Here is a 123,405-nt window from a genome sequence, read left to right as displayed (position 1 = left end):
TGCTGCTACTCTTGTTACCAATTTCATTCTTAATCATTTAAGTTTAATGTCATAGAATTAATCTTTAGGTTGAAAGGGGCAATTATGCATTGGATGCCTCCAATTCCTCTATAGTAAAGATTTTAAGTCAACATGTATCTCATGACCAAAAACTTACATTGATGATGAGGAAACTTATTATCTATTCAGGCAATGTACTTCATCTCTAAACAGTTCTATCAGATAGTTCTTTCTTACATTCATTTAAAATTTATTTGCCTATAGTATGTATCTATTGGTCCTTGTTCCAAACCTTGGGATAGTATGTAGAGTAACTCTAGTCCCTCCTCCATATGACAGCCTTTTATATATTTCCAGACAGCTCTTCTGTTCTTGACTTTTTTTTTCTTGCTTCAAAATAATCCCTTGAGAGGCATGATCTATATTCCTCTTAAAGTATGGTACCCATAACTACACAATGTTCCTAGTTACGTCTTACCAGCACTGTTGGGATATTCCCTCTCTTATAATTAATATACTAAAAGCCCATTTTTTAGCAGTCACATGTCATTGTTGAATTGATATTTAACTGTCAGCTAAAAATCTTATACATCTATGCGATTTTGTCTTATTTCTCCGTTTTTATGCTCAGGGTGTTTTAGGCCTGTTGTCCCTCTTAAATAATTTTTCTAAGTTCATCCCTAGTTCCAGTCATTAAATATAGTTTTGATTCCTAAAATGGAATCTCCCAGCTTGTCACCCACAAATTTGACAAAGTTACCTTTGTAATTTCATCCAAATTACTAATTAAAATGTTGAATGGTGCTGGGCCAAGGACAAAGTCTGTAAAGAGCTACAGGCTTCCTCCTTCAACTTGACAAAGCTCAGTTAATCATCACTATTTCGGTACATTTGTTTACCTAGTCAGTAATGAATACTTGAAATACTTCAAGTATTTACATATTATTTATCATAAAATTGAATTACTTTTGAATTGAGAGTACTTGAATGTGTTTACGTATTTATCATAAATTGAATATGATTGAAATACTTTTAATGTATTTACATATTATTTATCATAAAAGAATATGGAATCCTCAAGTTTGATCAAAATGATCTCTATTTCCAGGTCAGTTTTTAAAGCACTGTCTTGTTTTTTCATCTAAAGTGTGTGCTTAAGTGTAAGCACACTTTTTTGTGTGTGAGTACATTAAAATGTTAAAAGGGATATGTCTCCTGTCCTTAACATAGAAACAGTCTGGTATTGCTCAGGCTCTGCTTATGAAATCTAGGTGCAAGATACTGTACCCACCAAAATCTCATGATTTAAGGATACCAACTGTGTAAAGAATCCCCAAATTCAACATCTGAAGAAAAAAACTAAGAAAATTGTAGACTAAATGGAAGAAAACTGTAAAATAAGTGTAAAAATACCGTTAGAGAGATTTGAGTGAGTATATCTTTAAAACTAGATATTACTGTAAAGTAGAAACAACTATAGATCTAGAAAATTTTAAAGCATTGTTGGTGTTCAGGGCAGGCCACCCCAACATGTGCCACTCTGCTGTGCTGGTTATTTCAAGGTGAAAACAGTCAAGGCTCAGAAGACAAAGGAAGAACCTGTGACCTTCCCCCAAACTGCCTAAAAGAATTTAGGAAGGAACTATCGCCATAGATAGTTCCAGGAAGGAACTATCGCCATAGATAACTGTAGTGTAATATGATCTAGGTACGGTAGACGGGGAGGAACCTAGCAAGGCCCATTTGCTCAAAGTTCTCTCTCAGGTCTCCTTGTCTTTGCAAGGTGTGGCAAACATTTGTTTACCAAGTATTAACTCTTCATCTTCCTGTAAATTGCCTTCTCCCGCTTTGAAGTTTCAGACCTCTATCTCCTTAGTTCAGAAAGACATATATACTTCATTTTGCCCGACTGTCTTTGGAATTCTTCATGCTTATGTGAATTCCCCATGCACAGTGTCAACGAGACTCTCTGGAATACAAGAATTTAGTTAGGAAAGCTTTATTGCTCATAGAGTTTGCAAACCGGGGAGACATGCGTGGCCTTCAGCAGTAAACCAAAGTATGCTCCAGGAGAACAAAGGAAGAGGGCTGTCTTTTAAAAAACTGTTCCTGCCCAGGTTGCCCCTCAGGTCTGCTTATACAAATGAGGGATGCAAGCCTGCTTAGTGATGATTGGTTGGCACAGGTCACAGTTTTATTGGTTAGGTCCAGGTGGCTGTTGAGGGCTTTTGTAAAATCAGGAACTTTGGCAGAGTCAAAGCTTAAGAATGCATTCTGTGGTTTTTCTGAGAACAGGGTATGTGACTGCATCCCAGTCCCATCGTGGCCACTTGACTCCATTTTGTTTGTAGGTCCTGGTCAGCCACACACAGTCCATCTGGTTCTCAGGGATCTTTTTTATTTCATTTTTTCTACAGCACGTGTTAAACTTTGATTTTCTCCTGTTACCTGCCTTATGTCATTTTAATTATTTGACCAGCCACAAGAACCAGAAGGGGAAAAGGGGGGCAATTCTCCCCTCCCCCACACTATGGTCCTCAAAATAATAGCCCAGAAACTATTCATTCTTGAGAACTGTCCCACTTCTCATTCAACTACTGGGAGTTTGCTGAAGTAGATAACCTGTCCAAAGCTCCAACTTCCATAATCTTTGACTGATTCCTTTTTGAGGATATTTTGAGACCCTGAGCAAACAGGAAAGCTACCAACAAAAGAGCTGCAAGTACTTTTCGTTTCCAGTTGGAGGTCTCTTCCCCTCACTAAGGTCGTACAGTGCTGCACTCACCTTCCTCCTGCCCCCTTTGCCTTTGTTTCTGACACACTCTCCAAGTAGTTTTCAACACTCAGTGAAGAATGTTGAAAAAAAAGGACGTGCTCACCAAGACTCTGGGCTGGCAGGATGGCCACCACCTCTGCCCCTTAGCAGAATGGTACAAAGTGTAAAGCAGCAAGAAAAATAAAAGATTAAAAAATTAACTGTCTCTAGTTTTTTGAGCATAGCCTTGTCACAAGCAAATGAGAGAGATTTCACCCAGGCCTCCCACGAAGGTTAAAAGGACTCAAAATTCTAAATTTCTTTTACTCCCAGAAGTGAGTTAATAGTTTTAGAATTTTAGGCTCATTGTGGGCAAGGGAGGAAGCTGGAAACTAGGACTAGGAGCCTGGCCCATTTATCTGTTAAGTACCATAGGCACAGAGCCTGGGGCCCATGAAAATGTTTTAAGTTTAATTTCTTTTAAAATTAGAAGGAATAAAATGAATGTAACAACAACAAATACAGCTAGGCTTATAGCAGTCTTTATAAGAATGCAGTTGTAAGGTATAATTGTTTATATTTTTTATGGAGGAAGGAGTCCACGAAAGTCCTGATGCAGCCCTGATGAGAAGCAGCTTCCCTGATGCTCTGAGAGTGGACGGTGGGTTGGGAGGTCTTCTTGGGGTGCAAAGACTGGACCCAAGCAAGCACAGCACTCAGAAGGGCTAGGATGGGGGTGGAGGCAGAAGGAGTGGACAGCAGGAGGTTGCACTGGTCCACTGCAGGCAGGACCAGTACCCAACAGCACCTGCACGTAGTGGAAAGAGCAACGGGAGTGACTGCACCGCAGGTTGAAGGTGTGGTCGTTGGAGCATGTGAGTTATCCACATTCCACCTGCCAGGCTGGATACAACCCTCAGGACCCTGAAGAAAGTGCGAGATTCAGACTTCTCACCAACCCTCTTAGATGAGACCTGAGCCAGTTTAATTAACTTAGAAACATAAATATATGTATCTTGTTCCTGAGTGTTATAGGCAAAATCACTCCTGATACATAGGCTTATTGGAGAACAACCTTTTTGAAAAACGTGATTTTCATCTTTTATGTCAGTAAGAGACAGTTTCGGAAGTAAATCAAATTCCTGGGGAAGAAACAGCATCTATTACAAGTTCTTCTCAGTCTTTGACAGCATAGTCCCGGGAAGTGGTTTTCTCTTTAACGGTATTGTATTTAGAGGAAAAAAAGCAGTTTTGTAATTCTAAACCTGCAGGAAATGCAGACTTCAGAGGCTTCTGGTTTTAGGCTGATAGGATTCAGGACTCGCTGCTCCGAAATATAACATCTTGGCATATTGAATATCTTAAGCTGAAGGAGTTTGAGAAAGCAGCAGAAGCAGGAAGGTCAGTCGGACCTCCCCGCTGCCTCGCCCTTCTTCCCTGAAACAGGGTCATGAAAACTCCCACAAGAAAGGTGCCCTCCCTGTACCAGGAGGAAGGAAGATGTTCTTCTCACCAGAGACCAGGAATTTGGGGCCAAGAAATCTATATAAACAGACTTTACTAAACTAACCCTTATCTTCCTAGTTACTAATTCACCCCTTACTCCCCCTAGACCAAAACTTTCTGTCTTGTTGATTCTTCACAAATTTATTATTTTCTTGTCTAAAAGGTATAAAAGCTCCCTGTTCTGGTCACTTCTTCAGGTCTTCATTCTCTTGTGAAGGCTCCCTGCACATGTAAAAATTCAGTAATACTTGTGTGCTTTTCTTCTGTTCATCTGTCTTTGTCAGTTTAATGTTCAGACCCAGCCAGGGACCCTAAGAAGGTTGAGGAAAACTTTTTCCTCCCCTGTAAGGCATTGTTTGTGAAGTTCAATGACATTATCCAGTTACTTTTTTTGGTCAATTAATGGCTATCTGAAATACTATATTTTGTAAGCGTTGATCACCATAAAACTTTTACTTCCCTTTTTCTCCATTGGAGGTCATATTATCATTCTTGCCACAGTCATTGTGTAAAGAAAATTATACTGAATTAAGTGAAGAAACCCAACTGTCTAACATATCCCTATGAAAAAGACAAATATGGAGAATGTCAGATATATCTATACTAGTTTATTTACTAAATACACTAGTTTATTTACTAGTAAATATACTCTTTAAAGAGAGCCATTTTAGAAGGCTTATTTTGTCACTAATTCAAAAACAACTTTTGCTAATGGGTTGTTTTTGTTTGTTATTTTAATGATTGTCAAATGAAATCAAGGAGCTAGACCTGCACAAGTGTTTCCTGTCAAAGAATGCAAAAAGAAAAGAAAATTGATCGAAAATTGCCCTGAAGGTATTGTGTGACCACTAAAGACAGGTAGAACTTTTAAAAAATCAGTTAACTAGATATTTGATTTACCAATAGTGACATTATTATATTAAATACTTAACAACAAAATTTTTATTTAAACTTGAAGTATATTTACTAGTGATGTTGGGGAAATATAATTAAAAACAAAATCTTTTCCCAATCCAGAAATTCTCTCCACAAAGATAGTAGAGAAAGAAAACAGTGTAGTTATTGAATAAGCCTTAAACTGTTACCGAACCAAAAGTAGGTTTGCCTCCTGGCGGGTTACAATAAGACTCTCAACCAGAAGTAGTTGTCACACAAAGTAGAACTTATTTGCAGCAAATAGGAGACCATGTGGCATCATTTCCAAAGTCATTTCCAAAGTCGTGGTTGTCCCCAAACATGGGAAAGCAGGGCCCTTTTATTTCGGATGGGGAATGAATATTCAAAAGGGAGAAGTGGGTATTCGCTTGTGCAGGCTAAGTTGGAAAACGTGCTTCCACAGACACTGCAGGTTATGGTTTTAGGGCCTAAGCTCCTCCTGGGGAGATCTTAGCATTAAAAATGAGGCAAAGGTCATAGGCCTTGCTCTTGTGCTGAGGCTTGGTCTGGCTCAGGGTGGTTGGTGATTGCATCTCTTAAACAGTTAAATGCTTCTGAACTGTTGTTCCTTGAGTTCCTCGGGGCAATTAGTTGGTGACAAAACTACAATGTGATATGCATCACAGGCAAATCGCTAACAGATTGCAGGATAGAAGTAAATGTCACTCTTTTATATAGCCAAGCAGATGCAACCAATTCCCTACATGTTCTCAGGATAAACAATAACTAGTCCTCAGGTAGGAGGACTTGCAAGCACTGTTGGTCATACATATTTCATCCTAGATTCACATCGTAAGTGGAGTGACCATCTGTGTTAGCTGATTGTCTTTATCCAAAGGACAAATAAACTTTTCATATCTTTATGACACAAGGTAGTTTTGAAACTTGGAGCTAGGTGCCCCCGCCCCCACCCCGGGCCCAAGTTAGGCTCCTACCCTCCGGTAGAAATCAGGACATGGGGTGCTATCTTCCTTGATGACTGCATTTCAAAGAAATGGCTCCCAGGTCTTAAGAAAGACATCTCTGTGTTATAAAATTGACCAAGACCTGTCTAGTCTCCAAAAGGATTTATGTACATTCCAAAGACATGAGGCAGTGCTTACAATTAAGTTTTCTAAAGGAAGTGTTCTGAGTAAAAAAAGTAGGGGAAGAAAATGTCTTCAACAGGGAGAAGTAACCCTCTTATTTTTAATTTGTATTTGTCGTTACACTGATTATACAAAATTAGGCTTTTTTGAAAGCCTGGAAACTGGGCTAGTTGTTTCACGTTGTGCACATAACTTTTTCTTCATATAATATCATTTTGAGGAGGACCCTATCCTCAAGGAAATTACTTTTTCATGACTAAGTAAAACAATGATCCATACACAAAAAAATAAGATAATTACAAATTATAGAAAGAGCTAAAAATTAAATGAAGACGGTGTTGTGAGAGAGAATGTGTGTGAGGTGGAAAGAATTAATTTGCTTTGGGGGTTACGAAACACCTCTCTTACCAAGTGACACTTAACAATGTGATATTATGGAGGAGAATGAGCCATCCATGCTGAGGGGTGGGGGAAGAACTTTCCAGGCAAGAAGAGCTGGGGGCAATATGGCTGGAAGGCAATGAGGAGGATGGTGTGAGATGGTCGGAGAGATAAATACAGTCCAGAACCTAAAGTGCATTTAGCAGTTTAATCTTATTCTAAACATGATGGAAAAGAGCTGAAAAGTTTTAAGGAGAAATTTATGCCCACTGATGGCTCTGTGAAGAATGGATGTGGGGGAGGGGAGAGGCAAGACTAAGACTCCACTTAGAACACCTGGACTAGAGTGGAGCAGTTTAGACAGAGAGAGGATCTGTCTGCATTAATATGCATTTTAGAGTTAGAACCAATACAATTTGGTAATAGATTAGATATGAGGGAAGGCAAGAATTAAGGATAACTTCTAGGTTTTGGACCTGAGTAATTTAGTGGGTAGGAAAGAGAGTAGGAAGAAGTTTTGTTTTGATTTGGTTTGGTTTTGGTTAATGTTTGTTTTGGGGGAGTGGAAAAAAGAGATCTGTTTTGGATGTAACAAATTGAGAAGACTTCTAGACATCCAGTTGGAGGTATCACGTAGGCAGTTGTCTGGAGATCATGAAAGGACACCACACCAGAGATTTAAACGTGTGAGTCATTAGCCGAGAGATGATTTTTTAAACTGGAATTGGTTAATAATAATATAGTAGCTAACATTTTTTGAATGCTTACTCTGTACAAGACTTACCTTGTCAAGTGTTTTTGCAAATATCATTAATTCTGAAAACACTGTTATTTGTCCCTACCATATAATGAGGCAACTGAGCTTAGGAGAGGTGACTGAGGTGTGATTTTCCCTAGGTCACCCAGCTGGTAATTTGCAGAGTCTAGGAAGAACTCTGCTGAGTCCAACAGCAATGCCTTAACCGCCCTGACCTCTTTAATCAGCTTTTGAACCCTTTCTATTGCTCAATAGATTCTTCCTCTTTCATTTGCCAAATCCCTGATGACACATTTGAACAGCTGCTATAATGAAACCCAACATTGTATTCTTTTACTCTAAAAGAAATGTCATCCCAACCCAAAGGGGGAAAACCAGGCTATGAGCAAGGCTCACAGATAAATCAGTCATGGATGGTATTAGAGTTAATCCATCTTTATTAGGCCCCTTGTGTAGAAGTTTCTGTGTTGGGTCTATGTAGCCTAGAAAGACTTATGATGTGGACCTGTATTCTCAAGTTGCCTAAATTCTTGTTGTAGAAGAAAATAAATACATACATGACAGTTAAAAATGATAGACAGATGTAGATATATATGCCAAAGAGTGGCAGAGAGAAATCATTGATTTATTAAACAAAAGTTACTGAAATCCTCTGTGTGCCAGGCACTGTTGAGGGACTTGGTATATAGTATGTCAGTGATGGTGCTCAGGGCAAGCTGCCCCAGGAAGCACCACTCTGGTATGCAGATTATTTCGAGTTAAAGACAATAAAGACTCAGAGAGCTCAAGAAAAATATTTGAGTTTCCCCTCCCAAACTGCCTAAAAAATTTAAAACCAAAAAATCTGTTTTAAGAAGGGGTTATTATCATGACTGCTATAAAAGATAATTTAGGATAGAGGTTACAATAGAAAAGGCACCAACAAGCCCATCTTATCGGGAGTTCTGTCTCTCTGGCCATATTCTTTGGATGGCCCTGCGAGGAGTTGTCAGACAATCATTTACAAGAGAAGTCTCCATTTGTAAAGGTATCTCCCTCTCTGTATTAGAAAAAGGGGGGGTGAGCTCATTTCTAGTAACTTATCAATGTGGAAGGTGAGGCCTTGGGCTGCATAATAACATTACTCTTGTTTACTGTGCTTTAGTGGTAATCTCCTGTAACTGACTCCCCCCACCCCCAAAATCCTCCTTTGTCATTGGCTGAAAATGATATTTAAGACAAAAATTTCTGCTATTGTGTTGAAAAACGCAGTGTCCCTACTTTCTCCCATGTATACATGTTATTAAACTTGATATTATTTTCTCCTGCTAACCTGTCTTGTTGATTATTTGGCCAGCCAGAAGAACCTTAAGAGAAAGGGCAGAGGGAGATTCTCCCTCTTCCCCCGACATCAGGAAACAAGACAGACACATGCACACGTCTCTTTAGTCTTTTTAATCTCTGACAGCCCACTCACCCCTCCTAGGTCTTTTACATGCAGATCACACAGCTGTGTGATCTCAATTTCAGAGTGGTATTCACAGGCAAAGAGCCTGGCTGGCAAAATACAGTCAGAAACTAGGGCCAAGATTTTGTCTTCTAAAACCAAAATTATTTTTGCACTATTCTTCAGCTTTTGACTGGTATGCTCTTTTTTATTATTATTGCTCCATGAAATATGTCGAACAGTGGCATTAAAAAAAGATATGTTGAAGCCTAACTCCTGGAACCTGTGAATGTGACCTTATTTGGAAAAAAAAGATCCTTGCAGATGTCATTAAGTTAAGGAAGTCGAAATGAGGTCAGCCTGGATTAACTGGGTGGGGCCTAAATCCAATGACAACTGTCCTTATAAGAGACAGAAGAGGAGAAGACACAGACGGAAGAGGAGAAGTTCCATGTGAAGACAGAAGCAGAAATTGGAGTGATACAGCCATAAGCCAAGGAATACCAGGAGCCACCAGAAACTGGGAGAGGCAAAGAAGGATCCTCCTCTACAGCCTTCAGAGGGACCGTGGCCCTGTGGACTTGTGGCCTCCAGAATAGAGAATAAATTTCTGTTCTCTTCCTAAACCACCAAGTTTATGGTAATTTGTTAATGGCAGCCCCAGGACACTAATACATTCCATTTTTAAAAATAGACTTTATTTTTTAGAACAGTTTATGATTTCTAGAAAAATTAAGAAGCTAGTACATAGAATTCCCATATACTCTGTACTCAGTTTTCCCTATTATTAGAATTTTACATTAGTATGGTACATTTGCTACAATTAAATGAACCAATATTGATACGTTACTATTAACTAAAGTCCGTAGTTGATTCAGATTCCCCTAGTTTTTGCCTAACATCCCTGTTCTAATCCAAGATCTCATCCAGAATACCACACTACACTTAGTCCTATCTCCTTAGGCTTTTGCATGCTTTTTGGTCCAGCAATTCAACACCCAAGAATTTACTGTAAGGTAGTAATCATAGTTCTGTGTAAAAATTGAGCCACAATGATGTTTACTGAGGCATTGCTTAAAAATTATTGAAGAGCCAAAGACCTTTTGCTTATGTGGGTTATATCTATCCGTATTTGCCATAGTAGAAAGTAAAACTGAGAAGGGGCCAGCCCAGTGGCGCAAGCGGTTAAGCGCGCACGCTCTGCTTCGGCGGCCCGGGGTTCACAGGCCCAGATCCCGGGCGCTCACCAACACACCGCTTGTTAAGCCATGCTGTGGTGGCGTCCCATATAAAGTGGAGGAAGATGGGCATGGATGTTAGCTCAGGGCCAATCTTTCTCAAGAAAAAGGGGAGGATTGGCATCAGATGTTAGCTCAGGGCTAGTCCTGCTCACAAAAAAAAAAAAAAAATGTTAAATATTTATTAATTCATTAAAAAAAATAATATGCCCATTACATGTTACTACATCTTTATGAAAAATAACTATATTTTCCAAAATGACAAAAAAAAATTGGTGAGAAGAATGGCATTGTTTTACATTTTTGCAAATGTTTAAATGTTGAAATAAGATAAATAGAAGAAAGCTGGGTTCTCATATATGTATTCAATCCATTACAAAACACATGTCTGTAGCCTCTGGAAAACTCCACTGTTCACCTGTGAGAGAATGAGAGGGAGAAAGGCAACAACATCTTAGAATTATTATGAAAATAGGTTCGACTTCATGGACCCCCTGAAAGGGTCACAGGGAGTCTTAGGGTCATACTTTGAGAAATTCTGGCTTAAAACAACAAAAAGTTTGAAACAACATAAAAATATCAAATAATAAAGAATATCATTAAATATTCATGCTCAATCTATGGTATTATGAGATCTTCCACACTATTATACTAGAACCTACAGAATTCTTGTTAACTGAATTGAAACCTTTTTTTTGTCCTCTTACTCTCTTGTTATGCTAGCAGAGGTACTCCTGTCACCGACCAGAAGTATCCCTGTCACGGATTAGTGCCCCAAGAAACTCAAGGGTGGGTTTGGAAGCATTTATCTGTTTTTCCAAGTTGTTTTTTTATGTTAAGGAGACACAACCAGCAGCCACCCTGAAGCTAACCAAGCCTCCCTACAAGAGCTATGCCCAGGACCTTGCCTTATTTTAAAGATTTTATTTATTCAGTTTTTTCCCCCCAAAGCCCCAGTAGATAGTTGTATGTCATAGGTTCACATCCTTCTAGTTGCTGTACGTGGGACTCGGCCTCGCGTTGGACGGAGAAGTGGTGCCTCGGGGCGCTCCCGGGATCCGAACCCCGGCCGCCAGCATCAGAGCGCGCGCACTTAACCGCTAAGCCACGGAGCCGGCCCGGACCTTGCCTTATTTTAATAGACGATCTCTTCAGGAGAAGATTAAGCCTCATTACCGTAATCTTCAGTGTATGCAGAAGCATGTTTTCCAACTGAGCCTGCACAAGGAATACCCACCTCTCCCTTTTGAATATTCGTTCCCCAACTGAAATACATTCCTTCTTCCCTTTGTTCAAGGACACCATGACCTTGGAAATGATTCCTCATGGCCTCCTATTTGTTGCAAATACACTTTACTTTATGACACAACTTCCACTGGTGTAGAGTCTTGTTTAACTCACCAGGAGGCAAGCCCACTTGGTTCCGTATCACCCCTCCTTCTTCTAAGAATAATCCTTTGTTTCTGCGTTTTCCCTCCAGCTTGGTGAGTGTTTTTTCCCTTTCACTTCATCCAACACTCCCCTCTGCAGGGTCCTTCCGGTAACACTTAACCCTGCTCAAGACTTTCTCATATTAAAAAAAAAAGTTTCACCTCTTTCCATCTACCTCTCTCTTTCTCCTTCCTCTTTTTATTACAGCCATATTTCCTTTTTTTTTCTTCCCTTCTTTCTAAAGTAATAAGGTAAAAATAAAAAATCACAATTATATGCAATATACAAAGTGAAAGTACTACATGATCCCTAAACTCCACTAAAATAATCACAACTCACAGTCTGGTGTTAGGTTTCCACATTTTGTTTTTCCATAAACTAATTGCACATACTGTTCTAGAACTTGCTTCTTAAACATTTATATGTTAGTACATTTAAATTTCCATCGTTATTTTTTTATTTATTTTTTTATTTTTTTAAGATTTTATTTATTCATTTTTTCCCCCCAAAGCCCCAGTAGATAGTTGTATGTCGTAGGTTCACATCCTTCTAGTTGCTGTACGTGGGACTCGGCCCCGGGTTGGACGGAGAAGTGGTGCCTTGGGGCATGCCCGGGATCCGAACCCGGGCCGCCAGCATCAGAGCGCGCGCACCTAACCGCTAAGCCACGGAGCCGGCCCTCCATCGTTATTTTAAACCACTATATATTCCATAGTATAGCTGTACCAATATTTATCCTATTTCCTATTGAACATTTTGATTTTTCCAGCTTTCTGCTATTAGAAACCATGTGAAATGGTACATATACTTTTGCACACTTTTTAAGTATTATGGCACATGTCTAGAAATTGAACTACTTGGATCAAAGAGTACAAACATTTTAAGTGTTAGTGAATAATGGCAAAGTCCCTCCTAAGAGTTTGTACCTATTGACACTCCCACCAATAGCTTAACTTAATTATGGCCGGACATCTTGAAGCAGCTGTCTATAGCAATTCTCACTCTTGCACCTCTCTGGTTACTCTCTAGTCCCTCCTCAGCCCGTTTAATCTGGCTTCTGTCTGAACCACTCTCTTGACATTTGCTCTTGCCAAAAATGACTAAATCTAGGGGAAGTTTTCCTTCTATTTGATGTGGCTGACCACTCTCTCACTTTTTCTCCTTTTCCGATGGTTCTCTTCCCTTTTGTGACACCACACATCCTTATTTTTTTCTCCTATGTTTGCTCCTTTCTTGGTCAAGCATCTTACACCAGGTTCAGTCTGGGTCTTCTTATCTTCTTATTCTATACCCTTTCTCTGATCTACCTCATTCTCCTCTATGGTCTTAATTGACATGTAGACATCAATGACTCCCAAAGTCAGCCCTCTCTCCTGAACTCCAGATTGACTTCATACTAAACCTACCCACTTGAATGTTCCACAGGAAACTCCATGTTCCAAACTGAATGGGAGGAAGACTATCCTCTACTCACTCTGGGTCTTTTCTGGCTGGGCTACGAGTTAAATTGACATGAGACCAAATAGCAGGAGAAAATCAAACAAAGCTTTATAACACGTATACATGGGAGAGACCAGTGAAACTGAGTTTCTTGACCAATGGCAGAGGTTTTCACCTTAAATAGTATATTCAGGTAGACAAAAGAGGATGTTGGGGGTAGGGAGATTCAGCTATGGGAGATTACCAGAAATCACAGTAAACAAGAGTAATGTTATTATGCAGATTTAAGTCCTTGCCTTCCACGCTGATAAGAGTTTCTAGAGGGGCCAGCCCCGTGGCTTAGCGGTTAAGTGCACATGCTTCGCTACTGGAAGCCCAAGTTCAGATCCCAGGCGCGCACCGACGCACCGCTTGTCTGGCCATGCTGAGGTGGCATCCCACGTACAGCAACTAGAAGGATGTGCAACTATGACATACAAGTATCTATTGGGGCTTTGGGGAGAAAAAGTGGGAAAAAAGGAGGAGGATTAGCAATAGATGTTAGCTCAGGGCCGGTCTTCCTCAGCAAAAAGAGGAGGATTGGCATGGATGTTAGCTCAGGGCTGATCTTCCTCACAAAAAAAAAAAAAAAGAGTTTCTAGAAATAAGGTCATCCCCCCTTCTTCCTGGTACAGAGAGGGAGATAACTTTACAAATGGAGATTTCCCTTATAAATGTAAATGTCTCTTACAAAGAATAACTTCTACTTTTACTTGGAATGGGCTTAGCAAGGACCCTCTCAGTCTATCCATACCCAGAGTTAAATTCTTTTAGGCAGTTAGTGGGGTGGGGTGGGGGGTGGGGTCAAAGTTTCTTTCAGAGAAAATAATCAAGGTAAACATATTTTAAGGTGGCCAATTCGGATCCCCCACAAAACTGACCTTTTCATTCCTCACTACAATGCTCACCCTAAACTTGCTTTCCTTCTTGTGTTTCACATGTCAGCAAATAATACCACCATCTATCCAGATAAGCTTGATGCTCTCTCCCTCACTTCCTCCTCCCTCTACTCTCCAACTTCCCATCATTCATTTCTAATTAATCACAAGTCCTGTCAATCCTATCTCCAAAGATATATTTTCAATCTGACAACTTTGTCTACCCTATCGTACTATCACACTTCAGATCAACACTGTCTCCTTACACATTTGCCTGATATTTAAAAAGTAAACCCAGACAAGTCACCCTCTGGCTTAAAACATTTTGAAACCGGCAAACAGTTAGCCATTGATGATTAAGTAGCTAGGAACTAAAGTTGTTTTTCCTTTTTGCAATTACTGGTTATAGCTTTTAGCTGTTCACCCGCCCATTGTTAACTGGGCTCTTTAGGCAATATGCTATCTGACTCCCACTAGGTTCCTATAGATGACATCTCCCTGGAGCCTGGGTCACCATGGTATGGGTGTTTGAGCTGTTTTTCAGGAATTAGGACTCCCTTGTCCACTTCAGGCCGGTTAAGACCACCAGCCTGTCAACTGGGCCTGTGCAGATGTCCAATAAACGACCTTTTGACAACAAGAGGCTAAAAACTGCATCCTGGGGTCATGCCAACGCGGCCACTTTGTGAGCATTCATCCTATGAAGAGGCATGAAGTCTGACTACACTTGCACACACCATTGATTACCTCATCTCTCCTCACCTCTAATCATCTATCTCCACATTTCAGACCACCTTACCCCTTACCCCATAAGTATCCCTGAGTCCCCATTATCAGGGAGGCAGATTTGAGACTTGTTCTCCTGTTTTCCTCACTTGGCTGCCTTATGATTAAACTCTCTCTCTGCTGCAATCTTGTCATCTCAGTGTTTGGCTTTCTGGGCAACAGGCAAAAACGAACCTGGGTGGGTAACAATTTCAGTGTCTTCTCATTATGCTTAGAAAAAATATCTACAAGGTCTGAGTCTGCTGATCTCTCTGATCTCATGTCACACCACACTTCTTGCTGGCTCCTCTGCAGTCACTGGCGTTCTTTCTCTTCCTTTCACGAATAGTATCTTCCTGGACAGGAATCTTCTCCTGGCATCTTCTCACTCTTCAAATCTCAGCTCAGATCTCATTTCCTCTGAAAGTTCTTCCCTGAGCACCATATCTAAAGTAGGGTCCCTGGTTATGCTTCCTGACACCATTCCATGTATTCTTTTTATACCATTTCTCAAATTGTTAAATTTATTGTCTATTTGTTTTATTCCCAGTAAAATCCATATGGGTCGGTGGAAACCATACTTATTTTAAGTACTTACTATAAGTACTTTTAGGGCCTAGCACTTCCTAGTAGTTTGAAAAAATATTTCTTGAATATTGAATGAATGAATGATTGCTCCTTTCCTCAGTACATTTTCCACACTGAACCAGAGTTATCTCTCTAGAGCACAAGCTGGGTCTGTCCCTCTCTCTTCTAAAATCCTCATGATTTTCCATTACCCTAGGACATAACCCTTCAAATTCCAGCTTCTGCTGGCCTTTCATTCTTCTCATCACCCCAAATTCTTTTTATTCAATCTGATATACCCATGCTATCAGCAGTCCCATAAACCCCAGCTATCCTCTAGGCCTCAGTTTTCTCTGTTTCCTTCTACTTTAGTAAGACCATTCTTCTCTTTCCCTTTACCAGCCAGTCTAGATTTTTCTGAAAGGTCTCACTTTTGACATTTACGACTGCACTCAGCCTTCCTTGACTCCTAGGTATGGGTCTCTTCCTGTGGGCTCCCCAAGCTGTCTTTACCCACTGCTAAATAGTAGCTGCCAAAGATTTCCAGATCCTAATCCATGGAACCTGTGAATATTACCTTATATAACAAAAGAGGCTTTGCAGATATGATTAAGTTAAGGATCTTGAGATGGGGAGATTATCCTGGATTTTTGGAGAAGGCCTTAAATGTAATCACAGTGTCGTTAGGGGGAGAGGGAAAAGAAAGAAAGCATGTGACCATGGAAGCAGGGAGAGATTTGGAGATGCTATGCTGCTAGCTTTAAAATGGAGGCAGGAGCCACCAGCCAAGGAATGCAAAGAATGCAGCTCTAGAAGCTGGAAAAAGCAAGGAAACAGATTTTCCCTTCAGAACATCCAGAAGGAACCAGTTCTGCCGATACCTTGACTTTAGCCTTGTGAAACTGATTTTGGACTTCTAGCCTCCAGAACTGGAAGAGAATAAATTTGCATTGTTATAGCAGCAAAAGGGAACTAATAAACCCACCCCTGTCACTGTTTTAGCTCCCTTTATTGCAATTGCCTGGCCCTTGGTCTGTATTCCCAACTAAACTGAAAACTCTTTGAGGACAAGCATTATGTCTTATTCACAATGACTTTTAATGAGCCTAGCAGAATGCCTGACACAAATGTGCTGAATTGGTATTTCTTGAATATTGTTAAATAATTATGGCATATGTTCATAATAGAATATTAGATATCATTAACATGAAACTATAGAAAAATATCTAATGTCATTACAAAATGAAAATGTATTTAGTGAAAATTGTGTTTCCTAAAAATATATATACTATGACTCAAAATTTATAAATTATGTATGTATTATGTATAGAATAGTCATAAAGATTAATAACAATGATGTCTAGGTGTTGGGATTATGATTATTTTATTTTAACCATCTAAACTATCTGTAATTAAATTTGTTTCTGCAATAAACAAATATTTATTTTGTAATAAAAAATATGATGCTTTAAGAAGAAAGATCTCTAATGATATTTAAGCTGACCATGAGTTAATAACACAGTATTGCTATTCAAAGGTAAAATCTTGCACAGGATATGAAATTAGGAGCATACTGTATGTTCAAACCCAAAATAGTATTACTCATTAGACAATAGTGCTAATTAAATGTCCATGTATTCAGGTATCAGGAAATCTTTTCTGGACAATATTACACATTCCTTAGTTCTGTAATCAAAAGAGATGACTACGCATTGCTATATAAGCACAGCATGGTGAAAATGTGCAGATGTTGGAAAATTCAGACCAAAATTACTATGCAGAAAAATCGAGCCAAATAAATACAAGATTTTGATGTGAAGTGGCATTGCTAGTATTATTTCTTAAGAGATATTGAGTGCCTGTTATTTATGACTAGGTCCTGTAGTTTCAGTGGTAATAAGTTAGAGGTGGCATCTCTGTCCTTAGAGAGCTTACATTACAGTGGGGCAAATAGACAATAAACAAAATAAATATATTAAATAATTACAGATTGTTATTAGAGCTTTGATGACCACAAATAAGGAATAATAGTGACTAACAGAGGGGACTTACACTAGAGTAATTAATAAAGAGCTGTCATTGAAATTGAATCCTAAATGAGAAGCAGGAACCAGCCTTCCTAGGATATGATCCTTTAGTCTGAGAGAACAAGAAATGCGAAATCTCTGAGATGGAAAAAGTGTAGCTTTTTCTGAGCAATGGAAAGGAGAGGGGCCGGCCCCGTGGCTTAGCGGTTAAGTGCGCACGCTCTGCTACTGGCGGCCTGGGTTGGGATCCCGGGCGCGCACCGACGCACCGCTTGTCAGGCCATGCTGAGGCCACGTCCCACATTCAGCAACTAGAAGGATGTGCAACTATGACATACAACTATATACTGGGGCCTTGGGGAGAAAAAGGGAAAAAAAAGGAGGAGGATTGACAATGGATGTTAGCTCAGGGCCGGTCTTCCTCAGCAAAAAGAGGAGGATTAGCATGGATGTTAGCTCAGGGCTGATCTTCCTCACAAAAAAAAAAAAAAAAAAAAGGAGAACAGTGCAACTAAACAGTAAACAGGATGGGTTAGGGAAGAGCAAGATCACACAAGGCTTTACAGGCCACAGGAAAGAGTGTGTGTGTATAATCCCAAGTGCAAAAAGAACATTATGGAGGGTTTTTAGAAGAGTAGTCATGTGATGATTTGAATTTTTTTAAATCATATAGGCTACCACATGCAAATATGGGTTTCAGGGACTCAAGAGTAAAGGCAGGAAGACCAGTTAAGAGGCAATTACAATACAACAGTCCTGGTGGGAGACTGTGTGACTTGGACAAGTGTCTTGGCAGTGGAGATGGAGAGAAGTGGCAAAGTCAAGATATATTTTGGAGAAAGAACAAGCAGACTTGCTTACATATTGGCTATGGAAATATGGGGATGGGGAGGAAAGAAGGGTCAAGATTTTTAGCTTTAAAATGTAGTTGAATAATATTATCACTTTCTGATATAGAAAAAACTGAGAACAACCAGGTTTGGGATGAAAAATACCAAGAGTTCAGTTTGGGGTGCTTTAAGTTAAGATTGCAATGAGAAATCTAAAATATCAAGCACTAGTCTGTGATCAGAAAACTATGAACTGGATAAATAAATGTGGGAGTCATCAATATATAGATAGTATATAGATATAACTTAAAATCATGAAAATTGATGAGATTATCAGGAACAAGAAAAGAGAAGACTGGATAAATAAAACTTGACTGAAATACTGTAAATAGATGGTAAGTATCCAAAGCATAATAAATGGAAGAACCTTAAAAATACTTGTTAGTAATGATTCTGGAACTATATCAAGAAATTTAAAAAGTAGAATAACGTTATTTCCAACATTACTCTTCATAAGAAAAAAAATCTATGTAAATAAGGAGGAGATATTCATTTCCAGTGAGAAAAAAAGAGACCAATTTTGAAAAGATCGATTTTTTTTTTCAGTTCTCTTTCAAATACTTTGCATGGTCATGGGTTATGAGCAATGAATGAACACACCCTTAAGGAGATAATTTAACAATTCTGCCAAAGGAAGATCAAGTAGACACAGTAGTTTCGTCATGGTGAAAAAGGATCAATGCCTATTATTTCTAACACTTTCAGATGAACTCTTTAAGAATTAGTATCTCTTTAGCAGCACTGAGAAAGAAATCTCTTCAACTGAAGTTATTTAAAGAGCTTCCCTCTTTTATCTTGTGCATATGTAACATAGTCATTAGGGAACAGAAGTAGTCCACTTCAGAGTAAAATGCCCTTGAGCAATAATAGCCATATTTAGCAGCCAGTAAAGGAGCTTGGCTTTTAGAAGTCAAAGCAGTAGGACTAAGACTGAGCTGAAGCTCCAGAAAGGAGACAAGGAAGTCAGTGCAGTCTGTCAGGTGAGGAAAGGAGATTTCGATTTCTAAGGAAATAATCTGGCAAGTGCTCTTCTCTACACTGGTAAGAGCCTTCCCTAACTAAAACAGTCCCATGGGGAAAAATCATATGTTCTTTCTTCCTTTCTTATTTCCTGTCCCAAACTGCAACCGCTCTCTCTCACCCCTTCTCCTAAGTATAAATGCAAGATTCCACATGCTCTGCTTTATTAAGACAATATGGAGCAGCAGGACACAATGCTCTGGGCTTTCCTACAACGTCATGGGCAGAACCTGTGTTTTTCTCAGGTCAAGCCTGAGAAGACAACTCCACTTCAGTTAATTGGAGAACTTTCCTACTGACACAAGACTGCTATCTGATTCTGCTAATGGCATTCTCAAACAAGAAGGGGCACAGGGTGGGTGGGTTGGGGGTGGGGGCAGGCCTGGATTTTCCCCAGGAAAAGGAAGTTTGACTATTTCTATCAGTTACCAGTCACAGCAACAGAACTCTTCGATTGTTTGAACAGAAAGAAAAGTACAAGGGGTTATACCTTGTTTTTCTGGAATTTCTAATAGCTTTTCTTAAAAACCAAGTGGCATATCTAATGTATTTGCTCTGTGAAGCTTTCATTTATCTTTTAAATACATGATTCTTTACTGATTTATGATGTGGTTAGAGTGAGAGCGTGGCTTAAATGACTAGATGTTCTGATTGTTCAGAAAGGAAATAAATGGATTAGATGGACTATGGATTTATTTTCCTGCTCTTTACCAATCAGAAATTAAGTTCCATCCTGGGGACCTTGTGTTCTTATATAATTTATTAAGATAAAACCTAGTAACCTCATGCTCTGACTTTTCCTATAGTACCACAGGAGAACCTGTGCTTTGAATAGACTATCAAACTTTAATTTGTCTCTCTCTTTTTTTCCCCCACATATTTATCGTTTTGTTTTTTGGTGAGAACATTTAAGCTCTACTCTCTCAGCAAATTTCAACTATACAACACAGTGTTAGCACTGTGGGAGATCAAGATTTGGCCACCCTGAGATATATCTCTTTACCTTGATTGTTTTCTCTGAGGGACATTTGACCTGCCCCACTAACTGCCTAAAGAATTTGACATGGTGGCTCCTTCCTGGAACAGATCTTCTATCATGATGGCTGTAAAGATAATGTGGGATAGAGGTTACAATAGGAAAGGCACCAAGCCTCTTTTATCAAAAACTCTGTCTCTCCCTGACCACATTAACTATAGATGACCCTGAAAAGAATTGTCTTCCTGCCTTCTGAAGTCCCAGGCCACTACCCGCCCCCAACACGCTCCTCGCCTTTAGCTGCAATACTTAAGCAAGCAGCTTAGACAGAGGGACGAGTTGCTCATTTCTGAGTTTCTCCCATGTATACATGTTATTAAACTTGGTATTATTTTCTCCTGCTAACCTGTCTTGTTGATTATTTGGCCAGCCATAAGAACCTTAAGGGAAAGGGCAGAGAGGGATTCCTCCTCTTCCCCCAACAGCACCTATAATCATCATGTTATATATTAGATGCTCAGACCTTATTCATTTTCTAGCTGAAAATTTGCACCCTTTTACCAACCTCTTCCTATATCCTCACCCCCTAGCTCCTGGCAACCACTTTTCTACCCTCTGTTTCTATGAGTTTGACATTTTTTTTTAGATTCCACATATGAGTATTTGTACCACGAATACCATGCAGTATTTGTCTTCTCTGTCTGGCTTAATTCACTTAGCATAATGCCCTCCAGGTTCATCCATTGTTGCAAATGACAGGATTTCCTTCTTTATCATGGCTGAATAATATTCCATTGTTTATACTTACCACATCTTCTTTATCTATTCATCCACTGAGGGACACTTAGGTTATTTCCATATCGTGGCTGTTGTGAATAAATTTTTCTATAAATAAAATAGAATAAGAACTATGCCATTTTCTGTATCATTTCTATACTGTTTTTATACAGTTTTGAAAATAATTTTACTGCCATGACTTGCTTCCCATTATCTTTCAGTTCAATGAGTTTTCAGTGATTCATATGGCATGTCTGGTCTGGATGAAAGCACTTTAGAGTCTAATTCATACAGAATTTTTTTCAAGGACTCAGAGAATACTTTTCATATGTTTGCTTCCAGAAAAACTCGGATTTTCTCATAATTATGCTTCAATTAAATGAAAAGTATTTATAATTTTATTTATTTATTTACTTTTCCCCAAAGCCCCAGTAGATAGTTGTACATCATAGCTGCACAGCCGTCTAGTTGCTGTATGTGGGAGGCGGCCTCAGCATGGCCGGAGAAGCAGTGCATCGCTGCGCGCCCAGGATCCAAACCCGGGCCTCCAGCAGCGGAGCGTGCGCACTTCACCGCTAGGCCATGGGGCTGGCCCCTAAATGAAAAGAATTTAAAAATGTTTCCTTAAATATTCTTTGAACTTCAGAAATAATAAAATATTTAGTGTGTTAATATGGAAGAAATGCAACATCAATGAATGAATTGTAGTGAATAATAGTACCTTTGAAGGGAAAATTTTCTTTCCAATGTAGCTATTAAATGCCCTACAATTCCTAGCAAAAGCCAACTTATCCTTTGAGATTATAAAAGTTTTTCACTGGAAAACAGTGCAGAAACTCCCAGTGGATTAGCAGAGGGAGAAAGGATTTAAAAGTAGTGGCTTAGCTGACTTTCTGGGCACATTCTGCTAAGAAAACAAACACTAATTGTCTCAGATAGCATCATCCACATTGTTAGATTTCTTGGCTTGCCGGTGTACCCTTTCGCTAACAAGGAATGTAACAGTGAAATTTACTATTCATCCATTCTAGAAATCACTAGTGAACACTGACCATACGTCAGAGAGTAGAGATGCAATGAAAAAGATAAAATCCCTGTCCTCACGGGATTTATATTCTAGTGGAAGAGGAAGATAATACACAAACAAGAAAGAATTACACACATTTAAGTGAATAAGATCCTATTGGATAGTGATTATTGTTGTGAAGAAAACAAAGAAGGATAGTGGGTTTCAGAGGGAATAAGGAGAAGGACCTACTTTAGATAAAAAATGGTTAGGGTACTTTTTATTTTTTTTTATTATTTATTTTTTTTGTGAGGAAGATTAGCCCTGAGCTAACATCTGTCACCAGTCCTCTTCTTTTTTTTTTTTTTTTTTTTGTGAGGAGATCAGCCCTGTGCTAACATCCGCCAATCCTCCTCTTTTTTTGCTGAGGAAGACGGCCCTGGGCTAACATCTGTGCCCATCTTCCTCCACTTTATATGGGACGCCGCCACAGCATGGGTTGCCAAGCAGTGCGTCGGTGCGCGCCCGGGATCCGAACCAGCGAACCCGGGGCCTCCGCAGCGGAGCGCGCGCACTTAACCGCTTGCGCCACCAGGCCGGCCCCACCAGTCCTCTTCTTTTTGCTGAGGAAGACTGGCCCTGGGCTAACACCCATGCCCATCTTCCTCCACTTTATATGGAACGCTGCCACAGCATGGCTTCACAAGTGGTGCCTCAGTGCGTGCCCAGGTCTGAACCCGCAAACCCCGGGCTGCAAAAGCGAGTGCGCACACTTAATGGCTACACCACCAGCTGGCCCCAGTTAAGGTGCTTTTTAAAAATGCAAGCTCTGAGAGGTTTCCCCCAATGAAGAGGAGGAGCATGTTGGATGACGATCTGGAGGAAGAGTGAGGCCAGTGTTATTGGAGGGTGGTGAATGAGGACAAGGGAGCTATGAGCTGAAGCCATAAAGCAGCAGACAGAGGCCAGAATCGCATAGGGCCTTTGGGAAAGAGTTTGGATATCATGTTATGTGTAATGGAAGCCATTGGATAAATTTAAACAGAGACATGATATGAGGACCTGTGATTTATGTGTCTGAAGATGACTTATTAAGGCTGTATCGATGATGACTGGAGGGGAGCAAGAGCGGGGAGAGCCATTTAAGAGACTGTCCCATGAATGATGCCTCCAACTACAATAGGATTGTACTATAATAAACTTTTTAAATTTCTGCAGAGAAATGTCTGGTCATTTTATGCTAGACTCCTTTCATCTTTCTAAAATAGACCCTATCATGCTACATCTGTTTAATCTTCAAAGGCCCCCAAATATCCACAGGATAGAGGCCAATCTCCTGACGGCAAGAAACCTTTTGAAGTTTGCAGCTACATACCTCTTTAGGCTTTGCTCCTAGCACCGCATTTTCTATGCCCTACATTTCAGCTGCACCAGACTACTCAGTCTCTCTTGTGTCATTGTCTTGGATGCGCTGTGAACTCTACTTATTCCTCCCCTCCCAGAATCTCAGAGACAAGTTAGTTGCTGCTTCTTCCATGAGCTCATTGCAGCCTGAGCGATCTCTTATATTGTGTTCTAATTTTTCTCATCAGACTGAGATCCCTGAGGGCAGAGACTATACTTTACTATTTGTATTCCTAGAACCTATGTCTCCCGAGTTCTTAAACTGCTCATGAAAATGAATAAATGAATGGGTAGATCATGCGAAAAATAAAGTCATTCAGTGTATTCATTCAGTGACAGCATTTCAGAACCTTCTACTGAACATTCTTTAACCATTCTTATACTTACCATTTGTTTGAGAGTTGCCAAGAATTGTTTTTGCCATCTTCTTGTGCCATCTAATGTATAGCATCTTTTTTCCCTCTCATCAACCCACAAGTGTGATTCCAGCACACGATGGCTGGTTCTTTTTCTGTATGCTGTGGTAAACACATCACACCCAGTCATGGAGAAATAGCAGAAGATAAGCAAGACAGGCAAGACAGGACTCAAGGAGAGAAGTCTAGATGGCGGCGTAAGCAGTCTCTGAACTCACCTCGTCCCACGGACACAGCCAATTTACAACTACTCGTGGAAAAATTACCCCTGAAAGAGAACTGAAAACTGGATAAAGGGAACTCCTGCAACAAAGGAGAATCCTAATTGAGGTGGAAGAGGCAGAAACTCCCTTCTGGGGAGGAAAAACGCAGCCTTCACGAGCACAGCACCTCATGGCCGCCCGGGAGCAGCCCAAAGGTCCGCAGTCCCCCCCTGGAGGAGCGAGGCCCTGAGCCAGGGAGTGCCCCCGCTGTGGGCATCTTGTGGACCTAGCACAATCGAGACGAGTGGCGTAATATTTGACTTTGCCTGCTACTAAAACATTGGGGAGTACCCCCAGAAAAGCTGGCTCACAAAGAAATTAAAACCATCTCTTAAAGGGCCCATGCACAAACTCACCCGTTTTAGAAAGCAACCTAAAATCACCAGAAAGAAAGGTGCACAGTGCCTTGGTGAAAAGAGACTCACCTGATAGGCTCTGAGTGTATCACAGTGAGAGGTGAGACCTCTCCAGGGACTGGGACATTGGCGGTGGCCATTGTTGTGGCCTGGTGTGGGCATGCTGACACAGACACCATTGGAGTTCTCCCTGGGGCCTGCTAGCCCAGGGTCTGCCCCACCAGCTAGAGCACCGATTTAATCCAGCTCAGCCAGGGCAGGCAGCCCACCCTAGAGACTGGCCCTACCCAACAACAAGCCCTCAGGCAACTTGTGGGCCTGCATAGATTGGTGACTGGATTCTCTGCAGCCTGGTGACTGAGCCCACTTCAGTGGGGCAGGGCGTGCACAAGGAGCAGGTGGAGAGTGTGGGGCAGTGGTGGAGTGTGTGGGACTCCCGTCGTGGTGAAACTGGGTCCACTTCAGGAGGTCGGGGCACGCACATGGGGCAGGACTGTGTTAACTGTGTTCATGGACCTGTGGGCTGCAGGGTTTGTCAGCTACAGACTTGTGCTTCTCAAAGACCCATATAGGGGGTTTGGCCCACCTTTCAAAGCCTCAAACAATTGGGTGCTCCCATGCCTGAGGCCAGCCCCACCCAGCTGCAATCCTCAGAGAGCTGACAAGAGACCTAAAGTCTGGAGGCTTATAGCAATTGTAAGCCACTGAGCCTAACAACCTGCCATGCTGGGGGCCTAATCACTTAAAAGAAATACTGCAACACAAGTGTGGTATTAGAACTTGCAGCCAACTGTGCTGGGGCTTCCCACACCCGATAAAGAGACTGAAGGGCCCACAACAACTACAAGCAGCTGAGCATTACAACAGCTGGCAAGGAGCATAACTCGGCCTCCCTGGGCACCTACAGGGAGAGCAAACAGGCCACAACAGAAGGACACACATAGCCCACATAGAGGTCACCCCTGGAACATTGAGAACTGAGGAAAGCACACTGCAGGCCTCCTAAGGCATCACTTATATAAGGTCACCTATCTAAGAGCAGGAGACATAGCTGACCTACCTAATACACAGACACAAGCACAGGGAAAGAGGCAAAATGAGAAGGCAAAGGAATACATTCCAAGTAAGGGAACAGGACAAACCCCAAGAAAAGGAATTAAGTGAAACAGAAATGAGCAACCTACCTGACAGAGAGTTCAAAAAAAGAGTGTTAAGGATGCTCACTGATCTGGGGAGAAGAATAGATGACCTGAGTGAGAATCTCAACAAAGAACTGGAAGATATAAAAAAAAACCAATCAGAAATGAAGAACACAATACTGGAAATGAAAAATTCACTAGAGGGACTCAAAAACAGAGTAGAGGATACAGAAGGACGGATCTGCGAGCTGGATGAAAGACTAGAAGAAATTACCCAAGGTGAACAGGTAGAAGAAAAAAGAATTAAAAAGAGCAAGGACAGTCTAAGGGACTTCTGGGATGACATCAAGCGCACTAACAAACATGTTATAGGTGTCCCAGAAGGAGAAGAGTGAGACAAAGGGGCAGAGAATCTATTTGAAGAAATAATAGATGAAAACTCCCCTAACCTTAGGAAGGAAACAGACATCCAGGTACAGGAGGCACAGAGAGCCCCAAACAAGATAAACCCAAAGAGGCCCACACCAAGACACATCATAATCAAAATGTCCAGAATTAAAGATAAAGAGAGAATCCTAAAAGCCCCAAGAGAACGACAAGTTACATACAAAGGAAACTCCATAAGGCTATCAGCTGACTTCTCAGCAGAAACCTTACAGGCTAGAAGAGAGTGGCATGATATATTTAAAGTGCTAAAAGGAAAAAACTTACAGCCAAGAATACTCTACCTGGCAAGGTTATCATTCAAAATGGAAGGAGAGATCAAAAGTTTCCCAGACAAGCAAAAATTAAAGGAGTTTGTCACCAAGAAACTGGTGCTACAAGAAATGTTAAAGGGACTGATTTAAGTGGAAAAGAGAAGACCACAAATAGGAAAAATTATCTATTTACATGATAAGAGGGTAATGGATACAAATGCACAAAAAAGAGGTTAGATATGATATCAAAAACATAAAATGAGGGAGGAAGGGAGTTAAAGAGTAGAGCTTTCAGACAGAGGTCAAACTAAAGAGACCATCAATTCTGTATAGAGGACTACTAAAACACTGAGAAAAAAAAAAGTTAAAAAATGGCAGTAAGTACATACTTATCAATAACTACTTTAAACATCAATGGACTAAATGCTCCAATTAAAAGGAATAGGGTGGCTGATTGGATAAAAAAACAAGACCCATATATATGCTGCATACAAGAGACACACTTCAGACCTAAAGATACTCACAAACTGAAAGTGAAGGGATGGAAAAAGATACTCCACGCAAAGCAATAAAAAGAAAACTGGGGTAGCAATACACATATCAGACAAAATAGACTTTAAAACAAAAACTGTAAAACGAGACAAAGAAGGTCATCACATAATGATCAAGGGAACAATCCAACAAGAGGATATAACACTTGTAAGTATCTACACACCCAATGTAGGAGCACTTAAATATATATGGCAATTATTAACAGACATAAAAAGGGAAATAGACAGTAACACAATAATAGTAGGGGACTTTAACACTCCACTTACACCAATGGATAGATCATCCAAACAGAATATCAACAAGGAAACATTGGCCGTAAAAAACACTTCAACAGATGGACCTAGTAGATATATACAGAGCATTCCATCCAAAAACCAAAGAATACATGTTCTTTTCAAATGCACGTGGAACATTCTCCAGGATTGATCACATATTAGGCCACAAAACAAGTCTACATGAATTTAAGAAGATTGAAATAATATCAAGCATCTTTTCTGACCACAATGGTATGAAACTAGAAATCAACTATAGGAAGAAAATCAGAAAAACCGCAAATACGTGGAGATTAAACAACATGCTACTGAACAACGACTGGGTCAACGAAGAAATCAAAGGAGAAATCAAAAAATACCTGGAGACAAATGAAAATACGACATGCCAGAACTTACGGGATACAGCAAAAGCAGTTCTAAGAGGAAAGTTTATAGCAATACAGGCCTATCTCAACAAACAAGAAAAATCTCAAATAAACAATCTAACAATGCACCTAAAGGAACTGGAAAAAGAAGAACAAACAAATCCCCAAATCAGTAGAAGAAGGGAAATAATAAAAATCAGAGCAGAAATAAATGAAATAGAGACCAAAAAAACAATAGAAAAAATTAATAACACCAAGAGCTGGTTCTTTGAAAAGATCAACAAAATAGACAAACCTTTAGCTAGACTCACCAAGAAAAAAAGAGAGAAGGCACAAATAAGTAAAATCAGAAATGAAAGAGCAGAGGTTGCAACAGACGCCTCAGAAATACAAAAGATTATAAGAGAACACTATGAAAAGCTATATGCCAATCAATTCGACAATCTGGAAGAAATGGATAAATTCTTAGAATCATAAAACCTTCCAAAACTGGATCAAGAAGAAGTAGAGAATTTGAATAGACCAATCACCAGTAAGGAGATCGAAACAGTAATCAAAAACCTCCCCAAAAATAAAAGTCCAGGACCAGACGGCTTCCCTGGTGAATTCTACCAAACATTCAAAGAAGACTTAATACCTATCCTTCTCAAACTCTTCCAAAAAATTGAGGAGGGGGGGAAGCTCCCTAACTCATTCTATGAAGCTGACATTACCCTGATACCAAAACCAGACAAGGACAACACAAAAAAAGAAAATTACAGGCCAATATCACTGATGAACATCGATGCAAAAATCCTCAACAAAATACTAGCAAATCGCATACAACAATACGTTAAAAAGATTATACACCATGATCAAGTGGGATTTATTCCAGGGATGCAGGGATGGTTTAGCATTGGCAAATCAAGCAACGTAATACACCACATTAATAAAATGAAGAATAAAAATCACATGATCATCTCAATAGATGCAGAGAAAGCATTTGACAAGATACAGCATCCATTTATGATAAAAACTCTGAATAAAATGGGTATAGAAGGAAAGTACCTCAACATAATAAAGACCATATATGAGAAACCCACAGCTAATATCATCCTCAATGGTGAAAAACTGAAAGCTATCCCTCTAAGAACAGGAACCAGACAAGGATGCCCACTGTCACCACTCCTATTTAACATAGTACTGGAAGTCCTAGCCAGAGCAATCAGGCAAGAGAAAGAAATAAAAGGGATCCAAACTGGAAAGGAAGAAGTGAAACTGTCACTACTTGCAAATGACATGATTTTATATATAGAAAACCCTAAAGAATCCACCAGAAAACTTTTAGAAGTAATAAACGAATACGGTCGAGTTTCAGGATACAAAATCAACATACAAAAATCAGTTGCAGTTCTGTACACTAACAACGAAGTAGCAGAAAGAGAAATTAAGAATACAATCCCATTTACAATTGCAACAAAAAGAATAAAATACCTAGGAATAAACTTAACCAAAGAGGTGAAAGATCTGTACACCGAAAACTATAAAACATTGCTAAAAGAAATTGAAGACACAAAGAAATGGAAAGATATTCCGTGCTCTTGGATTGGAAGAATTAACATAGTTAAGATGTCCATACTTCCTAAAGCAATCTATAGGTTCAATGCAATCCCTATCAAAGTTCCAACAACATTTTTCACAGAAATAGAACAAAGAATCCTAAAATTTATATGGAACAACAAAAGACCCCGAATAGCTAAAGGAATCCTGAGAAGAAAGAACAAAGCTGGAGGTATCACACTCCCTGATTTCAAAATATACTACAAAGCTATAGTAACCAAAGCAGCATGGTACTGGCACAAAAACAGACACACAGATCAGTGGAATAGAATCGAAAGCCCAGAAATAAACCCACACATCTATGGACAGCTAATCTTTGACAAAGGAGCCAAGAACATACAATGGGGAAAAGAAAGTCTCTTCAACAAATGGTGTTGGGAAAACTGGACAGCCACATGCAAAAAAATGAAAGTAGACCCTCACCTTACACCATACACAAAAATTAACTCCAAATGGATTAAAGACTTGAATGTAAGACCTGAAACTATGAAAATTCTAGAAGAAAACTTAGGCAGTATGCTCTTCGACATCGGTCTTAGCAACATGTTTTCAAGCACCATGTCTGACCGGGCAAGAGAAACAATAGAAAAAATAAACAAATGGGACTACATCAAACTAAAAAGCTTCTGCACAGCAAAGGAAACCATCAACAAAATGAAAAGACAACCTAACAATTGGGAGAAGATATTTGCAAACCATACATCTCATAAGGGCTTAATCTCCAAAATATATAAAGAACTTATGCATCTCAACAACAAAAAAACTAACAACCCAATTAAAAAACAGGCAAAAGACCTGAACAGACATTTCTCCAGAGAAGATATACAGATGGCCAACAGACACATGAAAAGATGTTCAAAATCACTAACATCAGGGAAATGCAAATCAAAACTACAATGAGATATCACCTCACGCCCGTCAGAATGGCTATAATTAACAAGACAGGAAACATGTGTTGGAGAGGATGTGGAGAGAAGGGAACTCTCATACACTGCTGGTGGGAGTGCAAACTGGTGCAGCCACTATGGAAAACAGTATGGAGATTCCTCAAAACATCAAGGATAGAACTACCATATGATCCAGCTATTCCACTGTTGGGTATTCATCCAAAGAACTTGAAAACACCAATTTGTAAAGGTACATGCACCCCTGTGTTCATTGCAGCGTTATTCACAATAGCCAAGACTTGGAAGCAACCTAAGTGCCCATCAAGGGACGAATGGATAAAGAAGCTGTGGTATATATACACAATGGAATACTACTCAGCCATAAGAAACAATGAAATCCAGCCATTGGTGACAACATGGATGGACATTGAAGGTATTATGCAAAGTGAAATAAGTCAGAGGGATAAAGTCAAATACCGTATGATTTCCTTCATTAAGTAGTAGATAATAACAACAATAAACAAACACATAGGGACAGAGATTGGATTGGTGGTTACCAGAGGGGAAGGGGGGAGGGAGGAGGGCGAAAGGGATAATTCGGTACATGTGTTTGGTGATGGGTTGTAATTAGTAGTTTGGTGGTGAACATGATGTAATCTATGCAGAAATAGAGGTATAATGATGTACACCTGAAATTTTTACAATGTTATAAACCAATGTTACTGCAATAAACAAAAAATTAAAAAAATAAATAAAAAATAATGATTTTATTTACTTATTTATTTTCACCCCAAAGCCCCAGTGGATAGTTGTATGTCATAGCTGCACATCCTTCTAGTTGCTGTATGTGGGATGCGGCCTCAGCATGGCCGGACAAGTGGTGCGTCAGTGTGCGCCCGGGATCCGAACCCGGGCCGCCAGTAGCGGAGCGCGTGCACTTAACCGCTAAGCCACGGGGCCGGCCCAAAAAAACTGCAATATTTTGAAGCAGTTATGTAGGGCAAACAGTCTGAAAGAAGGAGGGTCTCAGAATGTGACCATCTGGTGGTGCAGTCCTTGAGATGCCAGATCATCCCTTTTTCTTGTCACCGGTGATGGATGCCAGCAGAGGGCTCTTTTCTGGAGGTCGTTACATTCCTGGGAAAACTTAAAGAACAAAGTTACTGCCTTATCGCAGTAAGGAGGTCTATGTACAAGCCAAGGCTGAGAAAGTAGCAGAGCATGCATATTGCTCATGAGCAGGTGCGGACTTATCCAGGCTACGTGCGAACTAAAGCATTGGTGACAAGCAAAGGGAGTGTCTTGTGGATCAGGGTCATTTATAATTTCAACATGGTTCCCCTCTACAAGATGGCTTCCTTTATGCTAACTTACACTAACCTTTGGCTATATTTATCCTAGCTATTTAGGCAGCCCTAACAATTTCACAATTTAAAGAAAAAACTAAGGAATCTCAGATATAGCCATTATTAAATGTTCTGACCATGAAAAAGTAAATCTATCTAGCTTTTCATTTTTTTGTTTTTGTTTTTTGTGAGGAGATCAGCCCTATGCTAACATCTGCCAATCCTCCTCTTTTTTTGCTGAGGAAGACTGGTCCTAGGCTAGTATCTGTGCCCATCTTCCTCCACTTTATATGGGACGTCGCCACAGCATGGCTTGCCAAGCAGTGCGTCGGTGTGTGCCCGGGATCTGAATCGGTGAACCCTGGGCCGCCGCAGCGGAGCACGCGCACTTAACCGCTTGCGCCACCAGGCTGGCCCCAGCTTTTCAGTTTTTAGTAGCTTTTTCAGCACAATTATTTCATTTAATCATCAAAACCAACTTGTGTTACCTAATGGCCATTTTAGGAGATCCAAATATAGTTTATTCATAAAAGACATTTTAACAGTTTTTAAAAAAATTTTGACTGTGGGGTGTGACTTTGATTTAGGCAAAATCAAAAACAGTTGTTTAGAAAGACAAGATATGTCATAAATATTTTTTTTTTTTTTTTTTTTTCCCCTAAAACCCCAGGCGATAGTTGTAAGTCATAGTTGCACATTCTTCTAGTTGCTGTATGTGGGATGCGGCCTCAGCATGGCCGGAGAAGCAGTGCGTCTGTGCGCACCCGGGATCCGAACCCGGGCAGCCTGCATCAGAGCGCACGCACTTAACCGCTAAGCCACGGGGCCGGCCCTGTCATAAATATTTAAAGATAAGAAATATTTACAGGCAACATTGTCAAAATACATAGCAATAAACAACAATGGTTATTAGAAACAAATTTTTTTCAAGAGTAAGGAATCTTGTTAATTGAGAAATAATTGACATATAAAATTATATGTTTCAGTTGTACAACATAATGATTCCATATTTATATTTATTGCAAAATTATCATCACAGTAAGTCTAGTTAACATCCATCACCACACAGTTATGAATTTTTTTTTCGTGTGATGGGAACTTTTAAGATCTACTCTCAGCAACTTACAAATATACAATACAGTATTATTAACTATAGTCATTATGCTGTATATTACATCCCTAGGACGGACTTATTTTAAAACTGGAAGTTTGTACCTTTTGACCCACGTTACCCATTTTGCCCACCCTCCACCTCCTGCCCCCCACCTCTGGCAACCACCAATCTGTTCTCTGTATCTATAAGTTTGGTTTGTTTGCTTGTTTGTTTTAGATTCCACATACCTGTGAGACCATGTGGTATTTGTCTTTCTCTGTCTGGCTTATTTCACTCTGCATAATACCCTCAAGGTCCATCCATTTTGTTGCAGATTGCAAGATTTCATTCTTTTTTATGGCTGAATGAATAATCTATTGTATATATACCACATTTTCTTTATCCATTCATCCACATCAATGGACACTTAGGTTGCTTCCATGTCTTGGCTATTGTAAATAATGCTGCAATGAACAGGGGGTGCAGTTATCTTTTCAAGTTAGTGTTTTTGTTTTCTTCTGATAAATGCCCCAAAGTGGAATTGCTGGATCTTATGATAGTTCTATTTTTAATTTTTTGAGGATTCTCTGTTTTTCATAGTGGCTGCACCGATTTACATTCTCACCAACTGAACACAAAGGTTTTCTTTTCAACACGTTCTTACCAACACTTGTTATCTCTTGTCTTTTTTGTGTGTGTGTGAGAAAGATCAACCCTGAGCTAACATCCATGCCAATCCTCCTCTTTTTTGCTGAGGAAGACTGGCCCTGAGCTCATATCTGTGCCCATCTTCCCCTACTTTATGTGGGACGCCGCCACAGCATGGCTTGACAAGCGGTGCATCAGTGCACACCTGGGATCTGAACCCAAGCCGCCAGCAGCAGAGCGCGTGCACTTACCCGCTATGCCACAGGGCCAGCCCCACTCTTGTCTTTTTGATAATAGCCATTCTAACAGATGTGAGGTGATATCTCACTGTGGTTTGATTTGCATTGCCCTGATGACTAGTGATGTTGAGCACATTTTCATGTACCTGTTGGCCATCTGTATGTCTTCTTTGAAAAAGTAAGGAATCTTTTAAAATATGATTTGAGAGTATGTCAAAAAATCTATCAACAGTTGTGTGTGACCAGAAGGAATTTCTTCTATTTGGGACATAAAATGTTCGTCATTTTACAGAAAAAAAGACTCATGTTCTAATTATACTCCTTTACTCCTTTTGTACATTCATATAATGATTTTCATTGAAGTATTTAACAATATACTTTTATATGTATGTGTTTAGTCATATATGGGTATATAAATACACAAATAATTGATACATCTAAAGCTTTAAATGTATTTTAAAACTTTAAAATATTGACTTATCAATATATTAAATAAAACAATGTGTGTGTGTATATATATATAATCATAGTTGTTACCATTTTGAAAAACCATAATAATTTTTTAAATAAATAAACATAGATGTGTATTAAAAAAAAAAACCTGTGCAATAAGTAAAGCAAATATTGTTCCCCCTTTATGGGTCAGGAAAGTGAGAACTGGAAAGATAAAGTGATTTTCCCAAGGTTACCCAGGAGAGACACTCATCCTTTCATTTGACACATGCTGGCTCTGGCTCTGGCACAATGCTATGCACTGGTGTACAAACACCAACAGGACATACCCTCATCCTTGATGAACCACATCACTATCTTGAATGCAAGTCTTCAAAATCTTAGATATGTATAAAACAACTGACATATTAACAGACTATGGAAAAGGCACTCTAATATCAAGTCAGGAGACCTAGGTTCTAATTTGACTCTTGTAGGGGAGGAAGACTATCCTCTACCCACCCTGGGTCCTTTCTGGCTGGGCTACAAATTTAATCAACATGAGACTGAATAGCAGGAGAAAATCAAATAAAGCTTTATAATATGTATACATGGGAGAGACCAGGGAAACTGAGTGACTCGACAAAATGGCAGATGTTGTCATCTTAAATAGCATATTCAGGTAAGACAAAGGAGGATGTTGGGGGTGGGAGGAGTCAGCTATGGGAGATTACCAGAAAAGCACAGTAAACAACAGTATGCATATTTAAGTCCTTGCTTTCCACATTGATGAGTTTCTAGAGATAAGGTCATCCCCCCTTCTTCCCAGTACAGAGAGGGAGATGCATTTAAAAATGGAGATTTTCCTTATGAATGTAAATGTCTTTTACAAAGAGTAACTTCTACTTTTACTTGGTTTTGAGAGCTTTGGTAAGAATGGGCTTAGCAAGGACCCTCCCAGTCTATCCATACCCAGAGTGATCTACGGGAATGGCCTGTCCTGGGGACAGGCCTTCTATCTTAAATTCTTTTAGGCAGCTAGTGGGGAGAGGTTAAAGTTTCTTTCAGAGAAAATAATCGAGGTAAAGAGACATATTTTGAGGTAGCCAATTCTGATCCCCCACACTCCAGTAGTTGAGAGTCATTTGAGAAAATTACTGAAACTATGCCAATCTTCAGTTTTCTCAGCGATCAAATAATGAGAGTGGCCCTGAGGTGGAATCCCTAAGGACCTACCAATATCAAAAATTCAATGAAATATAGAGCGTTAAGAATTGGTCCTTAAATGTCCTCAGTCAAAATTTATACCATCATGTGATGAATGTACCTTTTCTTATGAGCTTGCTACTTTTGTAAGATAATCACTTTTTAAACACAATCTGATAACAGTAATTGTTTCATTTATTACTAATGCACTTTTATTTTTTTTATTTTTTATTTTTTTTTAAAGATTTTATTTATTTATTTTTTCCCCCAAAGCCCCAGCAGATAGTTGTATGTCATAGCTGCACATCCCTCTAGTTGCTGTATGTGGGATGCGGCCTCAGCATGGCCGGAGAAGCGGTGCGTCGGTGCGCGCCCGGGATCCGAACCCGGGCCGCCAGCAGCGGAGCACGTGCACTTAATCGCTAAGCCACCGGGCCGGCCCTACTAATGCACTTTTAAACCATGCAAATTAGTGCCACCCAAAGCTCAGATACCTCAAATTAAATCCAAACCTTCACAAAATTATTTTTTTCAACAAACATGTATTGAATTCTTAGAGGAGAAAAAAATGAAAAAGAAGCACTGTTGCCCTTAAGGAGGTCAGATTAGGGACAAATGGAGAAAACCAAAACAGAAACAACTATCCATAATGTCCATCTCTACTAAAAAACAATCAGGCCTTAGATGCTCTGGAAAATCTTCACTAAACACAATATGGAAATCAGAAAGAAAATGACACAAGCTTTAGTTCTGTTTATAGTATTTTATCTCTTTAAAAGAAGTCAGAAACAAATATGGTACCTGGTATGTGTGGTACATGGAATCCTTGTTATATTCTGCACATTTGAGATATTTAACAATTTGAAAGCGAGCAAGTTTTCTCATATATTGGTTCATATTTAAGAAAAGAAACAATTAGAATAGGTGGCAGAGGGTCAGAGAGAAACACCCGGTCAGGTCTCTTGGGAAACAGCCTACTAGCCTTCTCCTGGCTTGTGGGGATGTCACCGACTAGGCAGCTTCAGAAACTCAAGGGTGGGTTTGGAAGCATTTCACTGTTTATCCAAGTTGTGTTTTTTCTTTTTGTATGTTAAGGAGATGTAACCACCAACCACCCTGAAACTGACCAAGCCTCACCACAAGAGCTACACCCGTGTTCTTCGCCTTATTTTTAATGCTAAGATCTCTCCAGGAGGAGCTTAGGCCTCATTACCATAACCTGCAGTGTATGTGGAAGCATGTTTTCCAACTGAGCCTGTGCAAATGAATACCCACCTCTCCCTTTTGAGTATTCATTCCCCATCTGAAATAAAAGGTCCTGCTTCCCTTTGTTCAGGGACACCATGACTTTGGAAATGATTCCTCATGGCCTCCTATTTGCTGCAAATACACTTTACTTTGTGAGACAACTTCCACTGGTGTAGAGTCTTATTTAACTCACCAGGAGGCAAACACAGCTGGTTTGGTAACAGGGATAGTGTATATAATTGACTTTTTCAAAACAAAGACCACGCGAGTTTGTTTATTTCAGGATGACAGTTTCTTAATGAATTAGAGAGAGAGAAAGAAAGATGTCTTGGAGAAACTGCTCTAAACTCTGAGGAGAATCACCATTTCTGCTCACAAGAAAATATCCCATTTGGATGCAATTCTTGTATTCTTGGCTTCCTTTTCAAATGTTCGAACAGTAAAATGTCTCTCACATTTTCTTCTTAGGAATCTACCATTGGCCATTTCAGTGTCCATGCCCATTATGACCGTCATTTATTTGTAGACCAGTGTGGCTTATTATGTCGTCCTAGATATGCCTCCTCTCCTGGTTAGTGATGCTGTTGCTGTGGTAAGTTTGAAATGATCCACTGCTCTTTGCCTTTATTGAGATTTTTTTTCATGAGGGGGAAATATAAGCAATTTGCACCTCTCTGTGCCAGACTCGTTGAAAAAAATGAGGAAAATAATAATATGGGAGCATTGTGAAAATTAAATGAGTTAATACATGTAAAGCTTACAACAAAGCTTGTCATAGTAATTAAAGTTCACTCTCCACTATTCTTGTTATTGCACTATCTTCAGATCAGAAAGAAATACTCATTACTGTCACAATTATCAACTAAAGACCACACTATACATACTAGGCAGCATCAGGAGCGGTCGTTCTGATTCCCTATGGCAAGTTAAGATGGACCCACAAAAAATAGACATGGAATTTCCTGGTCTAACCTGCTCACAGCCAAGATGGTCAACACGGACCAAATGGAAATTTCCTTCCATATCCATGACCCGAGTGATTTTCAAGAGGCTTGACTTAACTCGTCCAATGTGCTGCCCAATGAGCCAAGACTGTGTCGACAGCAAATTCACACGAGGAGGTTGGCTGAGAAGACTTGTGTCAGGGATTGACTGTGTCCACAATATCCTAAAGTGTAGTCTGCTTTCACTCCCTTTCTTTTTAACCTTTTACTTCCACCTTTGGAAACACTCCAGAATGGATATCCCTAGGTCTGAGTCCCAATCTGCCGCATTTTATGAATAGATATATAGCTTTCTGTAAAATGAAGAAAAAAAGAAGGAAGAAAAATATTTTGAGGCCTAACATGACAGTACAGTTTGGCCTAATGTGCCTTTATAAATTTAGCGTTAGGTCGTTGAGGGGAACTGAATCTAGAGAAATGTTTGTAAACACGGATGATGTGTGTATCAATTATTTTTCTTTCAGGTTAACTGACAGTTCATTGATACTTCTCTACATAAACCATAAGGATCATCATCACAGGGCAAATTTTGACATAATCCATACAGTTTATCAGTTTCTTAAGTAGCACTGAGGCCATGCCATTTCATTCCAAATCTCTGTCCCCTGAGATTAGTGCCAAAAATAAACTGTGGATGCCCAATAATGAGTTTTCTTTTTACTAATCATTTTCTTTTCTTATCCCTCACCCTTAGACATTTGATAATAAGGTCCTTGACCATGTTCAGGGGCTAGTTCCTTTTACAGTGACCATGTCTTTTTTCAGTGGCCTGAACTCATTATAGCATCTAGGTCAGAAAATCAAATGTGCTGTGGGCTGTTGATGTGTTCAAAGCACAGCTAAGGGAAATCAACAGCTTCTTCTTTTTTTTTTTTTTGTGAGGAAGATCAGCTCTAAACTAACATCCATGCCAATCTTCCTCTTTTTGCTGAGGAAGACTGGCCCTGGGCTATCCGTGCCCATCTTCCTCTACTTTATATGGGACGCCGCCACAGCATGGCCTGACAAGTGGCTGCATCCGTGCGTGCTGGGGATCCAACTAGGGCCACCAGCAGTGGAGCACGAGCACTTAACCGTTACGTCACGGGGCCCGCCCATCAATAGCTTCTTATGTTCAGTGGCACTAATGAACAAGCCAAGCCTTCTGATTACCTCTTGGTCTTGTATTTATCATAAACCTATCTTGGGGATTTCAAATGCTAAAATAGGTACTCTGTTCGGTTATGTTTGTCTTTCACTAATTACGCATTAATATGACCCATTTAAAATGGACTTTAGAGGCTGGCCCCATGGCGTAGTGGTCAAGTGCGCGCTCTGCTTGGGTGGCCCGGGGTTCACAGGCTCGGATCCCGGGCGCGCACCGACACACCATTTGTCAGGCCATGCTGTGGCGGCGTCCCATATACAGTAGAGGAAGATGGGCACGGATGTTAGCCCAGGGCCAATCTTCCTCGGCCAAAAAAAGAGAGGAGGATTGGCATCGGATGTTAGCTCAGGGCTGATCTTCCTCACAAAATAAAATAAAACAAAACAGACTCTAAAAAGAGTCATGTCTTTTCCAGGACGTGGGAAAACAAGGCGTGCATGCAAGCAGCTCAGTAATGTCACATGCTGCACATCATCGTTGGTAAGGATAGCTGCAAAGCAAAGCGCAAATATGGGAAAGTGTCAAGTGAATGAATATAAAGGGAATGGAGCCAAATGATGAGCAGAGCAAAACAGGCTGTGAAAAAATCAATACCAATACACACTTGCCCCCCAAGTATGCTTAAAATTCCCTCCTGTTTGTCTACCCCAGATCCCCTGATTCGCCACATTAGCCGCCCCACAGCTGGCTAGAATAATGGTGGGCAATCAGAAAACTGATCAGCAAACTAATCACAGAGAGAGAAGAGGAGATTAGGGTGTGGATGTGCTCGAAGAAGATTTTGGGGAATTGCTTCTAATTTGGGATGGTAAGAATGGAGCAGTTCCCAAGAACATTTGAGTCTAGCCCATTTTTATGGAAATGGTAACAACAAATTAGATTTGCTAATCTTATCTCATTTACTAAAACAAATACTGTGAAACTGTTGCTGATGATGGTATCATCCATTATCCTTACCTTTGAGTTGACTAAACCAGCTCATTCAAAGTGATCTAATGGATTTATCCAGGATGCTATGCTAGTAAGTAGCAGAGCTCAGAACTAAAATCTTTTCTGTCTCCAGCCTCCGTGGCCTTTCCACCACATCACCCCTCCTCTTGCCATTGGTGACGGAAGTCTACTTCTGCCCAGTGAAAGAAATGGTTTGGCTAGATTCTTCATTCCTTCTTGGTTGTGTTGTTCAGTAGTTGCACTAAATCTCAACTGGCAGCACTGGGTTCTGTCTGCCCATATCTCACCCTTCTCCTTTACTCCTCATAAGTGACTAAATCAAATGGCAAGTACACGGGGATTTCCAGTCCTACTGTCTTGCTCATGTGTGGTCTTTGATTTTTCTGGAGTAATGAGAAAAAATGCACCTCATTACATGTGCCATCTGAATTTCTCTCTCTTTCTTGCCACGCACATTTACATTAGAAATACCCGTCACTGTGTTTGCAGAGCATCTAGCTGATTACAGCTAAAGCCTCTCAGTCTTTTCACCCATTTTTCAGGCTCTTTTGTGTAGGCTCAAGAGAAGGGCATCTCCCCTGCTGTTTAAGCATGATCCCCGTGGAATGATTCACACTGGTCCTGGCACTTCTCTTCAATGTAAATAAATCTGATATGCACTTTACAGAAACTGTTATTAGCAAGAACTCGTCTCTCGTCCCAAACATTTTCTATATTCATTTATTTGAGAGTATTCACAGATCTCCACCCAGCTTTAAAATAAAGAGCACAGGGGCCTATGTCTTGCTGAGTCCCAAGAGAGCATCTTCACCTATGAGGGATCTAAGATCCTGGGCCAGAGACTGACCAGAGGCAGACAGAATGTGGATTCTGAACCAACACATGCCTTCCTCAGGTCCTCTGTCCTCCTACACCTTTGATGGGACAGTTAGGAAGCAAAGTCATTTCTGTCCTTCTTGAGTTCCTACTAGAGTTTCAAGAGTTTTGCGTTTGTAACCTTAATTATAGTATGGTCATGCCAGCATTAGTTTTTCTCCAATAAATAACCATGAGTGAAGATCTTTTCTTCCCCTGCCTGTGTGCTGATTATAGTAGCACTATCCGTTCTGATTATACTTGTTTTTTCGGTGCTTTAGGAATTTGAGAGTGGGGGAAGGGAAGTGGGTATAAAGATGCTGATCTCTCCTCTATGCCTAGAGAACCATTCAGCTGGCTCACTTCTAACCACAAAAGGGGACAGTGCAGACATTCATTTGGCTGAATTCCTAATTTTCCATTTTGTCTGTCCATATATTCAAAAAACAAAAAACAAAAAGCAAAGTGTGTGAACATCCTAAGCTTCATTTCAGTCTCTTTGGCCCTTCTTGCACTTCCAAATTTTAAGGATGGATCATCTACTGCAGCTAGGAAAACTCTTCTCTATGCATTTACATTTGAACATCATCCCCAAAATCATTGCCAACGAAGTAAAAGATAGAGAAATTGCTCTTAGTGACTATTAAAAAGAGGTCGTTTTTTTTTTAATATATAGGACTAAAGTTTCTGTCCTATCCAGTTTTCCACATATAAAGACTTATTTCTATGAATCATTGTAAAGATAAAAATATATTTTTTGATTGAAAATTACTTGTTCCTTGGAAACCCTATAAATGGAGGATTTAACATCTTTTCTACTGATATAGCTTGTGGAAAACATCAGTGATCATTGCTTTAAGCATCTCAGACTCTTATTAATTATCACTTATTCAGTATTTGCTAGGTGCCAGACATGGTGGTAGGGACAAAGATTTCAGAGATAAGTAAGATGCAATTCTGTCCTCAAATAACCCATGCCTAATAATAAAAACAGGTTTAACATGGAGGTAGTTGGAAGCCAATTGTTAGTGCAAAATAAGAATTATCTGGAATGAAGCTATAATAGTGTGAAGGGGGTGCAGAGTTGCTTTGGGATGATCCAGGAAGGTTTTCTAGAAAGGTCCTCCTCTCTTGAGTTGGCTTTAAAGTTGGGTAAAGGTGATGAAATACACTGACAGTTAAAGGCAGTTTAGGTGGAACTGAATATGTGCAGATCATGCAACATAGTACCTGAAGACTGAGTGAGAATAAGAAACAGGCCTTGCTAAGCACTGTCTGGAAGAAGAGACATAACTTAACCAACAATTGCAATGAGGCATGCCTATATTACAACAGAGTGAGCACAAAGTCCAAAAACTGCATAGACGAAAGCATTTCACTCAGCTCTGCAGTTCAGGAAGGCTTCCCAGAGCAGTAATGCTTTAGCTGAGCTTAATGAAGAGGAATTTTCCAGGTTGTCAGGGAGTGGGAAAAGGGGACAGCTAAGAAGGAGAGATTGTATAGGAGAAGATACTGGACATAAAATGGATAATTTGTACTTAGTTGTTCAGTGTTTAATGTGTGCTAGACACTGGATGTCATCATGAGATGAGACGGAGACTGAACTTGGACAAGACATACGGTCTTTTAAAAAAGTAAATCACATAATTTCACTCTCCTACTTAACGACCTCCAAAGGTGGTTTCTCTTGCAAACAAAATAAAATCAAAATTCCTTAGCATGACCCACAGCGCCCAATAGGATCAGGCCCTGACAATTTCCACAAGCTCATCTCCTGCCACATCTATTATACTCCCGTCCCTCCGGCCTTCTTTCTGTTTTACAGGACAAACCTTTTGCTTCCCCAAGGCATTTGCATTTACTGCTCCCTGGACTGCTCATTTCTCAGCTTTTAGGTCTTAGCTCAAATGCTTGGATAAGTCTTTCATTAGCATCCTAAGATAGTAGCCCTCTTTCCCCACCCTACCGCCCAAGACCATCTCTGTCCCATCTCCTTGTTTTACTCTCTCATAGTATTCTTTTTTCTTTTTTTTTTTTTTTTGTGAGGAGATCAGCCCTGTGCTAACATCTGCCAATCCTACTCTTTTTTTGCTGAGGAAGACTGGCCCTGGGCTAACATCCGTGCCCATCCTCCTCCACTTTATACGGGACGCCGCCACAGCATGGCTTGCCAAGCGGTGGGTCGTTGCACGCCCGGGATCCGAACTGGCGAGCCCTGGGCTGTGGCAGCAGAGCACGCGCACCCAACGGCTTGCGCCACCGGGCCGGCCCTCTCTCATAGTATTTATTACAACCTAAAAATGTCTATTTATTTGCTTTGTATTATCTGCCTCCTTCAACAATACTATAAGCTCTTTGGAAACAAAGATCTTATCTGTCTCTTAGACACTGCTCTATTCTCAGCATCTAAAAGACTTGGAAATTATCTGTTGAATAAACGAATGAATAACTATCATGAGACTAAGTAAGCTGAGGAGTGTTCATGATCAGGACAAATGAGATTAGTTTAAAGGGTTTCCCTGAGTAGGGTTTTCCAGAGTAGAAAACTTAAAGGCTGAGTTGATGAAGATATGAATAATAATCCATGAGGAACTATATTATAAAAGGTTCTTTAAGAAATGATCTTAACTTAGTAAGCATGACTATATTCATTGTGGATGTATTCATGGTGAAATCCTGGAAATGTATATAATGAATTCAAAATTTCATCTGTATAACACTATATATACACTCTTTGTTTTGGTAGGGCATGGTAGCTATGATGTATCTTCTGGTGGAAGACATCTTTCCACTTCAGCTGTTAGTTTTGTCAGGCTCTTGATTATAAGATTAATGTACGGAAGGAAAAGATAGCCTGAAAGACCAAGGCCAAGCAGAGTAAGTGAAATATATACTACCCAGAAATGCCTCACCATGTTGCTCAAAGATTTTTCAACTAGTATATATGTATGCGCTATTTATATGGCTTCATGTTAAAATTTGTTAAATAGAAGAAATAACCTATGAGAAGCAAAGACAACTTTTAAAAAATTATTCTCTACTCAACACTTACATATCTAGGAATTTATCCTCAGGATAAAATTTAACAGAAATGAAAAAATATGTATGACAATGTCAATATACCTTTGTTTATAAGAACAAAAACAAACAACAACAAAAGAAAATACTCATCAACTTGATTGAGAATTGTATCGCTAATAAAAGGATATCCATATAAAACACAGAGAAATATTTATGACAAAATATTTAAATGAAAATAAGATAATACAATATAGCATTAGTAGTACAGTATGTTGGGTAAAAAACAGACTTTGGAATATGACAATGCTGATCTAAATCACATTTAGTTACTAATGAACCACACGACCCTGGGCATTTCCTTTAACCTTACTAAGTCTCTGTTTTCTCATTTGTAAACTAGAAATACCAATCGCACCAATTGTATCTCATAGAAACAATTTTTTATTAACTGGAATTTACTTATTATAAAAATTTTATTGAAATTTCCCATTAAAAATATTCATGTGAGGGGCCAGCCCCATGGCGTAGTGGTTAAGTTCGGCGCGCTCCGCTTCAACGGCCTGGGTTTGCAGATTTGGATCCTGGGCACGGCCCTACCCCACTTGTCAGCGATGATGTGGCGGTGACCCACATACAAAAATAGAGGGGGATTGGCACAAATGTTAGCCTTTTTTTTTAGCTTCCTCAGCAAAAAAAAAATTCATGTGAAAGTCAGTTACTCACAAAAATCATCACCTTCTTTGCAAAACACTTTACATTTTAGATTTAACTTTTACATCTCACCATTGAAATAACCAACAGAACCTGCTGCTGTGTTGTGAAGTGCTTTGCAGGACTTGATAACTACGCAATCTTCCAGGTGAACGATACATAAAAATTAAGATCTAAGACTAAGCAATAGAAATAAAGTGCTAATCACTTAGAGAAGTTATGGCTCTCATTTTGTTTTCTTGCATTACATTCTTATTTATCATCATCAGCCATTTTTCTTAAAAAGAAAGTATAATGAAGTTTCATTTAGAAATTGAATTAAGAGGAGTTGAACTATTAAGAGTATGACAAAGGAAATAATAAACCACATAGAAGAGGAAAAGAAAGCAAAATAAGTAAAGAATGTTTGTAAAGAGAACAGATGAAGTGGGTTGATGAAATGGAATAATACATCTGTGTATAATTTTCACAGTTGGCTATGATTCCAGTGATGTGATAAGATATGTATGAGCAGCATTTAACATACTCAGTGGTTTCATTTCAATTCAGCAATTCTAAATCCATAAAATTTAAAAATGCTGAGATAATATGGCTTGCTGTTTCTGGCTCGCAGATCTGCACTGAAGTCTGTAACACAACATACATCACCAAGCTTACTACATTGCCCCCTTACTTTAGTGATAGAAGACTGTGGATGATACCACATTGGGCTACAAATACTAACTAGCTTATCTGTTCCTGTATCGTTGGCAGCACTCGATGAATATTATAAATACCAACAGTCATTTTTATTGCCTGTTCTGTAAGTTTCTTGGGAGATTTATACCCTGCTACCTAAAGATGTTTTTCTTTTTTTTTTTTTTAATAATTAGTGCTATAAATTTGAAACCTTGCAGTAATATATCCCAATCTATTTCCATCCAGATAATTGGGGGTAGAAGTGAATGTGTTTCTTAAATATAAGGCACATGGGGCTGGCCTGGTGGCGTAGTGGTTAAGTTTGTACACTCCGCTTTGACGGCCCAGGGTCCGCAGGTTTGGAACCTGGGTGCAGACATACACACTGCTCATCAAGCCATGCTGTGGCAGTGTCCCACTAACAAAATAGAGGAAGATGGGCACAGATGTCAGCTCAGGGACAATCTTCCTCAAGCAAAAAGAGGAAGACTGGCAACAGATGTTAGCTCAGGGCCAATCTTCCTTACCAAAATAAAAAGAAATTGTAAGGCACAGATAAAATAATTTTAGTTTTCCATTCTCTTGACGCTTTTCATGACCAAATGAAGACTGGGCTAAGATTTCAGTGTTGGGGAATTCCCAAAGACAGTCACAAGTCATGTCTTCACATGGCCCCATTTTCCTGGGTTTAGGGTCATCTTAAATGTCACAATCAGCTCTGAATTTGTCACTACACAAGCAAAACTAAATCTATAATTCTGGACCCACTGCTCTCATCGCTGACATGAGGTGCAGCCATGCAGCGGAGCAGAACTAGGGAGGCCAGCTGCGGCAGTCGGAAGCATTTTACACGGAAAGTAGAGCTGGTAGAATAAGAGCAAGTGTCAGAGAGAACAGGCCAACTGGTAGCTCCTATATTTAAATGATCATTTATTTTTGTTTCCTTTTATCCCTTGCTAAGTCTCTTCTTTCCTGCAGTTTATCGCTTGTTTACCTTCTTCTGGTGATATTCCCTCTGTACACTGATACAATCAACTCCTTAACTGAAACTGGAATTTTTCTGTCTGGAATTCCTGTATATTTCTCGGGAATCTATTTACCAGTAAAAAAAATGACCTTCAAGTTTACAAAGACTCTATGGTAAGAAATCCAAACTCAATTTTCTTTCCATTGCGCTATTTGACTTACAATGCTAACCATGCAAATGGAGTAAACACTTGTAAAATGCAAGGACTTCCCTCTTTCACTTCCTTCCAAAACCCATGCACACATACACATCTGAAAGCATTTTGCAATGTGTCCAGCACAAAAGGGGCACTTACGAATGTTACTTTCCCTTTCCTTTATGTAGGACAGTGTCTTAGTCACCAAACATTGTTTTAGAGAATTAGTGGATAAAGCAAAAGGCAGAGAGAAAATAGCTCAGTGGTTAGAAATATGAGTTTTGGCATCAGACCTGGTTTTGAATTCTGGCTTCACCATTCAGCAGCTCTCTCTCTCTCTTTTTTTTTAGTGAGGAAGATCAGCCCTGAGCTAACATCTATTGCCAATCTTCCTCTTTTTGCTGAGGAAGATTAGCCCTGAGCTAACATCTGTGCCCATCTTCCTCTATTTTGTATATGGGATGCTGCCACAGCATGGCTTGATGAGCGGTGAGGAGGTCCGTGCCCAGGATCTGAATCTGCGAACCCTGGCTGCTGAAGCAGAGCGCACGAACATAACCACCACGCCACTGGGCTGGCCCCAGCAACTCTCTATCCTTAGGAAAATCACTTAAATTCTGATTCTCAGTTCCCTCATGTGCAAAGTAAGGATAATACCATTTAGGCCATAGGATGGTTGTTAAAAGTAATGAGCCATTGTGAGCAAAGCACTTAACACAGTGACTAGCAGATAATATATACTCAATTACAAAAATAAAAAATTTTAAATTAAAAAAAATAGGGCAGGGCCGGCCCCGTGGCTTGGCGGTTAAGTGCATGTGCTCTGCTGCTGGCGGCCCGCGTTCAGATTCCGGGAGTGCGCCAACGCACTGTTTCTCCGGCCATGCTGAGGCCGGTCCCACATACAGCAACTAGAAGGATGTGCAGCTATGACATACAACTATCTACTGGGGCTTTGGGGGAAAAATAAATAAATAAAATCTTTAAAACAAAAAAAATAGGGCATACTCACTAATCATTAGAGAAATGCAAAACAAAACCACAATGAGCCATCAGGATAGCCACTATCAAAAAAACAGAAAATAGTTAAGTATTGGCAAAAATGTAGAAAAATCGAATCCTTGTGCACTGCTAGTGGGAACGTAAAATGGTGCAGCCTCTATGGAAAACAGTAAGGAGGTTCCCCAAAAAACTAAAAATATGATCCAGCAATCCCACTTATGGGTATATAATCAAAAGAATTTAAAGCAGGATCTTGAAAAGATACGTAAACACCCATGTTCACTGCAGCGTTATTCACAACAGCCAAGAGGTAGAAGCAGCCAAAAGTCTGTTGATAGACGAATAGACAAAGAAAATGTGTTGTATACACACAATGGAACATTATTCAGCCTTAAAAAGAAAGAAATTTTATCACATGCTACAACAAGGATGCACCTTGAGGACACTATGCTGAGTGAAATAAGCCAGGCACAAAAGGACAAATATTGTATGATTCCACTTCTATGAGATGTCTAGAGTGGTCAAAATCATGGAAACAGAAACCTGAAGGGTAGTTGCCAGGGACTGGGGGAGGGTGAAATGGGAAGTTGTTCAATGGGGATAGAGTTTCAGTTTTGCAAGAAGAAAAAGTTCTAGAGATCTGTTACACAACAATGTGAATATAGTTAACACTACTGTACACTTTTTTTTTTTTTTTTTTTTTGGTGAGGAAGATCAGCCCTGAGCTAACATCCGATGCCAATCCTCCTCTTTTTTGCTGAGGAAGATTGGCCCTGGGCTAACATCCGTGCCCATCTTCCTCCACTTTATATGGGACGCTGCCACAGCATGGCTTGCCAAGTGGTGTGTTGGTGCAGGCCCGGATCTGAACCTGCAAACCCCGGGCTGCTGAAGCGGAGCGCGCACTTAACCGCTGTGCCACCGGGCCGGCCCCAACACTACTGTACACTTAAAAATGGTTAAGAAGGTACATTTTATATTATTATTTTTTTTTACCAAATTAAAAAAAAATTTTAAATAGGTCATACTAAAAAAAGAGTGTTCTTTAAGGACATGCTGTCCAGGCCTTTTCCAATGCCAGAATAGAGAAAGGAGAGGAGAAAGGAGAGACGAAGGCGAAGAAAGGAAGTAATGGCTTTCAGCTCTTAAAGTCTGTGGAGTTCCTTCAGCTTGGAGGGAGAGGAAAGGCTGGGTCACATAGAAAAGGCTGATCAGAAGCATACTTTCTCCCTCAGCTTTGGGGATACTCAAAAGAGGAGAGTAGAAACGACCTATCATGGCTAAGCAAGTATCTGTGAATGTATTTGTATAAATGCTTCGCCTCAGAATTGGAAATGAGAACTGTTGAGAGGAAGGAAACAAAACTTGAAAAGGAGGGAAGGAAGAAGGTATTATAGAAAAAGCTTATAGTTTGGAGTCAAGATGATGAGTTGAAATCCTCTTTCCACTATTTGCTTATCTTTCCCGGGAATGAGTTTATTCATCAGTAAAAATGGGGATGATTATGCTTTTCTGACAGATGTGTTATGAGAGTTAACCCCAGATATTGTGTGTGAAACATTCTTTTTATCCCGTGAAACACAATGCACGTTTCATTTGTGATTTTTATGGATAAGCAACTCCAGCTAATGACCACAACAGGGAAGAACAGTAAAATGTCTACATGCCTATTCACGGGGCTAATCATCTATTATGTTGATATCTACTGTTAGTCTTGTTTATGAATGTCAATATTAATTCAGTACAGGGAAGTGGGGGATAATTCTTATATTCAAAGTGAAAATGTGGGGCCAGCCCTGTGGCTTAGCGGTTAAGTGCACGTGGTCTGCTACTGGCGGCCCTGGTTCGGATCCCTGGCGCGCACCGATGCACCGCTTGTCCGGCCATGCTGAGGCGGCGTCCCACATACAGCAACTAGAAGGATGTGCAACTATGACATATGACTATCTACTGGGGCTTTGGAGAGAAAAAGGGTAAAAAGGAGGAGGATTGGCAATAGATGTTAGCTCAGGGCCAGTCTTCCTCAGCAAAAAGAGGAGGATTGGCATGGATCTTAGTTCAGGTCTGATCTTCCTCACAAAAAAAAAAAAAAAAGTGAAAATGTGACAACTTACTCCCGTGCATTACAAGTAATAAATCAGAGGTTATTACTTAAAACAAGGAAATAGTTTAATGTGTTTTAAGGGCAAATGATTGTCTTGAATCATGGCTCAAGAATGTGATTCTATTCATTGTTCTCCCTTTCTCTAAAGATAATCTTAAATATTTGCTAAAGGTAATAACAAGATTCTTTCTACTTCCAAAGAGAAAAAAGGAAATTTCACCATGTAAGATGGGAGATGAAAGAACTTTCGCACAATAAGACTAATGTGATAGTGGATTTTTTTTTCCTGAAGGGAAATAATGGAATCTTTTTCTCTGGATTTTTGATAAAAAATCTCCCATGTCTTAAAGTATGATGGGGAGAACATCCATTTAAATACCTTGTGGAGCCATAGTTCACAACATTTAGACTTAATATTTCCCCAAATTGTGGTTCATTAATGTGATTTCCCATGTTTTGTTTTTCTCTGTATGCTATAGCTTCAACAACAAAATACATTTGGTTGCTGTGCTACTCTTGCCTAAGGGATTTGGATGATGAACAAGGAAAAACCAAAGAAAAATCTAAGTAGAACTCAATGTATATTTACAACCATGTGCCTTTTTCTAAAATGGCTTGGATTTCTCTGTAGCCTAATTTCTTTATCAGTTTCTTTTTTCATATTGTGATTAACCCTTTCTTTGCTGGAGTTGGTTTACTGCTGGACTTTTTTAAGTATTTGGTTAAATACTTTGGATCTCTGTTTTGCTTTATTTTTGCATGAAAGTTCTCTCAATATCTATAACTTGGGCAGGAGGATGCATACCTCATATCAAGGGCATACACTTATGATCTTAAGGAATTCATTAACAGAAAGTTCATAAGTAGTATTACAATCGCAAAAGTAAATAATTAAATAAAAGTATAGCTCTACCCTAAGTAGTCATTGCTTTCAGTAGCTCATGGTGAACCAATGTCAGGTTTTTTTGCCAATGTTTTTTGAACACTAATAGTAATGACGTTGTTCCACTGGTTTCCATTCACTGATCTACTCTTGGTTCATATCAACTGTGACCCTTTCCACTTAGGTATCTCTTTGAATTTGCTCTCAACATATCCTGTTTCTTTTTTTTTTTCCCCCAAAGCCCCAGTAGATAGTTGTATGTCATAGTTGCACATCCTTCTAGTTGCTGTATGTGGGACGTGGCCTCAGCATGGCCGGAGAAGTGGTGCGTCCGTGCGCGCTGGGGATCCGAACCCAGGCCGCCAGCAGCGGAGCGCGCGCACTTAACTGCTAAGCCATGGGGCCAGCCCTCAACATATCCTGTTTCTGTGCAGACACTAGGGAGAGAGGAACTTGCATGTATATGTGGGCAGAAAGAGAAAGATGAAGGGATAGAAGGCTTTCAGGAAAGTAAAAATTTCTATGAAAATCCCCAGTGCATTTTTTAAATATCTTTTTTTTTTCTCCCCAAAGCCCCTAGTACATAGTTGTATATCTTATATACGACTTACATACAACCTATACCTAGTTGTAGGTCCTTCTAGTTCTTCTATGTGGGATGCCACCTCAGCATGGCTTAGATGAGCAGTGAGTAGGTCTGCGCCTAGGATCTGAACCAGCGAACCCCGGGCTGGCGAAGGGGAACGTGCAAACTTAAACCGCTGTGCCACTGGGCCAGCCACCCCAGTTCATTTTTTAGAAAAATACTACAAATAACTTTGTGAATCATCCAATCCAACTGTTAGCTGTCATACAGCAAATTCTTCAAAATGGGAACATTTAAATAGAACTAAATGACACGTGTTTTGTCAAGTTTCCTTACTTCTCTAAGTAAACCAAGAGTCTGCCATGGAGATTGTTCTTCAATTAGGCTTCGCACCCATTGCATTATGGTTTAGAGGAATGAGCACTAGAATTGGAGTCTGGATTCTAGACCTGACTTTGTCCAGTAATGTGACCTTGGGCACTTTTCCTTAACTCATAGGCTTTCCTTACTCTCTGAAGTCGCCTAAAATTTCTACCATTAGAGATTGGGGAATAGTATTTCATAAGAATTCATAAGTCCAAACATCATCTAGAAGGAAAAGAAACAAACATGCCTGCTCTGGGCTCTCATATGAAGACATCAGTTTGAGTTGCCTTATTGGATCAGGCAGACACTGTGAGGTGTGGAAGCAAAGAACAGAGACAGTTGATTGAGGTTGAACACGTCAGTGAAGGGAGAGATGTTTTGGTTATCCTGGTGTCCGCATGCTTTCCTTTTTTCCCCAAGGCCATGGCTGCCTGAGAGAAGTGGGAGTGACATGGCTTGAGGACAGGTTGTAGGGATGGAAGGAAGACAATAGCCCAAAAGTGTCGCCAGGAAGCTAGGAGAAAGACATTGCCCTGATACTTTTCAATAAAGTTCAGGAGTGAGGATTATATCTGAGGTTGCATAGGAAAAGGGGAAGGTTAAATATGGAATCATGGAAAACATAAAAATTATATCTTTATTCAAGTAATAAAAGCATATTGTGGAAAAGTTAAAAGGTACAGATGATCACAAAATAAGCTCACTACATATAAGCACAAAAATAAGTACTATTAACATTTTGCTGCATATCATTTCAGGTTTTTTATATATAAATCTATACATAAATATATACCTTTTAAAAATAGGCATATTCTTGGGGCTGGCTCTGTGGCATAGTGGTTTAGTTTGGTGCACTCTGCTTCAGCAGCCTGGGTTTGTGGGTTTGGATCCCAGGCCTGCACCTACACCACTCATCAGCCATGCTGTGGTGGTGACCCACATACAAAATAGAGGAAAACTGGCACAGATGTTAATCAGGGCAAATCTTCCTCAAGCAAAAAAAGAGGAAGATTGGCAACAGGTGTTGGCTCAGGGTAAATTTTCCTTAGCCAAAAAAAAAAAAAAAAAAAAATAGGTGTATTCAAAAGTGCCATCAATTTTTAGGTTTAGTAGAAATTGTATTATGTTGATGAGAGGTTTGTTTGCTTTTCGAGATACACTACAATGGCCTTTAAAATTGGGAGCCTCTGTGCCATTCAAATGTGTACTTCTGTACCTGTGAAAATTATCAGATTCTACTATCTGTGGGCTGTGCTTGCTAGACAAGTCTTAAATTGTGTATTTTTAAAATCAAGGCTATATAATTTCTTGTAGATCATTGTGAAAGGGTCAATAAATGAGAACAGTTGTTTCTCTAATTTCCATTTAACATCTATTAATTTCATGTTAGTAGGACCATTAAGTTGTTACCAAGCAAAACAGTATTTAAAACAAAATTTAAAACTATTTGTGGCCTACATATATTTAATCCTGGCTGGAGATAAAGCTTCATAATGCTGTTTAATTCATCACATTAACCAGCTTTAAAACACAGACCTTTATAGCAGGCAAAGCATTTCAAGATTTATATACAGTTAGCCTATAAAGTTATATAGCTTGAAAATTAATGTTTCATTGTGAAGAACTCTCAAGTTGCTTGTAAGGCAAATCTAATTAAAAGGATATATAAATATTTTTGAAAAAATGGTCTCGATGTCTTAGCACAAATGTCCTCTTCTCTATGAAGCCTAACCATCCTTTTTAACTCTACCTGACCTTTCCCACTTTCCCAAATTCTTGATCTCCTTTATCCTTTCCCCTACTATTTTTCCATAGCACCTATCACCTTCTAACATACAATGTAACATACTGTCTACTTCTCTTCACTACAGTGTAAGCTGCAGGAAAGCAAGGTTCTCTTTCAGTTTTGCTCGTTGATGTGTCCCAAGTGCCTAGAACAGTATGTGGCCCATAATAAATATTCAAAAATATTTGTCGAATGAATGGAAGTGGGAAAGGAAAGGACTCACCACCAGGGATAGAAGCATATTTTATAAGACCTGAAGCTTATAAAATTTGAGAGGGCTCTCTTTAAGAAAAAAAAATTAAAATATCTTATTTCTGCATATTTTACAAAAACATGACCACGTGAACACATTCATAGCCTGTCCCAGGGTGTGTGAGTGTGAGTGGCCTTGAAGATTGTTTCATCAGTTTCACAGTAATAAAGCTAGAGTTTTGAGGATTATTATTCTTTTATGGTTTAGATATTTATTGACATCAAAGGATATTAACAATATTATGTGAATATTAACAATATTAGTATGTGAAAGAAACAGGTTACAAATAGAATGTATAATATGATACCATCTGATGCAAAATGAATGGAAAGATATACAAACGATATTTCTGGGTGATGGGATTACAGGTGTTTGTTTATTTCATTTGCTTGTCTGTATTTTCTAAATTAAATAAATGAGTATGGATTGCTTTCATCATGAGAAAAAAAGTTGCAGTTTTTAAGTATAGAAAACACACCCAACTGCAATTAGAAGAATGTGTTCTAATTCCTTTTGAAGGGTTCCCTAAATTATTTATACTATTTTCCCTCTTTCTGGTGAAAAAATAACATACTTTTTTTGAAGAACTGGTCAAGATTTGAGAACAGGCTCTAACTACAGCCACTGCTCCCCTAACCCTTCCTCCAACCCCCAGAAACATCTCTGTTCCCCTCTCCCACTCCCACATTCACTCTAAAAAGTTAAGCAGACTAGCTAAGCGGCCCATGGGTGAAAACAATCAAATTCATTTCAAATGAGACTTTAAAGGAGGTAAAATATATACAGATATTACACCTGTCAGACCTGACCCTTTTATGTCAATTTTAAGATGGACGTATAAGACTTGGTGGGGACATAATGGTCTACTATTTGCACACATCCAGGTAGTTCTCAGCATTTCCAATTAGACTCCCTAATTTTACTTACAAATGGTTGTTATTATTCTGAATTGTATTCACTAATTTCACATAACAAAAATATTTTAATCTTTTATTTTTTTGCTGAGGAAGACTGGCCCTGGGCTAACATCCATGTCCATCTTCCTCTACTTTATATGGGACACCGCCACAGCATGGCTTGACAAGCAGTGTGTCGATGCGCGCCCGGGATCCGACCTGGCGAACCCCGGGCCGCCCCAGCGGAACGCGCGCACTTAACCGCTTGTGCCACCCGGCCGGCCCCAACAAAAATATTTTAAAATGCAATTAGAAATAGGTTTAAGCAACTTTTAAATGGATTAGTAAAAGCACCAGAGTATTTCTGCCATTTGTTAAGAAACCACTTTCATGTTTGGAATTCTGAAGGACAACCTCAGCACATTTTTAATCCATCAGGCTTTTGGTTGCTTTTCTTTCTTTTCCAATTCCAGCTTTTGTTTTGAATAACCTAAAAGTAAACTGTCTCTCAGATAGCAAAAATAACATTCTGAGTTAAGTTCCATAAAAAATATCATTTTGGATGTTGCAAGCTTTTGCCTTTTCAAAAGGATTACAGTTTTTAGTGGATGAAAAGAAGTGGAGCCAGCAAAGGAGATTGAGAAGGGCCAGAAAGGTCAGAGGAAAATCAAGAGAGCGTAGCACTAAAAGCCAAGGAGAGAGTTTCCAAGGGAGAAAGAACGGCCGTACATGAAGAGCTGGTGTGGAGGGTACTTGCTGCACGTTCCCCGCCCATCACTTCACCTCCTCCTTTCCAGGCTCCTTCCTCTACGCCTGAAAATACAGCCAGTTCTTCCCCGGCTACTAGCTAGCTCCCTCCTTCCTGTCAAAGCGTTGTTACAAGAGCGGAAAGCAAACTGAAGGGCAACAGCCTGTGCGGAAGGGCTTTGTAATCTGTAGAACACCGGGCGCGTGATGCAAGTCAGATGAAGAGTCTGCTGGTCTAGATGACTCAGACACATCTTGTCAACCAAAGAGAGGTATTACCACACAGGCCAGAGGTGACCGAGGGAATCCACCACCCCAGCGGGGCTGCTATACGCAAGATATTTCACCACATCTTCAGGATTCGCTATTCACACTGCCTGTATTTCATCACCCATGATTCACTCTGTATTCTCTGACCTTTAGTTTCTCCCTCCACCTAAAGCCCCTAAGCTACTAACATGGTGCAGGGAGTTATTTCAAACACTCCGACTTTAAAAGGACAGGTACAAAAAACAGTAGAGAGGTATAAAATCAAGAACAAATCTAGAGTTGTGGCCAGACCTCTACGAATAATGCTGGGAATGCCTGAGTTTTAAATGAGTTTTGCCTTGAGAAAAAAAATTAAAGGTCAGAGATAATAAAGAGAAAGGGGATTCCTTATCCTCAGTGAGGGTGGTGTAATGTTTAACAGGCAGGAAAAAAAATGTAAAACTACTCAACTTTTGTCTGACTTTCTTCTTTCCTATCAAGAAAAAAATCTTCAATGAAAAGTTCCAACACTTAAAAAGATTAAAAAAAGCACATTTAAGAAGGAACTGAAGTCCATTTGATAGGTGAGAAAAGACCATTTAGCTATTTTCAATGGTCAAATGAAATACTTTCCAGAGCATGAAAAGGAGCTATCAATGCTGGTAAAGAACTGCTGTCAGTAATCTTCGAAAAATTGCGGAGAACAGGAGAGATGTGAGAGAACTAGATACAGTCATGACCTAATTTAAGAAACAGAGAAAACATTTTGTCTTCTAGAAACAACCTGCTGGGCGAGGTGGCCGAGATTCCCAGTAGAACTCTCTAATAATTGGTTACCATAGAAAGAGGTGGGTGGCTTCCCACCAAAGCTGGCTAACTGAATACATGCATTTACCTCTCTTTCCAAATTCCATAGAAATGTCCGGAGAGTAAAATTAAATAAAAATAAATCTAAATAAGTTTCAGAAAATTCAGAAGGGGGTTGCCAATAGTCAACTAGAATACTGAGGAATTTCTGGAATATATTGATGCTGAAATGCAACAAAACTAAGCAACTCATGAGTCCAAACTCATGAAAGAGAACTCCGAAAATAATTTTTCTCAGCAGAATTCTGCAAAAGCCTTACTATCAAAATAAGCAGAAGCTGGCTGGAAGAAGTGAGTCCTGGGCAAGAGCCAGGTAACACGTAAAGGCAGAGCCAGTCCTCATGCCACCTAAGGGCTGCTGCTGATGTGTGCCCCAGGCAGGCTGTGTATAGTGACAATTTTTACATAAGAGACTCTCCAAATGGACACCAGGTCCAAAGAATCAGGACCTTGTCATAGGCAAAGGAGAGCTGCATATCCTTAAAATAAACCATACTCACGTCTTGAAGGAAAGTCCACCCTCCCTCTGCCATGCACAGCCACTTGAATCAGAGCTGATTTAATCCTAACTGGAGCTGCTAGCCAGTTGAACAAGAATTCTTGCTCTCTCCAAACACCAATACTGTTCAGATTAGGACCTTGCCTACAAATATGACCAAACAACCAAGAATCATCCAACAGCCAAGATGGAAAGAAAAGCACCGAACTCAAGAAGCAGAACTAATGTCCAAGAAAACACAATATAGGACACAAAATGAAATGCTAAAATAAGCATATTTAATATCTTTAGAGAGATTCTAGGGAGTTCTGAACCTATGAAAAACGAAATGCAGATGGCTACTAAACATTTAGGAAGAAGTTTAAGACTACTCGAATCAGAATAAAATAAAAAAGAGGGGAAAAAGGGAAGCAGCGATCACCTCAAGTCAGCATGAAAGCACGAAGCACAAGTCGTGCCTCACTCACTTCACTTCCTTCTCGAGAGGTCATCACATGGGTAGGTCGGGGAAGGCCAGTGACGTGGTATGTCGGGCTGGAGTCTAGCAAGCCAGTAAGTAAACTGTTTCACAATATGATACCCTGAAAACAAATTATATCCTACTGACGATTGACGGAAAAACAAGCTAATAGAAGTTAGTACCACTTATTCAAGAAATTTCTAGTTTTTTTTGTGTGTGTGAGGAAGATCAGCCCTGAGCTAACATCCGTGCTAATCTTCCTCTTTTTTTTGCTGAGGAAGACCGGCTCTGAGCTAACATCTATTGCCAATCCTCCTCCTTTTTTCCCCCAAAGCCCCAGTAGATAGTTGTATGTCATAGTTGCACACCTTCTAGTTGCTGTATGTGGGACGCGGCCTCAGCATGGCCAGAGAAGTGGTACATCGGTGCGCGCCCAGATCCGAACCCGGGCCGCCAGTAGCGGAGTGTGCGCACTTAACCGCTACGCCATGGGGCTGGCCTGAAATTTCTAATTTAAATTTTCTTTTCCTCTAGACTGTAAACTTCTTGAGAGATGGAACCATTTTTCAGTATTCAGTCTATTCCCACTGTCTAGAGGATATTTAGCAAATGACGGATTCTCCATGAATATTTATTGAATAATAATTAAATTTAATAGTAATTAACTCAAAATCTATGTTTAAAAGTATGTATGAGATGAAAGAGAATAGCTAGCTTCTCAGTTCACTTGGAAACATAGGGGTTTTAGTTGATTGCCTGCTTAATGTTGTCAACATTGTGACACAGCTGATAAGAGAGCGCTCGAGAAAAGGCGGTAGTAATGGACCAATAGTGGGGAACACAGAAGAGTTGTGGCAAGGTGTAGTTTCCAAAGATGACCACACCAATCTCTCTCATCCCACATGCTCTTTTTGCAATGTGACTTTGACTTTTGACTCTCCTCCCTTTGAGTGGTGGGGAGTATGTTCCCTTCCCTTCAGTCTGAGTGAGTTTTTTACTATGACAGAAATATAACCATGTGTCTTCCTAGGCTCAGTCATAAAAGGCAATACAGCTTCTGCCTGGTTCTCTTGGGACACTCGCTCTTGAAACCCACTCCCAATCTGTGGGCATAACAAAGTAGTTTTCTATGCCACTAAGTTTGGGATGGTTTGTTATACAGCCATCAACAACTGTAAAAATAAGAAAATGGACATGCAAGTTGTGATATATTTACTCAGTGGAATATTATGCTGCCACAATAAGAAGTTTGCCTATTGAAATAGGAATAAATGTTTACTATTATTCATTTACTCATTTAAGAAACATTTTTGAGTCTGCTCTGTGCTGGGGGCTGTTCTGAGGATACAACACTGAACAAAACAAAGTCCTCACTCAAAGTCTTCTGTCTGGCCTGTGTAATTTGGTGTCCCGCATTGTTTAGTCTTTAAGTCTCTTGCTCTGAACCACTGATGAGGTCCCAAACTCTGTCTTCAGCTCTGATCTCTGTCTTGAGCTCCAGACTTGTCTGTTTCAATGCTTGCCTGCTCTCTTGAATTGGCTATCCCACAGGCACCCCAAACTGCTAAATAATGTCACTAATACCTACACGCTGTCCTGAGCCAGCAACTTGGGGATTTCTCTCTCCCTCCGTACCTCTCACCACTTGACAACTCTACCTCCACAGTCACAGAGGTCGCTGAGTGTACCTCCATATCATCTGAATCCACCCCTTTTTCCATTCCACCACTACTCCCTGGTTCAAGTCATCATCATTTCCTCTCTGGGTTCTTTGGTCTTCCTGCCACTATATTGCCTCAAAATCAACCTATACAATGCTGTTTTTTTTTCTTTTTCCACAATATACAAATATGATTATGTTACCTTCTTGTTGAAAATCCTTCACTTATACTCTTCAGAATAATGTCCAAGATTCTTATCACTGACATATAAATGGAGGGAAGTTACAGAACAACATGCATAGTATGATCCCATTCATATAAATTTACATACATATATTCATATGTTTACATACCTATAAAAAGGCACTAGATGTTCAATAAAATACAATAGTTGTAATCTTAGAGTGAGGAGAGTACAGGTGATTTTTACTTTCTTCTTTGTACTTTTATGTATTGTTATGATACATATAAATCAGAATTCTTTTAAAAAAATAAACATTTCACTTTTACAGAAACAATAAACCATTAAAAATATTAAATAAGGAGACCCTTCATTATCTAGCCTTGGCCTATCTAGTTTTGTCATTTCTCCTCTCTCTCCTGGTCCTTACCCTAGCTCCTGCCTCACGCAATATGATTACTTGCATTCTCTCAGCAAACAATGCTCTTTCCTGCCTCCAAGCATTCACACATCCAGCCTCCTCTGCCCAGAAGGCACTTTCCTCCCTTTTTGCCTATCTGATCCCTACTTAACTTATTAGGGCTCAGGTCAGGTATTGACTCTTACAAGAGGCTTTTCCTAACTAACCCCTTCACCAAGCTCCTATGTTAACTTCTACTATTACCTATTACGCTGCCTCTTAGCTCTCTATTGGCCTCCATCTTTCCTACACACCGAGTATCCACAGAGCCCATACAAGGCTGTCACACTGAAAGCATTCAATACATTGTTTCCCAGGGAAATCAGTGAAGCACAGTTTGGGGAGACAAGAGAGGTTAAGGGCAAAAGTTTTGGTATTCCATTCTCTGGGTTCAAATTTCCAGTTCTGTCACTTGCCAGCTCTGGGACTCTAAACAAATTACTTAGCCTTTCTGTACCTTAGTTGCCATAGCTATAAAGTGAAAATAATACTAACCACATCATAGGGTTGTTGTGAAGATTAAGTAACGTCAAGTGTAAACAAGTCCCACATAGGGTAAGCATTTTAAAAATGGTTGTTATTATTTTTGGTCCCTCATTGACCTATAAGGTCCTTGAGAGCAGGGCTGTGTCCTTTATCACTGCATTCCCAGAATCTGGTATATAAGAGGTATTTAATTAATGTTTGATGAAACCTATATGAACTAGTATATTCTTGAATCTTCTGAAAAATATCTTCTGTTTATTTAATAATTACTTCATGGTTATTACTAACCCTAGCCCAAACCCTAACTGCGACCATATATTCTCACTATGAGGAAAAGTAAGCCAACACTGACAGGCACCATGCAAAAATATATTAAATCTCCAGACCAAAAGGAAAATGACAAGCACCCAGAAGTCAACATGGAAAGCACAGAAATGTATAACCTTAATGACAGAGAATTCAAAATAGCCATCATAAAAAAACTTAATGAAATACAAGAAAACGCAGACAGATAATTCAATGAAATCAGGAGTTTCTTCACAAAAGATATTGAAACTATAAAAAAAACCAATCAGAAATTTTAGAGATGAAAGACACTATAGAGGAGATAAAGACAAACCTGTAAGCCTTAAGCATCAGAGCTGACAATATGGAGGAAAGAATTAGCAATATTGAGGACAGCAATGCAGAAGTGCTCCAGATGGAGGAGGAAAGAGAACTAAGACTAAAAAGAAATGAAGAAACTCTCCGAGAAATATCTGACTCAACTAGGAAATCCAACATAAGGATTATAGATATTCCAGAGGGAGAAGAGAGGGAAAAAGGAGCAGAGAACTTGGTCAAAAAAACAATATCTGAGAACTTCCCAAACCTGGGGAAGGAGCTGGAAATACCAGTGAATGAAATAAATAGATCTCCTAAATATATCAACATGAAAAGACCCTCTCCAAGGCATATAGTAGTAAAGCTGGCAAAAGTCAATGACAAAGAAAAAATATTAATGGCAGCTAGACAAAAAAATAAATAACATACACAGGATCTCCTATGAGGCTCTCAGCTGATTTCTCAACAGGAACTTTACAGGCTAGGAGAAAGTGGAATGATATATTCAAAATTCTGAAGGACAAAAACTTTCAGCCAAGAATACTCTATCCAGCAAAAATATCCTTCAGATATGATGGAGAAACAATAACTATCCCAGATAAACAAAAGCTAAGGGAGTTCATTGCCACAAGACCCCCACTACAAGAAGTGCTCAAGAAGGCCCTCATCCCTCAGAAAAAAAAGAGAAAGGGGATTCAAAGTGTTGAACAAGGAGGAAAATAGGCTGACAAAACCAAAAAAATTGCAGTCCTCTATCAAAATAGATTAGCAAACACTTAATTATAAAACCAAAGGTCAAGGGAAGGTAAGCACCAAGCATAAATGCAACCTCATCGTGTTAAACATGAACTCACAACACAAGAAGGAATAAGATGTGACAACAATAACTTAGAAGGGGAAGAGGAAAGGGATCGAATCGACTTAGTCTAAGGGAATAAGAGGCCATCAACAAATGGATTATCACATCCATAAGATTTTTTATACAAGCCTCATGGTAACCACTAACGAAATAATCAGAACAGAATGACACATGATAAAGAAAGAGAAAACTAAGAGAACCCCCATACAGAACTACCAAACTGAACTGGTAGTCCAAAACACATGGGACGAGAAACAAAAGAAATGCAAAAGAACTGGAAAAAGAGCAATAAAATAACAACAACAAGCCCCCATATATCAATAATTATCCTAAATATAAATGGACTGAACTCTCCAATCAAAAGACACAGAGTGGTGGGATGGATTAAAAAACAAGACCCAACAATATGCTGCCTCCAGGATACACATTTCAGCTCTAAAGACAAACACAGGCTCAGAGTGAAAGGATGGAAGACAATACTCCAAGCTAATGGCAAACAAAAGAAAGCAGATGTTGCCATACTTATATCAGACAAAGTTGACTTCAAGATTAAACAGGTAATGAGAGACAAAGAGGGGCAATATATAATGATAAAAGGGACACTCCACCAAGAAGACATATCACTTTTAAATATACATGCACCCAATACAGGAGCACCGAGGTACATAAAGCAACTATTAACAAACCGAAAAGGAGATATTAACAACAACACAATAATAGTAGGGGATCTTAACACCCCACTCTCATCAATGGACAGATCATCCAGACAGAAAATCAATAAGGAAATAACGGACCTAAACAAAAAACTAGATGAGATGGACTTAATAGACATATACAGAGCACTCCATCCAAACACAGCAGATTACACATTCTTCACAAGTGTGCATGAAACATTCTCAAGACTAGACCATATGTTGGGAAACAAGGCATGCTTATATAAATTTAAGAAGATTGAAATCATAACAAGCATCTTTTGAGACCATAATGCCATGAAGTTAGAAATCAACTACAAGGAAAAGACCGGGAAAGTGACAAAGCTGTGGAGACTCAACAACATGCTACTAAACCACCAATGGATCATTGATGAAATTAAAGGAGAAATCAAAGCATATCTGGAGACAAATGAAAATGAAAATACACCATACCAACTCATATGTGATGCAGCAAAAGCTGTCCTGAGGGGGAAACTCATTGCAATACAGGCCCACCTTAATAAACAAGAAAAAGCCCAAATAAGCAACCTCAAACTATGCCTAACAGAAGTAGAAAAAGAAGAACAAACAAAGCCTAAAGTCAGCAGAAGGAGGGAAACAATAAAAATCAGAGCATAAATAAATGAAACTGAAATAAAAAACACAGTAGAAAGGACCAATGAAACAAAGAGCTGGTTCTTTGAGCAGATAAACAAAATTGACAAACCCTTAGCCAGACTCACCAAGAAAAATAGAGAGATGGCTCAAATAAATAAAATTAGAAATGAAAAAGGAGAAATTACAACAGATACCACAGAAATACAAAAGATTATAAGAGAATACTATGGAAAACTATAGGCCAACAAATTGGACAATCTAGAAGAAATGGATAAATTCCTAGACTCATACAACCTCCCAAAACTGAATCAAGAAGAAATAGAAAACCTGAATAGACCAATCACAAGTAAAGAGATTGAAACAGTAATCAAAAACCTCCCAAAAAATAAAAGGCCAGGACCAGATGGCTTCTCTGGAGAATTCTACCAAACATTCAAAGAATACTTAATACCTATCCTTCTCAAACTATTCCATAAAATAGAGGAAGATGGAACACATCCCAACACATTCTATGAGGCCAACATCACCCCGATACTAAAGCTAGGCAAAGGCAATAATAAGAAGGAAAATTACAGGCCAATATCTCTGATGAACATAGATCCAAAAATCCTCAAGAAAACACTGGCAAACCGAATACAGCAATACATTTAAAAGATCACAGACCATGATCAAGTGGGATTTATACCAGGGACACAGGGATGGTTCAACATCCACAAATCAGTGAGTGTGATACACCACATTAACAAAATGAGGAATAAAAACCACATGATCATCTCAATAGATGCAGAGAAAGCATTTGATAAGATCCAGCATCCATTTATCATAAAAACTCTCAACAAAATGGGTATAGAAGGAAAGTACCTTAACATAATAAAGGCCATATATGACAAACCCACAGCCAACATCAGACTCAATGGGGAAAAACTGAAAGCCATCCCTCTGAAAACAGGGACAAGACAAGGGTGCCCACTCTTGCCACTCTTATTCAACACAGTAGTGGAGGTTCTGGCCAGAGCAATTAGGCAAGAAAAAGGAATAAGAGGAATCCAAATAGGCAACGAAGAAGTGAAACTCTCACTGTTTGCAGATAACATGATCTTATATATAGAAAACCCTAAAGAATCCATTGGAAAACTATTAGAAATAATCAACAACTACAGCCAAGTGGCAAGGTACAAAATCAACTTACGGAAATCAGTTGCATTTCTATATACCAACAACAAAGTAACAGAAAGAGAACTCAAGAATACAATCCCATTTACAACTGCAACAAAAAGAATAAAATATCTAGCAGCAAATTTAACCTAGGAAGTGAAATACCTATACAATGAAAACTATAAGACATTATTGAGTGAAATCAATGATGACATAAAGAAATGGAAAAATATTCCATGCACTTGGTTTGGAAGAACACACATAGTTAAAATGTCCATACTATCTAAAGCAATCTACAGATTCAATGCAATCCCAATCAGAATCCCAAGGACATTCTTCACAGAAATAGAACAAATAATACTAACATTCATATGGGGCAACAAAAGACCCTGTATAGCTAAAGCAATCCTGAAAAAGAACAAGGCTGGAGGCATCACAATCCCGGACTTCAAAACATATTACAAAGTGATAGTAATTAAAGTACTGGTACAAAAACAGACACACAGATCAATGGAACAGAATTGATGGAACAGAATTGAAAGTCCAGAAATAAAACCTCATATCTACGGGCAGTTAATATTTGACAAAGAAGCTAAGGACATACAGTGGAGAAATGAATGTCTCTTCAATAAATGGTGCTGGGAAAACTGGACAGCCACTTGCAAAAGAATGAAAGTAGACCATCTTCTTTTGCCATATACAAAAATTAACTCAAAATGGATCAAAGACCTGAAGGTGAGACCTGAAACTATAAAAGTCCTGGAGGAAAATATAGGTAGTACACTACTCGTCATCAGCCATAAAGGGATCTTTTTGAGTTCCATGTCTACTCAGACAAGGGAAACAAAAGAAAAAATAAACAAGTGGGACTTCATCAGATTAAAGAGCTTCTACAAGGCAAATGAAACCAGGATCAAAATGAATAGGGAACCCACCAGCTGGGAAAAAATATTTGCAAACCATATATCTGACAAGGGATTAATCTCCATAATATATAAAGAACTCACACAACTGAATAACAAAAAAACAAACAACCTAATCAAAAAATGGGCCTAGTAAATGAACAGACACTTCTCCAAAGAAGATATACAGATGGCCAATAGGCACATGAAAAGATGCTCAACATCACTAATCACCAGGGAAATGCAAATCAAAACGACACTAAGATATCATCTTACACCCGTTAGAATGGCTATAATCACGAAGACAAAAAACAACAAACGCTAGAGAGGCTGTGGAGAAATGGGAACACTCATTCACTGCTGGAGGGAATGCAAACTGGCACAGCCTCTATGGAAAACAGTATGGAGATTCCTCAAAAAATTAAAAATATAAATACCTTATGATCCAGCTATCCCACTACTGGGTATCTACCCAGCGAACCTGAAATCAGCAATCTAAAGAGGCTTATGCACCCCTATGTTCATCACAGCATTATTCACTACAGCCAAGACATGGAAGCAATCCAAGTGTCCCTCGACTGACGACTGGATAAAGAAGATGTGGTGTATATATATATATATATATATATATACACACCATGGAATACTACTCAGCCATAAAAAAGGACAAAATCGTCCCATTTGCAACAACGTGGATGGACCTGGAGGATATTATGTTAAGTGAAATAAGCCAGAAAGAGAAAGACAAACAGTGCATGATTTCACTCATATGTGGAATATAAACCAACACACGGACAGATAGAACTGTTTGGTGGTTACCAGTGGCTGGGTGGGTGGGGGGTGGGCACAAGGGGTGGAGGGATGCACTTATATGGTGACTGATAAACAATAATGTACAACAAAAATTTCACAATAAAAAAAAAGAAAGAAAAATACTGTTTGGGAAAGCCTGGTGATGAGAAACCTGTGTAAAATAACCAGCCTGGGAACCAGCCTCTGCCTTCTTCATCAGAGAATACAACATATTGGCTGGGTTTTGCTCTATGTCAGGGGTCTATTTAGTCCTGAGGTAGGTACTGTTATTATTTATCTTCATTTTGCATACAAAGTTTACCAGGTTGCCCAAGATCACCCAGCTAGCCAGGGTCAGAGCCAGGACTTGAACCTCAGCAGTGTGGTTCCAGGTCCCAAGCTCCTATCACCACACTATGCCTCCTCCTTCAGGACAGAAGAACAATAAGTAGGGCAGTAACAGGACCAGATTGGGGCTTTTGAAAGTCATTCTGGCACTAAGGTAGGGGAGGGATTGGAAGGAAAAAGCAAGTGTCCAATAGATGTTTCAGTTCCAGTAACTATTTGGCTTGCAATTTTCTTACATTATTAATACAAAGTTTGAAAGTAGCTGATATGTAAGATAAGCTGTTTCGGTCTAGAAAAGCAAAACTCACAACCAATAACATGTTGATTGCTTTGAACTTTTAAAAACATATTAAAAAGCCATGAACATAGCCCTAATGGTTCATCAATAAGATATACTCACATGCTCCCTGTTTCATTTTTGCAGTAGTGGTAACAAGTTATTCCCTCCATATCCATGGAGCAACCCTCATCTTACCCTCAGCATGCAAATGAAGAAGACCCCTATCCAACAAATGGGGAAGGTGTTGGGCATCAAGGTGTGTGTATATTGGAACAGAGCTGGTGTGTGTGTGTGTGTATGTGTGTGTGTGTGTGTTGTGTATGGGGGTGTGTATCTTATACAGAGTTGGAATGTTGTCTTTTTCACACTATGCCAGAATCACATGAAACATTTTCAGTTATTATAATTTCCATTTTTAGTGAATGTTTAGTGAAGGAAACTAAATGTTTCCTTAAAATTTCTGACTCAAGAAATATCTGTTCTTGTACAAAATTAAGTGGAATGGAAAGTAATTGAATGAAATGGAATTAAAAATAATTGAACTGAATTGCAAAATATGTACAAGTATCACAGTTCTTAAATGCATCTATGTTATTGTCACTAGAGGGAGCTCAGCACTTAATTTGTATTCTGAAAGAGTCCAGCACACTGGCAATCAAAACATCACAAGGGCAGTTTGCATCCCATTGAGCTGTATGTTAGGGGCTTTCAAATAAATCAACACCATTATTTTTCCTAGAAAATGAAAGTGACTGAAAGCGTTACCTCTCATGCTTTTCAGGGTATTTGGGGCGAGTATAAATGCCTTAGTCTCTGTGGTGCCACTGTCAAAATAACACATACACTTCACTGAATGCCCCTCTAAAATGGCTCATGCTCTTTGCAATGGTCCAAAACAGAATGGATGAGTAAAGATTGGAACACGATGCATGAAATGTGCCTCAGCATAGTGTCTCAGGTGGAGAGCTTATGCAGGGCGGTCAGCACAATAACCACACGAACAAGATCCGGACCTCAGATGATGCTTCACCTTTATTTTTATTTATTTGTTTATTTTTTTTGAGGAAGATCAGCTCTGAGCTAACATCCACTGCCAATCCTCCTCCTTTTTTTCCCCAAAGCCCCAGCAGATAGTTGTATGTCATAGTTGCACATCCTTCTAGTTGCTGTATGTGGGACGCGGCCTCACCATGGCCGGAGAAGCGGTGCATCAGTGTGCACCCGGGATCCGAACCCAGGCCGCCAGTAGCAGAGCGTGCGCACTTAACCACTAAGCCACGGGGTCGGCCCAATGCTTCACCTTTAAATCCGCATCACTATATGTGAACTGCTCCTAAATACACCTCTTGTGATGGATGCATTTTTTTAAAAACAAGGGAGACCTCTATTTTGTCACCACCATTTATAAGCAAACGTCACTGAACTTTGGACTCAAGCTGTTTAAAAAAAAGGATTACATATGACTTTTAGAAGACAATAAACATTTACTAAGTCCTGCAGCTGAGGGATTTTGGACAAAAATAAAAGACAATTCTAGGCCTTATAGAAATAATTGAATTGAATAAGCCTCGTAAATGAGAATGAAAAGAATATTATCATCATACACATTTTTTCGCAAGCCTGATTTCTAGCGAAGAAATAAAACATAATAAAAATAAGAGATCCAGGCAAAAGCCAGTAAATATGAGCCTTAAGTCACTCAGGATATGGTTATTTGCACATCCTGGGGGAAATGCTGAAGTTCATAAAACTACAGACCCTTAAATTTGGAAGGAACTCAGTCTAGCCCTTACCTCCATAGAAGTCCTTCTGCTTCGTCCAGTCCTCTGCGGTGCTCAGACATGGGGAGGAGAGCCCACCACATCTTAAGGCAGCCTCGTCTCTTACTGGATGGCTCTAATTCTGCAAAAGAAATTCTTCTGCCTTCAGAACTTCAATTTTCTACTGTATAACATCGTACTTTTATTCTGATTCTGCCCTGTGGCTGAAAATAGAAAGTCTTTTTTCTTGTTCTCAGGAAAGGCATTGAATCTAAATATGGACATGGTGTCCTCCGTGGCTACATCCTTCTTCCCTGCCCCATGTCCCCTCCCATCAAGACTTTTTATATCCAGCCCAAATATTATAAGCTTGTTTACAAAATATTTATTAAAATGCACTTTTATCATTCTTCCCTTGGGATAAAACTTTGTAGAAAATTTAGAAAATTCAGACATGCTGGGCCGGCCCTGTGGCTTGGTGGTTAAGTGCGCGCGCTGCGATGCTGGTGGCCCGGGTTCGGATCCCGGGTGCACATCGAGGCACCACTTCTCCGTCCATCCTGAGGCCGAGTCCCACATACAGCAACTAGAAGGATGTGCAGCTATGACATACAACTATCTACTGGGGCTTTGGGGGGAAAAAATAAAATAAATTAAAAAAAAAATCTTAAAAAAAAAAAAAAAAGAAAATTCAGACATGCTAAACGAAGAAAATAACCTTACTTCACAAAAATAATCAACTTTTCTATGTCAACATATACTTCTTTATTAAATATTTTCACCAAAAATAGGATATCATTCATTTTGTTTAGTAAACTTTTTTTTCATATAACCAACTAATAAATCATCTACAACAACATTTTTAAAGTTGAATAGTTCTTTATCGTGTTTGTACCATATTTATTCAAATAAGTCACTACTTTGGATATTTAGGTAGTTTTGCATTTTGGCTATTAGAACAATCACTAAAAACTTCTTGCCTATTGATTTTTGGCAAGACATTTGTATTATTTTCTCACATTTTATTTTCTTATTTTTTTTAAAATTAAGACCTTTTAATTCTTTTAAAAATTTGCTTCAAAAGTAAAATATGTTCTTTACTTCCTCAATAACTTCTTATGAAGCATTGTCCAAGTTCATCCTCATTCCTGTGAATCTCAAAATAGAGAAATTTACTTCTCTCTGAACACTTTTTCTGAAAAGCCACTCCCTTCCCCCAATGTCATTTTTGTCCAGGAGACTTCCTGAGCCCCGGGTCCAGGTTAGGGCTCTGTTATAATGTCTCATCACACCTTTTACTTGTCCTTCATGGTATTTTTCATGATTGTAATTACATAGTTGATTGTATGATTTTGTTTAACTCCACTGGTTTGTTAGAATCACAAGGACAGAAACCCCGTCTGCTAATTCAGCACAGTGTCTATGGTGACTGACTAACACAGTGCCTAGCAAAAAACATGTACTAAAACACTTCCTAAATAAATGGAAAGATTTGTAGATTTTAAGTGACTGGACCAATGAAATCGACCATTTCAAGTGGGCAAGAATTATGTTTCAATATTCTATATTCTGAGTCCTTATTCTACAGGGCTGGCAGAAAACTTAACTCAGTCACAGCAGCCTCACTGCCTGCTGAGCCATAGTTGCTGGATCCTACACAGGGCCCATGCTTTGAAGGAGGAACCTCGAGTCGCTGGTGATGTGTCCAGACATTACCTGCCCACTGTTCTGCCCAGGCCTCTTTAGGTCTGTGGCTCTTCCCAGCTTCTGTGCCACTTCCGGGACATGCAAACCTTCTCGTGAGGCTGCCTGCACAAAGGTCTGTACCCACAGACACTGAGCCGTTTCTCTTTAGGCCTCCCCACCTCTGCAGACCAGGCAGGGAACAGTGGACCCTCTGCACAGCTGACCCACAGTCATCTCTTTCTCTCCCTTCCCACACCAGCCCACGGAAATCTATTTCTTGCCTAATTAAAAACTCAATAGAAAAATGGGCAAAAGTTATGGGAACAGTTTACACATATCCATAAAAGGAAATACAAATGGTTCTTAACCATATGAAACAATGTTAAGCCTCACTCACAGTAAGATAAATGCAATAAAAATTGTAAGATACCGTCTTTCAGTTATTAAAACAGCAGAGATCTGATGGAAGAGACTACATCACTGGTGGGGATGTTGATTGGTCTTACTTTAGGGTAGATAAAAGATGGCTGGAAATTCTTTGTCCCCAGCCCCTAGCTGTGGCAGTCCTCCTAGTACAGGCGCCAGACACGTGAGTGAAGAGGCCTTCAGATGTCTCTGCCCTCAGCAGCCATCTAACTGCAAGTATATGGGAAACCCCAAGCAAGACGGTGAGAGATAATAATAAATAGTTAAGTCACTAAGTTTGGAGTGGTTTGACATATAGCAATAGATAACTAGAATACATCTCTTGGGAGTATAATTTGACAATATTTATCAAATGTTTAAATCTTTTCGTCGTTTCTTATGGCTAAGTAGTATTCCATTGTGTATATATACCACAGCTTCTTTATCCATTCGTCCCTTGATGGGCACTTAGGTTGCTTCCAAGTCTTGGCTATCGTGAATAAGGCTGCAAGGAACACAGGGGTGCATGTACCTTTGCAAATTGGTGTTTTCAAGTTCTTTGGATAAAATACCCAACAGTGGAATAGCTGGATCATATGGTAGTTCTATCGTTGATTTTTTGAGGAATCTCCATACTGTGTTCCACAGTGGCTGCACCAGTTTGCACTCCCACCAGCAGTGTATGAGAGTTCCCTTCTCTCCACATCCTCTCCAACACATGTTATTTCCTGTCTTGTTAATTATAGCCATTCTGACGGGCGTGAGGTGATATCTCATTGTAGTTTTGATTTGCATTTCCCTGATAGTTAGTGATTTTGAACATCTTTTCATGTGTCTGTTGGTCATCTGTATATCTTCTTTGGAGAAATGTCTGTTCAGGTCTTTTGCCCATTTTTTAATTGGGTTGGTAGTTTTTTTGTTGTTGAGATGCATGAGTTCTTTATATATTTTGGAGATTAAGCCCTTATCAGATGTATGGTTTGCAAATATCTTCTCCCAATTGTTAGGTTGTCTTTTCGTTTTGTTGATGGTTTCCTTTGCTGTGCAGAAGCTTTTTAGTTTGATGTAGTCCCATTTGTTTATTTTTTCTATTGTTTCTCTTGCCCGATCAGATGTGGTGTTTGAAAAGATGTTGCTAAGACTGATGTCGAAGAGCGTACTGCCTATGTTTTCTTCTAGAACTTTCACAGTTTCAGGTCTTACATTCAAGTCTTTAATCCATTTGGAGTTAATTTTTGTGTATGGTGTAAGGTGAGGGTCTACTTTCATTTTTTTGCATATGGCTATCCAGTTTTCCCAACACCATTTGTTGAAGAGACTTTCTTTTCCCCATTGTATGTTCTTGGCTCCTTTGTCAAAGATTAGCTGTCCATAGATGTGTGGGTTTATTTCTGGGCTTTCGATTCTATTCCATTGATCTGTGTGTCTGTTTTTGTGCCAGTACCATGCTGTTTTGGTTACTATAGCTTTGTAGTATATTTTGAAATCAGGGAGTGTGATACCTCCAGCTTTGTTCTTTTTTCTCAGGATTCCTTTAGCTATTCGGGGTCTTTTGTTGTTCCATATAAATTTTAGGATTCTTTGTTCTATTTCTGTGAAAAATGTTGTTGGAACTTTGATAGGGATTGCATTGAATCTATAGATGGCTTTAGGAAGTATGGACATCTTAACTATGTTAATTCTTCCAATCTAAGAGCACGGAATATCTTTCCATTTCTTTGTGTCTTCTTCAATTTCTTTCAGAAATGTTTTATAGTTTTCGGTGTACAGATCTTTCACCTCTTTGGTTAAGTTTATTCCTAGGTATTTTATTCTTTTTGTTGCAATTGTAAATGGGATGGTATTTTTAATTTCTCTTTCTGCTACTTCGTTGTTAGTGTACAGAAATGCAACTGATTTTTGTATGTTGATTTTGTATCCTGCAACTTTACCATATTCGTTTATTACTTCTAAAAGTTTTCTGGTGGATTCTTTAGGGTTTTCTATATATAAAATCATGTCATCTGCAAATAGTGACAGTTTCACTTCTTCCTTTCCAATTTGGATCCCTTTTATTTCTTTCTCTTGCCTGATTGCTCTGGCTAGGACTTCCAGTACTATGTTAAATAGGAGTGGTGACAGTGGGCATCCTTGTCTGGTTCCTGTTCTTATAATGGGCCGGCCCCGTGGCTTGGTGGTTAAGTGTGCGTGCTCCGATGCTGGTGGCCCGGGTTCGGATCCCGGGCGCGCACCGAGGCTCCACTTCTCCGTCCATCCTGAGGCCGAGTCCCACATACAGCAACTAGAAGGATGTGCAGCTATGACATACAACTAACTACTGGGGCTTTGGGGGGAAAAAATAAATAAATAAAATCTTTAAAAAAAAAAATAAAAAAAAATAAATCAATACATACTATGACCCAGAAATTTCATATACTTATCCTACAGATACACTGGAACACATACAAAGTAACACGTAACAAGACATGCATTGCAGCTTTGTTTATAATAGCAAAAGACTGGAAACAATCTAAATGTCTCCATAAGGAACAGGCTAGATACATTCTAGTACATTGAAACAATGGAATATGCTGCTATTAAAAAGAACGAAGAGTCACAGTATTACTAATATAAAATCACATAGAATAATCCCCAAGTTATTTGTTAACTTCACAGCAAGGTGCAGGACAGTATGTTTAATACGCTATTGTTTGTATGATTAAAAAAGAACATGCATATGTATAGGTTTGTAAATACATGGAATGTCTCTAGAAGGATACACAAGAAAATGGTTAGCCATAATTGCCTCTGGAAACGGGACTTGGACACCTGAAGGACAAGAAGTGAGAGAAAGACTTAACTGTTCACTGTAAACTTTTTCACTTCTGTATGATAAGCATGTATATATTACATACTCAAATAACTTTTTAATAATATCTATATGATCCAGCCACACTAGCATAATATCCTCATGTTAAAGATGAGAAAATTAAGCTCAGAAAGCTGAGCTGATTTGTTCAGCATCTGAAAGCGTGCCAGGGACAGAACAAGGTCTGGAAACGATTCCTCCTGTGGAACTCTTTGCCTTGGATGCAGTCCCTGAGTTTACCCCTTTTCAGTAAGCCCTTTCTCCTAGCGTCTCCAAGAAGCACATTTTTTCCTTCCCAATTTCAGCCTGTTTCTACTTCCAGACTAAATTCTTCAGGACTAAATATATGTGTGTTATATTAATTTTCTATTGCTGCTGTAACAAACTACCACAAATTTAGTGTCTTGAAACAACACAAACTTATTATCTTATGTTTCTGGAGGCCAGAAGTCCAAAATGAGTCTTATGGGTATAAAATCACGGTGTTGGCAGGGCTGCATTCCTTCTGGAGGCCCTGGGGAGAATCCATTTCCTTGTCTTTTCCAATTGCTTGAGACGGCCCACATTCCTTGCCTCACTGCCCTCTTCCTCCATCTTCAAAGTGCATTACCCAACTTCTGCTTCCATTGTGCCATCTCCTTCCTCAGCCTTTGATCCTCCTGCCTCCTTCTTTTAAGAACCTTGTGATTACACGGGGCCTATCTGGCTAGTCCAGGAAAATCTCTTCATCACAAGAACCTTAACTTAATCACATCTGTAAAGTCTCTTTTACAATGTAAGGTAACAGTTGTAGATTCTGGAGACTAGGACATGAACATCTTTGGGAGGCCATTATTCAGTCTGCCACATCAGTTCTAAATTTGAGGCAAGTCTCCTAAACTCCTTCTGTCTGAGTTTCTCCATCTATAAAATAGGAATAACAACACTACCTGTTTTGCATAATCCTGGATTTTTACACCTGAAAGAAGTGAGTCTCAAGGAGACCAACTTGCAGAGTGTCACCTGGAGGACGGAGAGCCAAGAATGTGGCTCAGGTGATGAACTATGAACAGGAAATACATGGAAAAGTAATACACGGTGCTGCGTGATATTATATGTGCTAAATGAATAGTCCAGACTATAAATACTAAGGGACTTCAGATTAGGGAGAACTCCTGTAAGACGGGTTGATCAGAAAAGGCATAGTTGTGGGCTGGCCCCGTGACTTAGCGGTTGAGCGCGCATGCTCCACTGGCGGCCAGGGTTCGGATCCCCAGCGCGCACCGATGCACCGCTTCTCCGGCCATGCTGAGGCCGCGTCCCACATACAGCAACTAGAAGGATGTGCAGCTATGACAGACAACTATCTACTGGGGCTTTGGGGGGAAAAAAATAAATAAATAACATCTTTAAAAAAAAAAAAGAAAAGGCATAGTTAAAGGACTGTGCAAATTTTGGATAGAACAAGTAAAGAGAGAGGAGGAAAAAGGTAATTTTGAGTGTGAGCAAAGACAGAATAAAATATCTCAGACCTGTGCGGGGGAGGGTTTGCACTGAGCACTGGAGAGCACAGAAAGAGAGCAAATGGCTGCCCCACAGCATGCACAACAGGAAGACAGGGGTGGGGAGAACCAGGGCGGGGGGAGGGCGAGGGGGGCATTCGGCCCCCCTTCCACAGAGCAGGGTCAAGCGCACGTGATGTCTCATCATCCATGCCACTCTTGACACAGTAGGAAGAAGCCATGCAACTCATGGCCAAAACAGCTTATTTAAGAGGAGGGTAGAGGGGCCAGCCCGGTGGCATAGCCATTAAGTTTGTGCGTTTGGCTTCAGTGGCCCAGGGTTCACTGGTTCGGATCCTGGGCATGGACCTACTCACCACTCATCAAGCCATGCTGAGGTGGCATCCCATATAGAAGAGCTACAACTCTACAACTACGATACACAACAGTGTACTGGGGTTTTGGGGAGGAAAAAAAAAAGAGGAAGATTGGCAACAGATGTTAACGCAGGGCCGATCTTCCTAAAAAAAAAAAGAAGAAGAAGAAGAGGGTAGAGACAGAATTGTCTTTCTCAAAGCTTGAGACATCATGTGGGCTCTGCTTCCCGATACTACAAATGCAGATATCTGCAGCGTGGAGTTCAGCACGACAGCTACGGCTCAGGAAGCTTTAGCAACTAGTCTCCGGAAGATACCTACGGAAAGTGCTACAATTATCGGACACTTCAAATGTGCCAAGTCCTGCGCTTGCTTTACATATATCAAGTCCTTTTAATAATGCTCTGAGGTAGGCATTATTATGTCCATTTCACAAAATGAGAAGCCAGAAAGACAGCCAAGAATTTAGTGCCCATGGTCTACATAGCTGCCCTGAGCCCCACACATTTCCCACCCATAGCAGCCTCTCACCATTCAATGGTAGATACTGGCAAAATGAAACAAACTTTTTTCTGTTTTTGTTTCTTGAAAAATACTGTAAGAAATTTCTGTGAACTGACTAAAAGTCCCAGAAGAGGCAGAAATGTCATAATAATAATTTGATAAATAATCTCTATGTGGGCCGGCCCCGTGGCTTAGCGGTTAAGTGTGCGCACTCCGCTGCTGGCGGCCTGGGTTCAGATCCCAGGCGCGCACCGGCGCACCACTTCTCCAGCCATGCAGAGGCCGCGTCCCACATACAGCAACTAGAAGGATGTGCAGCTATGACATACAACTATCTACTGGGGCTTTGGGGGGAAAATAAATAAATAAAATCTTTAAAAAAATAAAAAATAAAACAAAAAAAAATAATCTCTATGCTGAATGATCTGAAAACCATGAAACTACACCCCCCTAAATCTACATGCAAGAAGCTGGCAACGAGCGAGCAAGTAGGGAGAGCCTTTCCTTTTCCATTTCCTCCCCTCAATCAGATGCAGCTAAAGCAAGCAATGTTTTGTCTGAGGTACATAGTCCCAGGAAGATGTGAAGCCCAAGAAGTCAGGAATGGTTCGAGGTAGACCACAGAGGACATGTCCGAAACAAATGTCCTATTGCCAGGACAAAACAGCTGTGCACAGGTGGGCACCCCTGGCCCCACTAGTTCTGTCATGTTGAAGAGGGCCCAGAATGTCTGGGCCATCAGCTTACTGCCCATTGCCTTCTAATGCTTAAAGAATTGAATGCCTTCTTTATGAATAAGTTTGTTGAAGTGAATTTAAAATTTCAATCAAATTCTTTTCTCCCCCCTTCTAAAGCAGAAATTCCCAAACTTTATGGCTTCATAGCACCCTTAGTGTCTCAATAATTTTTTCATCATGCCCCAGGCCAAAGGAAACACCTAATAGTTAGGTTTATTAAGTAGTTAGGTCCAAACAATTTGATAAATATTTACATCCTATCAACATAGTTGCTGTTTGAAAAAATAATACACATAATTTAAAAGAAAAAATACTAACACTTTGCTCCTAAAGAATCACAATTAGTGATGGGACATGTGTGCTTGTTGGGCACTGGACAACTTCTCAAACCTTTGAATCAGATTGGACCCCACCACCCTCATTTCCTGGTTACATATTAATTTTCTTGGGGTAATTGCTTTTTAACCACAGCAATGGCTGAAAACCCAATTTTATAAAGATATTATCTAACAGAAAGGAATGTAGCATGTTCTAATGTTGAAACTGTGAACTGTCTCAAGCTAGGAATTTGCACAGATATCACTGTGATGACCTGAAAAATTAAAATATTCCACTGAACCCCTGTGAGTTTGAGGACACTGAAGCACATAGTTTGGGAGCTGTGATGGCCCTAATGTTAAGCTATGGAAGTTGAACTTTCAGAAAAGTAAGTCAAGTGGAACTCCTCCGTTTTCTAAACGTTTGTTCAGTTGCCCCGGGGAGGCCTGGTGTGGAGGGAGGATAGAAAAGGAAGCAGTAGCCAGGCGCTAAGACCCACCTGTGCTGTTCTCTCAGCCTGCTCCTTAGGGAATTCACCACTTCCCAGAATCTTTCCTGCCATCCTCTCAGAACAGAAACACCAACCCCTTACCGCCGTCTGTCACTGATGTGGCTATTTTCAAAATACAGTTACTGTCTCCCACTAAAAAAAATAATAAGACTTTCCATTCATATAATCCTTTCATATAAGAAACAACTTGATGTTGTGGAAAGAGATCTAGATTTATAGATAATTGGGGCCCTGTCTCCACCACATAAGAAGTAACCTTGGGCAGGTTATTTAATGTTTCCAAACTTTAGTTCAATATTTTAACAATAACTGTATAACTTATTTGAATAAAGCAAAGTTTCTCAAACTCAACGTGCATAAAAATCACTTGCAGGCCATTATTAAAATGCAGAGTCCTGGGCTCCACTCTCGTGACACAAATTCAAGTAGATCACAAGTTGAGACACATTAGCAAAGATGTTTTCTTAAATACTTGCAGATATATAACATTTAACAGTAACATTTTAAAGTAAGTAACACTGGTATTGTCTTCATTTTATAGATGAAGAAACTGAGACTTTGAAAGATGACAGCAGCAGTCCCAGATCTTCTCTATAGGTAGGCCCTGTAACAATGAGAGAGCCTGAATTCATCTTATACATAAAATATGTATATGTTCACCCACTGAACTGTATATTCCTTGAGGACAGCAAATCTTATTCATTTTTGTATCTCCAGTACTTAACAAAGCACCTTAATAAATGTTTAATAAAAGAACTAATTTTTGAATTTGTTGAATATAGAAATATCCAATACTTCAAACAAAGCATACTTTGAAACACTTTTTGTTTTTCTCAATCAACAAAAGTCCAGCAAAAAAAAAACAAAAAACAAAAAAACCCCCCAAAACCTCAAGCTACAGTTTTCACAAAACATAAACCTTTCTTTGTTTCCTAATAGCTGAGCTAAAAGTAACTCTCTCACAGTTGGGGAAGGATCATGAGGTCGCCCAGTCCCAGCCTGGAACGCAGGGCCCACTTGTTGCTTGTTCAGGGAACTGATGATGCCAACAATCCTTTGTCTTTGGTATAATCAGACTCTGAAGTTCGTCCAGGCCTCTCGGTTCAGGCTGCCAACGCTGGCAGCATCGCTTCCAGATAACTGACCTTGGCTCTGCTGACTCGAAAATCAACTCCCAGAGTCACACAGGGCCCCTATTCATATGGGACCAGATTCTTAACCTCTTTTTTTGCAGCGGAGGGGGAGTCATGAAACCCTTTGGAATAAAAGGAGTTTCATGTGAACCTTGAAGCCAATGTCAATGGACCCCTAAAATAAGATTTTAAAATTATTTTGCAAAACCAAATATGTTATTTTCCCCCTTATAAAGTATTTTCTTTTTTTTTTTTTATTTTTAAAGATTTTATTTATTTTATTTTTTCCCCCCAAAGCCCCAGTAGATAGTTGTATGTCACAGCTGCACATCCTTCTAGTTGCTGTATGTGGGACTCGGCCTCAGGATGGACGGAGAAGTGGTGCCTCAATGCGCACCTGGGATCCGAACCCGGGCTGCCAGCATTGCAGCGCGCGCACTTAACCACCAAGCCACAGGGCCGGCCCCTTATAAAGTATTTTCTACTGGGAATGATTTGCCTTGGCTAAGGTATGGTTTTAAGTGGCTTATCTAATAAACTGAGAGACACCAGAGTGATTTTTGACATTAATTATGATCCAAAACAGTTTTTTCAGCAGCAGCTTGTTCAAGGCTATTCTTTTCATTCTGCTGTTGGCAGTGGAACATTTGGGAAAAGCTTGTATTCCCATCAAAGATAAACACAGGTTAAAATGGAAAGAAATCTGGTCAGGAAGCACATACAATGACATCCCTTATTGCAAAGAAAACTGCACAAGATAATTTTATTTCCACTATCACAAATTTCATACAGAAGCTCAATGTGTACAGCGTTAATTATCAAGGGGTTATAATCTCTTCTCATACATTTTTTTAATATAATTTTATTTATTTATTTATTCCGCCCCCCCAAAGCCCCAGTAGATAGTTGTACGTCATAGCTGCACATCCTTCTAGTTGCTGTACATGGGACACGGCCTCACTGTGGCCGGAGAAGCAGTGCGTTGGTGCGCACCCGGGATATGAACCCCAGGCCGCCAGCAGCGGAGCGCACGCACTTAACCGCTAAGCCATGGGGCCGGCCCCTCTTCTCATACATTTAAAGGCTACAATACATGTTGAATTATGGAATAAGCAGAACCTCTCTCCACCTGCTCCCACAGTCAAGACAATGCCCTGACCATTTTATTTACAAGGGTTTTTGACTTTACAATATCTGCAACTACAACAGCACACACAGAGTGTCCTCAAGCACTTGCTTGGCAAAACCAGTTTGGAAACTTTTCTCTTACTCATAAGGCATGTTTCTCTCTTGTAACACAGCACCCTATGCAGATTCACAAGGCCAGCAAAGATGCTACTCTGTGTGGAATTTCTAGATCAGAGGTGGAATAACAAAGGAATATCAACTGGTAGGACTATAAAGATAAGGTGTTTTATCAAGCTATTGTTGTGGCAAATAGTAGTGATCCACCCAAAGGCCTACTATTTTCTCTGGTAAATATTATCGTTTTATCCATTTTACAACTGGGCAAACCAAGCTTTGGAGAATTTAAATAACATCCCCAATATCACTGAACCAGGGGTGAGAAAGCAAACTCTGCCACATGACTCCATATCCTGATATCACACTAACTCTAATATACCTTCCTTAATTGGATGCATGTGAAAAATATTATTGTTTAGCTAATTCAGATACTATGAGAAGCAACATTAGTGTGAATGATACAGAGTGTGAATAAAAAATTTTTTTCTTCAACTTTGGAATATGTTTCTATACCATGTTTGGATATGAGTGTTGCTAATGTTATGAAAATTCATAAAACTGTTCCCCAAAGCCAGGATAGGTAATTAGCTATCTTGATTTTGAAGCAAACCTCATACCTCTTTCCCTTTCAATGACTTTTGGATTTGAAATTTCCAAATCACCAAGTGAGATGAATGTACTAATGGGGATAAAAGAACAGATATGAAATCAGGATTGTCTGAAATACCTGGTTGCTGTTTTGTAATATATAACTTAGAGGTATAAACAGGAAAGTTGATAATGTTAACAGAGGAGCTATCAGAACCGAGCAGATGAAATGTCATGAGAAAGTTAAAGGCAAGATGTATGTGGTGTAAAAGTCTGTATTGTTCATGCATTCACAGGACTAGGCAGGTGACACTTCAGTGACAACGTGCCTTGCTATTTCTAGATCACCGAGGAGATGGAAAAATGCTTGGAACTAAAAAGGCAGCTGAACTAATTAATTTGCAGTGGTGCTTTCCGACTGAAATGTTATATTCTAAGTTTCTGAAAGAATTATACTTTGTGGTCAGCTAAAGATCTTGGAAAGGAACAGACATGTTCCTTTCTGACAAATATTTTCCTATTTACAGGGTTTTAAAATCACTAAAATGCCTGCAGTATGTGATAACAAGGAAAATCTAAATAGTTAAACCTGTTTTATGAAATATGCTGTTGTGATTTTCATTAAGTAATAATAAAACATCAAATAATATTAAATCAATAATAAAAGCAGTATATACTTTTAGAAAATTTAAAAGAAATTTTAAGAATTCAATATACTGGAAAGTAAACAGCAAAGACAAATCCCAAACCATCCAAATACAAATAATAACGACTCTTTTTTCTAGTGAGGAAGATTGGCCATGAGCTAACATCTGTGCCAATCTTCCCCTATTTTGTATGTGGGATGCCACCACAGCATGGCTTAATGAGTGGTGTAGGTCTGCTTCTGGGATCTGAATGCGTGAACCCGGGCTGCCAAAGCAGAGCATGCTCACCTTAACCACTATGCCACCGGGTTGGCCTCAATAACATTTTTTTTTTAATTTTATTTTAATGATAACATTTTGATGTATTTTCTCATCTTTTTCCAAACATAAATTTTGGGCATTTATATATATATATACATATATATATGTATATATATATATAATTGAAATCTTACTGTACACCTGCATTCTGTGTGAACTTATCATATTTTATTTAACTATTCCTCTCTAGCCAGAAATAGAGAATATTTTAATGTTTACAAATATAAATAACATTGTTGTGAACATCTTTGTATGTAGACTTTTCTGTATTTATTGTTACTTATGGTCTTTATTTCACTTAGTGTGAATATTTATATCTTTTGTTGTAAACATATTAATATGTTTCATTGTAGGGTGCTGCCTCAGACGATGATGAGATTATTATGTGCATGATAAAAGGCATATGTTTAAAAAAAAGTCTGGAATACATATGATCCCAAGAGTTTCATATATAGGGTTGTGGACCTGTATGAATATATTTTATTTGATTTAGCTGCAGAAAATTTACATTCTGTATTTTTAATCCATTTATTACATTACTTACTTTGCAGTTGGTGGTCTTCTCTCTGTTGATTAAATAAAATGGAATACAGTATAAAGCAAATGAGCACAACATATTCATATGGCTGAGGACCACAGAAGCAGAGAGAACTATGTTTATAACTAAAAATACCAGATCTTTGAATAGAACTCAGCAAACACATGACACATTTTTTCCTTTGGAATTAAACTTGTTTTCTCCAAAATAGAATCAAATGCTAAAAGCTTGCATATATTATTAGTGCCATTTATGTGTGGAAATAATAACTGATTGACGAAATAACTAAACACCTCCACACTGGAGATTTTAATCATTTGGGTTACTCCCTCAACTCTCCTTGATTTCATATCCCTTATACTCCTCTGTCCCAAATAGTATAAATGGGATCTTCACAGCTAAAGTAAACAAAGTGAAACATATTTTGTCTTTTAGAAAAAAATGGACCAGTCCTACAGGAATTTTCCAAAATAGAAACAGTATGTCTTCCTCACATTTTGACTGTTGCAAGTGCTCTATTTGTACAATCTGAAAAAGTCTCAATTGTCCAATGTAATCTCTAACAGTCCACAAGCCCAAAACCACAGGGAATGTCAAAAGTAAAGTCACAGCAATAAACATGTGAATAATAGAAGAATCATTTAAAATTTAACAATTAGTATAACACTAAAAATAACAAAAATTAAAGGATAATTGTTTAATCTAGAATACTGGGTTTATGCTTTTTCTTAGATGTTTAAAAATCAACTCTCGGCCTTAATTACATAAATTATAGAGTTGCATTCATCAAGCAATCTAAAAAGTAGATAATCTCATCATCAGAATGTTAATCAAAAGTTTTAAATTCTTAGATCAATGAAAAATATAAATCTCTAAGGTTTAGCTTTTCCTTTGGCTGGCAGGAAGTCTGGTTATTATTTTATGACAATTAATGTCATCTCAGAACTACTGCAATAACTGAAAAGGCATATGACTAGGAAGAAGGGAAGATAATTTTCCCCTCTTTTTTGTCTAGCCTAATATTCTGGTTTAAACATACATTCTTTAATTTTTGTTTATTTTTAGAGTTAAACTAATTGTTAATTTTTCAGTGCTTTTTCTACGAGTCACATACTTACTGCTGTGATTTTACTTTTTACTGGGCAAGTTAACCATAGTCAATGGCAGGAAAAGTTCTATCCACACAGCCTCTAGCCCCACTTTGCAGTGTAGAACTCCGCACCTGCCTCATCCTCACAACTGAGCAGTCTCTGCCCATCATTCGGCCCTAACGGGAGGCAGAGCAGAGCAGGGCAAAGGCGGGTCTACGGCAGCCAGAGGTGCTGGGGCAGATGGGGAGCAGCCACCGATTTAAAAAGAACCGGGAGAAGGAGAGCATACAACAGTACTAAGCACACCAGTAAAAGCATAACCCAACTCCTCGTGACTGCTGCAGCACCATCAGTCACCTTCCTTACAGTTCCACCATCAGTAGACCCATGCTGTAAGGGACAGCCAGCCCAAGGTCACCTCCAAAGTCTCATCCTAAAGTATGCACTCTGAAGCAGGCTGCACAGAGAGTCAGCACTAGGACTTCCATGAGTAGTAAAAGGAAGGATATAGCATCATCCTTAAAGAGAGATCTCGCAACTGGTAGAGCTTTATGCTTCCAACAATGAAAAACAATACCTTGTAGCGTTATTTATACAGTCGTATACTTTAAGTCATTTTTTACTCTCAGCAACTTTCTGAGGCAAGTAAATCAAGGAAAAGAAAACAGAGATATTGAGAAATGCAGTGAGTTAACCGAGCATCATACACAACTGGAATAGAGAATAGTGGGTGAGTGTGGACTGGGGACCCAGACTTCTGAGGCTGGAATCATCCTTCACCATTTCTGCAACAGCAGTCAGGCTCTGTAAGTATTTGTTCTCATTCACTCCCCATGTAATAGCATCTTCTAATCTTCTAATTTGTTTTTAAGTAGAAGGAAGTCAGCATTTTTGCTTTTAGTTGATACTGCTTATTTAACCTTTAAGCCCATAGCCGATAACGTTCTAAAATAGGGGAATAACCTGCAAGAAGCGGCTGTCCTAGGAAGGCACTAAATTTAGAGGGTAAAAGGTAATCACTCATCAGTGCTAACCTGTCAGAGGCCAACAAGCCACCTGCTCTCAGAACGTGAAGGAGCAGTCTGGTAACTCTCTGAGCTGCTCGGGCCACAGTCTCCTCTTCCCCTTCAGCAGTCAGCTACTCGCCCCTTTTGAACTATTTTTTACACTGTCCTCTGTCGCCTGGGTGTAACTTAAGAATTAGATCCTCCACTGCTTCACTTATGTCCAGTGACTGATAGGCAAAAATGATTTATTATAATGTAATTAGAAATAAAACACATTTTATAATGAAAACTATTTCTTTGGTGTTATGAGGTTTAAATGGATTAATATGTATAATGCTCTTTGAAGTGCCTGACAAGTATTCTTTAAGTGTTAATTATTATGTGCCCCTTCCTTATTCTCTACCCACTGAGCCCTTAGACTCAGGTCAGTCATAGACTCTGCATTGCTTACAACTGCTTTTGCCAAATTAATGTAATATCTGAGGGGCAGCAGCATCCAAAGATGTAGTTCCATTGGTCTCCCAAATTATCCCAGGTCTCACTAAAGGTTCATCTGAGGGAAAAGTCATGGAGAATCTTAGCTCTGCAGTCTCTGGGCCCAAGTGTGGCACATCTGAGTTATTTGGAAGTGGCTACAGGTTCTTGGTGTAAACCAAGTCTTTGTCCTAATGGTAGAGGCCTCCTCTAATTTCTATGAGGAATGAAAAGGACATGCTGAGGGCTTTGAAAAGGGAGGGTTGTGAGCCTTCTTCCTCATTCTCCCTTCCCATCCCCCCCAGCCCTCCATGCTCCCATAACCAACCATGCTTCTAAGTTTCATTTGGATTGTTTTGTTTCTGACCTAGCTTAGCTAGCCATTAAGCTTTGTCTTATTTACACAATTACAAAGTTGATTTTTCCAAAAATGTAAGGGAAATATGGTTTTTAAAATTTTTCCTTTTCAATTTTTTCCAGCTGGTGTTTCTGTGTCTACATTTTCAGATCAAATTAGGTCTTCTTAAAACTTCCTCTGCAGAAAGTACAACATTGCATCCTCAAGTTCTTTAATTTATTTCAAGATTGTTCTATTCCAGATAATGAACTTGTTTTTCTGGCAAGGAATTACCTTAAACGAACTTCTCTCTTAAAACAGGGACCAGCCTGATTTCTAATATAATCTGTGACCATATGGCATCCATTAGAACACAGTATAGTTTGCTTTCCTCTCTTTCTTTGGAAGTATTCCTTGTCAGACCATGTTTGGAGAAAAGGAAGAGAATTGTGATAGAGATAAGGCCACAAAGATCTTACTTTCTGCAGACAAATGGATTTGATACAAAAAGACCTTAACTCGCTAAGCCAACCCAAATTTACATGTACTGGGGGATAAAAACACACAAAAGAGTTCAGAATGGAAATTACCTGGTTTAGATGTTTAAGTGAGCCCCATGTTCTATACCTAAATATTCAACATGAGGGAATATCCTTAAATATGTTAAGATATAAAATACAGAGTTTACTATCAGGAAACTTTTAAAGTAATATTTTTAAAGACTATTTAACGAAAGGAGGATTTTAAAAGTGTATATATGTATGTATATATTTATTATGTATTTATATAAGTACATGTATGTATGTATACTATAGAAGGGAATACACAAAAATATTAACAGTGGTTACATTTAGTGGTAGGATTCTTATAATTCTCATATTCTTCTTTTCACAGAAATGAATACCCATTTTCTTAACTTTCTCTAATGACCATGTTTTCCTTCTGAATTATAAATTCAAATATATTTCCTTAAAGCAAAGGGTTATTAGCTTAAACATGTTTGAAACTTATTTAAATATAGATGCTTTTAAAACATTCCAGATATTTGATAAACCCCAAAACATCTATTCTCAATAATGTTTATTTTTTAAAAATTACTAAAATGTATGTATCTGAAATATCCTATTTTCCTCCTTTAATATTTATCCATGTCTTTGGGTATAATAAAAATTTATACTTTTATAAATTTATTCATTTTATTAATTATATCATTCATTTAGCTTCTGCTTTTATTTGCTGCTTGATTACTGATTTATATAGCAGTCTATTAGCATAAGAACATTATGAAAAGTATCAGTGACCCTGGAAATCTTTACTCCCAAGAATTCCAGAATGTGAGCTCTGTGTCCACAATTTAAATCCCTGCCTTAACAAAGATCACTTCAGCTCAGTGTTCCTAAAAGTGACTAATGCTGAACTGTACTTGCCATTCCCTAATACTGTTTTGAAGGAGGCGGTAGAAATTAAATGAACTGTTTTCACAATCAGAATACTTAAAATATCTCACTACCTTTATTTTACACCATGTCTCTGCTTCCTATGGTACTGACGTAGTACATTGCGGAGAGACCAGAAAAAGCATATGGTGAGTTGACAATAACAGAGACACAGAGGCTTAGACTTGGAAAGAGCTTTAGAGACCAGATGGCTGAAGTTCTTTTTTTTTTTTTTTTGTGAGGAAGATCAGCCCTGTGCTAACATCTGCCAATCCAGCTCTTTTTCTGCTGAGGAAGACTGGCCCTAGGCCAACATCCATGCTCATCCACTTTATAAGGGACGCCGCCACAGCATGGCTTGACAAGTGGTGAGTCGGTGCGCGTCCAGGATCCAAACCGGCGAACCCTGGGCCACCACAGCAGAGCGCGAGCACCTAACCACTTGCACATGGGGCCGGGCCCCCCAGATGGTTCAAGTTCTATCCAACAGATTCCTTTCCACAACATGTGAGGGCTGGTTGTCCTGCCTCTGCCTTAATATGACCTCAGGAGGCAAGAGGTTCAGTCCTTCCTGAGGCAGCACACTGAATGCTGACTGATACCAATCACTACTCCTATTTTTATTTCTATTCCTACTGCTTCTGCTACTACTGTTACTACTGCTAATTCCATTACATTTGCATAAACCTTTCACATATATTATCTCATTTAATCTTTATAAAATCCTTTGAAGTAGAGAGACCAAAAATTATTATCCCCATTTTATAAATGAGGAGACAGAGTCTGAGTTTAGGTGACTTGCCTAGGATCACACAGCAAATGCCAGCCCACAAATGAACTAAAATCCCGAGCCTCCTCCTTCTACATCAATTATCCTGCTCTTTGTTAGAAAGCTTTCTGGTACTGAACCAAAATCTGCTTCCTTGGAATTCTCCCCTACATTAATGCAAATCACTCTCCCAGCCACCAAGAATTCCATTATGTTTCAGCTCCAACTCCTTTGATATACACTTTTAGAAAAAAATTAATTAACCCATTTCTTCAGAAGGTTAAGAAGAAACAAGCAAGATACTGTAATGTATCGGTTTGGACTGGGCTCAGCTACTAGGGAGAGAAACCCAAAATAACCATGGCTTAACTTATGACATGGGAGAGAAATCATCAAGGGTTGGCAGCATGGCATCACAAACTATTGCACCACGTTTATTGCACCAGGGAATACTAAGAGGAAGTGGCTGAGTGGATCCTTCTATAGAGAACCTCTGATAAAGATTTTGTATTCAGACTCTAAATAAGCACAAAAAAAGATGCTCAACCATATTAAACATTCATGAAAAGCAAACTGAAACCAAAATGAGATGCTACTACATACCACAGAATACTTAAAATTAAAAAGACTGAAAGCACCAAATGTTGTCGAGGATGTTGAGCAACTGAAACTTTCATACATTGCTGATGGGGATGCAAAGTAATATAGCCACTTTGGAAAACAGTTCTGAAGTTTCTTCTAAAGGTAAGGATACTCTTACCATATGACTCAGCAATCCCACTCCTAGGTATTTCCCAAAATGAAATAAAAACATACATCTATACAAAGATATGTACAGAAATGTTTATAGCAGTTGTATTTTTAAATTTTATCCATGAGGGGCCGGCCCCGTGGCTTAGCAGTTAAGTGTGCGTGCTCTGCTACGGGCGGCCTGGGTTCAGATCCCAGGCGTGCCCCGACGCACCACTTACCCGGCCATGCTGAGGCCGCGTCCCACATACAGCAACTAGAAGGATGTGCAACTATGACATACAACTATCTACTGGGGGGCCTTAGGGGAAAAAAAAGGAGGAGGATTGGCAACAGATGTTAACTCAGGGCTGGTCTTCCTCAGCAAAAAATAAATAAATAAATAAATAAATAAATAAATAAATAAATAAATAAATAAAATTTATCCATGAAACCACAAACTGGAAACAACTCCAATGTCCATCAGCTGGTAAATAAGTTGTAGTCATTTATATAGTGGAATGCAACTCAGTAATAAGAAAGAAGACATTCCAGGGAAAGAAGAAAGCTGGCACAAAGGCTTAAGGCAAGAAATATCTTGCTGTATTGCTCTAACTACTAGGATTTGGAGGTCCCTGCAAAGTTAAGTGTAAGAGGATAAGCAGCAGTTAAAAACGGACCACGTACCTTGTGGTCTATTATGCTACGCTAAGGCTTAAGATTTATATTTTTGGTGAAGGAATCACTTCTACAATTCAATTTGGGCAGGATAGGGCAAACAGGGAGGTATTGAGATAAAAGAAATAGAAAAGAAAATGTTTGTTCAACAGAGCATGAATTGACTTATTGTCAAGGAATTCTAACCTGTGCAAGTAGGCTAGGGAGTCAAAGACAGGGAAGAGAGCAGTGCATCCATTAGGATTTTCCAGAGTGTGTGATTTAAATATGTAGGATAGGCGAGATCCACAAGTGTGTTTCTATGTTATCCCTGTGTGCTTGCATTAGATGCATGGTTTCTCTTTCAGTGTTCAGGTTAACACATTATTAAAGTCAGAGAAGTAGTGACTATATTGACACTATCAGAAATGTGACACTTTCTCAAGTAATCAAAAGACTATCTATAGAGGGGGGAACAAACCATATTGTCTTCTGTAAATAGGGTAAATGAAGTTTTAACTCTGTTTTACTCCAAGTGTTGGCTCTAATATATACTTTCATAAGATGAAGCCAAGATGTTTAACACATCAATGACTTGCACAGGGTTTACAGACCACTCCTCAATGTAAGAAAGTAAAAAGCTTTGTTGAACAAAGGCCATCAGGATGGGTTGGTGATAGGAGTACCCCAGATGGAAATATAAAGTAAGAAGAAAAGCTGGATTATGGTCACTAGGGAAAAGTTGGAACCAAAGAAGTGGAAGAGGTAGGAGAGGCAGTTACCAGAGTCGTAATAAAGACAAGTTATATTAGGGAGGCTTATTGCCAACTGCTGCCTTTGCACCAAGATTCCCGTTGGCAGTCCTGAGTGTTCTGCCTGGGCCTGTAGAGTCCTAACAAGGTAACCAGACGATCATGTTGGAAGGAAAGGACGTATGTCTAAAGGAATGAACAACAAAGATGGGACTGAAGTGTAACTGCAACCCTCTAGGAGGTGACAGCTCCAGTAGGTTACAGCCTCTTCTCCAAGAGCTCACGACCTACTTGGCCTCCTTCAATTGTGGCTGTGCCACGTATGTCTAAACTTAGCACAGTGTGGACTCTGCCTGATGTGTTCAGCTTGTCCACCTGGTGCCCCAGTTCTGGTAACTAGGCAGGCTTCTACTGCAAGCCAAAACTCGAGTGGTCATTTTGACTTAATTCAGAGTGAAAAACAGGCCTTCTTTGTTTCATGTGTCAGTGTCATTTTCTGTTAGTTTTCTTGGTACTTCAGTCTATTCAGAACTTTCTTGGCTTGGGCTAGTCCCACTCTCATAGAATGGAATCCTGACTCTGAGTAATGAGCAATTAGATGTAAATTCTACTGTGAAAGCAGTTTTACTGTCTGTAATTAGATGCCAAATAATAATAAAGTATTATTAAGTATTGTGCATATCAACAGTGAATTCAAGTTCAAAGTACTGGTTTGATTCTTTCGAAAGAAATAAAAAATTATTTCACTTTACCCTAGAAATTATGAATATTCAGAAACCATATAATATTAGACAAAATTCAGTCAACTATTTCAAGGGAGAAAAAAGGGAAAAATTCTTTACTTATCTTTGTATCTATGATTCAAGTAAATGTAATTATAATGATAAGGAAATAATAAACCCAATTGGAACTCACAAGAAGCAATGAAACAATGAAAGATTAGCAAGACATGCATATATTAATGAAATTAATAAATTTTAGGTTAACATACCAGAACAAGTTGATATTAGAAGGGCCCATTCCTCCCAACACAAACACATGGATCAAACGTAACCCTGGAAGTTTTGGATGTTCTGTCAAGCTAGAAATTGAGAGGAAAATCTCCAGGCTATTTCTTTTTTGCGTGTGTGTGAGGAAGATCGGCCCTGAGCTAACATCCATGCCAATCCTCCTCTTTTGTGCTGAGGAAGACTGGCCCTGGGCTAACATCTGTGCCCATCTTCCTCCACTTTATATGGGATGCCGCCACAGCATGGTCTGACAAGCGGTGCATCAGTGCGTGCCCAGGATCCGAACCCGGGCTGCCAGCAGCAGAGTGCATGCACTTAACTGCTACGCCATGGGGGCAGCCCCTCCAGACTATTTCTAAAGGAGTGGAAACTGTGGGGCAGTGATTAGTGAGTATGAGCAGAAGCCAAAATAACTTATACCTTTGGGTGACTATAGGGTTACCTCACATGTACTGGTTTGCTAAGGATAGGCTTGCTTCACACCTGCTGCTTCAGAGTAATTAATAATAATGTCCCTTTCCAATTTTCAAAGTGTCCTGATTTAGATGATAAATTATAAGATCCTCCTAGCTAAAGGACATGTTGAAACCAGATATTACGCTTGAGAGTGAGGTGCTCGGATTCTAATAAACATGAACAAAGAGTGTCCTGGCCAAAAGACCTAACTATAAACTTCCTTGCCTACAACCAGAAGTCCTAAGGAGCTGACTTTTACATGAAATGGAAAAACTTTGGCCACTGACCCTGCTTAGGAAACTGCAAGGAAGCTAGGGTGAAAAAGAAGTCACCCACAGGAAGCCAGCACCTCAGCCTGTGGGTAGCTGTGGAGTCCAAATTCATCCTGTCCACTTGGCTCGAATGATACTAAACTGAGATATTTTCATTAAAACTGGTCTAGAGGGGACTGGCCCAGTGGCATAATGGTTAAGTTCATGTGCTCCGCTTCAGTAGCCCAGGGTTCGAAAGTTTGAATCCCGGCACAGACCTACACAACGCTTATCAAGCCATGCTGTGGCAGGTGTCCCACATATAAAGTAGAGGAAGATGGGCATGGATGTTAGCCCAGGGCCTCAGCAAAAAGACAAGGATTGGCAACAGATGTCAGCTCAGGGCTAATCTTCCTCACACACACACACACACACACACACACACACACAAAAGCCTGATCTAGATATGGTGAAACTCATCTAGTCTAGGCAGAGGCAAATGTGAAATTGGGCTGTGGCTAAGATTCTACATCCTGAGTACACAGCATAAACCCCCAAATGAACTCGTGCTGGAGATAAATTTATAGCTAGAGATTATAATCTACTTGAGGAAATGAATGACTGTGAGAAAGTATTAGCAGATACAACAAACAGAAGAATTTGCACACCAAGGACTAGAAAAAAGGATATAATCTAGTCTGAAAGATACTTTGACAAAAATATTTATAAGGAAGGAAAGAATATAAATCACAATGAAAGAACAAGACGGTACTTTAAATAAGAGCAGACAGACTTGTAAAACAGCCAAACAGAATCTTTATGCAAATAAAATATATACTCATAAGAAAAAAAAAATACTGAGGGTCTGGCCTGGTGGTGCAGCAGTTAAGTGCGGGCACTGATGTACTGCTTGTCAGGCCATACTGTGGCAGCGCCCCATATAAAGTAGAGGAAGATGGGCACTGATGTTAGCCCAGGGCCAATCTTCTTCAGGAAAAAGAGGAGGATTGGCATCAGATGTTAGCTCAGGGCTGATCTTCCTCACAAAAAAAAAAAACAAAAAAAATACTGAGTGGATAAATTTCAAATCTCTTTCATTTAATTAGTTTATCTAAAGCTCTGGTGTCTTTTGTTAGTTAACTCTGGAGATTAACTCTTGCACGCATAGTATTTTTAAACAGGAAAGAAATTATTTTCCCTCCTGGAATTGCACATGGAAGCTAGATGTGTTTTACGTGCTTTTATGGAAATTGATTCTCAACCCTCTCATTCTGAGCTCTGGATGCCACATTAAATTTCTAATATACTTAGTATGAGTTCTCATTGATATTTATTACGGCTCATAAATTAACATAAAAATGCACACAAAAAAGCACATTCCTTGGCAACCCCTCAAAAGAACAACCCTATCAAGCATTCTAGTTATAGCAATGTAATAGGCAATTAGATAATCAAAAGATTATTTTTAACTACGTCATGACTGGTACATACTCTAAAATAAAATTTAAGAAGTAATTATAGGGGGCCAGCTTGGTGGCACATCCATTAAGTTCCCACCTTCCGCTTCAGCAGCCTGGGGTTCACCAGCTCGGTTCCTGGGCACAGACCTACTCACTGCTCATCAAGCCATGCTGAGGCGGTGTCCCACCCAAAAGAACTAGAACGACCTACAACTAGGATATACAATTATGTACTGGGGGCTTTGGTGAGAAAAAAGAAAAAAAGAGGAAGATTGGCAACAGATGTTAGCTCAGGGCCAATCTTCCTCAAAAAAAAAAAGTAACTCTATGTTCACATTTATGATTAAAGCCATTATTTCTGAGGTTTATAATAATCTGTTTTAAGATTGAGAACAAGGACAAATATATTTTAGTAATACTATATAGCTGATAGTATCACTATGACATAAATGCAGGTTATTTGCCTTATTTAAAAAAAATAAATTTTATAGTTTTAAATGCCTTAAAATGTCAAGTTAACAATTCCTCTTCTTTTACCATTGAAACATATCAAGAACAAATTACATCATGGTGGAAACTCAAGTTTTCTCTCCAAATAATCTGATCTGTGATGTATTTGACATTACAGTTCTTTCTTTCAAATCTATAAGAAATAAATGCAAAATAGCAATGGATGTTCAAGAGGAGTGAGAATCTTCAAATAAATTCGTGTTAGTTGTTAAGTACCTCTTCAGACTCTGAGATCCACGTCAAGAAGTAATCTAATGGTGAATATACATACAGAAGAACTGCTATATCATAAAACACTTTTATTAACTGGGGAGGTGAAATAGTCTTTTAAAACCAAAAGAATAAAGTTAGGAGCAAAATAACAAAAATACATTTTAAAGTGAAAAAATAACGTCAGTGTCCTTATGAAATTATCCCATCTGGTGGCATAAATTGAAACTCTGAAGCCTCCAGAGAGAAATGTAGGAAATGGATCCCTTTCCAAAAACAACTTTGCCAGGCATCTTAGAATTTTCTCTGATTTAATGGGCAAACAAGCATTGAAGAGGATGATTAGTTAGAAAGGACATCCATAATTATATTTGTTCTAAGACGTTTTTACGGATAAAATGGATTAAGGGAAGGTAATGCACTTTGCAAGATGCTGTTTGGATAGGTTTATATCAACAAAGTATCAATATTTAGGTCAAATAAATAAACTTGGATCTATTAAAAAAAAAACTAAAACAATCCATTTTCGTCCAGTCAATATTCTGGATGACTTTGCTAATAAGGCTAAGCTACTATCATCATCCAAATAGAATCTCACCCCAGCACTAAATTAACACTTAATTGGAACAAACTCTAAAACTACTATATCAATGTAAATTAATGAACTAAGTCAATTAAATTGTCCCCACATTTAATATTATCCTGAATATTAAAGAGCGTAGGGCCGGCCCTGTGGCTTGGTGGTTAAGTGCGCGCACTGCGATGCTGGCGGCCCGGGTTCGGATCCCGGGTGCGCATTGAGGCACCACTTCTCTGTCCATCCTGAGGCCGAGTCCCACATACAGCAACTAGAAGGGTGTGCAGCTGTGACATACAACTATCTACTGGGGCTTTGGGGGCAAAAAATAAATAAAATCTTTAAAAAAAAAAAAAAGAGCCTAATTCTATGAAAGAAATGAAAATTTTACTGTTTTCTTATGAACCCGAGAGACTGAATATGAAAACAGACCATATACAAGACAGAACTTTGATCCATAACCTGCAGCAACCTGCCCAGGAAGCCAACCCCTTTATCGACAATAAACAGCCCAGGAAGGCAGCCTATTATGTCAGACTTGCAGGAAGCCAGATTGCTATCTCTAGTGACAATCCAGGAAGCTAAATAATAACCTCTGTAACAATCAGCCCCAAATGTCCAGATCTTGATAAATAACTGACAGCTTCCCTATTTTTTGTCCTTGCTTCTGACCAAGAGAGAAAGCCAAATATGACCCCTAACCAAACACACAGGATGCCTTGCTTCTAGCTAGCCCGCTGATAGCTTCCCCTTGCTAACAGCCTCCATCAAGGCACACCTGAAGACTTCCCTTCTTACCACTAAAAGCTTTCCCATTTGTCTGTTTGCCTTTGAGTTTCTGCCAAAATGCAAGTGATGGTGGCCAATTCCACTTCTACAGCAAGCTCAGAATAAACAGCCTTTGCTTTTCTCATCTGGTCAGTCTTCATTTATTTCCACAACCCATGCAACAGAAAGCATTGCTAAGATTAATATTTCATAAAAAGTTAACTGCTAACAGTTATGAAGCCCTTGTCATGAACCATGCACTGTATTAAAAGTTTTTACATGGATTATCTAACTTAATTTTACAGTAAATATAACAGTGACTTCTGAAATTGGTACTATCACTATATTCATTTTACAGAAGAGGGAACTGAGGCTGAGAAATGGTGAATAACTTGTTTAACACAAAGGTAATGAATAGTTAAGCGAGGATTAAAATAAAGGCAATCTGATTCTAAAGAGGATAACTTTTAACCATTATACTGAATTCCTCTTGAAATATAGAGATAGGTGCATGTTTTAACTGCTTTCATAAGAAAACAGAAAACAACACAAAATTAACATTGTGTTTCAACTTCACAATTGGTAATAAAATATTAACGACAGAAGAGGAAGAGAACTCGGAATTCCTTTATACTAATCTCCTTCTTTTACAGATTACATAAGTGAGGTGCAGAGAAGTGAAGGTAACTTGCCCAATATCATATACCTACTCAACAGACAAGACAAGACAAAAGTCCAGATCTTCTGACTCCCAGCCTAGATATCCAGCATGCTTCACTGGGAAACAGAATATTTGCATGATGAGATTTATAACTCCACAAAGACTTTATGTAACACATTCCAAACACATACTAAATAACATCGCTAAACACATATCTTTTACGGAGATAATGAGCCCACTGACGTTCAACAAACCTTTGAGTGCTATGTGTTAGGCACTGTTCCAGACACTTAAGTTTCATTACGGAACAAAATGAAAAGACCCTATCTCATTGGTTTACATTCTATTGGGAGAAAACAAACATTACAGAGTAGATACATTAAGTAGGCAAATTATATAATATGTTAGAAGGTAATAATGCTACCATAAAAATAAAAGTAGAGTAGAGTAAGATTGGGAGTACCAATTTGGGACAAGGAGGGTAGGTTGCAATTTTAAACAGGGTGATCAGGGTCAGCCTCACTGAGAAGGTGATATCTGCGTAGACTCTGAGGAGGTGAGGGAGTTAGTCACGTGGATATGGTGAGTAGAGTGTTCCAGGTAGAGGGAACAGCCAATGCAAAATCCTGAGAAGAGATTGTCTGTCATGTTTGAAGAGAACAACATTGGGGGCACTGAGAAGAGGTGAGATCAGAACTGTAAGCTGGGACGTATGTGTGTGTAGGAGGCGTTTGACCACCGAATTAACTTTATCAATGAAAACAAGCTACATATTTTCTATTTATAACTATATTTTATAAGGTCAAAGAAGTGAGTGTAGTTCTTTCTCAGACTTTAACTATATTATGAATATCAGAATGAAAAGTGGTTTGAAGCTCTAATTCGTTTTGTCAGTTCAATCAATTGGGCAAAAATTGCATGTGAATTGTATGTTAACGATTTGAAGCACTTGCCTGAGGGTCCTCACCAGAGACTTGTTAATTTCATCAGTAGTAGTGAGGGTGGGAAGGAAGAGGGCTGTACCTGGGCCCTGGGTTTTTTATGTGCTCCCTGGTGCACTTAAGCCATGGCTGAGAAGCATTACTCTGATATATGTGAAAAAGAGAAGGCTTTTCTCATTCCTGCTCCCAAGCAGTCTGCTCTGTATGCTCATTATCCTTGCTGCTGCAGCTCACTTCAGTGTCATCACTACCTGGAAGTCAAAAACCACAAATCCCCTCCACAGAAATCCTGGGACCTCTCTGGGCTACCCCATTGGAGAGGAAAGCCAGGACAAGCCAATTTCTTCTTTGTTGCCCACTTCATGAGTTCCCCACAACACCAACAAACAAGAATGGATGTGGGTGTCAGATGACTGAGAAGTTTGTGTTAGAAAATGACAATGTAAGAGGAAGGGCAAGAGAAGAGGGGAGCAACATGGTTGGCATCAATTGCCTAATAAATTTTTAAGAATAAGGCTGTCTAATATTCAATTTCAAATTTTGGCATTGTTTTGGTAGAAAACATCCTGTCTTCTCAAATCTTCTGTTTCACTTATGCGTGCCTGGCACATTTTTGGCAAACAACAAATATTTGTTATATGAATGAATGAATTCAAGTGGGCTGAACACAAAAAGCAGCAAACCCTCAACCCATCCTTAACCAATCCCTCCAATCTTGTTCCCCAGAGGCAACTGCACTTACCTCATTGTTACTCTCCTATCTCTAAATAATACACTAATGCTGCTAATTCTGGATGTATCAATGTTATATTTTGCATACTCCCTTTCTGCCAAGATAAGGATTTTACTAAATTAACCCCCCCTCAGATTTCCCCTACCTGCAACATCTAGTAAATTACATCACTATTATTAGCTTTTCCATTGATTATATATATACTTAAACCTATATTTCTTGTTTCAAGTATAGTGTCTCTTCACTTTGTCAAATAAGAATATTGTATCCCATACCCTTCTCTTCATCTCTCTTGTTCTCTTTTACATTGTCATGTTTAACATATACATTGTTTTGTAATCATAGTTAAGGGATTCTTGGTTTGCCTATAGGTAGACTGTAAATTTGAAAATCAGTAGACAATGTTATGTACGTAAACACTGTTCACTGCACTGCCCAGGCAAGTTGTATTCTATGACTATACTTGATTTTTGTATAATTTTGTTATACAACCCACTCTTACCAGACTTCTGATTGCCTTTTTACTTTTGTCTTGAATTGTCTACTTTTATGGCATCATTAAAACAGGTTCTTCCGGGGGTGCCCTGTTGTGCAAGCGGTTAAGTGCGTGCGCTCTGCTGTGGCCTCCCGGGTTCTCGGTTCAGATCCTGGGTGTACACCCACGCACCACTTGGCAAGCCATGCTGCGGTGGTGTCCCATATAAAGTGGAGGAAGATGGGCATGGGTGTTAGCCCAGGGCCAGTCTTCCTCAGCAAAAAGAGGAAGATTGGCAGATGTTAGCTCAGGGCCGATCTTCCTCACACACACACACAAAAAAGGTTCTTCCACATTTACAGGATACTGTCACACCTGGGGACTCTTTTTTTTCTATAGGAAGTTCTCTTACAGCCCTGCAGTCTCCTTTCAGTTTGGATGGGTGGCTCTCAGGCCTGCTGTACAGTTGTTATCCTGGGACTTGCCTTCATTGCTTTTCCAAATTAGTTCTATTGTTCATAGATCCAAGCCACTCCAATTTCTTGGATAATTCTCTTGTTTTGCCAGCCCGCATTCTCAGGTAACATCCTAAAAAAGAGTATTTGGGAGCTTTCTCAATTTATGCTTAATTTTCTTTCTCATTCTGCCCTCATATTTTATCCATAGTTTGGCTCGGTATAGTATTCCAAGTTCAAAGTCATTTCTCTGTGGAACTTTCAGGGATTGTTTGTCTCCTAAGATCCAGGCCCCCGTGAGGAGAGGTCCATTGCCAGCCTGATTCTCATTCCTTTACGGAGGACTTATATTTGCTCTCTGGAAGCTTTGAGAATCTTCTCTTTATTCTTGCTATCCTTAAATTTTATGATATGCCTACATGTAGGCTTTTTTCTTTTTCTTGCTCAGTACTCAGTAAGTCTTAGACATTTGTAGACTCATGTCTCCTTTTGGTTCTGAATAATTTTTTTTCTTGTTCCATCCAACAATTTTCTCTGTTCTGTCTCTGATTACTGTTCTCTACTTTTCACTTTTTCTCTAATCTTGTAGTAATGCCAACAAAACCTACAACTTGACCTTACAGGCAATGAGACAGAGAAGTGAGTCATAATTCATGTTTCTCCCTTCCATTTAGTTAAAGGCTTATCCCACATCAGCCCTGCTAGCTCACTGGGTGTTACCTACCATGGTGTGTGTTCACTCCCACTTTATTATTTGAGTTGAAAATACTGCAAGAAAACTCAAAGGGAAAACCAAGCCATAAAGGAAAAGTTATACAAAGTACTTATAAACATTCTTATAGTTTTAATTATTATTTCACTTCTCTGGATTGGCATAGATTTCAGGAATTTAGGTCCTTTAAAAAGATGTTATGAATATTAACACAAAAGTAACTTCATGCTTTACTTTCTAAACAACATTCAAGTAAAATGAACGTGTCAAACTGTCAATAATTCAAAGAACAGAAAAACATAGAAATTTTTAAAATGGTGTATATATACTCTTAGGTGTATACATATACACTCTTGTAATCCTGGAGGCAGGCTGAGTCCTACAATTTTCCTTTAAGCCCCACAGAATCTAAATACCTGCTAAGCGCAAGTTTGTTCAATGACAACATTCTGCAAAACTGGAGAACTTCTAAATAAAACTATTTAAAAACAGAAACTTATGTATCTTATATTTTAACGCAAAAATAATTGGGGCTTTTTTGGGAGAAGGGACACAAAGGCATCTCTGTGCAACAACATATGCGATCGCTTCTCCTAGGTCCCCTCCCCCTTTATTTTTTAACAACACCGAACCGGGGTGCTTACTACTCACAACTTTTCTAATTTTCTTACGTCACAATCACTTGGAAGGACTTAAAAGACACATGTTCCTGCCCTTTCCTCCTTCCCGAAACGGACTCGGTCAATGTGGGGCGGGGCTGAGCACCTGGATTTTCAACCAGCAATGCAGGTGCGTCTCCCACTCGTGGAGGTTTGCGAGCCACTTTGTTAGAAAGGAGGCTGCCCCCCAGTCGGGAGGCCGGACTTCCACCCTCCGACCCCTTGGGGGTGAGGCCGGGGCACCTGAGCTTTGGGGACTTACCCCAGGGGCCTGTGACGCAGCGTCCAAGCGAGAAGCGCGCGGACGCCCCGACGCCGGCGCTCAGAAAGGCGCTACGGTGGGTTTCCGGGGCGGGCGCTCGGCCTTTCCCGCGCGCACTGACTGCGGCGACACCGCGGGGCCCGGCCGCGGAGGCCGCGCGGCACGCCGGGCGCCACCCGCTCAGCAGCTCCTTCTCGTGCCCGGTCGGCCGGCCCTCTCGACGCGCCCCCCACGGCACGCCGGCCGCGCGCGGAGGGGCGCACGCTGAGGCTCGGGCCTCGGGTCGCCGCCCCGCGGCCGCCGCGGCGTCAGGCCCGCCCTCGGCCCGGCCGCGGCTCCACCAATCGCGGGCCTCGCCCGCCGCCGCACCTGCGAGGAGGAGCCCGCGCCGCCGCCGCAGCGGCCCGCCCCCACCGCGCCGCCCGGAGCGTCCGCCGCCGGCGTCTGCCCCCGCCGGCCCGGGCGGAAGCCGCGCGCAGGCGGGCCTGGACGGCCGGGGCCGGCGCGCTGCTGCGCCGCCGCCTGCGGCAGCCGCGGCCCCGGGACCCCGAGCGAGCGGGCGGGCGGGCGCCCCGGACGGGCGGCCCCGCGCGGGGGGCGGCGGCGGCCGTGGCGCCCGCGCTCCATGCCGGTGTGGTGTTGCCGCTGCTCCCTGGCCGGTCATTTCAGGTGACTTCTCCGCCGGGGAGGGGACGGGAGCCGGCGGACGGGCGGGGCTGTCCGGCCGCGCCGAGCCCGGGGTGGGCAGAGGCCGGGCGGGGTCGGGGCGGCTCCGGGGTGGAGGGCGAGCGCCCGGGCTGCAGGGCCTCCGGCGCGCCCGCCTGGCCGCTTCCTCCCGGGCCCCGCCTAGTCGGGTTCCCGCCCCTGCTGGGGAGCCGCCGCGCTCCGGGGACTCGCCTCCGTTGTCCCCTTCTCCTCGCCCTGGAGCCTGCCGGTCCGGGGACTTCGACCCCGGCCAGGCCCGGAGCGAGGCGGCTCCCCCGAGCTGAGACTGGGAAATAGTGCAGAGTTTGAGTGAAGGGTTGCGAAGACTCGCCCCCACCGTTTAAAATGTATTTCTGTAAGAAAATCTGGTAACCTAAGCTACTGGGTTGAAGCGAGGTAGGGAACTATGTTCTAAGTGTGATGGTCTAATTAAGATAGGTTCTGACTTGTTAGTTATTGTAAGCCACATTGTAGAAATTAAATGTGGCGATTCTACACTCACGTTCTGGGGCAGGTTTTTAGGGGTGATAAGATTAACACATTTTAAAATAAAAGTAAAGGTGTATTCTAGATCTAGCGTGGTTGGCCAGTACTTAGGTCAGTTATGGGGAGAAAGACCAAAGACGCTTGAAACTAGTTTTAACCCTGTGGTGAAGAAATGTTAAGCTTAGCGAAAACTTCAGTAAAGTACCTGGCTTTACATATACGACTGTGAAATATGAGACTCTCATGAGAGTTCTTAAATTTTGGATCATAGATAGAATTTAGGTGGCCCATGAACTTGGATGTAAAGAAAGGTGCAATGGCATTTTCACTAAACTTTAACCAAAATCTAGTATTTTCTTCAATTATGACTATAAGCAACAAATCACAGTAGTATTTGTCACTTTGTCACCAATAGAAATCACAAATATTTTCATACCACATTACAGTTTTTGCAGATATCTAAAAATACTGTTTATGCTTATTCAAAATTACAGTAATTACACATCACTGAACTTGTTATTTAATACAATAAAGTACATATAAAATCACAAATTTACTTTTTATAACTATATTTTCATATAATTGGTTTCCTTGTAAATCCTATGTATCTTTTATGTGTTTAATTAATAATATTCAAAGAAGAGGTCCAGAAGCTTCACCAAGTTGCAAAAGAGGTGTGAGGCATAGAGAAGGTTTAGAACTCCTGTTGTAATAGAGAGCAAGAATCCAAGCTTGCCCAGCTTCTCAGTGAGTTTTGTAGGAGTCTCTAAATTCTGGATATTTAACAAAAGTGTTTTATGTAATAAACTGCTGGATTTTAAGTTCTAGGCAAATTTTTTTTGTTGACTACTTGACAGACAGTGGTTTGAGAGTATCAGATCCACTTGAGCGAGTTGTAGAAAACGCATTCCCATAGTGAAAACTTGTTAAACTGAAGCCCCTGATTAAATAACATGCCTTTCAGAAAAGACTGTCCAGAAGCCTTTTGACATCTTTTGGTACAGTTGAACTCTTTAAGATGCAGCTTGGGATTCACGTCCATTCAGCTAAGCTGAGGTGGTGAATACCATATCGTTACCTTTTTGTACAGAAATTTGGAGGAGGGGATGAAAACAAAGCATTTGCTGTATTTTGATCTTGAGGGATAAAGGAAAACAAGCATGCTAGCCAAAAGATAAGAGTTTTGATTAATAAACCGTATTTCCATTGTAAAAACTGCTCTGTTGTATGTAAAATTTAAAAAATAAACCACTTATTTAATATTTAAAACAGCTATTTTAGAAGTTTCTAATTTACTAATGCTATTTTTTTGAGCAATTTCATTAGGAACACACATTTTAAAACAGATTATGACATCTACGTTTTGGATCTTGTCAAATATTTGAGAGGAGAGGTATTGTGAGAGAACTGTCCATTAATTTTCCAAAGGAGAAAACCCCACACTTTGTGTTCTGGAAGATGAAGAGTGCGACTGACTTCATTTGAGACTTGAGAACCTTCTCAGTTTGGTATCAATTTGGTAACAATTTAGGATCATGCTTCCAAGGCTGTAAAAATTCAGATGGTAAAGCATTTCATTTTAGTTTGATCATTTAAAAAAGTATTGCTAGATGTGAGAAAAGTCATTTTGTTATCCAAATATTATGCCTATGTTATCCTTTTAAATTTGTTTTGAGACTTTGGACTATAATGTTTCAAAAACACAGGATGGAAGGCTTCTAAAATCATCTTAAATTTCAAATAGTCTTTTGACTTGATGCCTAACAATAGAATAACTATTTTTGCATATGTGTAAAGTGCTATTCTTTACTATTTCCTAAAATGTAATTATATATATTTTCCAATTTAATTAGTGCCCCAAATAAAAGTAGATTTTTTATCACTCAAAATAAATATTTGTTTTAAATAGAAAAGACATTCGTCAAGGTGGATATCTAAAGTGGAAATTTTCCCTGTTCATAGACCTGTGATATAGTGTGCATACACTGTAAAATGTACAGCAATATTAAATTTATAACTTAGGCTCAGTATTTTTTAGAAAGAATGTTTACTAGTAGGCCTTTATTTCATTGTTGCTTTATGTGAAACCAGTGAACCGTAGTTTTGTTTGCTTCTCTTGATTCAGTTTTTCATATCTGTGTTAAGCTAGTATTAAATTTATCAAATACCATGCAAGTTTATTACAAATAGTTTATACCAATATTTTAGATTATATACAGTTTATATGTGAATATATATGTATTTATACCTGTATACAAATTACCGATACTGTGTAGGGAATTTAGATAAGCTAAAACTTTGGCTCTACTTACTCTACCTGAGTCTTGGGACAGGCTAGAGTCAAATTGCTTGAGGTCCACATACACAAAAAATCTACTAGACCTAATAAATGAATTCAGCAATATTATAAAATACAAGATCAATATACAAAAATCAGTTCTTTCCATACACTAACAATAAACAGTCTGACAATGAAATTAAAACAACTCCATTTATACTAGCACCAAAATTCTTAGAAATAAATTTTAACAAAAGAAATTTAAGACTTGCACACTGAAAACTATAAAACATCATTGGGAAGAATTACAGACAGCCTAAATAAATGAAAAGGAATCCCATGTTCATGGATTGAAAAGCTTAATATTCTTAAAATGATTATATTCCTTGAATTGATAATTCAATTCATACAAATTCAGTGCAATCCTGTCAAAATCCTAGCTGCCCTTTTTCCAGAAATCGACAGGTAGATCCATTTCCAAGGAACCCGGAACAGCCAAGATGATCTTGAAAAAGAATGAGGTTGGAGGATTCACGCTTCCTGATTTCAGAACTTACTACAAAGAAACAGTAACCAAGATAGTGTGGTGCTGTCATAGAGATAAACATATAGATCAATGGAATAGAATTGAGAGTCCAGAAATAAATCCTTACGTTTATGGTTAGTTGGTTTTCCATGGGATCCTGACACAAAATCTCTTCAACAAATGGTGCTGGGACAGATGGATATCCAAAAGCAAAAGAATGAAGTTGAACTACTGCCACACACCATATAACTCAAAGTGGGTGACAGACCTAAACATCAGAACTAGAACTATAAGACTCATAGAAGAAAACAGGAGTAAATCTTTGTGATCTCGGATTAGGCAGTGGTTTCTTGGATATGACACCAAAAGCACAGCAACAGAAGAAAAAATACATTGGACTTGATCACAAATCATAGTTTTTGTGATTCAAAAAACAACATAAAGTGAGAAGACAACCTGCGGATGGGAGAAAATATTGCAAATTATGTATCTGAAAGGAGACTTGTATCTAGAATATATAAAGAATTTTTAAAGCTCAACAATAAAAAGACAGGCCAATTTGAAAGTGGGCAAAGAATTTGAATATTTCTCCAAAGAAGATAGACGAGTGGTCAATAAGCATGTGAAAAGATACTTAACATTATTAGTTATTAGGGAAATGCAAATCAAAACTAATGAGGTGCCACTTCACACTCACTAGGGTGTTGAAACTAAAAGACATATAATAAGTGTTGATGAGGATGTGGAGAAATTGGAACCCTCATATATTGCTGGTGGTAATGTAAAATGGTACAGTGACTTGGGAAAATAGTTCAGCAATTCCTCAAGATGTTAAGTATATAGAGTTTATGGTCTAGTTTGTTGCATGCACTCCTAAGAACGTACCTAGGAGAAATGAAAACATTTGTCCACACAAAAATTTATACATGAATGTTCATAGCACCATTATTCATAGTAGTCAAAAAATGGAAATAATCCAAATATTTATCAACTGGTGAATGATTAAATAAAATGTATTATATCTATGAAATGGAATATTATTCAGGCATAAAAAGGAGTGAAGTACCAATACATCCTACAACATGGGTGAACCCTGAAAATGTGCTAAGTGGAAGAAGCTAGACACAAAAAGCCACATAGTGTATGAGGGGTTCCATTTATATGAAATGTCCAGAATAGGTAAGTCCAATAAAACAGAAAGTAGATTAGTGGGTGCTAATAGCTGAGGGGTGTATACTTTTGGGGTGATAAAATTTTTCTGGAATTAGTGGTGATGATTGCAAAACCCTGTGACTATACCAACAACCCTGAATTGGACTCTTTAAAAGGGTGAGTTTTATGATACATGAATTATATCTCATTAAAGGCCTCTTTTTAAAAAAGGCATTTTCGTTCCAATCTCCCTTTACTTACCTTGGTCTGGGGCCCAATCAGATGACCTATTGTCTTTCTGATGTTTTTGGGGTCTTGAAAGCTAGCTGTCTTTCTTGGTTAATAGAAGCCCAGCAGAGGAGGCATTTTATTTCTGATTGTCTTAACCTCTCAAGTTTTTTCTTATTTAAGTATAAACCAGTTATTTGAGAGGACAAGTCCACTGTAATGAAAGGTACTTGCTTATAAAATGCATGATCGGTGTATAGAATTGATAGCTGTATTAAAGTTCCGAGGCCTGCCAGAAAAAAAAAAAAGATTGCTTGAGACATCTTGACTTAGAATATTAAATGCCTCTTAATGAGTTATACAAAAGTTGTGTTCTATTGTACCTTTAAGCAAAAGTGATTTGGAGTTTGTTTAAGCCAACACTTCTCTTCTAGCCATGGTTTGCTTGTTCTTAAGGAATTCGAATATTAAGTATTCATTACACAGTGTTTATTTGTAGACTCTAGAAACCGGCCATGGCATTTTAGATCATTAAGTTTTGCTTATAAAATCAAATATGGTAGTAACTGCTAAAATGCCTTCATTCAGTCATTCAGAGGATCGTTAGTCTGCTTTCTGAGTGTACAGGATATCAGATAATATTTAAGTAGTCTAGCTTACTAAATATGTATATACTCTCAAGTTGACTTTTAACCCCAAGCATATCCCCCCTTTTTTTAAATGTGAAATGTCTAAGGTTTGAAGAAGGTGACATCTCTTTAATTATTAAAAATTTAGAGCGATGATCATTTTTATTATTTCTTGGGTTATATATATGGAAGCAACACTATTTGAGGTAAGGATGTCTGGAAGAGACTGGAGATGAGGACTGCAGCTCCTGAAAAAGAATTGTAGCCTTTGCAACAACCACAATTATGTTAATCAGGCCAGGGTATCCAAAAGGACTTTGGTCAGAAGCATCCTGAGGGAGCTGGAGGAACCTGTCCTTGGCACACACTTAGGAGAAATTATCAGGGACAGGCCTGAGTATAATACACTCCTGTGGAGTTCAGTTGCCAAGAAGCAGAAGCAGGCGAGACAGCTAGTATACCTGGATCTGATCAGATGTAGTAATTGAAATGATCTGAAAGGGATGCACTGTGCTTAAGACAGTTCTTCCAGGGACGGGCTTGCAGTGTGAGGAGGGGCTTTTGTTAGTAGCCGTGACCAAAGGGTATCTATTCTGGCCAAAAGGGGCTGTGTATCACTAGGGGAGTCCACATATTTGGGGTAGAGGTTACACGTTCCGTTTAGGAGAGCTGTCAGTGTGTTCTAGGGAACTCTGCCCTATCCTAGGGTAGCCTGGGAACTCAGAAGTTTAGAGGGAAGCGGCAGTTTGGTCTCTGCCTGAATCTTTCCACTTCTCCTTTTCCTCCGGAATCGGAGAGTCCTATGAAATAACTGATCCATCCAATGTTTATCATTTTGGGAATAGTATTAAACACACCCATTCGTCGGTATTCAGTTTAATATTTTCACAGATTGGCCTGTTGCTGACTATATGAAGATGAAAAATAATTCAGGGATTCTATTCTGAAGTAATCTCTAATGTAGAATATTAACTGTGCTTGGAGGTTACTGCATTTATTGCATGAGCATGTCAGAATGCTAAAACTAGTTTCTGGGAAAGCACTTGAGAAAGGAGGTAGATTGGAAGTCAACATTAAGATCCTTCCATATTTCAGTATCTCTGAGAATTAATAAGATATGTAAACCTCATTTCCTTCACCAAAACGCACACTTTGTAATATGTAAGCACAGTAACTTTTCCTTAAAATATTTTATGTGACTATCCCCAGTATACTGCCTTTAATGCACTTACCTTTTTATTAATGAGAAAAAGTAGAAGAGAAACTAGCCATTCCCACAAGATCTCCAAATTATAAACATCCTGAATACAATGCTATGTCTTTGATCATTAAAGATAGCTTTTTATTTAGGACTTGTCTTAATGGACTTGCCTACAGCGTACTAAAGAGACATTAGCACCTACTCAGGATTTCCAACATTCAAAGTGATATAGGTTGACATGTAGCTAAGCTATTAACTTGAAAGCATTAATCAGAAGGATTTCCTTTTCTCCTTTTATGGAACTATTGAATATTTTATGGCCTAAATAAAATCTGAATAATGACAGATTTTTATAAGGGCTATATTGATTATATGTGTCTTATTTTGTTTTTGTTCCATGTTTTTTTAAAAAGCAACTATAGTGACACTGAAACCGAAGGAGAGATTTTTAATTCCTTAGTGCAATATTTTGGTGATAATTTGGGGCGAAAAGTTAAAGCTATGCCATTAGTTGAAGAAACTACTTTACTTGAAGATTCATCAGTGTCTTTGCCTGTGGTAGTAATAGGTAAGTTATTCCATTTTATCTCTTAAAATTACAGTTATGATCCTTACTACTTTTATAAATATACAGTTACATAGCACAAGTTCTTAGGATTGTATTGAAAAGTATTCCTAGGTTGTATGATATGTTAAAATAACCAATAACCAAATCTTTGGAGAGAGTAATTGGTTTATCTGATACTAGATTCTCTGTTAGAATGCAATGTCTTTTCATTGAAGGACTAATATTACTCTATTATTTTAAAATATTGTCTATCAGTTGTGTTAATTATAGGACAGTGTCATGGTAAAGATGATAAACAATATTATTAGAGCCCTGTACAGAGCATTCTGTGTACACTATTGGATTATGCCTTACAACCCAACAGCCCTCTGATGTAGGGGTTGACACGGACAGGGAACTCAGAAGTTGAATAACTTGTGCATGTTAGTAACCAGTGCTGTTAGTAATGAACGTTATGGTACTCTGCGGTAAGGTTTATAATTACCTGAACGGTAATATTACTATTATATATCGTTTGTACCACCTCAACAGATAGGCATATAACATATTAAAAATTAAGCTATAAATAAAACCTAATTCAGAATTATAAAAGTTTTTGATTTAGTTTTATTGCATGTAATTACCTGTCATGTATATCCTCCATCTAATATTCAAACTCATGAAATCAAACAAGTCCTATAATATGAAGCCAAGCCGAAGGAAAGAGTTATGAGACATAACCTAATTTGATGGCATACAACTTCCTTAGTTTTGTTTGATAGCCTGTTTCAACGTTGATGGGAATGAGAGAAGAGTCCTGTCCCCTGACTGGTTTATGGGAGATGCGGTGAAGAAAGGGAGGAAGGAAAGGAAGAAAGCAAGATCGTTCTATATTAGATTGCCCTCTAGAGGAGATGACAGGTTTTGCAGTAGTTCTCATCCAGGATATCTCTGGGACCATACCTTGTGTTCCACTTGCCTACTTTGTCCAACCCTGGTTTTCCCTCCTGGATGTCTTGGAACGAGTAAATGCTTGTTTTAGCTGGGCTGTGGAAGGGTCAGAAGAGGAAAAACTACCTTCATCTGTACCTGCCCACTGCACTCGCTCCGAAATAATCTGTTCCTATTTTGCCCCAGCTAGCAATGAGCAGGTTAACCTAATGCATATAGAGCCATTACTGCTGGCAGTAGCACCACCAGTCTGAGCATAGATAAAGAGCTAATTTCCTTAATATATGTATTGGTTTTCTGTTGCTGTCATAACAGATTTCCATAAACCTAGTGGCTTTGAACAACATAAATTTATCTTGCTGTCCTGTAGGTCAGAAGTTCAACACGTGTCTAACTGGGCTAAAATTAAGGTATCAGCAGGGCTGGATTCCTTTCTGGAGGCTCTAGGGTAGAATATTTCCTTGCCTTTTCCAGTTTCTAGAGGCTACTCACATTCCTTGGCTCCTGGACTCCTTCCGCATCTTCAAAGCCAACAGTGTTGTTTCGCTCTTAACCTTTCATAGTCATGTTTCCCCCTTGTCCCAGCTGGGAAAGCTTCTATTTTTAAGGACTTTTGTGATTGGATTGGGCCCACCTGGATAGTCCAGGGTACTCTCCCCATCTCAAGGCCTTTAATTTAATCAAATCTAAAAAGTCCTTTTGCTATGTAAGGTAACACTCTCAGGTTCTTGGGTTTAGGATAGGTACATCTTTGGGAGTGAGGGAGCTTTCTGCCTGCACATTTCTCTGTGAACTGCCTGTTTCTTTGCCTGTTGTCTGTTGAAGGTTGTTTCCTTTTGATTCAAGGAACTTGGCTCTTTGCTTCAGATCCTAACTACCACTGTTTTTCATTTATTTAATATTTATTTTAATTAATAGACTTTATTTTTAGAGCAGTTTAGATCTACAGGACAATTGAGCAGAAAGTACCGAGAGCTCTCATATATGCCCCCCCCAGGTTTCTCCTATTATTAACACCTTGCATTGGTGTAGTACCTTTGTTGTAATTGATGAACCCCTGTTTATACATTATTAACTAAAATCTGTAGTTTACATTAGGGTTTACTCTTTGCATTGTACAGTTCCATGGGTTTTGCTGAATGTATACTGTCTTGTATCCACCGTTACAGTATCATACAGAATAGTTTCACTGCCGCCAAAATCTCTTGTGCTCTACCTATTCATCCTTTCTGTCAACTCTCAACCCCTGGCAACCACTGCTCTTTTGCTGTCTCTAGTTTTGCCTTTTCCAGAAGGGCATATACAGGGAATCATACAGTACATAGCCTTTTCAGACTGGCTTCTTTCACTTAGCAATATGCATTTAAGATTCCTCTATGTTTTTCATGGCTTGATAGCTCATTTCTTTTTATCACTAAATACTGTTCCATTGTATGGATGCTTCACAGTTTGTTTATCCATTCACTTACTGAAGGACATCTTGGTTGCTTCCACTTTTTGATGATTATGAGTAAAACTGCTATAAACATGCATGTGCAGGTTTTTACATGGCCATTAAGTTTTTAACTCATTTGAGTAAATACCTAGGAGTGTGATTGCTAGATTATATGGTAAGACTGTGTTTAGCTTCTTAAGAAACTGTCAAATAGTCCTCCAAAGTGGCTATATCATTTTGCATTCCCAGCAGCTATGAATTAGAGTATCTGTTGCTCCACGTCCTTGTCAGCATTTGATATTGTCTGTGTTTGGATTTTAGCCATTCTGATAGGTGTGTAATGGTATCTCATTGTTTTAATTTGGAATTCTATAATGATATATGAGGTTGAGCATCTTTTCATATGCTTATTTGCCATCCCTGTATCTTTGAGGTGTCTGCTCACATCTTTTGCTTGCTTTTTAATTGATTGGGTTGTTTGTTTTGCTGTGGTTGGTTGAGATTTAAGAGTTCTTTGTAAATGTTAGAAACAAGTATTCTATCAAATACATGTTTTGCAGATATTTTCTTCCAGTCTGTGACTTGTCTTTTCATTCTCTTAACAATGTCTTTTGCAGAGCAGAAATTTTAAATTTTAATGAAGTTCTGCTTATCAGTTTTTTCTTTCATGGATCCTGCCTTTAGTGTTATATCTAAAAACTCTTTACCAAACCCAGGGTCACCTATATTTTCTCCTATGTTATCTTCTAGAAGTTTTATAATTTTGTGTTTCATATTTAGGTCTATGATCTGTTTCAAGTTAATTTTTGTAAAAGATATAAGGTTAGTATCTAGATTCATATTTTTGCACATGGATGTCCAGTTGTTCCAGTACCATTTGTTGAACAGACTATCCTTTCTCCATTGGATTGCCTTTGCTCCTTTGTATTTGTGAGGCTGTATCTCTGGGCTTTCTATTCTGTTCCATTGATTTGCCTATTATTCTTCCATCATTTCCACACTGTCTTCTCGATTGTAGTTTTATAGTAAGACTTAAAGTTGGATGGTGTCAGTCCTCACTTTGTTTTTAAATATTGTGTTGGCTATTCTGAGTCTTTTTGCCTTTCCATTTAAACTTTAGAATCAGTTTGCCAGTGTCCACAAAGTAACTTGCTGGGATTTTTATTTGGGTTGCATTGAATCTGTAGATCAAATTGGGAAGAAGTGACATCTTAACAATATTGAGTCTTCCTATCCATGAACATGGAATATCTTTCCATCTATTTAGATATTCTTTGATTTTTCATCAGTTTTATAGTTTTCCTTGCATAGATCTTATGTGTCTTTTGTTTGATTTATGCTCAAGTATTTCTTTTTTATGCAAATATAAGCGGTGTTGTGTAATTTCAAATTCCCCTTGTTCATTGCTGGTTTATAGGAAAGCAGTTGACTTTTGTACATTAACCTTGTATCCTGTAACCTTGCTCTAATGGCTTGTTAGTTCCATGGGTGTTTTGGTCAGTTCTTTGAGATTTTTCACATAGATAATCATGGCATTTACGAACAAAGACAGTTTTATTTTTTCCTTTCCAACCTCTATACCTTTTATTTCCTTTTCTTGTCTTATTGCATTAGCTAGGTCTTCCATCATGGTGTGTGTTGAGTAGGAGTGGTGAGAAGAGACATCCTTGTCTTGATCTTAGTGGGAGAGCACCTAGTTTCTGACCATTAAGTATAATGTTAGCTGTAAGTTTTTTATAGATGCTCTTTATCAAGTTGAGGAAGTTCTCCTTTATTTGTAGTTTGCTGAGAGTTTTTATCATGAACAGGTGTTAGATTTTGTCAGATGCTTTTTCTGTGTCTGTTAATACTATCATATGATTTTTCTTCTTAGTTTTGTCTCTTTTTGCTTCAAAGAAATTAGCTCTTTGGCTCAGATCTTAACTCTCACTATTTGTCATTAGTTTTTAATTTTTATGAAGTCAAATGGTTTATTTTTGTTTTTGTCTTTCACGTTTTGTGTCATGCTTAAAGGCTTCCCACTCCAGCATTATGAGTAGAAATATTATCCACTTTTCTAATATTCTTATGATTTTTTTCATATTTACATCTTTGAGCTTATTTTATTTGGGGCAAAATATTAGGCAAGGAACAGGATTTTTTTCCTGATGGCTAGCATTTGTCCTAGTTGGATTAAATTTTTGATAGAAGGAGATAATAGAGAACTGAGAACCCAGACTAAAGAAACTACAGAAATGGCAGTAGTTAGGGTTCAGCAAAAAATCCAGTTTGATTTTAGTTAAAGCATATAAAAATATAGGAACGCAGTATTGGGAGACAGGACTGGAAACATGGTTGAGACCAGAACATGGAGAATAGTGGGTAGTCAGAAACAAGCAGTTAAGGCCTTTAGAATGGAGAGGGTCAAATGATGAGGACCATGTGTTACCAGAACTCATCTGAATGTAGAATGTGAAATGATTTTGGAGTAGGTGAATATTGAGGAGAAACAGGAGGAGACTTTTGTCTTCTGAGTGAGAGTATAGGAGTGAGAATAGCAAAGACAACTATATAGATATAGGTTTACAAAATAGGTTTGGAACTACACCCTGATTAACTTAGGATTTTGCTAGTACCATACTTTGAGAAGGGGTGGGGTTTTAAAAGGATAGGGCACCTAAATGAAGGAACTCACGAATTTGCTTTTGAACACATTGTGATTAAGTTACGAGTGGGTCAGTCGGGTGGAGTGAAGAAGTAGCATATGGAAATGTGGGATATATTTTGGGGGAAGAGGTCAGCCTAGAGATCTAATTTTGGGAGTCAGTTGCATAGAGAGTTGAAGCTTTAAGTAGATGAGACTCCAAAAAGAAAACAGAAAGAAACAGAGAGAAGGCAAAAATCGGAATCTTGTGAATATTTGGTTTTAAGAGTTTAGAGAAGGAAGAAGAATTGGTGAGGGAGAAAAGCCAAGGAACAAGAGTATTAAGACACACCCCTTTCCACATTTTTTTAATAGGAAATGGACCTTCAGGAATCTGCCTTTCTTATATGTTATCAGGTTACAGACCATATTTATCATCAGAAGCAATACATCCAAATACAATCTTACATAGTAAATTAGAAGAAGCAAGACATCTTTCCCTTGTTGATCAGGTATTATTTCTTACATGTCAGTCTTTTTACTTATTTCTTTTATACTCAAACAAGGTTGGTTTTCTGCTTGTAGAAACATTGTGTTTCTTAGTTGAAAATCCTTTCTTCTAAATAACACTTTCTATCATTTAAATTTTAAATTTGTAAATATGTTCTGCTGAGTAACTTCTATTTATTTTCCTGAATTCATTAGAGCAGAATTCCCTAAATTATTCCCTGATGGAGTTTTAATAGGTGCCCTATGCTCAAATAAGTTTGGGGAGTGCTTTTTATTGTTGGAGTGTCACGTAGAAATATTAAGGTATATTAGCATGTTAAAGGCATCTTCAAATTTTACATTAAAAGGATCTGATTAGCTTTGTTAAAACCCCAACCTTTTCTCATTTTTATTTGACCGAAGAATCTATTAAGATCTCAAGGAACATCAGTGCTCTAGAGCACACTATCTGAGAAATGCTGGATTAGAGTAATGGCCTTCAATATTATTATGATAGCTTTGTTGGTTTGTTTTTTTTCCAAACTCTATCTGCCTTTTTTCTTCCTTTTTTTAAAAAATTCATTCAGGACTTAGAATACTTGTCTGAGGGCCTTGAGGGCCGATCATCCAATCCAGTTGCAGTGCTTTTCGACACACTTCTTCATCCAGATGCTGACTTTGGGTATGATTATCCATCCGTTTTGCATTGGAAATTAGAACAACATCATTATATCCCTCACTTAGTTCTTGGTAAAGGTCCACCTGGTGGAGCTTGGCATGTGAGTATATTTTTCTTAGCATTTTAGCGTATATGTTGTATGTCATCTTGATAAGACCATTTTGATTCATGATATGTTATATATGATATTTACCATATTTTTATGTGAGAATTTTAATGCTGTTCAATTAAATATGGGTTAATCACTAATAGAAGTTAGGCCAGATTTGATTACTGATGGTCTTAGAATAAGTGTTTCTCTATAATATTTTATAAGAATTATATACAAAATATTTTAAGAATGTTTTGCGTAGTAAAAAATTTAAAATTTACTTACTCATTTTAGAGTTTACAAAATCTCACACAGTATTTCATACCAATATCCATTATTTTCCTACATTTTCAAGATCTTAAGTGAAAAATGTATTGTAAAAGAAAGAAGTTGTATTAGTCTGCTTGGGCTGCTATAACAAAATACCGTGGACTGAGTGGCTTAAAGAACAGATATTTATTTCTCACAGTTTGGAGGCTGGGAAGTCTAAGGTCAAGGTGCCAGCATATTCAGTTCATGGTTAGGGCTCTGGTCCTGGTTTGTAGACGGCTGCTTTCTTGCTGTGTCGTCACATGATGGAGAGAGTAGTATCTCTCTCTCTTCCTCATCTTGTAAAGCCACTAATCCTATCATGAGGGCAGCACCCTCATGACCTCATCTAGCTCTAATTACCTCTCAAAGGCCCTGTCTCCAAATACCATTACATTGGGGATTAGGGCTTCAGCCCATGGAGTTTTGGGGGTGACATAGTTCAGTTCATAGCAGAGGTGAAACCAGAGAACTGATAACATAAGATTCAGTGCATTTCATTAGGAAGCAGCAACTAACAATTATTCTTCATTCTTGTGTCCTTAGCAGTTAGTACAGTGTCTAGTGTGTAGTGAGTGCTCATTTGTTGTACAAATAAATGTTAAATAATTTTTGCTATATTTATAAAATAGACTTTGGGAATTTTAACATTAAATATCCAATGTTTGGTACAAACTTCACTTGGATATTCCTGTATTAGTGCATTGTTATATGTCTAAAAGTTGTTTACATTTAATTTTTTAAGTGACTGTTTCAGGGTATTTGGGGACTTTCTAGATTAAATATATCACTGATTCTTTTTAATCTTAATTCTCTTTATGGTAATAGGTAGCAACTACCCAATTATCTGTGCCTTTAAGTCTTTATATTTGCTCTATTAATGAGTAGCATTCTTAATAAAACTGTGGTTCCTGAAAAAGCCGTAATACGTTTCTAGACTATATTCTCTAAATTCCTGAGGTTTTATTTTACTTATATTTTTCTGCTTAGAAAAATTTGCAGGCAGTAATTGATTTCTGTGTTACTTCATTTCTTCCACTTATATATAGAGGGAAATTAAAGTATGGATAAGCTTTGATTATTAAAAACACATTTGAATCATCTCAAAGCTGAAATATACCTAAAACTTGCTGAATTTTTTTCATGCATCATCTATTATATCTACTAGAATAGGGATATAAATAAATGATGTTTGAGCTGTGATCCACTTGTCAAGCATCACTTCTATGAAGGTTTCTGACTTTCCCAGGCATAATTATTTGTTCCCACCTCTGCATTCTGTGCTTTGTTCTTAATCTTACAGTCCTACAGCTTGACTGTAGAGCTGTTTGTTTGTTTAGACAGCCATCTCTGCTGTGGTGCTTCAGATACATTTTAGTTAACCTTGGTTATTACTCAAGATGTAAGCTCCCTAAATCATTTTTCCTCTCATAGTCATCTCTCTATATTTCTCTGCTTCTCTTGTGATCCAATTTCTCACCACTCTCCACACTTCCCATCTTTCTCACTGTGCCCCTTGAACTCCATTTAGTAGTGAAACAGCTTTCCTACACTCTTCGTCATTTTGGTTATGTGCTGCTTCTACTTCTTTCCTTGAAAGCTTGCTCTTTCCTGAAGATACCACTCTCGCTGCAGCTCTCGGAAGTGGAGTCTGTTCATTCTCCCGTAGCCCATGTCCTGTCAGGTTGGCTAGTGAGGTTGGTGCTGTCTTCATTTCCTATTCCTTTTGTGTAGAAGTCCCTGTTCCTTTGAACAGGTCATGTCATTTTCCAGCTTCTCAACCATTCCAGAATGTCCCCATCAGTTATTGAATCTGTGGCACCTAACTCATGGTCTTCCATTATATCCCAAGTTTTATTATCACCTTGAATAACTTTACGTTTACATACATGACTCAGAACCAACACCATAACCTCTTAGTCTCTTCATTCTCAATGGTGTTCTCTGCCATTCCTCATTAGGTACTAACTCCAGTGGCTCCACTGTAGCCCTTATCTTTCATCACTACTCAACTGGTAAACACGTAAATTCTCAAATCTTGATGATCACAACTTTCTGTTCTTCCAGCTGCATCACCCAGTTGCTCACACTGTACCTGATCTTCAAACACAGAGAATGTTCCAGGCCTTGATCTTAACCTCCCTACCTATCCAGCTTACGTTCTGTAGTCCACTGACTTAACCATTCTCCTAATTCCCTTGATCCGTTGTGCTTCTATCACATGCGCTTAGCAAAAAAAGCAATTCATATAACTGTGCACTTTATCTTTTCCTATACTTGAGCTGTTAAAACATTACCAGAAAAAAAAAATCGTACAACTGTGAAAAGTGTTCTCCAACCTCAGTTGGGTCCTGAACACTACACTTAGTAATCCTCTACTAAGGTAGAGGATTAAGGTGTTGGTTCTGGGTCATGTACGTAAAGGTAAAGTTATTCAAGGCGAAAGCATTCAAAAGTTTACTGGAATAACTTTCGGAGGTAATTTACACAACCATTTAGGACTTCTTTGAGCTCTCCTTATGAAATCTTTTATAGTAAATGAGATGGGTTTGGCTAAGAAGAAAAAAATCCATGTTACTGCTTGAATGTGTTTTTTCATTGTGCATTTTTTGTTCAAATAGAATATGGAAGGCTCCATGTTGACAATCAGCTTTGGAAATTGGATGGAGCTGCCTGGACTTAAATTTAAAGATTGGGTGTCTAGCAAACGAAGGTAAAGATCAAACTATTAAAATTCTTTGGTGTAAAATGGGGAAGAATCAGTCAGCAAATTTCAAAGTATTTGTGATCCTGTCTTAGATGAATAATATAAATGTATGTGTATTTCAAATAAAACCTCTGCAACAGTGATTATGAGCTAGTTTCCATTTAGAGATCTTACAAAACTAAGCATACAGAGGTAAGGGATTGTCTACAGATTGAGTTCCTTTGAATTCTTTGTTAATCATGACTTTTTCCCACTCTCCTGTTAAACCACTCTACGTTTAGCTGCTTTCTCATCCACCCACATATCCTTTCCACACTTACCTTATTTTGGTTAGTGGATATATAACGTCATGTATACATACTTGAAGTGTTTGACTTTCAGAGTAGAAGAGTGTATATGATTAATAATTTAGGATGATAGAATAAACTAGAATTTGGGTGATTGTCTCCTTGGGTATAAAGGTAAATATTTACTAAGAAATATGAAAGTAGGAGTAACTGAAAAGAAATCTCAACTTGGAAGAATACAAGTTTATTTTTTTTGGGAGAAAGAACACAAAATTTAAAAAGAGAAATATCAAAAGCTCCATTATTTTCAAGGATAGTAAATATTAAATTAGGAATTACTAACACAGAGAACCTACTCTAATTTGACTGCTCACAAAAACAGTAAGTTAAAGCAGGAAGTTAACATAACCTTTGTTAGAACAGAGCTGTAACATTTGAATGCTTACTTCATGCTAGGTTAGGTAGAAACCATGTTAATTCACAGAAATTATCCTTAATTTGAAAAGATTTAAGAAGAGCAAATTTACACCAGCCTGGATAATTGAGATTAAACCTTTCACATATTCCTTTTGGGTTTTTTAAAAAGGAATTTTATATGGGTTTGAAATGTAAAGTTGCAAAATCAGGCAAGTTGTGCAAGTTCTTGATTTTTATAAGTAAGCAAGCGAAATCGCTCAACATTCTTCCCTCTGTGATGTGGGTAGAAAGGGATTTATGATTTCTGTACCAGAAGTGTTCGCCTTTGTAAGTTGGGCCTATTGTGTATTGAAGTTATATTTGAAAATGAATCTTGTGACAAATATTAGCTTTAGTTCCTGCCTTTGTATAGTGTTAAGAGAAGACTCTTAGATCTCTAGAGATTGGCAGGGTTTGAATCCTGACTATATAACTTCTAATGTTGTGACCCTGGTCAAATAAATTATTGCTGTCAATTTCCTCGTTTATAAAATTGAGATAATAATAGTAGTAACTACTACATAGGGTTTCTATAAAAATTGAGAGTTAATACATTCTAAATCTTAATTATTATAACATTAAACTTTAAGAAGAAAAATTTTTATAAACTTCTTCCAAATACAAGTTACAATGAACTATGTGGAATGGTTTGGTATGTTTTTACTATTATTTATCTCTAATTGGGGCACAGTGTTTAGAGGTACTAATATCCATTGCTTTAAAGTTCAAGTAGAAAAGTACTAATGTACTTTTTTCATAAAGAGCAGATTATATTTATAGATCTCTTTATGAGTAGGAAAACACAGAAAGAAATGTCATATCTTATTTACTTAGACATAAGATGATTTTGTTCAGAAGACTGAATTATTTTTGGTCATTATGAAAACAGAAAGCAACTTACTAAATATTGTGTCAAGGTGGTATATGTTATCTTTAAGAAATATATGTATTAGTTAGACTTGCAATATCTCAACAATTGTAATCTAAATAATTCAGTCTAGTTATAGTATACAGACTGAATAGTATAGTTATAGATTGAGTTATTTAGATTATAATTGTGAGACAGACTATAAAATAGTCTAATTTTCAGATATCCACATTTTAATCCCTTCATTTATTTAATAAGTGTATTGATAAAGGCAGCTAATCTGAACAGATACTATGTCAAGGCACTGGGGAAACAAAGATGCATTAGATACAGTCTTACTCTCATGAGACTTCTTCTATTGATAAAACTAATTCATTAACATTTTTTTTAAAAAAAGAAAAGCTTTCTTTCTTTGTCAAGTATTAGGATAATTTCTAGCTTAGACAGTCCATGGGAATTAAAAAGATGAAGTAATAATCATAGGAACTGAAAGTACTATCCTGATAAGATATTTTTTCTTTTCCTTTTTTAGAAACCTAAAAGGGGATCGAGTTATGCCGGAGGAAATAGCTCGTTACTATAAACATTATGTAAAAGTCATGGGTCTTCAGAAGAATTTCAGAGAGAATACTTACATTACCTCTGTATCAAGACTCTACAGAGATCAAGATGATAATGATGGTCAAGACAGAAATATTTCAACACAGCATTTACAGCTAGAGAAGTCAAAATTTATCAAGAGAAACTGGGAAATCAGGGGTTATCAGCGAATAGCGGATGGTTCCCATGTTCCCTTCTGTCTCTTTGCTGAGAATGTAGCTCTGGCAACTGGAACATTGGATTCTCCTGCCCATCTGGAAATTGAAGGGGAAGATTTTCCTTTTGTGTTTCATTCAATGCCTGAATTTGGAGCTGCTATAAACAAAGGAAAGTTGCGTGGCATAGTGGATCCAGTGTTAATTGTAGGCTCTGGGCTTACTGCAGCTGATGCAGTACTGTGTGCTTACAACAATAATATCCCTGTGATTCATGTATTTCGCAGACGAGTAACTGATCCAAGCTTAATTTTCAAACAGCTTCCCAAAAAGCTTTATCCAGAATACCATAAAGTCTATCATATGATGTGTACTCAGTTATATTCTGTAGACTCAAATCTTTTATCTGATTATACCAGTTTTCCTGAGCACCATGTGCTTTCCTTTAAGTCGGATATGAAATGTATTCTTCAAAGCATCTCCGGATTGAAGAAAATATTTAAGCTCTCTGCAGCAGTAGTATTGATAGGTTCTCATCCCAATCTGTCTTTTCTGAAGGAGCAAGGGTGTTACCTGGGTCATAACTCAAGTCAGCCAATCACATGTAAGGGTAATCCTGTGGAAATAGATGCATATACCTATGAGTGTGTTAAAGAAGCCAATCTTTTTGCATTGGGTCCTTTGGTTGGAGATAATTTTGTTCGATTTTTAAAGGGAGGGGCATTGGGTGTTACACGCTGTTTAGCTACAAGACAGAAGAAAAAGCAGCATTTATTTGTTGAAAGAGGAGGAGGAGATGGGATAGCTTAAAGCACATTTACAAGTAATTTATATGGACAGTTTACCATTAAAGATTTTTAATAGTGGTTTTGCAGTGTACTGGCTTAAATTTTCTGCACTTGAATTAACTGGAGGACAGCCTCAAGCTATAGTAACTGTTTTTTAAAGTTACAAGAACTTGGTGTCCTGATATATATTGTAATGTCACGGAAGTGTCAGTATCAGACAAATAGAAACTGTGTATTTGGTATACTTTAAGCTTTCACTTAACTGAAACATTCTTTTCTTTCAAGACTTACTTTTTGTGATCATTTTTGGTTATGTTTGATTCTAAAATATTACAGCCTTGAATTATAAAATCACACAGTCATCAGGCCAGAAATTGTTCTCAGTATTTATTGGGTCGCCTTGCTGGTCAAAGGGTGATGCGGAGACCAGCATCAGCTTCATCTGTAGCCTGTTAGAAATGGAAACTCTCAGGCCCCAGAACAGACCGACTGAGTCAGAAACTGCATCTTAGTGAGATTCTCAAGGAATATGTACGCTCATTAAAGTTTGAGACACACTGGTCTAAAGACAATGGGATATAAGGTTGTGTATTCTGGGGGTGGGGTGGGGATAGGAGGCATTTATAACTCAGGTTTTATTTATTTTGAAATTACCAATTATATGTCTAATTTATTACCAAATATGGTCTTTTAAAAAAGTATTTTTATTGAAACCTTGACAGGTACTTCATATTCTTAGGTTCTAATAATTTAAACAGTCTAATAATGTTGGCATATACTTAAGACATCCAGGAACCTGCCAAGATATTTTTTTGAAGATTTATTCTCTAATTAACTAGCATAACAATCTAATTTGCAGTTCAGTAAATTGTGAAAGGAACTGCTTATCCCTGTGTGACCATTGAGTTCATTTCTGTCACTGAAACTAAGATATTTGGGCATAAGTACTTCTAATATTGTAATACTATTTGGGTGTTGCTAGACTTATTAAAGGTTAAAATTGAAAATAAGGTTAAAACCTGTCTTTTCCATTCCCAAGATGAGTACTTTGAAATTTATTCATTGGAGATGACATAGCAGCTCACCCTGTGGTTATTTATTGAATTATATGCTCTATCTTAATTTCTGCTTGTGTGCTTAGTGTCTGTATTTTTACACAAAACCCCTAAATTTTTAGTGTAAGACAAAAAAATGTTTCTTCTGAAGTTCTCCATGGCAAATTGAATTTCTCAGTCTTTTTTTTTTTTGGTAAAATTTACTTCATATGTGTTTATTGCATGTCTAATTATCCCATTTTTTCTTAGTATTAAAAAATGGACTAAAATATCAGTATTTTTCTGTCCATGTCATTGTGACATTATCTGCCTCCTGTCCTTCTACAACTAGCTCTTTCAGATGAATTAATGAATTCTTATACTCTTGATACCTGACATGTTGGATTAAGTTTAATTTGATTTTAGAAATATAATCCAGCTTTAGTTTAATGGTAACTTTTTTCCAAAGTAATTTCAGCCTACTGAAATGGTATAACATCCTCTGACAGCACTTGATCGAGCACTCGCTTGCTTGCCTGTTCTTGGGAGCTCTGAATGAGTTGGACTGGATGTTTTTCTTATTGTCACTTCTAAATTGAAAATGAGATTGTTATAAAGATGCTTTCCAGGGAAGGACAAGAACTGTTGACACCCGCTTTGTGTCTCAAAAATTTGCTCTTACCCAACCGATAGCATTTTTGTGATGAGATTATTCACCAAAAAAAAAAAAAAAAAAAAGACTTCAGGGAAAATGAAGCTTCAGTAGGGCCCTAAATAAACCTAGTGAATAATGTCATCTTTGGTAACCTCCCGTTTCTCAGTTCTCCCACAAACCTAGCTGTCCTGTGTTGCGTATAACATTGAAGCTGTTTCTCTGTTGTACTATACTCTTGTAATCTTAAATTGATCAGTTTCTGTCCCATAATTCCAAATGTTAATTTTCTGTATCAAGTAGCTATTTAGGGAGGGGGGAAAGCACTAAATATTTGACCAGTTCGTCATACCATGATGTGGGCATCACTTTGCCCTCCCTCAAAAGTCTAGCCCTTGAAAGAATGTTTAAAAAGCAGAATATCTCTGGGGTTTTAAGAATAATATAATAAAAATAAGATTTAGTCACAGCTCTCAATGCTTTGGGCAGTCTGTGAACTTCATTCAACTTGGTTGAAAATTTAACAGGTTTTATCATATACATTTCCATGGAATCAAACTTTAGTTAACAGAGTAAAAAAATCAAACTGAAAGGTATTTTAAAATATTATGTTCTTGGGGCTGGCCTGTTCATAGTGGTTAAGTTCGTGAGCTCCACTTCAGCAGCCCGGGGTTTGTGGGTTTGGATCGTGGGTGCCGACCTACACACTGCTCATTAAGCCACGCTGTGGTGGCGTTCCGTATACAAAATAGAGGAAGATCTAAGGAAATGAATAGATGTATTATGCTGATGGATTAGAAGATTAATATTTTTAAGATGTCAATTCTTCCCAAATCAAGTTTTAGATTCAGTATAATCCCAATTAAAATCTGAGATTTTTTTGATAGAAATCGACATGCTTTGAGGACTTAGAGCACCTTATTTCCAGACTGAATAAACATTTTCAGTAATTCAAGACAGTGTGGTATGAGTGGAAGGACGGACAAACAGATTAATGTAACAGGGCACAGTGTAGAAACACACTGAGTTCATGTTTTTCAAAGTTGCCACAGTAATTTAGTGAGGAAATGACAGTCCTTTCAACCAATGGTACTAGACTAGATAGTCATATGGGTAATAAAATGGTGACCCATGCTTCACACCATACTCAAAAATTAGATCAGACATAAATACAAAAATATATAAAGTTTATAGGAGAAAACTATTTTTGAAATCTAGAATCAAATATTTTAGGATACTAAAACATCAAGAATAAAAGAAAAAATTGATAAATTTGACTTTATCAAAATTTAAAGCATCTCATCAAAAGACATCAATATGGAAACCAGTCAAATATGAAAATAAAATACAGGCTAGGAGAAATATTCTCAATACATATATCTGACAAAAGACTTGCATCCATAATATATAAAGAACTTCTATAACTCAATTATAGTTATCAGGGTAATACAAATTAAAACCAAAATGAGACATCATCACACACCCATTATAATGGTTAAAAAGGACAAACTGCCAATACCAATGTTTGCAGACAGGAACCACAAGAACTCTTGTACTGGTGTAGGTAGGGCAGTCTTCCTTAGAAAAGGACTGAGGGCATGACAGAGACCAATATTAATCTGTCCATTACATTCTTCACCTGAAAAATGGAGACCATATACATTCCATCAGCTTCATTGGCTAATTATGAAGCAAGACCATTACGAGACTCCAATGATTCCATTTCACCAATCAATAAGCCCCATCAATTCTACTTCTAAGGTATCCATGTTCTCCCCATTGTTGCTGACCACTATCATAATTTAAGTGTTCATAACCCCTTATACCATTTCAACAATCTCAATCTTTTTAAAATCTTAATCTTGATGCCTATACTAGAAATTGTAGATTGGCTCACCCCATTCCACTTCCTAGGGAGGCTGAGAATCTTAAAAACTACATTTCTTTGACTCCCTTGCAGCTAGACTCCCGTCTACAAGTAGGCAGAACTTGCAAGTAGGTTAATGAGGTTCTGCCACGTAGCTGGGCTCTCCCGAGATTGGCAAGTGCAAGTGAGGCAGGGCTAACTTCCTTTCCCTTTTGCTGTTTTTGCTTGCAGGGAGTCATGGAAAGATGTTTGCTCTGCAGCATGGTTCCATTCCTCATTCTCCAGACAACTGAGCAGCTGCAGTAATTCTTGACTTCAGCTTTCTGCTCCCTGGGTCACAGGTACATGGATGTATTCTTGAATACACAGCTTCAGTGAGGCCTGAGTTAGGAGCAACCTGAGTTAAGTCTGCTCTGAATTGTTCTGGGAGTTTTTCTTGAAGGCCCAGATGAGAACCTGCTACTAATCTAGCCATTTTAAGCACCTAATTCCCTGTATTAAATCCTTTCCTGCTGAAAATACAGAGTGGTTGCTGTTTACTTCAGTTCGAGTTCAGAATGGAAATGTCTCTAGCTTCAATTTCTATATATATCTGACACATAATTAACATACTGATTTAGAAATTCCCACTCAGAAATTGTTCACAGCTCTCCCAAGGCATACTGAACAAAATCCAGACCTCTTGGCCTGACAGTTCATGTCTTGCAGTTTACTAACAAAACCGATGCTCCATTTTAAAGAAGTGTCGTTCCCCTAGTTTGGGAGGCTGGCCTGTACAGTGACAGAGAGATCAGAGTGACATTCAATTCCATGGTTTAGAGCAGTAAAATACCTTCCAATAATTGTGCTCACCCCACATCATCCTCTCATAAACGGAAGTAGAGTGATGCAATAACATTATGCTCATAAATTCACAGTTGACAGCCTAACAAAAAGGGCAACAATGTTCAAAAGCAAATTACACAGGCAACCTTGTTAAACTTGAGGGAGAAGACTTGACCTAAGTCTCAACTTCCTTCAATCTCTTAGGAAGGAATTTGGATCATGATCATTCAGATAAACAGATATAGACTCACTAGTGTGACCCAACCACAAAGCTTCAGTTATGGAATTAGGAAGAAGTGTGGAAGGAAGACACTCCTGAGTAGAAAGAGAATTATGCTTGAAGAAAGGGAAGGGGGTATACCACGCCAAAAGTGCTGCTGGGGAATGAAAAATTGTGAGATTGTGGCTAAGGGCCAGGCCACCTCCTCCCTGCCATCAGAAAGCTGGGCTGATCCACATCTCCTAAAGCCCCAGGCTAGAAAATGGGGGCACAGTTCCCATTCATCTGACTAATGAAGAAAGGGAGTTGGCAAGTTATACCTCCCCCTTTCTCTCTCTTTTTTTTTTTGTGAGGAAGATCAGCCCTGTACTAACATCTGCCAATCCTCCTTTTTTTTGCTGAGGAAGACAGGCCCTGGGCTAACATCCGTGCCCATCTTCCTCCACTTTATATGGGATGCCGCCACAGCATGGCTTGACAAGCAGCACGTCGGTGCACCGGGGATCCGAACCAGCGAACCCTGGTGGCCCCACCTACCCCTTTCTCTTAAAAAACCTAAAGGCTTAGACAAAACAGAGCCCATCACAGCCAGGGCAAAAGGTACACACCCTACTAGTACAAGCCGGGAGGGTTGTGACTACAGTTGTTCAGGGCGGAGCTAGCAGCCTTATGGAAATTGTGCAGCACTGAAGGATCTATGCAAAGCAACAGGAAACATCTCCCATCTATTTAACAATACTTTCTATGCTAAATAGAACTTAAAGGGAATTTTAAAAACTCATACCATCAGTTCCT

At 38.9% G+C, this 123,405-nt stretch overlaps 2 protein-coding genes across 2 annotated transcripts; one reads left to right on the top strand and one right to left on the bottom strand.

Moving 5' to 3' along the window:
* Window positions 1-30,602: 30,602 nt before the first annotated feature.
* On the bottom strand, window positions 30,603-98,449 carry LOC147914027 (uncharacterized). The gene is made up of 4 exons (XM_087447123.1): window positions 98,308-98,449; window positions 97,823-98,191; window positions 67,125-67,233; window positions 30,603-31,000 (listed from the first exon to the last, which is right to left on the bottom strand). The coding sequence occupies exons 1-4, from the start codon at window positions 98,447-98,449 to the stop codon at window positions 30,940-30,942; spliced, it is 681 nt and encodes a 226-aa protein (XP_087303249.1). The 3' UTR covers window positions 30,603-30,939.
* OSGIN2 (oxidative stress induced growth inhibitor family member 2) lies at window positions 98,336-119,341 on the top strand. The gene is made up of 6 exons (XM_087447704.1): window positions 98,336-98,491; window positions 105,441-105,595; window positions 110,959-111,095; window positions 111,660-111,851; window positions 114,773-114,864; window positions 117,002-119,341. The coding sequence occupies exons 1-6, from the start codon at window positions 98,448-98,450 to the stop codon at window positions 118,032-118,034; spliced, it is 1,653 nt and encodes a 550-aa protein (XP_087303830.1). The 5' UTR covers window positions 98,336-98,447; the 3' UTR covers window positions 118,035-119,341.
* Window positions 119,342-123,405: the final 4,064 nt, after the last annotated feature.

The sequence above is a fragment of the Ceratotherium simum genome, chromosome 23, assembly GCF_057802395.1.
Source record: "Ceratotherium simum simum isolate JZ-2026a chromosome 23, ASM5780239v1, whole genome shotgun sequence".
Lineage (NCBI taxonomy): Eukaryota > Metazoa > Chordata > Mammalia > Perissodactyla > Rhinocerotidae > Ceratotherium > Ceratotherium simum.
The sequence above is the reverse complement of the archived record's forward strand: the minus strand, read 5'-3'. Positions and strand labels throughout refer to the sequence as shown.

Excerpts from the sequence above, each read along its gene's own strand:
- OSGIN2 (XM_087447704.1), top strand. The coding sequence starts at position 98,448 with ATGCCGGTGTGGTGTTGCCGCTGCTCCCTGGCCGGTCATTTCAG. Across the intron at positions 98,492-105,440 it reads TCCCTGGCCGGTCATTTCAG|CAACTATAGTGACACTGAAA; the intron begins GTGACTTCTCCG and ends TTTTTTAAAAAG. Across the intron at positions 114,865-117,001 it reads TGGGTGTCTAGCAAACGAAG|AAACCTAAAAGGGGATCGAG; the intron begins GTAAAGATCAAA and ends TTCCTTTTTTAG.
- LOC147914027 (XM_087447123.1), bottom strand. The coding sequence starts at position 98,449 with ATGGAGCGCGGGCGCCACGGCCGCCGCCGCCCCCCGCGCGGGGCCGCC. Across the intron at positions 98,192-98,307 it reads CGCCGGCCCCGGCCGTCCAG|GTGCGGCGGCGGGCGAGGCC; the intron begins GCCCGCCTGCGC and ends TCCTCCTCGCAG. Across the intron at positions 31,001-67,124 it reads GCAGAAGGACTTCTATGGAG|TTTTCCCAGGAATGTAACGA; the intron begins GTAAGGGCTAGA and ends TTGTTCTTTAAG.